Source organism: Engystomops pustulosus, chromosome 2, assembly GCF_040894005.1.
Source record: "Engystomops pustulosus chromosome 2, aEngPut4.maternal, whole genome shotgun sequence".
Lineage (NCBI taxonomy): Eukaryota > Metazoa > Chordata > Amphibia > Anura > Leptodactylidae > Engystomops > Engystomops pustulosus.
Window position 1 is genome coordinate 52,271,959 of NC_092412.1, and position 110,230 is coordinate 52,382,188.

General features: G+C 42.5%; 2 protein-coding genes and 1 long non-coding RNA gene across 4 annotated transcripts; 2 read left to right on the forward strand and 1 right to left on the reverse strand.

Annotated features, from left to right (window-relative positions):
- Window positions 1-15,541: 15,541 nt before the first annotated feature.
- On the forward strand, window positions 15,542-18,520 carry KRT18 (keratin 18). The gene is made up of 7 exons (XM_072134594.1): window positions 15,542-16,043; window positions 16,599-16,681; window positions 16,873-17,029; window positions 17,139-17,303; window positions 17,416-17,541; window positions 17,800-18,020; window positions 18,324-18,520. Exons 1-7 carry the CDS (start codon window positions 15,645-15,647, stop codon window positions 18,445-18,447), a joined length of 1,275 nt encoding a protein of 424 aa, XP_071990695.1. The 5' UTR covers window positions 15,542-15,644; the 3' UTR covers window positions 18,448-18,520.
- Window positions 18,521-26,387: 7,867 nt separating this feature from the next.
- On the reverse strand, window positions 26,388-66,605 carry LOC140117665 (uncharacterized). 2 transcript variants are annotated; one of them, XR_011853050.1, is made up of 4 exons: window positions 66,379-66,605; window positions 65,454-65,535; window positions 29,088-29,203; window positions 26,388-26,465 (listed from the first exon to the last, which is right to left on the reverse strand). It is a non-coding gene; the product is annotated as an uncharacterized lncRNA (long non-coding RNA). The 2 variants fall into 2 exon arrangements; XR_011853051.1 differs by lacking the exon at window positions 26,388-26,465 and adding an exon at window positions 28,286-28,372.
- On the forward strand, window positions 66,598-84,445 carry EIF4B (eukaryotic translation initiation factor 4B). Its single transcript, XM_072134595.1, has 15 exons — window positions 66,598-66,744; window positions 73,673-73,858; window positions 74,122-74,330; window positions 74,921-75,037; window positions 77,206-77,260; window positions 78,707-78,850; window positions 78,952-79,077; window positions 79,560-79,766; window positions 79,858-80,107; window positions 80,256-80,347; window positions 80,585-80,789; window positions 81,137-81,186; window positions 81,320-81,404; window positions 82,000-82,042; window positions 83,142-84,445. The coding sequence occupies exons 1-15, from the start codon at window positions 66,732-66,734 to the stop codon at window positions 83,214-83,216; spliced, it is 1,857 nt and encodes a 618-aa protein (XP_071990696.1). The 5' UTR covers window positions 66,598-66,731; the 3' UTR covers window positions 83,217-84,445.
- The last annotated feature ends 25,785 nt before the right edge of the window (window positions 84,446-110,230 follow it).

Consider the following 110,230-nt stretch of genomic DNA (forward strand, 5'->3'; position numbering starts at 1 on the left):
GTCCTGTTTGGTGAGCTCTGTCTTGGGGTCAATGGCCTTGAGTGCCCACAGAAAGGGCTCTGAGTGCCACCTCTGGCACCCGTGCCATAGGTTTGCCACCACTGCAATAGGCTATCAATGCAATATTTGTGGACTACCGCTTGAATCACCTGTATATAACAACCCTTAGTTTCTTCCCTTACTCATGCCTCCAAAGCTCAATACTTCTATCAAGCTTATAACTTGGCACACAAGGTTCTCCACCTGGGAGAGGCTACAACTGCCTCTCCATAAGCACCAATGTTCTGTTGTTTCTATAAGTAATTTAAAATGTATTGTTCCATGGAATATATAACAGTGCTGTGCAATATAAAAGAATAATTAGACAACAATAACGTTACAGTAATAAATCATATGGGTTGATCAATGGCTCTTTGTACTTGGAGACACATCTGTTTTCACATTTGATGTCTGGCCTGCAGCTACCGCACAGGCAAATGGGTTTTAATTACCAATATTTGCCTGAAAACATAACTGCTGGAAGAGTCTAAGTGATTTATAGGTGGAAAATGGTAGATGTTGGCTGCTGCACTTCCCAGGCTTCAAAGGCTTTCTCACAAAAGGTCTCAGGTAGCAGGATTTCCAGAGCCATTGAAAAGCCGTATGTTGAGAGACAGAGGATTACACCGAATAATGTGTTAAACTTCACAATGGATGGAGGTGCTCACTACTGTACAGCTGGGTAAATAAACCACAAGTGCTCTCCAGCTACTGAAATACGCAATCTGAGAAATTATTATTAGTCCCAGAAAGTTTTTACTAGGAAGAGAGGTGGATACAGAAGCATAAGATAGACAGTGGGGGAGATGTATCAAAACTGGTGCAAAAAGAAAGCAGAATTGTTTCCTATGGAAACAAACCAAATTCTAGTTTTTAGTAAAAGCTGCCACTTGACTATTATGTGTAGAAAAACTCTAGACCAGTGATGGCAAACCTTTTGGAGACAGAGTGCCCAAGCTACAACCAAAATCCACTTATATGTTGTAAAGTGCCAACATGACAATTTAAGCAGTAACTTATTGATCTCTGCTGTATCACAGGTTTTAATTGTATTGGCATCCTGAGTTCACCAATACAATAGAAAGATGATGGAGACATTTGGAATGTAGCTTCCCTCCAGGGTCCTCTGAAGAGGAAGAATCAGGGGATCCAGACCAGGAGCTCCATCTCTGTCCACACCCTCTCGCTTCTGTAGCCCTGGCAGCCAAGGATGTTGCTTTAAAATAGCGCTGAGCATGGCACATCCTGGGCTGTATTAGATCACAGGAGGAAGCCTTGAGTACTAGCTGGCAAACTCTGTGTTGGGGTGAAGGCCTGGGTGCCCACAGAAAGGGCTCTGAGTGCCATCTCTGGCACCCGTCCCATAGGTTCGCCACCACTGCTCTAGACATTGCTTTATACAAAAGGGTTTTTGATCCTTAGTTTAGAATCCATCTGCCACTAGTATCCTGAAAGTAGATCCACCACCTATCCTGAAGTGCTGTACTAAATTTGTGCATTCTTCATCAATTGGGGCTCATTTACTAAGGGTCGCGCGCTGCACTTTAGTCGGACTGCTCACGTACTTCATGGCTAAAACGGCTTGTACAGGTATTTAAGAAGTTTGTGCGCTGGGATTGTGGCACATGCGACCCTTTTGTGGCGCAGCTGCGCTGGCCTCCATGCAACACAAATTAGGGGGCATGCTGTTCAGCGACTGATTCGGACCAAGCGCCGTATTTGACTTTCAAATTGTGTCGCACTCCCTATGTTAAAGGTGCACCACAAAAAAGATGGTGGACTCTGTCGGACCAGTGCGGGGAAGTGACAGATTAATGATTTCAGTAAATCGCTGCACCCAGCATTATACATTGAAATGGCACTTTCAGTGAACTCCAGTGACTTTGTAAGTAAATGTGCCATATTGACTTTTAAAGCCTCACTTACTCCTTTACTCCTAATAAGATACTAATTAAATTAAAATTGTGTATCATTGTGCATCTTATCCCGCATCTCTAAATAGACTTTTAATGTAAGGATCATGGGTGCACCAGCTATCAGGTGAGTTGAGCCTCTTGCCACAGGCAGCACCACCTGCAGCAAGAAGAGAGACAACATCAGGGGTGCAGTCACCTACTATAAAGCAGGACCTGACACCTTAAAATAGTGTCACTTCACCACCAATAAGGGTATGAGGCACTGCATGAAAAACAATTTAATACAAAAAATTAAACCAAAAAATATTACTTATGGATGGGGTGAAGAGGACAACGCTGTATAGCTTGCTTCAGGCAGCAAAGACTTTGGATTTATCCCTGGGGTCAGTCCAGAATGTGGCTACCTCTGCATCCAAAGCCAAAGCTGTGTGGGAATCCTATGATATTATGCTACCACCAGCCACTACAAATGGTTCCACTTTTCTTAATCCCCATGGACCAGGAGAATGGTGGTCCTTTTTACCCCTCATTTATAAAATTGTGGTTGCACAGGAATGAAAATTAAACTGTATGGGAAGGCCACAGAGAACCAAGCTCTGGGAGATACTTATATTCTAGCCTGTGCCTAGCAGACATGTTGTTTGTAGGGCAACTCCTTTAAGGAAATCCTTGAGGACTGAAAGGGAAATCCCATTACGACTAGGTTCACATCATGTTATTTTCCTCTGTTGTATGGATACAGTGAGCGGATTCCTGAAACATCCTTATAACTTAGGGCTTGGACATTTTTCACTGTACATTGGGATACTTCGTCCTGTTCCTCCCCCTAAAAGCAGAAGAAGAAGTGAACATGTTCAGGGTGTTCATGCCAGTGATGTCACTGTCCTTATCACTGGGGTCCTCGCAGAGTGTACGCACAGCCTAGGCCATTGGAGTGATGCAATACTTTTCGCTCATTCCCCATAGGTCCCAATGCTCTGCCTGCACATAAACATTGCTCAGCAAGTGGGAAGCAGTTTGCTAAGAGTTTCCTAGAGTATGTAATTGATGCTGTGCAGACGGGGACAAAAAGGATACCTCCATCTGCCAACTCACAAGTCACGCACTGGCAGAAAAAATACACCACAGAGTGTACAACACCGTGAAACACTACATTTATCGACTGAGAATTTTCAAAAGAACGCAAATTTAATCGCAAACCTACACTTCATAGGAGGTGGTGTATGTGGGTCCATTGCTACTACAGGGAGAAACTTTTTGGTCAATTTTATGTTTGAGGTATCTGAGAATTTCCTGTGCAAAAACATCGCAAAAAGGCAGAATTTGAGCCTATTGAGCCCAGTGGCGCAGAGGCCCTGAAATAATCGCAATTGCTAGCTTATTGCTAGCTTTTGCGATTATTTGCCCCATCCGACCGGGGCGGCCGGTCGAGCGGAGGGCGCGGCCGGACGGGAGTGGGCCGGCGTGGGGCGTTACTGTCCCCGCGCCTGCGCACTTGCTGCTGCCAGCGACTTTTCATACGTGAAAAGTCACCGGCTGCGTTTTTTTCTACGCCAGGCCCTGCCAGTTGACAGTTCCTGATAAAAGGAGAAATCCATTTCAGATATATTACATTTTATTAAAGTTACTTTTAATGTTCATTTATGAAATGTATTTTTCTTATAATTACAGATGCAGTATTGAGTGAATTATTTAATTTCCACATCTTTTTTTCAACTTTGAAACAGTGTAGGACACTGGAAAAAAACACATATAGATCAATAAAAATGCGAAATTTGCGAAAAAGTAAAAACATAAATTTATGTAGACGTTGGTTAAGTGCTCTACTGTCCATACTTTATTGCCAAAGGATTCCTATGTTCATGCTCTTATAGTAATCTTTCAGCTGCGTTTACTGCTTAGAAACCAGAATTAGATGATTAACTAGTTTGTACATTTGGTAAAACCGTTGATTAATCTTTAACCCTTTGTTTCTAAATTGTCAAGGTTTACACATTAATCGCATTCGGTTGAATAGCTCCTTTCTTTCAGATAATCCTTCTTGTGGTCTACACACACTTGCTAAATACCTGTCCAAGCCATGCAATCCCTAAAAACGGTGCAGAGTCAACGAAACTGTGCACCGTGACACTTAGTAAATGAGCCCCAATAAATCAATAAGGCATTTGCAATCATGATAACCAACAGCCGTTTCACTATATGTGTCACCGCCCTTAAAATGGTTGTCCATTTTTAGCAACTAATTGATATGGTTTGTATAAGGAAAAGTTATACAACTTTCCAATATACTTTATGTATCAATTCCTCATAGTTTTCTAGATCTCTGCTTGCTGTCTTTCTATAGGAAGCTTCTATGATTACTTCCAGTGGATAGAAACCTGTCTATGGTCATGGGCATGCAGGTGCACAAGCCATTATTATCACATGATTCTTATTACTCTTTCTGATACTAACGGCCATTGCACCTGTGTGTCTATCACAAGACCATGGAAAGATGTCTCTCTACTGGAAGTAACATAAACCTTCCAAAAAATGATGAGGAATGGATACAGAAAGTATATTGGAAGATATCACTTTTCATTACACAAACTATATCAACTACTTGCTGAAAGTGGACAACCCCTTTAAATTCTAAAAGCTCTCATAATCCACTGCCCATAATGAAGTGTACACAGTGAAACCTGTCTGTCACCACTGGTCTGGATTCTCTGCTTTATTCTCAGTTCTGTCACTGTTCTACTTTATTAGTTGGAGGGTGTTTCAAGGTTTTCTTTGTAGTAGGCACTTCTTTTACTTTAATATTATATTATCCATACCATGTCATTTCTGTGGGTTTCTAATCCATGTTACCGTGGGAGACATGTAGATGTAAGCAAATCCTATGGTTTCTTCCCCTCCAGAAAGATCCAGTTTATCACGTGTTGCATGAGAAAACATTGGATAATTTTTTTTCCCCTCAGGTAGGTAACGTTTGAGTTGACAACCATCCAAAGAAAACATCCATCATGTTTAGAATGTAAATGTGTTATAAGCCTCAAACAATTATCATGTTTAGGGGCAGCTTAGAGCATAAGTCTGGGACAATCTAATATACATACTGTTGGTTCCACCAGACTCTACAGGAAGTTTCCTATATAATTTCACTGAGTGAGGGGCAGCACTAGAGAGGTTTGGTACAGGAAGTTGTTCTGAGCCCCCCCCCCCCTTCCCCTCCTTACAATTGACACAACATAGTGGGTGATGGTTTCCACAAACACAAAAGGTAACTCTACTGTTTGTGGGTGGCAGAGTAAACTTAGTCCTCTGCACCATATCTTTCTGTGATTCAGAGGTGAAGTTGTACCTTTGATTTATTCTAGGAGCCACATGTTGTAGCCTACATACTGAAGCAGAAAGCCTCCTATTTTACAGGGAGGGAAAAGAATCAAGCACCATTGGGCAAGTCGGGATAACAGTATTACAGGGCTGACCAGCCTCCCACTCAAAGTGATAAACTGGGGTAATTCAGTAACTCATTCAAGGTCCCTGTATTAAGATCTATATGTAACTGGGCTGTACAAGTGCCTTTAAATTATCAGTAAAAAAGTTAGTGTTACACCACCTCCATCCCGTGTTGTCTGGTTCATCTGCACCTCACCATTACCAAGGACCATATTGCTGGACAGCAGTATCAGACGTTGGCCCTGGGGGAACAACAAGTCCACACCCCGGACCACCACAAACATTGGTGCAGCCTCTCTAAAACCTTCACATTGGTCCCCCAAAAGAGAGAGAGAGATTACAGGGAAGCACAAAGGGTGGTCCATTCCTGAACAGCCAGTCAGTGATTAAGGCTGCGATGCACCACAAGGCCCAGCCATCCCACAGATAACAGCACCATGCTCACCCTTCAATTTGTTGCATCCCCTCAAATCAGAGCTCAGAGCTACTACTACCGGCACTATCCTCTCCTCTGTCCCTTTATTTCTCTTCAACACCCCGTCACGCTGCAATTAGATTGCATCTTTGTCAATTATTAAAAGATTTATTAAATATATTTTATGCTATAAGACTTGGTAAACCCTGTGCGTGGGAACCTCCCAATTTTTCCCCAAGGATCAGGCAGCACAGTTTTACCATTACCAGTCATTTTGTTCTATGCAAAATAAGTCAGAGGATCCAAAATTTCTCAAACCATCCCATTCACCAGACAAATTAAACAGGTTATAAGTCTGTGATAAATTTGCATGTATTCACAGTATATGTATGTATATTTGCTTTCTTGTGCAGCAGATTCACTGAGTCTAGATGATAGAAAGATCTGTCTGCCTTAAGCTGGTCTCCAATCTAATGGACCTCATAGGACCTACTCATGGACCACAATGAAACCCTTGTTTTAGTCACATTGTTTGTTACCTTTATGGAGTATTTACCCTTGATTATCCAGTCCAACTTGTTTTGTCACAAAATGGGAACCTACCTGTTGACAAAGTTCTACACAGAGAGAAAAGCCAGCCATAGACATTCATTAGTGTTTGTTATTTTTCCCTCAGGTAAGCAGCACTGGAAGTTGTCCACCATCCAAAGAAAATATCCAAAGAAATTATCACTTGTTAAGGGATGACTTAGCGCACAGGCTGGGAGACTCCTATGTGCATAGGTGCCACCAGACTCTACAACCAGTTCTGGACTTGGTGAAATGTCTTATATCATTCTACTGAGAGAGGGACAGCACTAGAGATGTTAAGTACCAGCAGCTGTTCAATCCCTCCCCAACTACTTAGACATAGACTTGTGGTTGAAAGTTACACATGCCAGCTGAAGATCTTTCAACCAGCTTACCTAATGGTTACCTAAAAAGCATGCTTTTGTCAGTATTGCATAGTCTGATGTGTATGTCTTGAACCCATCATTGTTAATATTCAAACTTAAAAGACAAATCTCATCCCAAAATATTCAAAGCTGGTCTCAACATGGAACGAGGTCATAGCATACAATAAAGCAGGCCACCCACTTTGTAATACTGTAATAATGGCCAACTGCAGGGCACATCTAGAGGACTACATTGTTAGCTCACGTTGGTCATTTAATTGTTATGTTCCAACATAGGAGTAGAATAACAAAATTATGAAAGTTCAAGATCTTGACACAATGGATACCAATGGTGTGAGTATCATGCTTGAGGTCCAAAGTATCATCGAACAAAATAATGTAGTCTAATGGAGCCTCCTATGTCCATGCTTTCAGAGTCATACAGCTTTAGTAGGTGGATACGTATTTATATACATTAGAATCATTTCTAAATATTTTGTTTGCTGAAAATGTATAAATCATTCCAATTCTGAATGTGTAGAAGAGGAGAACAAGTCCAAGTAAGGTTGGACCTGTGGTCCTTTGTTTGCTGCCCATGTGTCTTCAGCGTCTGAAGTCTGTACACACACCGATGATCACAATAAGGACTGACAGAACAATATCCACAGTTAGGAATTGGATCTCCTCTGAGCTTTGTAGCACAGACAGCCAATTCATACTCAGAACCCTGGAAACCATGGCGAGTGTCTGTACTCATAGATATACATTGGACTATGGGCTAGCCATTAAAACTGTTGTGTGCGTGTACACTAATGTGCATGTCCATACAACCATATTGTGACATAAACAAGATTCTGACTCAAGACAGATATTTGTGGAAAGGTTGACAGGGATTGTTTTTTGTTGACCTTGTTAACTTTGGAAAGCTGTACTTGATGAATGTCTGCATCTCATCAATGGAAGATCGGGACCTGACCATAGATGAAAGGAGAGATCAATTAGCTGCTTTTCATCTCAACTTATGGCTTGTTAGTTCAAAGAGTCCATTTTTCAAGACAATAACCAACAAGTTGTTAGGAAAATGAATAATGTTAGGTCACCTACAGTGGATTCGTCTTTAATTAAAGAGGTATTGTGGGATTTATTTATTAATAAGCTACCTTTAGGATTGGTGATCAATATCAGATTGGTGGGACTCCAACACTCAGCATCCCTGCAGATCAGCTGTTTGAAGTGAGCACCACTTCCACTTCACAGACCACGGACATCATGTCCATATGTGACATGGTCTGATTTTGCACCTCAGTCCCTGTTTAGTGAAAGGGGGGGAGCTGAAATACCAAGAATTTGGCAGGTAGAATCTCAGCACACGCTATTCCGACTGGGGCGACAAAACGCGACCACGGAGCACTTAACTTTCGCCACAAAATTACTTTAATGGTGGCAACCTGCTGGCTAAACATTGGTCACATATGATGGCAAAATATTTTTCATAAGGATGAGAACTTGAGTGGTGAGTGAAGAGATGTGCGGAAACATCAGTGGAAAAGTTATTACCAACTGAAGCAGATGGTTTCTGTACATTAACTATTAAATAGTTGCTCTGATAAACTCAGTAAATAGGGCTGCACCCACGTTCACGCCATTCTGTTTTGCTTACTTTCCCCTATGACACACATTCCTTTACAGTGAATTCCCCTCCTTTCTTCATCCTTCACAAGGTGGAGGGGGATGCTAAGACATTCCTGAAAGGATCAAACATAGCCAAGTAATGCAGTATGTCGCATGAGAAAAATATCTTCTAAACAAATCTCATTAGGTCAGTGTACATTTTATATCAGGACCAAAACCCAGATACCCCTCCCAGCTAATTGTAGACATAAGCAAAGTGTCCAATCTGCCTTTATCATTGTCTTTCAAAAACCTGGATATCTCTGTTTTATCCCAATAACAAAGGTTTTAGTATCCAGCCTCTTCGATATAAAATTTGTCTCTTTTTTTTTGTCTTGTGTTAGATATAATTGCTATCTTGGCACATATCTTGGTTATCCTCGCTTCAGGATAGTCTGCCGACTCACAGACAAGCAATTGTTCAGATAACCTGTTACTCAGTCGACACCCTTGATAGATTGAATCATCTATGCCATACAGTAAGATCATCTGAATATTGATATGAAAAGTGAGCACCTTTATCTTACAGTCATTTGCCCTTGACTGACCAGTCTATGTCACTGACTACCATCAATTACATATCTAACCAAGATCATCTTAATCATACACTAATAAGGCTGGGTTCACATCGCGTTTTTGGTCAGGAGGATTCTGACGTGTCCTTACAATGTATGGCACAGACGTATCCCACTGTATGCCTATACAGTGGGATACTTGGCCCGGGAACAAGACCCCCCCCCCCCCCAATGCCGGGGGAGGAGTTAACATTGGCAAATTGGCTGCTACCGATGAATGAATCCAAACATGGACAGAGACATCACCGGGTCCTCCCTGCCGAGCGATGTATGCGCTAGGCGGGGCTGTGGATAGAGATGCAATACGCTGCATCCGCTCCCAATAGCAATCTACTGCCTCTGCTGAGCACACATGTCGCTCAGACATAGCTTGCAGGATGATGACAAAAAAAATGTTATGTGAACTCAGCCTTAGTTTCTTCTCCTTCAAAATTGTAGACTTGCTTAAATTTTTTCCATTACAAAACACTGACATCTCGGTAAACATAGGTAGGAACACACCCAAGCTCTAACTCATCAAGTCATGAACTCCACAAGACCTCTGAAGGTGTCCTGTGGTATCTGTCACCTAAACGTTAGTAGAAGATCTCATAGATATCCTATGTTGCAAGTGGCGTCTCTACGTATCAGCCTTATTTCTCCAGCACCTCCAAAGATGCTCAATTGGATTGAGTTTTAGGGAATTTGGAGGCCAAGTCAACATACGGAACTCTTCGCCCTGTTCTTAATACCAATCCTGAATATTTTTTGCAGTTGGATAACTCACATTATTGTGCTGAAAGAAGTTGCTGCCATTTTGGGCAATACTTCCATAAATGCTACAATGTTTTGGTAGGTGGCACTTGTTGAAGTGCCAAGAAATAAAGTTTTCCACAGTAGTTTTACCTAGAGCAGTGATGGTGAACCTTTTAGAGACCGAGTGCCCAAACTACAACTAAGACCCACTAATTTATCGCAAGTGCCAACACAAAAATTTAATTTGTGATTTATATTCCCTTCTCTGTCACAGCTTTCATTCATATCAGCACCCTGAGGACACCAATAAAGCAGAAGCTAGAAGAAATTTGGATGATCATTGTAGTTTCCCTCCAAGGTCCCATAAACAGGAAGAATTGTCAGGGCCGGAGCAGGAGCTACAATGATAATCCAGATCTGTCCACACCTTCCCACTCCTCCAGTAGTCCCAGGTATGGGATATAGGTTGGTCATCCAGCACTAACTCCGGGACTATGTTGCTGGTAAAAGCTGTATTAACTAATACTTATTATCTGTTAAAAATGGTTTTACACTAAAACTAAATACAAAAAAGTTCTAAGTCAGCCCTGAACAAGGAAATACATAGAGCAGAGTAGAGCGTTCCTTGAGGGGAGTATGGGTTTATATTTTGATACCGGGGACTAAGTAATTTTTCTGTAGAATCCTTTAATCTCTGGTATTTCAATTGCAAATAGTGTAATAATGCAGCCTATTGAATAAAAGTGATATGATGCAAATAGAGACTATCGGGTGTGATATTTATAGAAGCATTAGCTCAGTTTACGTAAAGTAAAGCTTCAGATGATAAGAGTTTATTCCTAGAATGCAAATGTGAGATGATTTGCACATATTTAAAAGTAGTAAAATAGCACATGGTGCCTTCTATGAGGCAGAAGTCACTAGATATGAGGCAGCCAAAATGACTATTAACAGGTTTTATAGACGGCAGAGCTCGCTGACCCCACCTGTATTATATAAACTATTGCTTTTTGTATAGTCTGGCTTTCATTTATATTCCATTCTGCCAAAGGCCACGCTTTTTAGTGTGAATACTTCAGCGCAGCATAGTCTAACCGGAAAAACTGTTGCCATGGGGCGGAAAGAGCCATCAGGTAAGTGATATTGGGAGTGGTGCGACAGAGAAATGACAGCAGGTGCAGCAGACGTTACAGATGTGTCATTCATCCTCAAGCTTCTCCGTGCACAGTCATAAATGAGTAACCAAATATCCTGTAGTTTATCTGCAAACTAGGCTATTCTCATGATGCAAACAAATCACAGTAAAAATGAAAGAAAAAAAAAGTCTAATAAATAGAAGTTCGAAGCAGCCAATAACAGCACAGCTTTGATTTCTTATAGCATTAATGGCAATAAAGGATTTGGGGTGATTAGGCTTTAGGTAGACATTTTTTTAATAAATCTGCCATAATGTGATACCCTTAGGACACTGTAGACACCATGGAGGTGATTTATCTGAAGTGTCTGAGAGCAGAACTGTTCTAGTTGCCCATGGTAACCAATCAGACTTAAGCTTCAATTTTAAAAACACACGTAAGAAAATGAAAGCTGATCTCTAATTGGTTTCCATGAGCAACTCGAAAAGTTCTGCTTGTATTTTGTGCGCGTCTCCAAATAACCCTGTTTTTTTCTTCACTGCATGCTCACAGTTCTACTCTCAGACAACTCTCTTGAACTTCCCCCCATATGTAAATATATTATGGAGGTATTCCAAAAAGTTTGCCATGTTTTTTTGCAAATGGTACACAGATTAATTTCAATGGGCCCATGTGCATGAATGTGTTTTTTACAGATCCGCGCAAACCAGGTCCTGTTCCTGCCTGTGTTTGTGGCATGGGCCCTATCATAGAAGTCTGAGAGAATGTAAAAAATGACATCTGTGTGCCATCCATATTTTCAGATCAGTTGGTCATTAACACAATCATGCGACCCTTCATATGGGTTGGGACAAGTCAGTGACATCATTTGTCATCAGGATGACACAAAGACCTTTTTTGGGAACATATGGCTCAGCAATGGATTAGACACTGATGACAAGGACTGTGGATCTAGTGTTTGCAGCCCGAGAGCAGTGGACGTTTGTATGCAAGTAGCCTTAGGTTGGGGGCACATGGAGCTTAAAGGGGTTATCCAAGACTTTATAAAAAAAACAAAGGTGGCCGGGAGGGGGCTGCTTTAACAAATAAACATGTACTTACCTCCCGGCGCCCTCCAGGCCTAGCCCCATGTAAACAAACATGGGCATGGAAGCAGTGCTGCATTCAGCTTCTGGTGGGACCTGACAACCACCAGCCTCGCATATACAATGCTGTGAATAGGGACAGGTGGGCATGGCCGGCCACCATGGCCAGACAGAAGCTGAATGTAGTCCTGCTTCAGTGCCCATGTTTGTTTACATGGGGAACGGACCAGAGTGATAGGTGTAGCTACTGCTGTAATAGCCATAGCAGCTGCTAAGGGGTCCAAAGTGTCATGGAGGCTAAGCTGCACGGTTTAGTTAGCATATAATAGTGAAGGATGTGCATTGTTACCCCACCCAGCCTTTCTTCCACCACAATCCTCTTCTCCCAGCACCTACATTGGTATATGGTGTTCGATAAGTAGCAGACACAGCCTGGTAATAATTGGTAATGGTTTTGGGCATCTATGTGTTATGATTTATTTCAATGGCTCCAGAATAAAGGAGGAGATTTGTTAACTTTATGGACTTAAGCTGGAGCTTTTCATATTATTGTTTCTTATACAAAGTGTTCCTGCATTGTATGTGGACACCCATTGTCATCAGGCAGGACCAACACAAATGGACAGTGGCAGCAAAACATAATGCGGTGGAGTTGAAAATAGCGGCAGAGGCGTGAGAAATATATTTATGACAGACGGAGGTCTCACACTCATGTGTCAACCACTGCTGAGCGCCGTTGTAAAGAGTGGGTGTTGAACTCTTATGATACCAAATGTTACATGGTCTCAGAAATGTCGTCCAAGGTCCTGTATGTCTAGGAATATAGATCGGGTCACAAGAACTCAGGGCAGAAGAATAAGTACATTGGGGGTAATTACTTTACTGAATACTCCCACTGGCGTCTCATGGTTCAGGGGATTATTCCATGTTGAGTCAACAGCCAATCCCCACCTTGGATATACTGTACATCAAATGTATATAGCCAAATGGTTAATAAATAAAGTACAAAGATATCTTCATATCTTCAATTATTGTCACTATGAGTAACGAACCAATTCTATATCTCATATAATAGAACAAGGAAGTTATGGGATTGTTGTGGAACCCTGGCCTTTGGAAAATTGACCTAATCAACTAAGAGCTTAATGAATAAGGGGCATCTCTAATTGAACAAGGGGCATATCCTGCACCAGCAAATGAAATCTACCCCAGCTAGGGGCTTTTATAAGAAGTTATACTTATGGTTTAAAATAGGAAATATAAATTGACTTTTATTTTATATATCAGAAACTGAGATAACTTGAATGCAATTACCCCCCCCCCTGTTTGTGTGAAACTTTCCTTTGAATTGCAAAATCCCTTTGTTTACCTGTAACCTGTCCATTAGAATTCCTTACATCCCGTATTTCCATTGAACCACTCTATACATATATAATCACAAGCTCAGGCAAGTCTCAGGATTTCTGGTTTGTTCCTTATACAGGAGTACAAATACATTCCCATTCCATTGTCCTTCCAATCTCATAGCATTATCTTGATAACAGTAATGAAGTCCGGAGTTGGGCTACTTCCAATGCCCTATGGCTCCTTCAAACGGTAGACCTGATATTATCTTGTTTTATTTATATATGTCCCCTATGATTTGTAAGGTGCTACATAAATAAAGATTATTATTATAGATATTGTATATCATATTATATATTATAGATATTATAGATCAATCAGTAAGTTCTTATAAACATGTTGTTTACTGCCCATTTGGCATGACAACAGCTGTGCCATAGTCAAACTTTTAAGACATTCTTTACACACACTATTTTGGGGTATAAAAATGCCTTATATTGCACACATTTTTATGAGCACTCATTATTTCAGACAATTTTAACAGGTATTTTTCAGGCATTTCTATAAAGTTCTATAGCAGTGGTGGCGACCTATGGCACGGGTGCCAGAGGTGGCACTCGGAGCCCTTTCTGTGGGCACCCAGGCATTCACCCTAGGACATAATTTGCTAGACTTAAATCAAGGCTTCCTCCTGCGGTTCAAGACAGCCATGGACATGCTATGATCAGCGCTATTTTAATGCAACATCTCCTTGGCTGTCAGAACTGCATGAGAAGCGAGAAGGTGTGGACAGAGATGGATTATCATTGGAGCTCCTGCTCTGGATCCCCTGATTCTTCCTCTTCAGGGGATCCTGGAGGGAAACTACAATACAAATTTCTCCATCTTCTTTCTGTTTTATTGTTGTCCTCAGTAAACCTGTGATACAGCAGGGATAGGTTACTGCTTAAAATGTTGGCACTTTGCGACATGAAAGTAGGTTTTGGTTGTAGATTGGGCACTCTGTCTCTAATTCGCCATCACTGTTCTATAAAACTGAACAAGCAATGGTAAAAGAACTAGATAAAACTTAATCTTTACTCAATAATTCCACACTCTACTCAAAAGACCCACAATCTAAAAAAGGGATGAGAGCTACGCCACCAATTGGCGGTGAGATTGAACCCATTCTTTTCTTTTCAACTACCTTTGTGAGCACATGGAGGCGTTATCTGTTTATGATATCCAAACACGATTTATTTCCGATATTATGTAGCTGTCACGAATAACCCTTACCTATTACCCAGGTCTTCAATAGATGAGGTTAGATGCTAATTTGTGGTGTACCTCTCATCCCTTTTTAGAGTATATGTCTTTTGGCCTCCTGTTGTATGCATATTGAACATTTTTAGTGGAATTATTTAGTAAAGGTTTAAGTCTTATGTAGTTATTTTACCATTTCTTGTTCAGTATTCACATGTATACGGCTAAGGGTACCTGTAGACCAGGGGTTACACCACTTGTGGGACAAACTCCCCTAGTCTTTACAGGATTTTGTGCTTTTCTGACAAGTTCTATAGAAAGGTACATGGGAAAGATGTCTCTGCAATACCACAGATACTACTATATACTATATAGATACTAATGCATATTGAAAAAAAGAGCTTGTCCTAATCTGATCTTTTTTTCGCTGAAGACTTATAGACTACAGTTTATGAGAATGCATGAAAAACATATATGGGTATTCTCATGAAAAACTAATATGGGTATGCTCACAGGTGGCAGATTTGTTGCAAGAAATTCTGTGATACTTCCCATTTATATGAATGAGGTTTACACAAATCTATAAGTTGCTTCAGAAACAATCCCATAAACATTTTTTTTCCCCTTACTAAAAATCATATTAATTAAAGGGGCACAACTATGCCAGGATGTAGGAAATTGGAAGAGACTGAAGCAGAGTAACAATGAGGCAGTAGTTATATGAATAGTATTTGCATGTATGTTCCCTTATGATTTGCTTACTGTAGAGCACTCCTTGTTCCTAAGCAGCACAGTCACAGCATAGTTGTGTTTATCACTTTATAATATATTATTACTTTCCGTGTCTAGATCTTAGATGAAATCTTAAACTTTGTATGTGCTCCGTGCTGAAAACTTTAGAATGAATGAAACCTGCCCCTTTCCCTAAGCATCTCCACCCTGTAAATACTTCCAGTAGGCTGGATTACAGGGGGAGGAGGGCAGCGTCACTCCCTCTCTCCTTTTTGCTGAGCTCTAGGTATAAATTCCCCTTCTCAGAGCAGGACAGAGTAGCCAGCAGCTCTTTGCCAGTGGTCATTCTGAACCTCTGTGTTCCACCAGCTTGTAACCATGAGTTTCTCCTCTTTTTCCACCTACTCCTCAAGAGGACAGCGCCCCTTTACCTTCAGCTCTCCATATGGAGGAAGCAGCAGCGCTGCCAGTGTCCATGCTGGGGCAGGAGGCTCAGGAGCCCGGATCTCAGTATCCAGGGTATCTACAGTAGGTTCAGGTTTTGGTGGTGGCTCCAGTGCTTTTGCATCTGGAGCTAACCTTCTAGGAGGTGTCCAGAATGAGAAGGAGACCATGCAAGACCTCAATGACCGCCTGGCATCTTACCTGGAGAGGGTACGCAGTCTTGAAGCAGCCAATGAGAAACTAGAAGTGCAGATTCGGCAACATATGGAAAAGAAGGGACCCTCCAAGGACTGGAGCCCATACTTCAAGACTTTGGAAGAACTGCGGAAGCAGGTGAGAACTTTATTGTCAGACATATTGTTACTTTGAGACTTGTATATAGTTATATAGTTTCTTCTTATATAGTGCCTAAGTACTAAATATTATTGTAATGCAGACAAGTTTTTAAGGCTAAGTACTAAATAATATTGTAATATAGACAAGTGTTTGAGGCTATCATTTTGAATGTGTAGTAGTGGAATATCTATGAGTGATGGAGACGGGAGAATGTGAGGAACATGGGTGTGGACAGGATGAGGTTAAGCGGATTCTCTTCCTGCCAGAGATGGAGAACTGCAAACAAATCATTAGGGAATTACATAGTGAGACTCCTAGGATTAGAACATCTACACAACACTTGTTAAATTCATCTTTATATAATTTCTGATCGTTTTCATATGTGAACTTTAAAAATTCACTAAGATTTATGGAAATATTTTTAATATTGTCACTAACATTAAATTAATCAGAAATTACTTAGCATTTAAAAAAACATGTTATTGAAAAATTCGGTTGCACTATTCTTATTATTTTGGGTTTTGAGCTGATTTTATCATTCCCCGCTTCCAGGTATTTGACAGCACTGTAGAGAATTCCCAGCTGGTTCTACAGATCGACAATGCACGCCTGGCAGCCGATGACTTCAGAGTGAAGTAAGTCTCTCTATCCTGTTCAGTTTATACAAATTTTGTATCAAGCTAAGCCCAGCTGAACATTAACTTGACTTTATGAACATTAACGTGACACATAAAGATTACCTTCATGACTAATCAAGATAAGAAAATCCACAGTAGAAAGCTTAGAAGTTATGAATTGTCCTAATTCTCCTTCATTTTCTTGTTAGGTTTGAGTCAGAGCTGGCTATCCGACTGTCTGTGGAGACTGATATTAATGGACTGCGCAAGGTCATTGATGATACCAACATTTCAAGACTGAACTTGGAGAATGAGATTGAGTCTCTGAAGGAAGAACTGATCTTCTTGAAGAAGTCCCATGAAGATGTAAGCAATAACATTTTGAAATAAAGATGGGTGGTGTCATAAAAGTTATGGAAATCCATTGAACAGTATAGAAGACATACTGATTTTATATCTGTCTTTTTATATGCAGGAGGTCAATCAAGTAAAGGCTCAGATAGCTGGATCTGCAGTCACCGTGGAGGTAGATGCACCCAAAACTCAAGATCTTGGTAAAATCATGGCAGACATCCGGTCCCAGTATGATGCACTGGCACAGAAGAACCGAGAAGATGCAGAGAAGTGGTACCAGACAAAGGTAAATATTTCATGAGTGACTTTACAAGAATATATACTATTCTTACCGGATTTGATAAGATATTTATTGGTCTGGTCTCTGGTTCAATGAACATGTCTTGTTTTATGCACAGGTGGAGGAACATACAGTACAAGTAACCCAAGATAATGAGGCTCTTCACTCCGCAAAGACCACAGTCACAGAGCTCAGACGCAACATACAGTCTTTGGAAATTGAACTTGAAACTCTAAGAAACCAGGTAAAAAATGGAATATCATGAATAAGTAAGAAAAAGGGCAGCTGTTATTGAACCCATTAGTTAAAGGGGCCATCTGCTTTCAATCTGAGGTTCAGTTTATGAACATGGTGGAAGGAAGAGGATAAAAATGAAATGGGTGGTGGAAAAGTCAATGAAGATCTGTTAGGCCCTTTTGGGCTGGTAGTGAGTGCAATAAATTTATAACCATTGTACATGCTAATGCTTAATAATGCTTAACAAATTTTTCTGATTCAACAGAAACTAAACCTTGAAGGTTCTCTGAACGACACTGAATCTCGGTATGCCATGGAACTGGAGATGTTATGTGCCAATGCCCAGTCCCTTGAAGCAGAGTTGACACAAATACGCAATGACTGCCAGAGACAACAGCTTGAATACCAGAGTCTACTCAACACCAAACTCAGACTGGAATCTGAAATCCAGACATACAGACGTCTTCTCGATGGGGATGACTTTGAGTAAGTGTCAAAACTTTCACCTGATAAGGCAATGATATTCATCATTTTATAGCATTTCTTCTACACATATTTGGCTTTCATTAAGTTGGGTCTCTAGTGAAGGAAATTATCTAATTAAGAGCCTGTAAACATATAGTTAAATATGAAATGAAATACTATACTATAAGCTATCATATAATATGTTGCCCTTGGTGGATTTCAACCCAACCCTAGTCCGGTATTGCTAATCCCCAGGCCACTAACTTGAAGGCCATGGATGTAGATCATCATGTTACTAAACTTTCTGGTGCTTTCTATTTGCAGCCTCCAAGATGCAATTTCAGCATCAACAACGCAAACTGTGAAAAAGGTCATCACAACAACACAGAAGATCGTAGATGGAAAAGTGGTATCAGAAAGCAACGATACACGTGTCCTTCAATCCTAACTGACCTTTCCACCACCTGGAAGCATTATTTGACCTTCCAATGCATTTCAATAAAGACTCCAGGTTTTCATTATTCCAGTAGTAGTTGTGATTATTATTGGCTTGGTGTTGGGGAATCTCCCTTTTTATTAAGCTGGATATATAATGATCCAACTGAACTTTTCAGTTGTAAGAAATAATATAGGAAAAATATAAATTCAGAGTAATCCACAGATCCTCTAGTGGACCTATGTGGGTCCCTTAGCTAGTGTGGGCCCTCAGTCATTATACATGTGCTTCATAGGACAGTACACACCTACAGATAAGGAAGCATTTAGTATCATAACGAGCCTAAAGCATCCATATGATAAATTGCTTAGATAGTTGAATTAACTAGCCAGTACATTATTTTATATACAGGCTGAGTTAGGATGACATATTGGTTCAGAGGCAAGACATCCAGTGTCCTCACTCACACAATGGGCCTCCCATCGCATATAGCCACATATGCCATTATGTAAGCATGTATCCATGGCACATGAATCTACTATATATCATACACCAAAGCAAGAGCCTGTCAGTAGGTTACTGTCATGGGCTCTTATAAGAAATAGTTGGATACAAGGGTTAGGCAGCAGCCGTGGTATAACTTGAAGCTGATGGGCCCCAGTGCAAAGTCTGTGCCAGGCCCCTGACTATAATTTATGGTTTACATTACTAGTCTTCACATAATTGACACCTTATAGGTCCCCTAAGCCTCCTGGGCCCGGCTTAGACAGCACCCTCTGCACCCCCTAAAAGTTACATCCCAGGCCTCAGGATATTAGGTTTCAGGGTAGTTTCAGGAATTTCAAATAGGGTAGCTTTGGGACCACTTAATGTATTTTACTGGTGGGCCCTATAAACAGACATACAAATATATATGAAAGCCCTGTAGGAACCCCACATAAAGGAGTTGTATAAGATTTGTCCCTGGGTTGGGATGGGTTGTTTCAGACACTGAGCAAGGGTATCAATTTTTCTGGAGTAAAGATCATTTTTGTATATTCATACAAACACTTTGAGGTTGGAATTATATGATAATTATTATACACAAATTTTAGACCAGGGTCACTCAATTTTTCTGTCAATTAAAAAATAATATTTTTTAATGTTAAAATCTATAAAGGGTGCTTTAGCAGCTGCAGGTTAAGGATCATGAGTTGATAGACACCTCCACCTTAGTCATCTCTATTGACCTATAAGTGCAGGTCAGTCTTACTGTATTGTAAAATGACTATACGGTACTATACACTCCTCTGAATCAGATCTTGGAGTGAGTAAACCCAACTTTTATTGGGGAAGATTTACAAATCAAAATGATCCAGATTGGGAGAAAACATTGTGGTGTTTGTCCTTCACTAGAAAAGTGATTATTAGACATCTCATGGTATTAGGCCTGAATGTGCTGCTAAAGTTTGTGAGTTTGCATTGAGTCCGCTCACATTGTTGGGGGTCCGATTGCTGGGACCCCCAACTGATAATAAGAATGGAGGTCACCAAGCAGATTGGTTTTTATTGTCCTAAATTTAGCTGCCAGAATATAAAACTGAAATGTATCCAAAGTATCATGAAAAGTATAACCATATTTCAATATCTTATGTAAAAGTCCAAGCAGTACGTTTTCCTACTTAAAGTAGAGGACAAAAGTCACTAAAAAACACATACTAGGTACTAGGTATGTGGAAACAAGAATAGACAACATCAAATGTAAAAAGGAAAATGCATGTAAAACATAAGCATGTACCTAATAGAACTTGTTATGGGAAATAGAATAAATTCCATTTACTGACAGCAGATGAATATACAAAATCCAGGTGCAACATGCTTATCTGCGAGTCTATAAAGATAAGGGACCTGTTTAGAGTTTTTACATTCCTTAGGGAGAGTTGAGTTTATACAGAAATTGATGGTTGGGATAACAGAAAAGGAGAAGAAGTATTTGTAGCTTCTAATTAAGACGTTGTGTAAGGAGTGAGTTGTGGCCTTACATAAACCTCTTGAAGCTCCAGATGACCAGTCCATCTATATATCTACAGTATAGCCACCATCACTGAAAAAACTACTGGAAATATGTATTTTACTCCATAGGTGTTTGCACTTCATAATAGAAAAGAACATCAGAAATCGACATTCCATAAACAACATTCTTGGTGAACACATGGGAATTCGTCATTGAGTGACAATGCAAAATAGGAATAAAAGAAAGTCTTAATGTCCAACCATAAGAACAAAGGGATGGGTTGTCATCCATATCAGATCAGTGGAGGTCTCACACCTAAGGCTAGGATTACCCGATTTTGTAACATATATGATGCTTGGAGTCCCGCTCTTGACCCAGTGGTTGGACTGTGAAATCCACCCAGTCCAAGGTCTGTGATCCACGGACTGACTGTAGTCATGTGCTTCTGGTTGAACACCACCACAATTCACTAGGACACCGAATGTTGCTGGAAGTAAAGATCTGTTCTTTATGTAGTAGAAATGAGGAGTTACTGCAGCTCAGGTACCATCCATTAAGCTTCTATATTAATCCTGTTGATAACATAAAAACCTCAGTTATGTAATCCTTAAATTTCAGTGCTGGATTAGAGCTTTTAAAGGAGTTGTCCTACAATAGGATTAAGCTGCTAAAAGCAGACCCTGCCATTTATAAGATCTGTACTTTTGTATTCATGGAACCATCTTCTTCTAATCGTGGACCATCCGTGCAAAACTTAGCAGACCCAGATCAGCTATGATTTCAGCAAATGTCAAAAATGTGGTTTTATGTATTAGATACTATTGCCACAACTATTAAAGTGTTTGCACCAGATTTCGGTCTGACTTTGCACTGAAAAAAAAGTGCAAACTGCTCACACATGTATTTATATGTGTCTGACAGTTTTGTGTCGCGGTTGCATTGTGTCCGACCGATAAAATGTGCAACTAAAGGGGCTGTTACTGCTTAGTCAGATTTTAGCACAGCGACTCAATAGAGTCACACGTTGTACATTAAAGGTGCACCAAAAAAGATGGTGCTCACTTTCCGAGCATTGCAGGCGGCACTAGATCATTGAAGACCGTCCCCCAATATTGAATATTCTGCACATTTGTGAGCAAACTGCTAAAAACCTAAAAAAAAGCCTTGTCCAACATTTAATTGGATGACACATATGGGCACATGTACCATAAGTCTGGCTTTGTTTGTCTGCTTTTTGGGACTTTTCTTGGCTTTTCTGCTGGTCATATGTATCTTAGTGGTTTTTGGTCTTTAGTGAATTTGCGACTTTTTAAAACAAAAGTTTCCAAAAGTCTCAATCAGTTCTAAGCTAATTTCTATACCTGGCCAGGGGAGGCCGTAGATTTGCGCCAAAATGTGTGACTTTTTTGTCACTTTGTAAAAAAATATCTGGATTCAGATGATAACTCAGGGAACACTACAGAAAACTAGACAATGGTTAACTGTGAAGGGAGACTGTCTTAGGCTCAAAAATTAAAGAAAAAGACAAGCCAAAAGTTTCATACCTGTGCCTAATAAAATCCCTGAGTAAAGGTGAAATATTTCCATACATAGGTGTCCCGGTAAGTACCGATCAATATCACTAGTGGAAATGAGCTCACACAGATCTGTGTTACACAACTACAATCTTCATGACATATTGAGGAAATTATGTGGCAGGTGCACCCATTCACCCATGTATGCCTACTACGAGCAACACATGACTCACAAAATCAAGGCAAAACCTGCCCTCTGCCAGGATGTGGAAGAGACAATGGCTGTAATAGGCAGACAGCTATAAACAATTGTGTTTTATATGACAATACAATTATAGACAAAGAAGAATTCTGCAATTATTGTTTGTCTACCAAATTGACAAATAAAAGGCCTGGCCATGTAGTATCAAGATGCCGGTTAGAGGGAGACATGATGTGTGTAGCCTGTAGTTTCATAGTGTCCCCAACACAATCTACTGGAAAACAGTACAAGACTAGATCATATCCTTCCTCGCCTCATATACTTGCACAAGTCCACCAAATACGGTTCAATTCTAGTCACTCACTCCTATTTTTTCCCTATGACAGTTTGTACTCTATAATGTTTTATTATATTTGTATGTGTCCCCTATGATTTGTAAGGCGCTACAGAATATATTGGCACTATATAAATAAAGATTATTATTATTAGTTACTCTGAAAGTGCTTATTTTATTGCAGAAATTCCAACATGTAAACTGTGATTTAGATTTGGTTGGAGATTATTAAAAGTATGTTGCTCAGGATGCAGAGACCATGAAGACTCAGGGTACAGTCACGTGTTGCGCTTGCTTTGCGTCTAGAAATGAGTGAGTGGACATTGCACATCACATGACCATGGTCTGGCGTTTACACCTAGAAAGTAAACAATGACGCTTCCTATAGAATGACAGCAAGCAGAGATCTAGAAAATTGTGGGGAAAATTCTAACTTTTCATTATATAAACAATAACATTTATTTGCTGAAACGGGCATACGCCTTTAGACAGACATTTTATTTTCTATTTCAGTTGTGTATCCACATTTATAGTGGTGGTTAAACAGTGGTGGGAACCCATCCTATAAGTATCCAGATAAGGAAATGTAATAATAATAATTCTTAATTGAAATAGCGCACACATATTACGCAGCGCTACATAGTTCTTGCCAAATCGGTCCCTGCCCCCAATGGGGCTCACAACGTAATCAACCTACCAGGATGTTTTGGAGTGTGGGAGAAAATCGGGGGTCCTGGAGGAGACCCACCCAAACACAGAAAGAACATAGAAACTCTTTGCAGATGTTGACCCAGGGACTTAAACCCAGGTCCCCAGCTCTGCAAGGCTGTAATGCTAACCACTAATCCACCATGCTGCCCTCTATTATAATATATATATATATTCACAAAATAGCATTAATTGATTGATTTTGGCTGTACGTGTTTTCATGATTTCCACTAGGTTTTTTACTGGTTAATGTTAATGGTGAGTGAGACATAAGGGACATAGGTGACAGAGGCTGCTGGTGATCTGATATTGACCTCTTTGTACCGGAGCCCCAGTGTCTGAGACGTGCAAGGCCCTGGTAGGTTGGGTCCATATTAAGAAGTTTCTATTAGGGGCCCAGTAGCTCTAATACCTCTGCCCTGGAGGCTTGAACATGAATGTGTCTGTGTGTATGTAAGCCTAGCCTATGTAATTATATTCACAATCACCTTAAGGTAGTCTGGAACAAAAGACATTCCTATAGAAAATGCAGCAGCGCCATTTGTTCCAGTTCAGGAGCTCCTTTCATTTCTGCTCACCATTTCCAGACAGACATTCCTGTACTTATCGCTTTATTATCGGGGCCTTTATTCTCTTATGTAAAGACCTACGACATGATGGATTTATATGATTTCTGTGTTATTATTAACCATGTTTGTCTCTCCACTTGGACTTACATTATCTCTTGTGAAAAATTAGAGTAGGGGATCTTATAGCCTATTATATAATATTCTTTTAGCCTTTTCTTAGTAATATATGACAAGCCAAATTACAGGAATCTGCCATTATAGCTCCCATAGGGGTTGTCATTCACACCTTTCAGACCTGGAAATGTCACATTGTTTCTAGACAATCACAAATTAAAGGAAAACAGAAAATATTTTTTTAAAATATCCCATTACCACCACTTTTATTTTATCCTATTGTGCAGGGGCGTAAATACATTGCTAGCAGCCATAGCAGTCACTATGGGGCCCATAGTGTCAGGGGGCCCCATCATCTGACCTGACATAAAAAATGGAGGATACATATTGTACAGCATAATATGTATATAACATATATGCGGTATATGTGTGTGTGTATATAAATGTGTTTAAGAGTGTATAAATGTCTGGAGGGAGGGGGGTTGGGTATCTGTTTTTGTTTTGAATGTTGTAAACTGAAAAACTGTTGAATAAAAAAGAATGGATTAAAAAAAAAAGAGTGTATAAATGTGTGTATATATGTGAGTAAAGTATGTATATGGGAAGGGGGTCCCATTCAGAAGTTTGCTATGCCTCTCCTAGTTACGCTTCTGCTATTGTGTCTCACATTACAAATAAAATGCATACATGAAAAAAATCACACACATAGGGGGGCATTTATTATCGCCTTCCAAACGGAAAACAGGCGGAAAGTTTTTTCCCCCCTTGCTGTGCCTCTTGCACCTTATTTATGATTGTGAAGCGCCACTATTTTGGTGGTTTTCTGACACTCACAACTTTTTCTTTTTTTGGGCGCACATGGTGGCGCCATTGAGAATTTGTTACTTTTCTCTCACTTCTAGTTTTCCGACTCCTTTTGTGGCTCAGTTTTTGGCGCAAAATTAGAGCAGCTGAAAGCTGGTCTACGGAGATCTATATCACCTTCATGAATGGGGAGACATCCCTAATCTTTTTCTTTGTGGGCCAAATCAAATCCCTTGCGTCACAAACTTACATCCCACTGAAAAATATAGCACGCTTCCTGCGCCCAAATTAATAAATGCCCCCCATTATATCCAAGTACGGTTCTCTTATTTATTATTGACAACAAGAGAAAAAAACTCTTTGCACTAACCAGTGAAATCCAAATAATAATCTAAATATACCATTTTGGGCTATTCGGGCCATAGAGCCATTATGCGCAGCTTGTGCTTCCTCTGGTTCAATTGCCCGTAGATCGATTGCATTTGTCATGTCTATTTGCAGGGCTGGCTCCACCACTGGGCATACCTGGGCAAGTGCCAGGGCCCAGAACTGCTGGGGTGGCCCACAGAAGGTGGACACAAGGAATCCATAGGGGTGAGGGGAGCTGTATCTAAAGAATCCATAAGGGGTTTATGTTATATAAAATAAACATGAGGGGGCTGTGTAGGATGATAAGGTAATATTTTAGGGAACAGGAGACTGTTTTAGTTTCTGAATTTGTAATATCACCATGTGAGTTCACTGCATAGGGGCCTACTGAGGCTCTATCGCCCAGGGGCCTTCTGAAACCTGGCACCTACCCTGCCTAATTGCCACATATTGCCTGAATTAAGTGGCAGATTTTACCAGGGAGGTCGCAGACCTTTTTCCTGTACATTGGACTGTATGTTAAAAACTGTGGCACCCTTTATCAAGCTACCCAGTAACCTGGAGAACCCCCCCCCCCCCAGGTACTATGTTTAGCGTTTAGGCTTATCATAATTTGGTCCTATCCGGTGGCAGTATAGGCATAAACAAGAAAGTATGTGAAATATATTTATATACCAAGCAAGCGTTATCAGGGCATGTACAAGTTGTGCTTCTTCAGGGTTATGTTTATGTATCCTCTGATGCGGTACAAAGTTTAAGTCCTTTTTGAATAACTTCACTTGAAAATCAAGAGTCTCCCATGTCTGTCCTGTTTGCAGTAGGGCAAACATCATTGAAAGCTTGACCATGAAAGGGCAGTCTGGAGGTATCCATCACAGGGCAATAGAAGATTAACCCCTTTGCTCTATACAGAATTATTTGTTTTAGAACATAGAGAAAATTCTGTGGACTGAAAAAAGTGTCTGCTTTTTAATTTAATCTGTGAATGAGTTGCAAAGAAAACCCTTAAGTCTTCCGTTTCTAGAGATCCACATCAGATCCCTAGTAACCAACTGGAAGCTATTGAAGAACCTGTCAGCAAGTGTTTACTTTCCCTGCAGCACCACCACAGGTTTAATGAAGTATTACAAGCTTGTGATTCAAATGAATGGGCTGATTCTCTAACGTAGGAATATTCTGCATCTGTGACAGAGAGAGATTTTGATCTGAGAAATTAACCATTGAGAATGGAACAATAAAATTGTAAATTTAGATATTCGTTCAACAACATTTGTAAATGTATTTAATAGAGTTCTCTGCTTTATCTCAGCCCGCCTGCCCTGTAACCTCTCTACAGATTGAACCTTACCTTGTACAGGAAATAGCCAGCACACATAGTTTTCCACAATCAAAGGAAATTCCAGAGGAGATGAGAAAAATAAGTCTGTTGAAATATCAGACACAGAATCATTACAAAGAATTCTCTTTGGCTCTTGAACTGCAGTGAACCACATTGACAACGAGATCCAAACCTTTACTAAAATGGATAAAATTACCGAACCCCCACCCTAATATATTGTCATTGCCACTGGTTGTAATATTGAGCTATTTGTTAGTATTTTAGCTATTAATAATAGAAAAGAATAACATCTTGTAGACTGTGAACAGTAGAAATTATTATTATTATTTGGCTGACATTGTTGGTTATATGAAAAAAGTTTTTAGAGTCTGTATATATTTGTACTTTCAAAAAGCCATTCAGAGTAAAGAATATTCAAATAAGTTTTCCAAAGGTAGAACTGAAGGCATAGTTTTGTTTTCACCTCCCTGGAAAACATATTAGCATATTCCCTACCCAGAAACTCCAGTGGAGCACACATGACCTTTAAGACTTTGTACACCTTAAAAGTTGGCCTTCAAATTAGAATAAACTCCTTCCTGACCTGTGTCCATGGCATCTCACTTAGTCAGATCAGCTCCCTATACTGTACAGACAAGATGTTATAACACCAAAAAAGGCTGTCCACAGTTGGGTGTCTATTTATTATTTTTTGGAAAATACTTTCTGGTTTGGCTATCATCCCATGTCACCAGACTCTAATCAGACCCTCATATAGAGAGCCTTATTTGAGGCAGTTTGGAGGAATAGTTTTCTTTTCTGCCCCTGGAAAACCTATTTTCAGATTCCTTACCCAGTACCCCCATTACCTGTAAGATGCTGTACCCCTAAAAAGGGGAATGAATTCCTTCCTAACCTTTAGCATTCAGAGAAGGCTGCAGGTATAGGGGCCTGAGTGCATGTCCTGTGACCCTGTTATCTCCTCTATTTTATCTTGCATATCTTGAAGGTGCCTGTAAGAACTGCTTCTACTATATATTGCCCGAGGAGACATACCATAACAAGAATTATCATTATACCTCTTCTCATCCATTCGTCACATGTACTATAACATACATTGACTATTACAATAGATATTTTTCCAGGAAAAAGTAAATTAGGAATGTGTTCTGTTTGTACCATGGAATAGTGTAACTCTATCTGACCTGATACATGACCATCAATGATGTGTTATTCTAGATGGATCATTAATGAGGCAGAACAACTTTATAAAGCTTTTGATTTCTATTCTCTGCAGTACAACATAATATTGAGTGAGATTTCCTCCCATGAGGTTATGTTACCGGTTTTGAATAGATCCGTGTGAATGTGGAGATCTAAACATCACCTTTGAAAGCAAAGCAGGCAAAGACTTGCTATGGCTGGTTCAAGCAGCAACATCGTTGTTTAGTAAATTATTTATTAAATTATTTTATATTGTTCCCTTATAAATAATGGCTGGACCATTCTACAACCTCTTGTGTCACCCCCTCATCCTCATAGTCTGTAAGCTCTTGTGAGCAGGGCCATCACTCCTATTGTTCCATATGACTGTTTGTTCTTTGTAATGTAATATAGTTGTATATGTCCCCTATGATTTGTAAAGCGCTACGAAATTTAATGGCGCTATATATATAAAGATTATTATTATTATTATTAGTACAGGAATACAACTTTCTTCATGGTGTGCCAAAGTAGATGCTGTCTTTAAAAGACATTTTTTAACAAAAATGGTGAAATCTTTTACTTTGGCACACCATAAAGAGTCTATTAAATGGTCAATAACATTTCATCAAACTGCATAAATCAATAGCACAAGTGAATACCAGAAACTTTGTATTATATCTTATCAGAGAAAAATGTTTCTTTCTCCCTTTACTTTAGCTCTTATGTTCCTCTTTCACTGATCTGCTGATTCCATCTTGGTAGTAACAAGACAGAAGGTGAGTTGTCAGATTTCATAGGCTTTGGAGCTATAATTAAAGACAGCAAATTCAGAACCCAGCAACTAAAAGTGGGCTGTAGATTTAGAAAATTAAGATTACAAGTCACCTAATGCCCCAAATACCAAGTTCACACAGGTAACAAGTCTACCAGATTGAAGGATAGGATCAGAGAAGCAGATCCCACCCTAGAGCTGACTTAAAGGAAATTTACCACATGGATGGAGTGCTTCTAAGCCAAGTACACTTACATGCTGGCACATACCTTCTGAAACAGGATCCATTCTTATTTTAGCTTCTAATAGGTAGGTTTTTGAGAGAAATGCCTTTTTAAACGATGCAAATGAGCCTCAGGGGCTCCCGCCTACATCACAGAAACCCCTTTTGGCTCCACCATCTGCTAATTATCCATGCCTCCATTTGGCATTTTAGCCTGTCTCCTCCTTCCAAATGGAAACGCAGAATAGAGGTGTGAATAATTAGCAAACAACTTAGCCAGCAGGGGCTCCTGTGACATTGCCAGGGGCCTCTGACGAAAAAATACTTTTTTCTTATAAACTCTGCTATTAGTAACAAAACAAAGAACTGATCCTGTTTTACGAGGCCGATTGATTTAGAAGCACTGCATCCATGTGGTAGATTTCCTTTAAAAGATGTACAAAGGGGAAGACAATGGGGTGGAAGAGGAGGAGCCACCGGTTCGAACCACCAGGGCTTAGGTGGCCTAGTGGCCATACATACTCACCTCTCACTACTTTCTGACACCATTCCGGTCCTTGATAATAGGGAATATAGTTGAGAACCTTTATGGGGACAATATGTGATCCCGATGTCTGTAAAATGCTGTAAGCCATGGCGTCCCTTATAAGCAAAAGAAACAAATAATTAAAAAACAGCAGGTACCCAAGCAGGAATGCGATTGGGGTGGTGGAGGATTCTTTGCACCCCTGAATGAAAAAAATAATCACATATGTGAAATGGCTCCAATGACTTCTTTAGGTCTGCCCGATATAGCTGAGTACAGATTTTGGCAATATCTGGCACTCCCAAAAAGAATGAGAAGAAGCCATTCTGCATTCATTTGGAGTTGCAATAGATCCCCAATAGTCATGAGCTGTGAGGGTCAAAGTGGTCATTTGGTGCTACTGGTAAGTCATGCACAGACACATAAGTTTGGAATGTTCCATATCAGGCCTTTGAGAAGTGGGCATTAGGTGAGGAACAAGGTCTTTAGTGGCCCATTATGGGCCTGATAATCAGCAGGGGAATGTGGACTGCTAGGTAACTAGGACTGTGGATCCTAAGTGGCGAACTAGGATTGAGACAAGCATCTATCCAGGGGCCAGAAGAGAACATAAGGCTAGCCGTCCTTCGGTGAGCAGAGTATGACATCCTATATCACTGGTGGTTGCCGCTACCATATTTCCGATATATGACTTATTATTTTTAAAGAGTTTTTTTCTAACCTCAGTAGGTGAAATCATTGGCAGAACTAAGGTCCAGCTGGTTAAAGTACATGTACAGCAAAAAAACTACTGGACATTGCTGGCACTTGTGCAATGAAAAGAGGTCATTCATATCTGGTTTTCAGTAAAACAAGAAATAAATTGATAAAGTCTACTACAAAGCTGGCAGAAATAACCCAGAAACTGGCACGGATGCCCTGATATCACTGCAGGTGTGCCCTCACAGTGACCCGTAGGTCTGATACCTTAGAAGATCATTACAGAGCACAGCACAGAAGAGATAACTACTAACATCCTCTATAATCACTGGCTTCCATTACTCCACGAGTCATTAGAGATCTGGCATGTGGCCAGACACAAAAATGTCCTTGTGGTTTACTTTGTAGGTTCCCAGCATTCCCAGCAATGTTGTCCCTACAGGACTGAGCAAAGTTTAGGAAAGTGAATGGTCCCTGTATCTGTTTACTCAGAAGACAATGAAAACCAACAAATCTGCAAACCTCTAATACACACGATAAACAGAAGTCAGACAAAGCCAATTGTTCCTTAGGTACGCTCATCCCTACGTACTGTAAAGTGGTGCTGACATTGTTTTCAGGGAACAATACATGAGGAGTATTTGCAGATGGCAAATGTGAGCAAACACCAGGACCTAGTCTGTTTCCCTAAAATCACATGGTCTTAGGCTTTATTTGCGAAGATGGCAATCACTTTAGTCGACAGCGTTTCCTCCTTATCTAACTGTGGAACATCCATCTACTATACACATGCGCACTCCGGTCAGGCAATTGCCAATCTACACTGAGAACATTCAATGGGGCACATTTACTTACCCATCCTGACGCGTTCCCTGAAAGTGCATTGTCCGACGGAATGCCCTGTGCCGCGATTCACTAAGATCGTGCGCCTGATATCCTGAATGTGTCGCTTCCCGGCTCCTATTCCACCTTCTTCTTCCCGGCGCATGTAAGTGCTTGGGCTTGCGACACAATTTGAAAGTTAAAACCTGCGCTCAGTCCGAATCAGTCAGATCGTCCGACGACCGCCCCCCGATTTCTGTCGCATGAAAGCCAGCACAGCCGCACCACAATCCGATCACATGCAACACAATCCCCAGTTTAATACCTGTCACAGCGGCGCAAATCCCGAAAACTTTGTAAAATCCAACAAAAGTATGGATGCGGACACATGGGGCTTTGGATGGGGCTTATTTACTAAGGGTTGTAGATCACATTTTGGTCTGTCTCCGTTTTCAGGATTTGTGCAGCGTTGACAGGTATGTAACAGGTGTCTGCGCTGGGATTGTGTCGCACGTGATCGGATTGTGGCGCAGCTGCGACAGCTTTCATGTGACAGAAATAGGGGACGTGGCATTCGGACAACCCGACTGATTCGGACAAACCATGGAATTTAAAAATGAAATTGTGTCGCAAGATCAGCACTCACATGCACCGGGAAGAAGAAGGTGAACTCCGGCGGACCTCAGCGGGGAAGCGACACATGCAGGAAATTGGACGCACGATCTTAGTAAATCGCAGCAGGTCCGAATCCTCATCGGACATTCTGGATCGGTGGCGTCAGCGGGACGGGTAAGTAAATGTGCCCCACTGTGTCAAGACCACCATTTTTAACAGCAATCTTGATACACCCTATGTTGTGTACCGTTTGCATGCAGCGCAGGTCACATTATAAGTTAAGGTGCAAAGCCTCACCACCATTGGCTTGAAGGGGGCTTAATTTAAAAGACTTAAAGAATTTAAAAATGCTATTTATTTAATCCAAAATGGTGAAATAATAAAAGAGGATAATGTCCCATAAATGAAATCCCAACATTAATGCATTAAGTCAACGCTTTTCAAGTGTATGAGAATGTTCTCACTCATAACGCGGTCACATTTTTCAATAAATAATAGTCTAAAAGCATTAGAGCCTTTATACAGTCTTCATTAGGTGCTGGAGTATACTTCTCTTTTCCTGGATTATGTAGTCTGTGATTGGGACAATATTCTGTGACACACCTGAAACAGTAATTCCTGGAAACAGTATCTGGCGTATCTTTTCTTTATATGAATTTTACAGTGCCTGATCCTTTATTTTCTCTAGAGATAAGGCACCGGCATTGAATACTAAGCTTATCCATGTAGTCATGTGTACGGGAGAGCTATCTGTACAGTTATTAGTGGTGTATTCCTGGCTCCAGTCTTCCCCTCTCGGCTGAATCTGCTGGATTAAGTTTTGCAGGTCCTTTATGAGTTTCTCTAATTATAGGTCAACGGCCTCATGTCAATGTATACAGCAGGTTTACACTAGAATCCATACAATCTAATATATATGAGTGTCATGGGTTAAATGACGTTGCGTGAGACTGGAGGAAGGATCAGTAGGACTCTTTTAACAGGTGCCAAGCGACACAAGCCCCTCCTCACCCGTGTACACGCCTGGTAACTAATTCCCGTGTAAATAATTAACAGCTACCTGAAATAGAAGATGCTGCTGGCGCAAACACCTGCTCTTTTTCCATTTATTTAATCCACTGAATAATGATGCGGAGGGAGGGTATAGGTTTGTCCGGGTGTTTGCATATTGGGCGAGTCTAATGTCTACTTAGAATGAAAACAGATAACCATAACTCCCACCACCTAAATAAATATCACCAACAGGAACCTACAGTACGTGGACAAAGGCGGCCATTGTATAAGTGATTCAACCCTCCGTCTTCTCTCGGCATGAGTCAAAGTTCTCAGATCTTCTAGTTTATCTTCCATCTATTCATCTGATTTATTAAAGGATCACTGCACTAGACATGTTTCTTTTACTTTTAGGTTTAGATTTATATATTCTAAGGTCATTCCAATTATATTCAGTGCTTTTGTTTTAGATATTCCTCCATGTGAAGCATCACTTCAGTCCCAGGTCTCACTGACTCCCATGTTCAGAACTATCTTCTGCTTCATAGAGCAGATACTATAAATGTAACCATATAAAGCCTGTCTACAAGAAATAAAAAAGTAGATTCCTACATTTGTCCTTTCTGGAGTCCTACTTTGCATGTCACAAAATGGTGACCACTGATTTAGTATATGGTGAAAGTCTAAGAAACGCCCCCCCCCCCCCCCTTCTGTACTAAAGGACTTCCATTGGACTAAAGGATGTTAAAGGATGTTAATGATGTCATTGATGAGATTGGTCACATGGTCATGACATCATAAAAAGTCCTTTAGCCCTCTAAGCACCTATCCACATCTCACATCTATTCTGATGGAGAGAGGGACAAAATGATGCAGATTTTTTTTTAATTAGCTACACCCCTACCCCACCCCCTTGTATTAAAATGATAATGTCCCACATGGTATAATGCCCCCTTCCTGCGACAACAAACCTGCATAATGCTCCATTCACTGTGGACCCCATATAAAATTCCCCTCAGAGGGTCACTATCATAAAACCATCTCCTTTCTATAGAACTCCCTTCTGTTTAGCCCCCCGCTTTTTGTAGTTACCCCACTGATGTCTACTTTTTTTGTAGCCTTACACCACTCACGATACCCTTTCAATACCTTCTGGCCTTGCACATTGCCCCTTATATTTATTGTTTCTTGCTCCCACTTATGAAGCCCTCCCTTTGTGCAAATCCACTCCCCTTACATTGTGCTCCACCTCCCCATCATATTGTAACCCTTCCACATTGTGCCCCCCACCCTTCAGATTGTGCCCCCTTCACATTGTCTCCTTCCCACCTCATCATACGAAGACCCCTCACCTTGTTGTACCCTCCCTCCTGCTCCTCTGATTGTGTCCACCACCTCCTCATTATATCCTAACCCCCTCACCTCCCCCTCACATTGTGTCCCCCGTGTTCCTCAGATTGTGTCCCCCCACATCATATTGTAGCCTCATCACCTTTTGTTAACCCCACCTACCCTCATAATTGGGGCCCTTACACCTACTGTCTTTGGCTGAAGATTTTCAGTGGAAACTTAATTTTTCTCAAAGATAAAAAAATAAGCTGCTATAGAAGCTTCTGGAGATTTTACCTCTCCAACATTTCAGGAGAACAAAGTTTTTCTTACTTTAAACCAATGTTTCTATATGTAGAGTTGAGAAATACCTTGATAAAATGTTGTATTACATTGGATTCCTAGACTTAAATTATGCGAAAAGAAAGACTGTAAACAAATGAAGAAGAACGATAAGACACTGAGTCTTGAAATAACCTTGAACTTCTCCGTAGTGATAGCGCACAAGGCTTCAGTGTCTGTCCAGGACAATATAACATCTCTTTCTCTTGTTCTTCTCCGCCAGCTTCCCATAAAAAGGATTTTCCATTACTCTCGCGGACAAATGCTTGGCCATAACTATTCCGAATATTAAGTGCTCTCCCACAGTTAAGAGTTTATTGGTCCCGACATTAACCTCAATAAATTTCTAGCTCTCGCAACTGCAACTTTCCAATGTTTTGGGTGTCTCAGTTCTTCCAAGACTCTTATTCTAATTTCAAAGCAAGACTCAGCAATTGTGGAAGACTGGGTCTTACTGAATAGAGACGTTGTGCCACCAAATGACCTATCCACAGGGAACCAATCTTAGGATCAGTAAAAGTTCACAGTGGTCACACCACCACCAACAAGCAATATAGGATCTATCCACAAAACAGGCATCGGATCAGAAGAAGTTCGCTTTACAGGGAGTATAACAAACCTACTGGGAGACATTTTTATTTCATGAGAAAATCCAAACTTAGGTTACATTTTGACCCAAATACTAGAAGCTTTGCATATTTGACCTTTATAATGTGAAATAGTAAAAGAATAAGGATCTTGTTCTCCTTAATGGATGGAGAGGCAGGTTTGGCCTGTGTCCTGTTGTTCCATTCAATACTATGGAAGTGTAAGAAATTGCTGAGTACAGCAGTTGGGTATCTCCAGTTCTCACAAAGTTATAGTGCCCAAGATACCTGTGCGCTGTCACTCCACCTATTAGGACTAGGACTGTAGGACTCTCACAGATCAGTTTGTTATCCCCCTATACTCTGGATAGAGGAGAACATGAAAACTTTGTACAACCCCTTTAAGCACACTTTAGCTTGAGACTTACATTCTTAACAAATGCTGTCATGCAATTTTATTTTATGGCTCCGTAGTAACTACATAAGAAAAGTGAAGAAATCAGGCAATACCTTTTTTTAGGGTAACTGAGTATATTTGATGGTGAGGTTTCGTAAATACTAGTTCTCTTCGTCAGACATGATGTTATGCATGAAACTGAAAATTCACAGCATTTTATACACACTAAACAGTGATCATCAAAGGATATTAAAAAAACTCTAAAACAACTAGTATCAGTGGCGTAACTACCGCCGTAGCAGCCGTAGCGGTTGCTACGGGGCCCGTGAGGTTCAGGGGCCCGGGGATGCACGCTCCGTGCAGTGCTTTGCCACGGCCTGGGGTAAGTGGTCCGGGGCTGCAGTGCCGGATCGTGCCCCCGGGCCCCTCCCTCTCTGTGCATCTACACGTCTCCTGAGCATCCGCCCGCCCACCTCTTTCCGGGATCCCTGCCTGCTCATATCCTTGACCCGCCCCCCAGCCACCTCTCTGACCCGCCCCCCTCATCTCCCTGACCTGCCCGCTCATCAGCCTGCAGGGCGGCACAGTTGATTCTCTGCCCCCACCCTTCACCCGCTCGCCCCCCCCCCCCGCTCGTGCCCCCCCTTCCCCCGCTCGGCCCCCCCTTCCCCCACTCGGCCCCCCCTTCCCCCGCTCGCCCCCCCCCCCCGCTCGCCCCCCCTTCCCCTGCACGCCCCCCCCCCCCCGCCGTCTGAATGCATCTGGACACCCACCTGAACACCTGCCTGAACACCCATACAGCCCCCAAACTTCCTAAAAGGTAAGTATATACAGATGTATTTATCTGTATGTATATATGTATTTATCTGTATGTATATATGTATTTATATGCATATACTGTGTACATATGTATATACAGTGTATGTGTATATACAGTGTATATACAGTGTATATATTGTATATATACTGTGTATATGTGTATATATTGTATATATACTGTGTATATGTGTGTATATGTGTATATATTGTATATATACTGTGTATATACGTGTATATGTGTATATATTGTATATATACTGTGTATATGTGTGTATATGTGTATATATTGTATATATACTGTGTATATGTGTGTATATGTGTATATATTGTATATATACTGTGTATATGTGTGTATATGTGTATATATTGTATATATACTGTGTATATGTGTATATATTGTATATATACTGTGTATATGTGTGTATATACTGTGTATATGTGTATATATTGTATATATACTGTGTATACATAAATATATATACTGTGTATACATATTATATATATATATATATACTGTTTATGCATATTTCGTATATTATATATATATATATATATATATATATATATATATATATGTAAATCCTAAGTATATGTGTATATATGCATCTACTATGTATACATGTATATACTGTGTATAAATGCATTGAAGCAAATACTGTATTTTTACATGCATGTATTTATATTAGCATATATATATATATGATGTGTGTTTTTGTATGTGGTAAGTATGTATGCTGTATATACTGAATGTATGTGTATATTCTGTATGTATATGCAGCATGTGTGTATATGGTGTTTTTATCCTGCATGTATGTGTATATATGGTCAGTGTATACTGTATTTGTGTATGTATGTATATATGTATATATATATTTATATATATATATGTGTGTGTGTGTGTGTGTGTGTATTGTAAATGTATTATATGTATATAATGTGTATACTGTATGAGTTTGTATATACTCTGTGTATTACTGTATAAATGTATATGAGTGCATAAATGTGTGTATAAGTGAATGCTTGTATGTATAAGGGTGCGAGTATACGAGAGTAGAACTTTATGTGTGTATATAAAGGTGTGTATATATCAGTGTATAAATGTGTGTAATTCTATAAACATGTCTGTATAGGGGTACCTTCCCAAGAACATATGGGGGACGTATATCTGGCCGCAGATTTGCTGCCGGATATACTTCCCCCATAAGCTTCTATACGCCAGGGCTCGGCACGGTGAGCACAACGAGTACTCACTGTTTTGAGCAAAAGAGATAGAGCATGCTCTATCTATGGCCGTAAGAACGACCATGCGGCTCTATTCTCTATGGAGAGGGGAGGGGTGAGCCGCTATCACCTCTCCTCCTCTCCAGCGCGCCCGACGTGTGCCTGCCATATATATATATTTTAAGGGGAAGGGGGGCCCCATGCAGAAATCTGCTATGGGGCCCAGCCTCTCCTAGTTACGCCCCTGACTAGTATTCTCGAAAGCTCACCATAAAATATACACAGTTAGCCTTAAAAAGGTATCGCCTGATTTCTTCACTCTTCTTCTGCTCTCCATTGCTGACACAGTACAAATCTACACTACTAGTAACTACATACACCCAATAAAGGGGTTGTCACACTAAAATTATAAAGTTCATTTTATCAGCTCTTTTGATATTAAGGAAAGGAGATGACAACATTATTATGAAATGGCAAAATATTTTCATTGCGGAAATAATACTGCCACATAATCCATAAATAATACCTACGGTATATAAAAGTTCATAATGAGGAGAAGTAAACCTACGGTCAAATCTGTTTGCATGTACTAATGACATCCGGCTATTAAAATGCAACAAAAAGATACCAGAAAGAACCTTTTATTCAATCTTTTCATTGCGCAATGATTAAGCTTTTAGAAAAAAAAGACTGGAAAACCCCGAAACATTTGTTGTTTGGCATCAATATCTTATTACATGTCTGCAGACTTTCTGGTTTATTTTACTCAGCCACTCGTTTTAATTCTGCAATGGCCATACAGGTGACATCACTAATTAATGAAAATTATTCCCAATTAAGGGATTATTCAAAAAGAGCATGCAATCTATTAGAGTAACTGAAGGGAATAGTTTAGCTCCTTAGTTTGGGGTATGGGTATTGGTATGGCAATATTTAGAAAAAAAGGGATAGATCAGTAAACATATACAGTCATGGAAATAAGTTTTGAGAATGATACAAATATTAATTTTTACAAAGTCTACTGCATCAGGTTTTATAATGGCAATTTGCATATACCCCAGAAAGTTATAAAGAATGATCAGCTTAACACCAATTAATTGCAAAGTCAATATTTACCTAAAAAATGAACTTTTTCCCAGAAAACACATTTCAACTTCATTGCAGGCCTGCCTTAAAAGGAGCAGCTAACATGGTTTCAGTGATTGTTCCAGTAACACAGGTGTGGGTGTTGATGAGGACAGGGATGGAGATCAATCTGTCATGATTAAGTAAGAATTGCACCACTGAACACTTTAAAAGGAGGCTGGTGCTTGGCATAATTGTTTCTCTTCTGTTAACCATGGTTATCTCTAAAGAAACACGTGCAGTCATCATTGCACTGCACAAAACTGGCCTAACAGGGAAAAGTATCGCAGCTAGAAAGATTGTACCTCAGTCAACAATCTGTCGCATTATCAAGGAATTCAAGGAGAGAGGTTCCATTGTTGCCCAAAAAGGCTCCAGGTGCCAAAGAAGGACCAGCAAGCGCCAGGACCATCTCTTAGAAGTGTTTCAACTTGGGGATCGGGCTACCAGCAGTGCAGAGCTTGCTCAGGAATGGCAGCAGGCAGGTGTGAGTGCATCTGCATGCACTGTGAGACTGCGGAGACTCTTGGAGCAAGGCCTGGTGTCAAGGAGGGCAGCAAAGAAGCCACTTCTCTCCAGAAAAAACATCAGGGACAGACTGATATTCTGCAAAAGGTACAGGGAGTGGACTGCTGAGGACTGGGGTAAAGTCATTTTCTCTGATGAATCCCCTTTCCAATTATTTGCAACATGTGGAAAACAGCTTGTTCGGAGAAGACAAGTTGAGTGATACCACCAGTCTTGTCTCATGCCAACTGTAAAGCATCCTGCAACCATTCATGTATGGGGCGGCTTCTCAGCCAAAGGAATCGGCTCTCTCACAGTCTTGCCTAAAAAACATCCACGAATAAAGAATGGGACCAGAATGTCCTCCAAGAGCAACTTCTCCTAACCGTCCAAGAGCAGTTTGGTGATCAAGAATGCCTTTTCCAGCATGAAGGAGCACCTTGCCATAAAGCAAAGATGATAACTAAATGGCTCAGGGAACAAAACATAGAGATTTTGGGTCCATGGCCTGGAAACTTCCCAGATCTTAATCCCATTGAGAACTTGTGGTCAATCATCAAGAGACGGGTGGACAAACAGAAAACAACAAATTGTGACAAAATGCAAGCATTGATTGTGCAAAATATGTGTTCAAGACTTAAGGCTTATCAGACAGGTTTCTGCAAAAAAAAAAAAATGCATCCGTCTACAGTCTGCATGTTGTACACAATGTGGGAGATGTATTAATGTGCCAGCCTTTATGTCAGTGCAGAGTACAACTAAAAAGTTCTCTGCAGCACCAGATCACTGGGGGTTATTTATCATTAGTATTTGTGAGTATTTTTGGCGTTGTTTTAGTGCAAGTGGGTTTTTACTCTTTTTTATTTTGTCCATTTCATAGACCTATTTATTGAAATCTGCTTATTCAAAGTGATATCTACATCTTTTCGCCAAATTACTTATTATGTCTTTTCTTATTCCATGCTTTTAGACTGCATTCATGTTTTGCGACTTTTTTAGGCACATGTTTAGGAGCAAAATGACTCCAGTAACCCCCTGTGGTAAAAATAAGACAAAAACTACTACCTAATTTATCAAGACAAATGCAAAAAAGAAACAAAATTATGCGACAAACCCAAAAAGAAAAAACACCTAATACAACAACATACATAGACTCACTTGATGAATTCAGATAAAACAAAAATGGAACTGAACGCAGACAACCAATTCAAAGACAATGTCAGGCTCAGTGGATCCTCTGGACCACCACGGGAGGTGGTACTAGCAAACACCTTGGACCGGAGTCTAAGTGGCACCTGCTTTTCACCAGAGCCCGCTGCAAAGCGGGATGGACATGCTTCGGCAGGATATCACCAGGTCGTTCCACAGGTGCAACTAGCGGAAGTAGGAATGCAGGATACATGGGAACACACAGGAACGCAGGAGACTCAGGAACGCAGGAATATCACTGGGAAGATTTCTCTAAGGCATAGGCACAAAGATCCGGCAGGGTTTGCAGGAAGAGGCAGGGTTAAATAGATTACCTGAAAATGGCCATCGCCAATTAGTGGCGTGCTGGCCCTTTAAATCTCCTGAAGCTGGCAAGTGCGCACCCTAGGAGTCAGGAACGCGCACGGCCGAAAAGGACGGAGCTGCAGGCGGGGCCCGTGAGTTGCGTGTGCGACGCGCTAGTGGGGAGAGCGGCACGGGTCAACCCGCGACCCGCGATATGGGTCGCGGGACCACCCGTGACAGACAAGTTGTAATGATAAATTCCCTGCACTGTGTCTGATGCCGGATGATTAATCTGGTGCAGTATAAGTTGTACTTTACAACTCCTATTAGTTGGTCTACTTTACTACGCAATAATGTTTCATTTTCTGGTGCAGGGACTGAATTTTCCACCACACAGGTTACTTTCTGGTATGGCCATGCCCCCTTTTACCAAGGTGTCATAAATTATGGGTTATGAGTTCCCTTCTTATGATAGGAGAGTCACCGTTGCCCTATAAGATAACGTAATTAAGGACATGTACCATAGGGCAACAGATCCCACCCCCCTCTGTGATCCCCTTTAATCTCTTTCCCCCCTTATCAAAAGAATTGGTAACTGGTTTCCTCTGTCCCTTAGAGGTGTTAATTGGTTTCCTGTGAAATGGTAGACTTTGTGTCTCCAAGGGCCTCATGGTTTTTCATGTGTCTTAAAATGACTCCTTAAGAACATGAAAAATTATACTTCAAAGAAAACTTAGTCATAAAGCAAATATTTTAATTTCTGGTCAACGGATCTGGATCAGTATCCCCTTATAGTCCTGGGGTGTCAAGCCCAAAGGATTTGAGAGGAAGGAAGCCAAGAAAACGCCTATTAGACAATTGGGCCAACATTTAATAATGGTGTTTGGTATTGTTAGATTTGTTAATTCATGCTGGTAAATGTGGTGGGCATGTCTTCTTATCAGGGGACTCTTGGGAAAAGATATAACATATTTTGGAAAAATGTCCCTGATTTTCCATCTTGATTAAGGTGTAGCCACACCCCTCTCACATGACCGAGGGGGCGGATCGATTATGTAGTTAAAAGTAACATGCCAGCATTGAATCCTTGTTGTCCACGGGGAATGCCTTCAGCTGGCAGGACTTCCAAAATTTTCATCGGTTTTCCCCACCGCGGATCTTTATGCCAATCTAATTAGTAAGAGGTCTGTCTTTTCTTTTATTTTAGCCCTTTACTGTTTGCTGTCATGTATGTCTGTTATTTTACCCTTTTTGTAACCATTAAGCATTGTGCCTATTTTGCATATTAAATAGTCCTTTAATAAGTTTTTCCTTGTGCTCTATATGTTCCCATACCTCTGGAGAGGGGAATTACCGCTAAGCCGTGTTACCGTGTGAATACCTTTGTGCTAACAGTAGCTATAGGCAGCGAGTGTCTGTGTGCTAGTAGTAGTTATAGACCGTGTGGGTCCAGGTGAACTGTACTGCATCTAGAAGAGCGTGTATCTGGGTGTATGTGTGCGGTCCTGGTGTGGGCTTCTCGTAAGCCGTAATTACGAGTGGTGGCAGCCGTGAAAAGTGAGTTGTATGAAACGGGTGACTTTCGGGGTGCTGAGTGGCCCTGTGTAGTAGCGTTCCATAGGCACGTAAGTGGTAGGGGGGTACATAGTGTGGTTGTGCGCCCCCTGGGCTGTGCGTGTGTAGTGTCTGGGATCCGAATGCGTTTGGTTTCCCTGACATGAGAATTAAGCTGAGTGGGTTTGCCGTGTGCTAGGAGAGTAGGAATTAGCGTAAGGACGCCATTTTGTGTGAGTGGGCGGAGCTTAGGGCTAATTTGCGTGGTCCCCTGGCGTACGCGAACCCAGTGTTTGGAACCCGGCGACTCGGGTTCGTGACACAAGGTAACACCCTTTTTTGGTCACGTCGCAAAACTGCCTAAGATGGTCTAAAACCATCAATAAATGTGGATCACAGCATTTCATGTGCAAATTACTCAAGCATTCTGGTAGATAGATTGATACATTTCTCCCATCGTAAGGGTATACGTCCAAAAAGAAAATAGATGGCTTGCAACAATTAGACAGCAAAACAACTGGTTCCTCAACATCATCTGCGAAAAAAATGGACACAAATATCATCAGTGTTCTGTGTTCCACATGTGAGTTCCACCTCTGACTATGCATGTTCTTTTCAGATCAAATTATTTGCACATATATTTATATGTGCCATGCAACACAAAATTCTGCACTGAAGGGGGCGTTTCGGTGCCATGCACCACATTTAACATCCAGTGTCCGACAGAACTGTGTCTGTTCAAGATGCAGCAAAAAATGTTGATGCACTCTGTTGGGGCACTGCAGAGGCACCAGATTCATGCAGAACATACGCCACAATTCACGAATCTGGCGCACCCTGCACAGTACACAGGCAAACTGCACTTAGCACAGTTTGCACTGTTTTTGATAAAAGTGGCTCAATAGGTCAGTATATCCGCAAAAATCTGCATATCACAGTCAGCTATCCGCAGAGATCATGGTCAGCATTATGAATGAGTAACAAAAGGTGTTTTCCAGTCACAAAAAGATAGTCCCTATCTCCACAATAGGCAATAAATTTCTGATCAGTGGGGGCACCAGTGGTGGGGTGCCAGGGGTCTGTTGTTCCCTCATTGCACCCCAATAGAATGGAGCGGTAGGTTGGATATGCAAGCTGCTGCTCCATTCAGGGTCTATAGAACTGGCGGAGAAAGCTGAGTACAGCACTTGGCTATCTCCATCAGAGACATAGAGAGGAATAGTGCAGCAGGGACCATGTGGGATTGACTGCTCTGTTCATCTGGGGTACAACGGACGTCTGTTCTCGTGATCCGTGGGGGTGCCACAGGGGGTCCTGTGGATAGGGTTGAACTTCTTGTGATTAGACAATCCATTTAACCAGGAACCTATTTACCCATGTGCAATTACTCTTCCATACAAAATATTTCTATATTTGATCTTCCTCCTGATATCGCATTTCCCTATGTGAATAAAAGAAGAAGTACAGGTAGAAGTTCTTCCTTTACATCACATAGTTCCCTTTTTATAATCCAAATTTCCAACATCATTTGTGTAGTCATGGGCTTGGCTATTGTGGGTACAGAGGTAGCAGTGGTGCCAGGGCCCTATGGCATCATGAAGAGCAGTGTTGTTATAAATGGCACTTGTTGGGCTCTACATAACAGACTTTGGGACCCAGAAGCTTGCTACTGCTTGTAGTTATTGTAATGATTGATGATAGAAATATTTATCACATCATGTAGAGCATAATGTAAAATGTCACCACATTAATGATAATAAATCCTGTGTCTTTTTTATGTTCTTTGTGTGCAATTTGTATCACTAGAAATGTTTTATTATGCAAAGTAAAAGTGAATATTTCATATTTTCCATATTTGGTGTTTTATTTTAGGGAGAACTGGTTTCACAGAGAGAAATGCAGCTGGCAGGCTGATCCGCGGTTTTCCCATCTAAGCTTGTTACAGTAGGAATGTCGAGATGAAAACTTCACATTATCAGACAAGAAGAATGCAAAGAAAATCAAAGCCTCCGTTTAGGCCTCATTCATCGGTTCAAGAGCAACTTTCTACATTGACGACAGAGATTTGATGTCATTTTACAGTGCACTACACTGCAAATCTAATGGTAGTTCAAATATTTCTATCTATCAAGAGATGGATGAAGAGAGTGTCGGATTGGGCCCCCAGACTACAGAATGTATCCTAGAGGTGTAGCAGAAAACAACCCAACTTGATGGGTTGGCCCAAAGAATAAAGACAAGATGTAGGGTGGCCCAATGAATAAATTTATCTGGTTGGTACAAAGAACCCCAGTCCAGCTCTGGGTCAATGGTTATTCCCATCAATCATATATCATAAATGTCTGACCTACAAACAAAGCATTTACAATGTCAACACAGGCACCAACTGCAGATGTTTACTCCTAAAAAGGGGGGTATGAAGGTGCCAGTGGCCGCAATTGAAATGCCGGCACAGGGTTAAAGGTTTAACAACTGAAATCAGTTCTAGCACCCAAACTTTTTTTTACCAAGGATCGGCCAAACCTGAACCTGATTGGGGCCGCTCATCTCTACTCCTTTGTTTTGCAGACCAGATGTTGGGGGACCCCAATCTGAGACAGGTGCAGGTAATAGTGTAGGTGTTTTTAGTGTCCAAGACTGAAATTCTTGAGGTTGCTCCTGGTTTGGTGCAGGCTCAAAATGGTGCAATGTCTAAATTATCCCTCAGCTTTCACTTTTAAAGGAAGTCTACTGTCAGGCATTGACGGCCGGGGGAAGAGGGGGGCGTGGCTCCTCGCATGCGCAGAACCTCCCGACCCCCTGCTGGATTTACTGAACTGTCCACGTTCTTGGAGACACTGCACTTACGCGGGGTGTGGCGTCACGTTCACAGGTGGCGTGGACATGCAGGGGGAGGGGGCGGCTCTGCAGTGGCTCTTTGGAGTGTAAAGTAGCCTTAGCCGCGCCCCAGCAACATCTGCAGGTAATTTGCATAAAAATAAAGTATAAAAGCATTTAGGATAGGCTTCACAACATAATAAAAGATGATTAGGGATTAGTTAGATTTGTCAGTAAGTAAGTAGATTCCTGATGCCTGGCTAATAATGTGGCTGGTCCATTAATTTCCATGTGTTAATATACTACTAGAGATCCATAACGTCCTTATAGGTGCGCCAATAGTTATCTTACTGCATGCAAAGATTGTAAAGGGAATTCATTCAGTAGAGTATAAATATATAAAATCTATTAATTCATGTTGCTATAGAGCTTGTCTAATAAGCAAACCATCAGTCTGCTTCCTCTGTGACACGTATGACGTAAATGGAGCTGAGAGCAGACGGCAGGTCTCTCCTCCCTCACCTCTTCTATGGAGTAGAATCAGGGATTAGGAGGTAATCTCCATGACACATAGCGAGCGCAGGGCATCCACCAATCACTGGCGTCCAGGTGTCATTTACTTACTATCCTGCACATGGCAGCTCCGGCCGGGGGAGGTCTGTCTCACCTGCACATGATGAAACACTTTAACTATTACCTTACTACGGCATATTTGTGGTTTACAAGAAGCTAAGTGAAAACGATTATTGTAACCACGTCAGATTTTACAGGGTTTACTACCCAGCTTTCCCAGACTCCTGAAAAAGTACGTAAATGTAACATAACATGCAGCAGCACTTTGCACTGAATCTCATCCACTATATTGATTCTCAGCACCCCACAACCCCAGTTTTGAAGAGGTATCTTATTCAATTTACCACCCATAGAATGATGATATGCTAAACAGAAAAAAGCCATCAATAACTGGTTAGTGTCTCTGCTCTGCCTGTCCGGTAGATGAGGCATACTTCATGCTGGAATGCCCCTTTAAGGTAACTGGCAGATCTTGTGAACTGTAAATTATGATTCATAAACTATTTGCCCTGGTTTGTCTCCATTACATCACAGCACTTTAGCAAAGAATAGGTTCTCCAGCGTTGTAACATCACCCACCATAAAGGAAATACGATCCATGCTCTTAAAGGTTAACTAAACTTAAAAAAAAAATTTAGGACTCAGTAGTCCGGATGATAATAGTAAACTTTATAATATAAAAAAGAAATCTGTTCCTGTGTCCTGCTTTTGCCTTTGCATTTCCCCCTTATTTAAGCAGTTTGTGTAAATCAGCTTTCTGTCCTGTATCCACTGACAGCTGAGAGATAAAGGAACCTGATAAAGTATCTAATGACTTAACTCTTTACAGACAGTCCCTGGATAGTTAATTAGTCTTAAAGAGCTGAATCGTCAAGAGAAATATTGTTTAGCTATGGGAAGAGTGAATCATTGGCCGCCTTATAAGTCTCATGAGGACGACCTCAGAAGGTTTCCAGATATGCTGCTCACTACAAGAGAAAGAGCAGTAAAAAGGCACAGAGAATCTGCTTTACTTAATGAAGTGAATTACAATTATCACTTTTAATTTCTTCAATAAAAAAAAAATCTTTAAAGGTTTAGTTATGCTTTAAACTATCTTCAACTAGCTTTATCCATGGCACTATATAAACTTAAAGATAATCTACCATTTGGTAGAAAGCATTTTAAACCAAGCATATGTTTAGATTCCTGTAGGTATATGGATGCAGGCACTTATCTAGGTTAGCCAGGGAAAATAGGGTTCTCGCCCAAAAAACTATATTAAAATTATTCTAATGAGGTCCCGGAGATCTCCCATTAGACTCCAGCTGCCCGCCCCCCCATTCCCCTTCCCGAGAGCAGGTGACATCACCGAGCTCTCCAGGACTTTAGCCCGCTACCGGCTGTGTGCTACCCATGACTAGTGCGCACGTGCTAATGTTCCCTAGCATTCAGAAAAGTCACCCGCTCTCGTGAAGGGGAATGGGAGGGCGCAGCGCTGTCTCATTCATGCTGGAGAGACTAATGAGAGAACGCCGAGTGCCCTGTATGATGACCAAACGAATGCCGAAGCCTCATTAGATAATTTGAAATTAGATTCTTTTGGGGCGGGGTATTTTCCTTGACTAACCAAGTTAAGAGCTGACATCCACATACCTACAGGAATCTAAATGTTTGTTTGGCTTAAAATGCATTCTACCAAATGGTAGATTTCGTCTAACACATAGGGACTTATTTACTAAGGGTCGCGGATCGCACTTTTGTTGGGCTGTTCGGGGGTTTCGGGATTTGCGCAGCTTTGACAAGTATTTAACAGGAGTTTGTGCAGGGATTGTGTCGCTCGTGATCGGATTTTGGCGCAGCTGCGCCGGCTTTAATATGACAGAAATCAGGGGGCAGGCCGTTAGATGATCCGACTAATTCGGACTGAGCGCAGGATTTAAGATTCAAATTGCATCACAAGATGTCGGACCTGAGGGGGGAAGCGACACATGCAGGATATTGGGAGCACGATCTTAGTGAAGCGGCGGAGAGTGAACTCCAAGGAACTGGTAAGTAAATCTCCCCCATAGCCTTGTAAAATATATGCAAATTATAATTTTAGGGTATCCTCTCTTGTCCAGTGTCCAGTGAGGGATCAGGACACTGTCAATCAAGGCTAATTGTGAGGCACAAGGTGGTCTGCCTGAATACGGCAAGGTAGATATGATGTCATGTGCATAATTAAAAAAAAAAGATTTCTCCGCATTTCTCATGGCATAAATTTTCGTAAGAAAGACATACATATGATGCAGGACGCTTCCCGTAGATTATGTGTAACTATTGAGCATTAAATGGAGTTTTCCCTATAGAAGGACATAGATTACATGGCCATAAGTTTAAAAATGTTTACACAAAATGTATATCCTTAATTATTTTCGGGATAATAAAAAGATTTAGCTTCCTCTTTAACAACCTGTCATTCCTCATGGTGCACTTCTTCTCAGTCATGTGAGGTTCTTTTTTATTGGTGTTATGTCGCCCCCTAGTGATAAAACTTTTCATTACAGATTATAAATTTTTATTTAACCTGAGGCTCGGTTGCTTTGTTTAGGGCAGTGATGGCGAACCTTTTAGAGACAGTGGGGCACATTTACTTACCCGCCCAGAGGAGTTCACAGAAAGTGCATTGTCCGACGATAATGCACTCTGCCGCGACTCACTAACATCGTGCGTCCGATATCCTGCATGTGTCTCTTCCCCGCTCAGGTCCGACAGACTTCACCTTCTTCGTCCTGGTGCATGTAAGTGCTTGATTTTGCGACACAATTTGAAAGTGAAATCCCACGCTCAGTCTGAATCAGCCGGATCGTCCTACGGCACGCCCCCCATTTCTGTTACATGAAAGCCAGCGCAGCTGCTCCACAATCCGATTGCGTGGGACACAATCCCCTGTTAAATAAACATCAGGAAGTCCGACAAAAGTGCGTTTGAGGACTCTTAGTAAATAAGCCCCAGTATTCGGATAAAAACTTTTTGGATATGCTTTTTATTGACTGTGGAGACTTGATAAAGCCTAAAAACGTGGCTCTGGTGATAGGTTTTCTTTAATAGCATTTTGAGAACTGTACAACCTCTTGATCCCTTTCTGTTTAAATTTTTATGAGTGGCAAAAACTGGCGAATTGGAGTATTTTTTTAGTGCATTTAACATATTGGATCATTTTTATTATATTTTGATAGACTGGACATGTTGGGTGTGTGTGGGAATACCTAACATGTTTATGATTTTATTAATTGATGGGTTATGCTCTAGTGCAGTGATGGCGAACCTTTTAGGGACCGAATGCCCAAACTGCAACCCTAAAGCCCCCTCATTTATCGCGAGGTGCCAACCAAAAATCAAGCAGTAACTTATTGCTCTATGTTCTTCAACAACATTCAATCATACTGGGCTCCGGAGGACACCAACATAGTAAAAAACAAAAGATGGAATATTTGCATCATTGTAGCTGCTTTCCAGTGTCTGTCTGTACACAGAGAACTGTGGGGCCAGCAAGATAATTCGGCCCTGTCTACACATTCTCCCTCTTCCTAAAGTGCCATGTAGCCAAGTAAGTATCAATTTAAAATATCACTGATAGCAGCATCTTTTAAGTTGTTTGGAACTGCAGGAAAATTCTTTGAGTTCTGTCTGGTGTGCTGGAGCGATGGCCCGGATGCCCACAGAAAGAGCTCGGAGTGCCACCTCTGGCACCTGTGCCATAGGTTTGCCATCACTGCTCTAGGGTAAGGGAGGTGATTTGAATTTTGACCATTTTAAAATGTTTTTGTATTTCTTGCAATTTTTTTTATAACTATTTTAGGCCCACTAATGTGTCTTACCATGGGAGTCTGATTACTCATATAGGATACTGCTTCCAGAAGGTCATGGAAGGCAATGATGAATGATATGCCTGGGAGCCTCTGTGGCCCCTGGTTGTCTCGGCAAGCAATCTTTAAAAAAAAAAAGTAACAATCCCTTAAACTTGCATATTTATGCAGAGGAGTGGGATAAGTGGCTACTGCTCCTGTTTGTTAAATGTCCAGATGAAGTTACAAAATGCTATAAGCATGCAACAAAATGACTAATACTGGTACAGTATCAGGGACACAATGATGGTGCTCTATTCTTTGTGTAGAATCCAAAAAATCCAAACTTTGTAGAACAAAATAGAATGGCATTGTGTCCTACAGCTCTGGTGAGAGCCATTCTATTTTGTTCCACAAAGCTTGAATCCCTTAAACTTCTTTACGATCATCCAGTAGCCTAACTCAAACTCCCAAAGCTTCACCTCAACCGTGTTCAAATAGCCAGGGGCACACGCCAGGGCTGCCCCCTATCACCAGCACTTTGCTTTAGCTATGGAACCCCTGGCCACAGCAATATGGGCCAACCATGATATGGGGCTGTAATGCTCTAATTGATGTAGCCATATCTGGTGGCATTGCCCTATAGTCATTTCTTTTTGGAACAATGTTAAAGCCCTTATCCGGCCCCTATTAGGTAATACAACACCAGTGACCCCCGGTGGTACTCTTGTTAGGTGATAGGCCAGCGAAGGTCCAAAACAAACCTCATGGAGTGATCCAAGTCATAGCCCTGGCAACAAGAATACAGATAGCGGTGAAATGAAAATCACCTGACCTGTCCTTTACAGCGGTCAAGAACAGTATAAATCTGCTGAGAGAATTGAGGTCACCAGCACTGACACCTTCCAGATATTGGAAGGGATATGGAATCCCTGGAACGCCTCACAGTGCTCCCCTACCCTTGAGAGGGTTTTAGTATTATCACCCTAATGGTCTCTCAGTAATTTCATGGCTCGGATGCGTCCTCAACCATTAGTACCCACACACTACATATACAGCATATACATATATACATATATCTTGTCATAAAAAATGTTGTTTTCTCGCTTTCCCCTCTCCACAGGATCTCCACCACAGGGAGGACCTGCTCCCCACAGGCTGTGTCATGGCTCCAGAAGGACTGCTACTTTTTTGAGAGCCTCCCGGTGTTCACATAAATTATGCTGCAACTATAATCTCCTAATAGCTCATATTATATCACAAGACTTTATGAAAAAGTCACGCTTGATTTTTAAAATAGGGCTGCCAAGAGGTAAAGTTTTCCTCATCCCGTCCTAGAAAATACATTTGCATATTGATTTGTGAACAATTTCTGAGTGCTCCTGGCTAACCATAGCCATGTCTAGTTGCTAGGAACATCAATTGGCTGTTCAGGTCACCAATCCAGTAATATGTCTGGGTCGCGAGACCAAACCCTGAACACTAACATCGGGTCTGCCCATATCTACTAGAGAACACTGGATACTGCATCATTGTTAGTGAGGGAAACTGCTATGACATCCAAAAGTTTGTCTTCCTTTAAAAATGAATTATCTGTCTCAATAAAATTCTTTCAAACTACACTAATTTTATTAAATCATTAAAAAAATAATCATGGGCTGTTATTCAAGCCATGAACAGCCAAAATCAGGCTTCTAAACCCTGTATATAGAAAGTGGGGGGATACCATGTGTTTCTTTTGGTTGCAGCCAAATGAATTCATATAACCCTTTATTCGGTATTGTATTCTTCAAGTGCTGGCTCTCAACCCTCACACTCCCTTCGCTCATGTATAGCTGAGACTAATGGCCTATTTGGCTACAATTTGTCTATGCATTGCCAAGGCTGTATTCATCAATCACTGCAGAGCGCTGCCATAAAATGCCTTACACAGCGCCGCAGTCAGCCATAAATAAATCACATATAGAGAACCTTACACGTTCTTCATTCTTATCGGAGGTAACATAGGACCAGAGAGTAGCAAAGAACCTACAGGTGTGCCCGCTCAGGTGATGAACAGCTCATCCGCTGCAGAGAGACATTGTCACAGCAGGGGGCAGTATACAGGCTTATACCTGACTGTGAGGAGAGCACCCAAAGGAGTGTCTGCCTGTTAGGGGTGATGATAGCCCCACCACAGCAGTATGTAAGCCGATGTCTCATGTGCAGAGGAATGTTAGACATTACAGATCGGTGTCTGTGTGTGAGAGACTGAGAAAGGGAAAGTGCGGAAATCATCACTGCCCCACACATAACTGTATGACATTGCTGCCCTTGAAAGGTCACCATCCTAAATACGTCACTGAGGCTCCCTGTACAAGAGTACCCGTTTGCAATCTCAGTCCACAATGAACTTGTTGTGTGTAATCATTTTGTGAGGTCCACTGATACACCAAAGATAGTAGAAAAGACGGGCCAAGCCACAAACAGGTGCAGGAAAAGGGCCTGTTCTCAATTACGCGGCTTCAGTGCAACGTAACCCCACCAGGGCATGGACTGGATTTCCAGGGACAGGAGAGGCTGGCTGTAGTTGCGGCCTTGCGCCACGATAAGTGGCTTGGTCCACGGAAATAGGCTTTGTTCACACCCATCAAAGCCAGCAGGTAGATGCAAGAGGCGGAAAAGATTATAGTTGCGTGTGGCATCAGATGAATGGGGAGGCCTGTGGTGTTAATAACAGGGCAGAGATCGACAGCAGGAATTTTTGCAAAACTCACAATTTCTTTGATGTCAGATACATGCCACACAGCAACAGGTAAAAAGTTGAAAATGGTCCTTCCTGCAGGCACACACACACAAGCCGATGGATTGGTTGGCTGTGGCGATGATTCCGTTGTGTGAGTACCTCTGTGAAGGGGAATATCTGTACATGAGCTTTATAGTTTTATAGTTTTATACATGAAGGGGAATATTTGTATATGAGCTTATAGTTTTATATTTTTATACTTTTATACTTTTATATAGCTGGCAAATACTAAAGTTTTTCCTCCTCAGCAATATGCTCAGATATATTACTTAAGATGGCGCCGGCATCCACAAAACCAACAACCTATTTCCAGGAATAGAACAACATTCCCGATTCCAAGAAGGCTTCATCACTCATATCGAAACTCAACGCCCAGGACATTATCTGCCCAGATACTGGAACTGACCAACCAGGGCACATCGGATGCTAGACACATTTGCTTAACCCTTGCCCACTATGATGCTATATGACAGTGATGGCGAACCTATGGCACTGGTGCCAGAAGTGGCACTCAGAGCCACTTCTTTGGGCACTCAGGCCATCACCCCAGGACAGAGTTCCCCAAAGAGGACCAAATCCACCATATCTTCCTGCAAGCCCAGGCAACTTAAGAGATGCTACTCTCAGCGCCATTTTAAAGCGACAATTCATTGGCTGTTTGGAACTGCGGGGAAAGTGAGAAGGTGTTGACAGAACTGCATTATCTTTTGAGGTCCTCATTCTGGACCCACCATTCCTCTACAGAGAGACCATGGAGAGAAGCTACAAGAGTCTGAATTTGCCCTCCTTCTTTCAACTGTATTGGTGGCCTCAGGGGGCCGATACGATTGAAAGATTAAAAGAACAGGTAATGAGTTACTTCTTAAATTGCCATGTTGGCACTTCACAGTAAATAAGTGAATTTTGGATGTTGTTTGGGCACTCAATCTCTAAAAGGTTCGCCATCACTGCTATATGATGTATAACCACACCTTTCTCTCTTTTGTATAAAATGTACGAACACGGAAATAAAGTTAGTCTTGTTGTGCTGAGCAGTAAAGAGTTTGTTTTAAGATTGAGACTGATCAACCTGGAGACAGTTTCCTTCTTAAGAAACATGCACGCTTACTCTATCTGATTTGAGGTGACTGACTGGACCGGTTAATTGTCGATTACGACCCTGACAATTTGGCGCTCAACTGTGGGGGCGTGGCCTGAGCCCGCATTAACACCCGGTGGAAGACCCCTGACGCTCCCGGAGGAGATCTGATCAATCTCACAGGAACACGGTAAATCTATGTATATACTATATATATAGTACTTATCTGTGTATCCGAGGGCGTGAGGTAGTAGTCTCCGGACCCTATGGGTCTTCGGGGTGACTGTCTGAGTGGTGTGGATTCCTCTTTGTCTCAGCGCCACGCTCAGAACTGTTACACAAGGAAGACGATTTAGTTTCGTTTTCAAACACCACCCCCGCTCCATCAGTCACTCTGATAATTTCTGCCCGGAAAGTGAAAGTAAATTTGTGCGTTGCCGTCTGGTTATTTAAAGTTGTATTATGATCGGAAGAAGCCATACCAGGCGAAACTCGGATTCGGGCAGTTGTTCCGGGGCCCCGGAAGAAGCCATACCAGCCGAAACTCGGAGTCGGGCAGTTGTACGGAGCGTGTTCTTTTATATTAAGGCCTTTTTATCTTCTACTCTTGTGAGTATCTCTAACAAAATAGTTTTCAAGAAACTGAAAAGTACTGCACCATCATTTTTCTGCCTTTTCTTCCCACCTTGAATAGCGATCAGGGGAAGGTACGAGGTGAACGGAACGAAAAAGCGGAGGCACAAGTCCCCAGACGGGAGGAATTAGGAGCACTACAGAGGCTACGCGCTACCTCCGAAATCCCTAGGAGGAACGCCGTGCCGAAACATCGCACCTCGTAAGAAGACTCCTATGCCCTGTGCAGAGAAAACTGAGGACATTAAGTATGAACTAAGGACGGTCCCCGTGAGTACTAAATAATCAGATCGGAAAGGTACCACGGTTTTTTCCCCTTTTTTCTTGGAGCAGGTGAACATAGGGGCGAAGGATCAACTAATTTGTACTCTATTTAGTTAGACAGAATGTTACGTCTCATAAAAAAGGAACACAGCCTCCCCCCGCAGAGCAGAGGGAAGGTAAAAAGTATGTGAAGTGTGCAAAAGATTTGTACAAGTTTGTACAACAGCCAAGGTCAGGGAGATTACAGCCCACTTTAGGGTAGCGAAGAAGTTGAAGGAAGAAGGTTGGTCGGAGGTGAAAGGAGATGGTGACAGCGAAGGGGCAGAAATGATTTACGGATATGTAAAATGTGAATCACAAAGTGTTAAAAATTGTAATGAAAAAGATGTATCTAAAATGGCCGCCGTTCCTCTTGGCGCGCCACCGCCCTATAATGGCGCCGGTTCAAATCTGGTAGGGTGGACATGTGACGTATGTGGAATTCAGAACCCGGAGGGGGTGGAGACTTGTCGGCAGTGTGGTGCTCCACGCCCACATAGACACACCCCCAAATCCAGCGGAAGTGGGGCATGCCCCACTTTTCAGTGGTGGCCATTTTAAGTTATATTCCCTTCAAGTCCCTGAAAGTTAATTGCCTGTTGGCAGCCATAAAGGCTGGTTGAGGATAGTAGCTGAACTCCCCCCCCCACCTCGGGATTCTGAGCAGACGTTTGAAAACAAATGCCGGCTGGTGATATTTCACCATTTCGGGCGTCTGCTAGGGGTCTTGGAGTGTGGGATGTTGTTTGTTTGAGTATTATTAAAATTTATTTGATCCTGACAATTGCAAAAAAAATTACTATAAAAAGTGTTGCAATGTGTCTGGTACCTGCTTTCAGGCGTTTAAAAGGTTAACGAGAGGGAGATCTTGGGGGCTGTGTAGCTGCGTTTTGTTTTTGTGAAGACATGTAAGTGGCCTTGACTGACGTTCTCCAAAAGTCTAGGGCTCTGTCTGAGCTGTGTTATCAGTGTGTGTTCTGTTCTGACCTTGACGCTTACAGCATAACAGACTAAGCAAGAATGAGCCCCCCAACTGTATTACAGAGCCTATAACTGACTTTTGTTCCTTTTTGATTAAAAAAAAAAAAAAAACAACTTAAGTGTACCTGATTTCTGTTTGAGACGTTGGAGTCTGGCCAGAACTTTATAGAGAGCATAGAACGCTGAGCTATAGATATTTGAGAGAATCCTATATGTCTAAATGAGATAAAGCGGAGACCAGTGTTAGCGGACTAGAGACATCTCTGCCAGACTTGTGACAGAAGAACAGAGACCAGTTTCACAGACCTCGGCCAAGTGAGACTGAGAGAAAGTCGCGGTCCGCTGACAGCCAGACCCAAGTGGGCGTGTTTCGACTGTGGGGAGGAGACATTACTATAGTGAGTGGCGGAGACGCCCCCAACAGGGCAGGACAAGGGGGATGGTTACGGACAAGGATGTCAACGAGAACAGTCCCCCTCTTCTGAAAGCTACCCCTTTCAAAGAGTTAGTGCCTTTCATTGTAAAACTCTCCCCTGTTAGCCCGATGATGATTTAACCCATTCCCGGTCAAGGAAAAGGCCCGGAAAGAACAGCCGGATACATGTAGGATGGTCTATGATCTCCAAGCTGCCAATGAGTGTACTGAAGCCCTACCCCAAACTGGCAGCAGTCTTTGAGAGTGACATATTATTCACTGTTATTGATTTGGCAAATGTTTTCCTCTCTGTGCCCCGACATGAAGATCACCAGTACCTATTTGCCTTTACCAGTTCAATATTCCAGTATACCTGATGTATATTCCGACAAGGGGGGTAAAACTCCCCCAGCCAATACCCCACGGCCCTACAGGGAGTAGACTGGCAGACTAGCCCCTTACTGGATGTTCTCCTTTTCAGTATGCGGAGGACCTACTGTTTTTGTTTGCCAGGATGCATTTATTGACCTTATGTGTTTTCTGTTCCAGAAGGGTTGCAAAGTTTCCAAAGACAAGCTCCAGTACTGCCAGGAGAAAGTGGTCTTCCTAGGCCACTGCTTCTCAGCCACAGGACAAATACCTGGCAGAGGAAAGAAAGCTGGCAATCCAGAATATGCCCCTCTTCCGGCAGTGGTCATCTTGGTACTCAGCCACTGTATCCCCTTCTCACTTCTTCCGGGGCCTACTACCAAGGCCCAAACGCTTCGGAAGAGAGTTCATCCCACCCCTCACAGGCGCTAGGCCTGTTTCCAGTCAAATATGACACCCGTGCTCACAAAAACGGCAACCAGGATCAGCCGGCCCCCCCAAGTAACTCCTGAAATCTTGCGAGAGTCTCCACTCTATAGTCGCTTGCAAGATAGACGTGCCGCTATAGCAGACAGCGGAGATGAGTGGGAAACTGACCCGGCTGACCCTTCCAAGTCCGGGGCCCGGCTCTCTACCGGACTTTCACACACCAAGCCCCCGCAGCCTCCACTGCTTACCCCACAGGCACCCCAGAGGGGGAAAGAGGAACAGTATGTACAGCAAACTACCGAACAGTGGAGACCCTACAGTCCCAGATGAAGAAAACCACAGTCACACCCAGTGTTCCTACACTCCCTGACCTAAACATGACTACTGTTACAGCAGAAGCTCCCCTGAGGAGCAAGACCCTCACCAGTGAACCTACTAGGTCATCCTGAAGTACCTGGATGCCTCGGCAGTGCCGGACCAGGACAGTTACCAGTCGGGGTTGCACTTCTGTTCCCAGATGAAGACTTGGGCACAGGAATGCCTCCCCGACCAGGCAGGTTCTATCCAGGACGTCTAGCAGGAAAAGGATGAACCGGTGGACAGGTACTCCTCCAGACTTTCCCACTATTGAGGATCTTGGATTCACCCTTCATAATAAGATCCAAGCCCACATGCTTGTAAAGGCCCTAGTGGAGGGCCTCTAAGATGAACTTAAAGACAAAGTTCTTGCCTATCCGCAGGATTCAAGGATGCTGTAACCATAATCAAAGGATTCCAGAAAGCTCAACATAAGGAGAAAGACAAGAAGAAAAAGAAAGTGATGCTGATGACCAACACTTCAATGGACAGTGACTCAGATGAAAAACTGGTCCCTGCCCCTATTATGGTACAGCAAGCCCCTACAGGACCACCTATGCCTGTCAACTATTACCCTCAGCCACCAGTACCCCATGCATCTCATCCGTGGCAGACACAACAACAGCAAGGACCCTTTGGATCCAACAACCTGAGACCTCGCCCTACCTGCTGGATTTGTGGAAGACAAGGCCATGTCAAAAGAGACTGCAGGTCCAGACCCAGTCAACGCCCCCGAGATGACTACAGACCGCGCCAAAGTGGACCCAGATCTGATGACTATAGAGGGTCCCAGAATAGACCCAGACCTGATGTCTATAGAGGATCACATGATCAAAGGTACCAAGAACCAAGACCACAGGATTCAGGATCTCCCCACCAACTATGAAGTTCAGGCCAACCTGTGCCCTGCTTTACAAACGCTTCAAAGTTTTACCCAAAAACAGCTTGTGGATCCATTGTCCTCCCAGTGGACGGGCACCCCACAAGATTTCTAGTGGACCTCGGTTATCTCCTCACCTAACCTCCCAAGTACTGTGGAACTGTCTGATGACTTTGTGTCCTGTATTGGCATTACTGGCACCACTGCTGAGTTTCCCCTCACTGTTCCCGTCCCTGTTGGACCTGCCCCGTCAACCTCTTGGGGGCAGACCTTCTCCAACATCTCAGAGCTTCTATCAGTTATACCCCCCAAGGTCTTCAGCTTGAATTACGTGATCCCAAGACAGAAGAGGGAACTATGGACAGATGTGTACTTAGAGCTCTCCCTCTGATGCTTCAGCAAATTCATTAACCTGATCTCCTCTATGGACTCCCGGACCGGGTCTCAGCCCAACTCCCCTCCTCACTCTGGTCTACTGGACCTGATGACGGGTCTGTGATCGTGGGGGTTTGTGGTGGTTGCTGCTTTCTTACGTCCCCTCCTTGTTGATCGTTTATGTTGCGTTGTGACTCTGGTTCTGTGTGAGAAGTAGTTTGACATCTGTGTGCTAAAAAACAAGGTTGTCGGTAGTCGGAGGAGGGTCACTTGAAGATGATGATCGGTGTTGAATCCGTTGTCTGCCACGAAAATTTTGAAAGTTAGGGTCTTGGATCTTTTTTTGGCCTCAGTTTCCGCGCGGAAATCCGGTATGGTTTTGTCGACTTTATCTTTTAATTTATTCCATTCTTCTGATGGTAAGGCAGAACTGAGCTGTTGTTCAATCGTTTTCAGGAAATTGGAGGATTCCGCAATTTTAGTATGAAGTGTTTCAATAGTTAGGAGTATAATATCAAATGAACATTTGTTTAAAATATTTTCACATTTTTTGCAGAATTCTACATCATCTTTGAAGAGAGTAGATGTTAAATTGCTCCGAAGACCTCTGGGTATACATTCAACTTTGTAATATTCCGTAAGGGTATCACAGTGTAGTTCGAATTATGTAAATTTCCTGTATTCTCGTTCAAAATGTCTGGCACGGATCTCTGAGCTGGGAGTATGAATCATTTCCTATGATTTGATATGCCGTTTCTTCATCGTAACAGAAAGTATTAGACGACATTGAAAATTCTTGAGGTGCTGGTCCTCAGTGAGAGGATACAATTTATGATAACAGAGGTACCGCACTCTGCAGCACATATGTGGTGCTCAAAAATTGGGATTCTCAGTCCACTTGATCCAAAATATCAGATGAATTTTCGGCACACACAATAAGTTTTCTTTGCTTAATCAATTTTTATTTATATTGAAAGATTCATAGTATTCGGCCTTCACCTTGAAGTAGCTTTGTGTCATAACATCTTACATAATACATAAATTGATCAGGTCGTAACTAGGGGAAACAGAACAGAAACTTTGTAAGCAGTAAGTAAATGCACGTTTGGCGCAAAATTGTCTGCAGAACATCAGCCATACCAAATACAGCAGAGCTGGGTGTGCATGTCTATGAGTAAATCTGAGGACAATAGCTATCAGGCAAACAAGCAACATAGGGTAAAAGGATAAATATAATATAACAACACTTTGAATGGTACCTGAGCATTTTAGTTAAAAGAAGTAAGAATACAATGAATCAGCAGTTTGTATCATTTAGAACAGGCCCACGAACCGTTTCTATGCGCCCCCCTTCGCATCCGGCCGCGGCCTCCAGCAGGTCTCCGCAGTCGGGCAGGGGCCTCCGTCCGTCCGGACAGGAAGCTCCTGCCCGTCACTATATAGCGTTCGATGTGACAGTTTCCGGCCGCTCGAGCACTATTATTGCAGGTGGAGAAATGTGACCGGAAAATAACCTAAGTGAACATCGCTCCTTGAACCTGGAGCGCGGCCGCGTGATGACGTCATCACGCGGCCGCACACCGTTTCCTGTTCAACAGCCGCAAGAAGAAAGAAGACGTGGGAGCCAGAGGTGAGCATAGGATTTTTAATTTTTTTTTAAACAGCAGTTAAAAACATTGTGCCGCCTGGGGGACCCTAACATATGAAACAATTCATTATGGGAGTAGCATATAAAACAACAAATGGAGGGGGGTTTATAAAACAACTAATAGTGCGGGGGGGGGGGACATATAAAATAACTAATAGCGGGGGGTATATAAAATAACTAATGGTAGCGTGGGACATATAAAATAACTAATGGTAGCGCGGGACATATAAAATAACTAATGGCGGGGGGGGACATATAAAATAACTAATGGCGGGGGGTATATAAAATAACTAATGGTAGCGTGGGACATATAAAATAACTAATGGTAGCGCGGGACATATAAAATAACTAATGGCGGGGGGGGGACATATAAAATAACTAATGGTAGCGCGGGACATATAAAATAACTAATGGCGGGGGGGGGGGACATATAAAATAACTAATGCCGGGGGGTATATAAAATAACTAATGGTAGCGTGGGACATATAAAATAACTAATGGTAGCGCGGGACATATAAAATAACTAATGGCGGGGGGGGACATATAAAATAACTAATGGTGGGGGGTATATAAAATAACTAATGGTGGGGGGTATATAAAATAACTAATGGTGGGGAATATATAAAATAACTAATTGTGGGGGGTATATAAAATAACTAATGGTGGGGACGGCATATAAAATAATTATTGGTGGGGGTATATAAAATAACTAATGGTGGGGACGGCATATAAAATAATTATTGGTGGGGGTATATAAAATAACTAATGGTGGGGACGGCATATAAAATAATTATTGGTGGGGGTATATAAAATAACTAATGGTGGCGCGGGACATATAAAATAACTAATGGTGGGGGGCAGCATAGGAAATAATTAATGGTGGGGACAGTCTGGTAATTAATGGGGGGGCAACATAGGAATTAATTAATTTATTGGGCCAATATATAAAATAGTTCACAAAAGGGTGCAGTATATTAAATAATTAATTGGGGGTGGGGGCCCAGTGTGTTACGGATGCGGTCACATGTACCGCTATTTATCCGGCCCTCCAATGGTCTGAGAGGGACAGTGAACGGCCTCCTATGTGAAAAGTTTGGGGACCCCTGATTTAGAACACTCAACTACAAACCCTACACTCCATTACAGTAGAGAAATGGCGCCACCTGCTGCTTACTAGGCGCTAGTAAACAGAATTTTTTCAGTATGTTTTAACACAAATAGTTCACATATTGGGGCACATTTATCATACGCTGGTGCACTTAACATACCTATACGATGTTGCTCCTGACACAAGCCAGATCTGCAGCCTCCTGATAAATCCTGTTGGGCAACTGCAACATGTTGTCGCCAGGACACTTCTACACCAGGCCGGACTTGGCGTTGAATTGCACCCTGGCCTGAGCATGAATAGGCGCAAGCTATAGTATGCCGGCATGGGGAAGAAACACCCAAGCACTAGGCCACTGCATGCCGTCAACATCCCCTCCCTGCTCAACTAGTGTAGAGGGAGTTGAAGTCACAATTCATGGATCTGCACGGGAATTGCGACTCATTTGCGGCTAGTGCGCCTGTTTTCAGATATACAAGCCAAGCTAAATCCCCCCATTGTTCTCTTCCAATATAGTATAAGGATAATGGCAACTAAAAATCCATACATACCACCAACTCTGCTTAAGGTTCACTAGATGTGAGGCGGTTACTTGCATAAATTGAATTGTGTTATTTTTTTTGGTTTGAATCATAGTATTGTTGAAACAGATTAAAACCAACCAAACGCATGATATACAAAACATACAAAACATACAAAAACACATGCGTTTCCAGTGCGTTTAAAAATGGTCCAAGATCTGTCCAAGAACGCCCTGTGTGACAGCAGCCTAAGGGTGTCACATAATTGTGTTACCTACAAACTGATCTTCAAATATAGACAACACACGGATAAAACTTGTATTTTATTGGCTTTCAAATATATATTATTTTTCCTTTTACACAAGGTAGGGGGTGAGTTATAGATGAATGGTCGACCCACCCTGATCATAAGAAGAAGTTACCCATGTCCCTGCCCTCTCCCTACATAGTCTTTCATATTCAGAGATAAAGTCAGTTTTATCAGTAAAGAAGGAACATTCCTCTGATGTATTAAAAAGTTTCTTATATTCCCATGTACTAATGATCTATACAGTCTATAGAAAAGTAAGTGACCATTTAAATTTTGGGTGGAAACCATTTAATGTTTTTGTATTGGACCAGCTGACATGAAAGAACTTGCATACTACGATGTATTGTTCATCTGCTGTATACACACATATAACAGCTGCTGTACAGCTATGTCACATCTTCCATTGTAAATGCACACAGGTGATCCACAGGAATTGTTTACTGATGGTTAAAAGAGATTATTGCTACACAGACAAATTCATTATCGAATATTCATCCCATCACACTCGCAAGTGTAGAATGGGCCCTAGTCTTGTAGTCAACCAAGACAAACAGATCCTACATTTTGTTGTCACTTAGAAGACACAAAGGATCCGTAGATCACATTTCCTTTGGACTTCCCGTCATTTTCGGGATTTGCACCGCTGTGACAGGGATTTAGCAGGGGATTGTGTCGTAAGGGATCGGATTTTGGCACAGCAGCGTCGGCTTTGATGCGACAGAAATCGGGGACGATCCGACTGATTCAGACTGAGCGCAGGATTTAAGATACAGATTACATACATACACCGGGAAGAAGAAGGTGAACTCCAGCGGACCTGAGCGGGGTAGTGACACATGCAGGATATCGGGCGCACAATGTTAGTGAATCGTGGCACAGGGCATTATCAGCGGAAAATGCACATCCGGTAACTCCAAGGGACCGGGTAAGTAAATGTGCCCCACAGTCTTCCGATCTGACATATTTATCACAATGGTTCACATTTATCAAACACAGTACAAACAGGTACAGGTGCAGTTTGCCTGAGTAATGTGCAGAGGGCGCCAGATTCATGAATAGTGGCAAACAATTCATGAATCTGGCACCCGTGCACTGCTCTGACAATACAAATGTGAAACAGTTTGCACTAAAATGAATGTGCAATCTCAGACAAATAAATGGCGGAGGAGCTTGAACAGAGCCTTGTGAAAGTATTCGGCCCCCTTCAAATTTTCTACTTTTTGCCACATTTCATGCTTCAAACATAAAGATATAAAATTGTAATTTTATTGGGACACAATTGTGAAGGGGAACTAAATTTATTGGATATTTTAAACTTTTGTAAAAAAAATTATAAACTGAAAAGAGGGGTGTGCAATATTATTTGGCCCCTTTACTTTCAATGCAGCAAACTGACTCCAGAAGTTCAGTGAGGATCTCTGAATAATCCAATGTTGTCCTAAATGACTGTTGCCATGGTGGCTTAGTGGTTAGCATTTAGCATTTCAGCCTTGCAGCGCTGGGGACCTGGATTCATGTCCCAGGGTCAACATCAGCAAAGAGTTTGTATGTTCCCTCCGTGTTTGCATGGTTTTCCTCCGGGTCCTCCCACACTCCTAAAAACTTACTGGTAGGTTGATTAGATTGTGAGTCCCATTGGGGACAGGGACCAATTTAGCAAGCTCTGTGCAGCGCTGTGTAATCTGTATGCACTGTATAAATAAAGAAATTCTCTGAATGATCCAATGTTGTCCTGAATAACTGATGATGATAAATATAATCCACCTGTGTGTAATCAGGTCTCGGTATAAATACACCTGCTCCGTGATAGTCTCTGGGTTCTGCATCATGAAGACCAGGGAGCGCACCAGGCAGGTCCGTGATACTGTTGTGGAGAAGTTTAAAGCCGGATTTGGATAAAAATATATTTCACAAACTTTAAACATCCCAAGGAGCCGTGTGCAAGCGTCATATTGAGTATCAGACCACAGCAAATCTACCAAGACCCGGCCGCCCCTCAAAACTTTCATATCAAACAAGGAGAAGACTGATCAGAGATGAAGCCAAGAGGCCCATGATCCCTCAGGATGTGGTTTACCACAAACACATCTTATGTTATTCAGTTTCCTCTTGTCCCTACAGTAATGCTTCCAGTCCACATAATGCCCCTTGTAGATAGTAATGCCCCCAGTTCACATAATGCCTCCAGTCCACATAATGCCCTTTATAAAGTAATGCCCACACTGTTAGCTAATAAACAAAAAAAAATCTCTAATACTCACCTCTGTCTTCCCTGCTTATCCTGTCTTCTGTGCAGGACGATCGGCGGTGACATCATCAAATCGCGTCTCCTGTTCCCGGCTGCTGTGTTGAGTTGCAGGAAGCAGGAGACGCGATGTAGTCAAATAATGACGTTTTCTTCTCAGTGTAGTGCTGCGCGGAGCTGACGGCTCCGTGCACCATTACTCTACCCATCTCTATCTGTGTCCTAATGATACAGATAAAGATGAGAATGGAAAACTCTCCCTGGACAGCGGGACCTGGGACCTGCTGATCTGGGGAGATCCGGGGCACCGGCCAAAAGATCCGGGGCATGAGCCCCGAATCTTTTGACCTAGCGACGCCCCTGGCCATCGCACATGTGCCCATGGAGGCGGTGAAGCGCGCTCGGCATTCCGCTGGGGAGCAGGAGCCAGGAGAGCTGAGTCTGAAGCAACGTCTGGAGCCGGGGCACACAGAGGGACACGGGTTCGCCCGCGATCCGAGACAGGCAATAGGTAGAAAAGTTCAAGGGGCCCGAATACTTTCTTGTGGGCCAGTGTCTAATGCTCGATGATAAATCTGGCGTTCTAGTAAAAAAAAAAGTGTACAAAAACTGTGTAAAACCCATATACAGATGTGGTGCAAGGCATTTTAGACAATATTTATCTTTAGCAATAAATCTGTTTGAGATCTAATGAGGGTCAGGATGAAGCATGGAGGCCTCGTGATAGGGACTTCAATCCTGCCTTTGCTATGGAGCTCTGGGGAGCCAAAGCGTATGATAGTCATTCATACTAGTAGTGATATGTAAGGCCCCTTCCACACTTGCGTTGCAGATCACGTCAGAGTCTGATCAGGGAGCGATCAGGGTTTGGTCAGTGAAAGGCCGCGGTCACAAGATCCACTAGGCGTCCGTTCATAACGCGACGCTAGCACACAGGGGGCGGTCCTCGGCCCGAACGCACATGCGTTAACAGGGAAACGCATGCGATTGATAAGCCGCCCCCTGTGCGCTAGCGTCGCGTTATGAACGGACGCCTAGCGGATCGTGTGACCGCGGCCAAAAACTGACATTTTGCATCAGTGTTCAATCAGTTTTCAGTCAGAGTTTGTTCAGTGTCTCAGTTTTTCATGCGCATTTTCAATGCAATTTCAATGCATTTTTCACTTGCAGATAACGGGCGTGAAAAGGACTCAGACAAAGCTCTATCTTTTCAATGGCAATTGATGCGTGAAAAACACATTGCAATTGCATGTGTCTCAGAGTGCAATGCATTTTTGATGCATCTCCATAGACTTGTATGGTGTGTTTTTCACACGTGCGTGTGAAAAAAAATGCAAGTCTGAAAAAGCCCATTGATTTCACGCACGTGAAAAACGCAAGTGTGGAAGGGGCTTAAACAGCTCAACTATTTGTTTATAACATTCTGCGCCCACATGCGTCGCCTCTCATAATAGGACAAGGGTTTCCCTGGGAAGCATGTGCCAGACTGCAACATTACCTCGGCCTGCCCGTTTCAGAATTTACAGGATACCATAAAGAAACTACATGGTGCCACAGGAAGTTGCTTTTGATGTCACAAATACTGATGCCTCTTGGTCCAAGGACACCAAACATTGGTGAAGGCAGGTCCAGTGACACCAATCTTCCTCCCCTTCTTCTGTGGCCTGGCACAGCTGCTAAACACTAGAAGTAGCTGTGCGACTGTCAGGAGGCTGAGTACATTTTGCATTCTTTCTACCACCTCTGCCCCAACCTTAAAGAGGACCTGTCACCCATAAAAAATGCACTAGGAGCTGCTTACTAAAGTAGGCAGCTCCTGGCGCTACCCCATTTTTAGCAGTGATAAACTGTCAGCTTTATCGGAACCCTCTGATACCGCTAGCAGACACTGCAGTGCCGTACCTTCATAACACCGGACCAAGCTAAAAGCGGTCGTGTGTATTCATGAAAGGGCGGTCCAAGGCGATGCTTCTTTCCCAGACCACCCCTCCCATGCCATAGGCCAGTGGTGATTGCCAGGCTTCATGCGGCAGTGACCACCTCCTAGTCCTGCCCACTAGCAGTTTATCACTGCTAAAAATGGGGTAGCGCTAGTAGCTGGTCAGCGGCTCCTAGTGCGTTTCTTATGGGTGACAGGTCCTGTTTAAAGTGGTTGTCCATGAGTTACCTTTTTTATAATATATGACTGTGGGAGCTTAGAAAAGTAATAAAAAAATGTATCCTCACCGTTCTCCCGACTCCTCTATTCAGTTCGAATGGAATCTGTAGGAAAAAAAAATATACCATGCTGTTTGATGTGGTGATCCTCCTGTAAAATGAAATACTTCATTAAATATATTATCAAAACTGCACAATTATTATCTTTTACTTTTAATATAGTTAATTTTCAAAAACTAACTGGACTATCTGAATCCAACCTTATGCCTCACACACATGAATGTAGTGTAGGGATGTGTACTAGCCGTTCTTTACTACACACAGGACTCAAAACAGCCTGCACGTTTGTGTGCGCAGTCTGCGAATACAGGACCGTGTGCTGGTTGGGTTCAAGATGGATATTAAATGCAATGGTGATGCTGTGTGGCAGAGGTTGCCAGACCTGATGTCTCCCCTGCCTGCTTCAGAGCCGCATAAGGCAGCAGCTGAGAACAGACATGAGAGCTGCTGCAGGTGAACAATATCTGGCCGCACAATGTATCGCTCCCCATAGACACCAATGGCTCCTGGTCACGATGCAGTGAGCATGCTCTGTCTTACCACACAGGGACCATGCACGAAAAAATATAGGACACGTCCTGTATTTTGCCGGTCGCTCGCCTCTCCTCTCTCCTGCCCACAGCAATTTTTTTTTTTATTCACAGTAAAAAGACAAATGGGAGGGGATGTAACTGAGCAATAGAAACATGGGGGCTACAAAAACAGGGGTGTCGTAAATTATTTTTTTTAAATGAGGGTGCTGCAGGAAATGGGGCAGAAATCTGAAATAGGTGGGACTAGAAGTGAAGGTCCATACATGATGTGAACACGGCCTTACAAATTCCACCAAATATGGGCCAACTGGCCCTATTTCTATAGAAACCCTACATGTGATGATTACTGATTGCGAATGTTCCTCAATTTGCAGAATCTGTATATTAATACGGATTCTTACATTTTCTTTATTCATCCTTCTGGAAATGTATCAACGAATCAGTAGAATTGCACAATATCTATAGTATATGGTGTATAGGAAAGCACATGAGGTTTCTGAGCATCTATGTGTATTCATACGGTGCGTTTTCTATGTAGCAGTTATTGTCCCGTGAGCTCGAACATGATGCAAGCGCGCCGGGGAATAAGCTGACGCTTCAAAACCAGCCCTCCCTCAACAAAGATGGCGGCGCGGCGAGCCCCCTACGTCATCACGTCACGCCGCCTCTCGCTTTCCTTTGCTGGAAAGACCTGGCGCTGCGCACACGTGACCGCCTCATCCGGGTATTCGCGTTCTTTCACAGTCGGCCCAACATGGCAGCTTCAGGTGAGTGTGTGTGAGGAACACGGGGTCGCGCCCGGCGCGGGGATTACAGGGCTCCGGCAGACGTGACGCTTTCCCTGCGTGTAGTTTAGGCCGCGGCGGTGCTGCACGTCTGTGTTCCGGTCGCCGTGGCGCGCCATAAGGGCCATGCGCGGCTGGAGACGCGGCGCTGTGTAATCCCCGGGCTGGCGCAGGCCGCACCCTGTATGGGTGTGCAGGGGCTGAGTCGCCGAGGCCGGGCTGTATCTGCGGCCTATCAGTGTCTGTGTGCGCAGCACTGGCCGCGGGCTCTTGTAGCGTGTCCTGGCCGTAGCCGCACAGCTGTCCCGGGCCCTGCCCAGCTCGCAGCCCGCGCAGGGGGTCGGAGACCTGGCCGCTGGGTTATATAAGAACCGCATAACGTGTAACATATAGAACCCACCCTCCCCTTTCTCGATGGTATAATCTGCGCGCAGCGTGGGGCTACCTCTACCGGGAAGGAACCACGTGGCTCCTGGAGGGGTGGGGGGAGGTAATCTTCGCTCATCTTGTTGTGGAGCGTAGGCCGGGGGATGTAATGGCGGTAAAGGTCAGTGGTGTGAGGCCTAAGCACCGAACCCCCGCCTCCCCCAGCACAGCCGCGGCTGGACACGTCAACACTGCCAGGCCTGTGTGTGACCAGCTGTGTCACACGGGAGAGGGCTGCAGCACTGGCCCAGTCCTCAGCACGCACGATTCATGGCATGCTGGGACTTGTAGTTCCACAGGTTACATATAATGTCCCTGTTGAACCTCTTAATGGATGTGCAATACAGTGCTCTCTGTTATCAGCCATATCTGCCTGAACTGCTGTGCATACAGAGGAGACTGATGGACAGCAGTCAGTACTACACTGACCCTTCATCAGGTCTAAGCCATAAGGTGACTGGGAAATGGTCCTACCTTCATGCAATTCCCAGTTGTCGGGGGGGTTTTTTAGGAAATTTTTATTTTTTGAAACACTTTTCACCTATCTACACTGTTGGGTATAAATGTCTTTCGTTTCAACAAAACTTTATAGGTCAATAAGCGAAAAGATGCCTTACAATAGGACAGGTGAACCGTAAGCCCCTCGCAGTGGGATAAAGTATACAACAGTCTCATTGGATATGTAGCCAGCTACAGTATAAATTGAGCGGTATAAGCGTCTTTAAAGGGGATCTACCAACTTTGATAATCTGTATCCACATGATAGAGGAATTACAATCTGGTTCGGGACCAACTGCTGGAGCCCACTGACCATGAGAACGGGGGTCAATTGAATATTAGAGCGCTGGAATTTGCAGAGCACAACACACGGGTATCTCCAGCTGAGTGATTTGCTCTGCAGCTTTGACACTCCCATGCTATTTGATGTAGCTCCAGGACACGCTCAATCAGCAACAACCGGACCTCCATTTTTATAAACTGCATTGATCGGTGGAGATCCCATCAGTCAGGTTGTTGCCCACTTTCGATTATGTAGGTCTGACTACTAGGACCCCCAGAAATCATGAGGGAGCCTTGAAATGCCCAGACAGTTGCATAGACACACCTGTGCTTCATGAGTATGGGGCTTCTTAGGGGGACATGGGCCCAGCAGTTGCTCTTGCAGTGATCAGACATTAATCCCCTGGAAATGTGGAAAGGTGAGAACTGACTTCAGGTGAAAGTGGCAATTTCCCACTTAACACATTCATCCTCTAAACTATGGACTATATACTTGCCATATATCCTGGATGCTGCCTCTCCATCAGGACCCTCAGCATCTATGAATCATCATGCTAGTAGTCAGTCTGGAAATAAGTCATATACTCCCTATTTTATCAGGTGAGTACTCTCCAAATGGGGGGGGGGGGTGTTCCTTGCCCCATCATGGCCTTGGCTAGTAGTCAGACTGAAACTGTTTCCAGTCATCTTTAGTCATTAGGAGAATACAAAGAGGCTAAGGGCAGTTTCACACTTTGTTCTGTTAATCCAAGACAACCCACCTTTATGTCCTAATCATTGGTGTCGGATCTGGTACATATTTGGGAAGCAGGAGCTCTGTGCATCATGTATTGTGATGCTTGGAATCCCATCTCTAAGACACTCGCTTCAAAGTAAATCTACCACTAGGATGGTAAACCACCACTGACATACTGGTGTTCGCCCCTTCTGGCAGGATCTGCTTTTTTTGAAGCTTCTTATGCCTTAAAAAAAAAAGTCTACAATTATGCAAATGAGCCCAAGGGTCTCCCGTCTTTGTAGGTAATGATAGAACCTGGAGCCCCTCGTGCTCATTTGCATAATTTCAATACTTTATAGCTTCATATACCCTGTTTTTTTTTTGTTTTTTTTAAAGGGGGCACACACCAGTATATCAGTGTGCTTGGTTTACAATCCTTTATCCTGGTGGTAGATGTCCTTTAATCCTTCCTTGAAAGCAAATATAGAGTTGTGGCACATGTACACACTACAACTCTGCCCTGTGGACTATTGTATAGTCAGGGAACCCATGATGACACGTAGCACCTCTGTACCGTCACACTACAAAGGAGTCATCATGTGATCTCCCGCTATTGTAAACTGGGTGACTGTGTTAACCAGGAGCAGGCGGAGGGATTTATTGTGTTTTAGAATTTTATTTTTAGCAAGCTCCAGTGATGCAAGCAGGTGGAGGGGGTGGTTATAAGTCCCACCCATCTTGGCTATAAAAATACAGCCCATGGACCCCCATCTGTGTGCAATCTGCTTATTATGGATGCCCCGCACATCTAGGGGCAGAAAACCCATGTTTAGGGAACGAAATTTGGAACAAATTGATTCGATATCGATATGTGTCCATTGTATCCTAAACTTAGAGATTGGTTGAATAGAACCTAAGATCGTTTATATACAGTTAAAATGTCATTGTATAAAACTACATAAACTGCATGTGGGTTTTGGTGCAGTTTCTCAATAGGTGAAACACAATTAACTCGTATCAGGTGTAACATCAAAAACTGCACCGAGAGCCGCAGCAAAACTGAATTAATTCCCTTACCCTACATTCTTAACTACAACATGCAAACCCAGGCGTACACTGACGTTACATAATAATATCTGTTTGAGGCTCCTGATGATCCAGTTAAACAAGGATGGATTTCCACACTTTCTCAGCTGGATGTTTATACTCCAGAAAATAAGAAGGAAAATCCCCACTTCACTGGAATCTCAGCAGTTTTAACCTAACATTTGTGTATGTTAGTATCAGCTATTTATTTCCAGGATTGTAGCTGTACTTGGAGCACTGTGGAGTGTGTGAGATCTTTTCACTGAACATAACGCATGCCGCCTCTTAACTATTCAGAGGCCGGCTTGCATAAAATTATCCACCCTCTGTCACTTGTTTAGTCTCTGTAAAAACTTCTGGGCACATATACAACATATTTTATCAATATTTAAAAAGCAGCAACACTTTTTGGATCCAGACCATATCCTAGAGTTTTAGTTTTCAAACAAAAGCCTGATTAGCAGAGGGGAACGACAGTGCTATTTTCAGTGAATCGATCTCAGAAGACAGTGCGGGAGTCCAGCTACAATCCTGGAAAATACATTTTCAGTCTGCTGCTATTTAACACACACAGGAACGACTACACAGATCTCAAGGACTGCTACCTATCACTGCCTAAACCTTTGGTTAGAACTGTTGAAAGATTCCCTCTCCATGGTGGGTCTAATCTTCTAAATAATTTTCATGTTCAGCTAAGCCCAACATTCAAGTGTCTTGGGGTTTTCACTATAAAAACATTATAATATGCCCTTAAACTGCAATACATGTGGTGATCCTGTTCTTCTCCTGCACCAGCCATCCCCGCTCCTTCCATGCTGTTATCACAGCCCTACGACTGATGTAACCCTAGCTGTAAAGTTTCGTTGTGACCCTTGTCCTGTTGCTGTATTTATGTTGCTCCATGATGTCATATCCAGCTGATAAAGTACTGGAGGTCAGTGGCTCTGGAAAGGGCAGGAGCACTGAGATAACTATATATTGATCAGGATTTTTTGGTGAGCAGAACAAGCCACCTGTATCTTCTGTGGAAACCAGGCCTACCTAATGTTAACATGTCCAATCTCTCCCAAAATGTCCTGTCGGAGGCAATTCTCCTAACGTGTCCTCTCTCATTAGATGAATTATACCCAGCTGTGTCCTGGGTTGTGATGGCTGATTTCTGTAGCATAGAGTCTCGTAGACCCTTTCACCTGGAGCTGTAGAAAGAATCTTTTGAAGGATATTTGTGTGGATACCTCTCCTGGCCAAGTCCATTTTTTAATGCAGCTTGGAATAGTTTTCAGAAATTGCAGTGAAATAACACGTGGAAAGATGATTTTGCAGAAAAAAGGTGTCTGTGGTGTATAACGTGTAGTGAATTGTCCATGGGCAGGGCATTATCTGTGGCCTTAGGACGTCCCTGTGCTCTGACAGATAATGGAATGGAGATAATGAAGTTGTCTATAGGCGCAGTTCCTATTTCTCTGCACCCTTAATGCTGAATCGCACTGGTCCATGAGAAAGCTGCATCCATGTGGCGGAAGTTAGAACCACTGTGTATTAGGTGCCCGGTGTGTTGACTTATTCACAGGAACATGTGTATGAGCCCATAGAGATACATGTGACTGTGCTAGCCATTGGCACAAAGGCGAGCACACATACCTAAAATAAGTTCACATTAAAGAGGCCTTATAGTGGTGCCCACTTCAAACTACCATGATGGTTCCCGATACCACCAAATTCTTATTAATCTTCCATGCACATCTCCGTGTGCTCACCAGTATGTAAAGGGAGGGGACCCCGCCACAATCATGACAGGTCCTATTCTTGCTCCTCCTTCTGTGCTCAGGTGCAACAGCCTGCCCGTACATTATGCACATCTATTATGCGGCCACGAGCTAGTCGCTGTTCTTGCTGGAGCCTAAGGGTGAAGACACACATGGCGTTTTTGGGCTGTTTTTACTAAGTGCGTTTTCAGATCGTTAAAAACGCATGCGTTAAAAAACATCCGTTTTTTAAAAACGCATGCGTTTTTTGAAAACGCATGCATTTTTGTCCGTTTTTCATTGCGCAATTTCGGAAAAACTGACAAAAACGCATGCGTTTTTAACGATCTGAAAACGCACTTAGTAAAAACGGCCCAAAAACGCCATGTGTGTCTTCACCCTAAGTCTGAATATTTGATAGCTGAATTTTCTACAGCTCATGTCCATTCACTTCTTTGGGCTCATGCACACGACCCTGTGCACAGACTTCCTGGGCTGAAGAACATAAAGCAAGTCTATTCCAACCGAGTTGGTGATTTAGGAAGTGTATTATTGTCATTGGCACATGAGCAGCGTTGTCTGTGTACCGTAATACTGCACTCGTCATGTGTAGGAGAGTATAAACTGCTGACTTTTAATAGGGTTGTCTGCTCTTGTATTTGTATATACTGTAGTATTTGCATAAGCCAGTAATGATATGACAATACTGCAACGCTTCAGGATTTATATTATCTGTCTCGGAAATGCACCCATCTCTACCCTGATGCAGTGTTTGTTTTTTGTTTTTTTTCCTAATATGTTAATTTAGTAGATTTTTCCTGGGAAATGATATCTTGCCAGAGCTGTTGTAATAGCATTAAGTGATGCACTTTACAGCACCCTCGTGGCCATAGGCAGCAATAGTCTGCAGTCAATGTGTTCAGTCAGTGAATGTTTTTTTTTTTTTGTGTTTGTGTGATGTAAGTGAAGTGACTGCTGCAAATCCCTGCAGAATTAGCAAGTGTCTCTCTAATATTAACACCTTGCTGCAAACCTTCATAAAAGTATGTAAGCGTGCGGCAAAAGGAGTATGGATGAGGATGAGCCCTCTCCATACAGCACAGGTGTTTGCTGCATATTGCAGCCAACGCCCATGTGGGTGCAGCCATTTTGGGCCAGACCTCGCCTCCTTAATAAAGTCACAGGGAGTGACGATCTGAGCCGATATGTAACCATGAAAGCCTGAAGTCTACATAAAACTCTTGACCCTGTCATTTAAGCAGATCTTTAACAATGTTATGATGGCATATTGTTACGGATGCGACCGTTTCTCAGCCCCTTAAGTTCAAACCCCCCCCCCAAAAAAAAAACCCGGCTTGCAACACATAAGTCCCCAAAATGGTAAGAAAACGCCTCGTCCTCCTTTAAACATGACCCTTTTCTTAGCTCCGTATGCTGTATTATGAAAACATAATTATCTTCAGAATATTGCAGAAGAGATTTTATTTATTAAATCATAATAAAACCTATATCAATTTGATATCCCCGTGATCAGACCGATCCGAAGAATAAAGAGGTGGTTTCATTTGGAGTGAATGATAAAATCCGTAAAATCTCTCTGTATGGAGAGGGTAGGGGTGAGCAGCGCTCACTCCTCTGTTCTGGGGGTGGCTGGGTTCATCTGAATGTATTATATGGCCCCGTTCACATCTGTGTTAGGCTACATTCACACGATGTAATACTTTGGCGCTGCGGAGAGGAGCAGGGGATGAGGGCAGCTCACCCCCGCCCCTCTCCATAGGAGTATGCAGCGCATGTCCTATCTTTCTACAGGCTACGGAGCCGTACGGTACAGGACCATGAGCCCATAGAAGTGTATGGGGAACGTATATACGTCACCCATACATTCGTGTGCATGTAGCATTAGGTAGTCCGTTATTAGGAGCCAAATCCATTAGTGATCCATACCTAATTTTGGCGCCAGATAAATGATCCTTGGACTTCAGTGAACCGCATCATGTGGTTTACCAGTCGTTTGTCTATAATTGTGCTTTCAGTCATCATTTATAATTGCCTCATTAATGTACAGTGACTGTCATGTACGATTATTTAACTTTTTTTTTTAAAGTTCACTTTCTTGGATGTAAATAATGCTTTCATGCTTTTATCTATACAGCAAAGAAGAAGAACAAGAAGGGGAAGACCTTGACCCTCACTGACTTCTTGGCGGATGACGGGAACAGTGGAGGTGGTGGTGGGGGCGGCGGCGGTGGTAGTGGTGTTGGTGGTGGTGGCAGCAGCAGCTCCTACGCCCCAAAACCAACCAGTTGGGCTGATGAGACTGATGACCTGGAAGGAGATGGTAAGTCATTCAGCATAAAGCACATTTGTTGCCTTTGGTCTTGACAAACCTCTTGGTTGTAAAGGGATCTTGTTGCAGATCTAAGGCTTGTTTAAGTGAACTTTTCATGCAGTGTAAGGAGCATAACTCTATCTAGACTGTCAATATCCAAGCAGTATTTGTAATTCAGAGTAAACTGTTACCACAATCTTCCTGTGGTCACTACACAGAGGGTCAGTTGTAAACCAGTCGTATAATCTCTGAAATTCTCATTTTCTTTTCAGTCTCTACTACATGGCATAGTAATGATGATGATTCCTACCGGGGCCACCCTATTGATCGCTCCATTCTTCCTACTGCCCCACGTGCTGCCCGTGAACCCAATGTGGACCGAAGCAGACTTCCCAAAAGTCCTCCCTTTACTGCTTTCCTTGGAAACCTTCCTTATGATGTGACTGAGGAATCCATCCAAAAATTCTTCAGGGGACTAAATGTAAGTGCTGCCTCTTGCTTAGGTTTTTTTTTACTTTAGCTAAGCAATGAAGGACATTGTAATAATCTGTCAACTCCCATTTAAAAAGAGAATATTTATATTAATATCTCTCAAGCGTCAGTGTTGTCTGCTGTATCTGATGGATACGAGGGAAAAGTTAATTTAAATCCTTGTGCGCAATGTGCAGCCTTTTCCCATGGTTACAGGCATCATGTTATAGAGCAGGAGGAGCTGAGCAGCTTGCACATGGTGTCCTATCTGCAGACAGCATGTTATAGAGCACGAGGAGTTGCTGAGCGTCTATGTGGAGTAGGAGGCTTTCCTATCAGTGAGTGACCACTATTTCTGTACACCTGGTCATACAAGGGAGGCTATTGTTTACGTTTTCATAACTTATCAACATAGAAAAAGCAGAGACAGAAATTAATAGTTTTATATAGTCCTCACTCACAAAACTACATGTTTTGGTATATTCATATCTTGCAGTTCTATGCCATCCATGTCATTGTAATTTCCCAGTGACAAACCCTTTACCTGATGCTGTAATAAAGGACGTCAATGACCTGTTTGCTTATGCTCCTTACTTACAGATTAGTGCTGTCCGTCTACCCCGGGAGCCCAGCAATCCAGAAAGATTAAAAGGTTTTGGCTATGCAGAATTTGATGACCTGGATTCTCTTCTGCGTGCTCTAAGTCTTAGTGAAGAAGTAAGTAAGAAGTTATGACCTCCTCAGCAATCTTTTATGTTCAATGGGGCAAAAAAAGGCGGCCCTACGAGTTTAATTTTTTTTATTAGCTGTTTGTGAAGACAAAGGGCAGCTGTTTAACACTAGTGAAATGATGTCCATCACGTGTCAGCTTGTAGTTCTAAAGTCGTAAGTCTGCCAGAGCAGCTGGACATTGTTATACCCTCTATTCGCATGGCGTATTTACAGTGTGGGAATTATAATCCATCACCAGGACAGGAGCATTACTACGACTCTGTAATATACACCGCTTCTGCTAATTGATGAAAATTAAGCTGTAAGTGATCAGCTAAGCGGGGGATAGTGATGCAAGTCATGTTTCTGGGACTAGATGTGACCAGTGGTTACTATTAAACTAAGCAGCCAGCAATGTCCTACCCACACTCATTCTGTGGTAGTGTATGTTCTGTAGTTACAGGTGGCTTTCTCCTGTACATTATAATCACATGAGATGCCCTTTAGTATTTACAGTCGCCATACACTTCTAAGCCTAGAACTGCTGAGAGGAGCAGATTATCCCATGTGGTTTTATGTTGTGACTGCAGAAGGGTAATGCTGACTCTGGATGTTGCACAGTAAAGCATCTGCTGACTGGTTACACAAACTCGCTCCTAGTGGTCCTGTGTATTTAGACTTCTGTATTTGAAATATTTGGCTGGGTAAAGTTACTCCACTGTAAATGTGTTTTCTGCTTGTGTATAGCATTAGAATGTTCTCCGTTGAGTCATATAACTAAACAGATTTGGGGATTACATGTCATGGGGTAAATGTACACCAGATTATATGGACATGTTTATATTAATAGGCTTATACTGCAACTTTTTTTTTCCTTACCAATTCTGACCAGTATACGTTGTATACTGTGGGGAAACACAGGATGTAGAGATGCAACAAGCTATGTCTTTAAATCCTGCTCCCACCTGCTGAGCAACATAAAACAGCCCATGGGGGACCAATGCAATATATGGCTTCCCTCCCCTGGCCTCCACTGAGCATATGCTCGAGGAGGTCCCCAATGATGTCACCTTCCTTATATGGAAAATTACATCATTGGGGGAAACGCCCTGAACTTTGCTCTTTCCACTTTCAGAGGAGATGGGAGGAATAGCAGGGTGTCCCACCATTGTAAGGACACATTGGGAATCCACCCCACTCTTCCTAACAATGTAGGGCTAAAACATTATTCTGTAATGTTATATTTTATCCACTCGGCTGGGCGCTTCTGGTGCATCTCCGGCAGACAAACGGGAGCTACTGTGCATTAATAGAGCTCCCCAGCAGCAGGCGCACCGCCAGCAGAGGGACTGCTACCGCACTTGCGCAGAGCTCGATTGCTGCTGGAGACGTGCCAGAAGAATGCAGCCTAGCGGGTAGGCTGGTCTGCAGCAGCTACTGGGGGAGTGAAATAGCCTAAGCCCCTGTAGCTCTCTGAGGCTACGCCACACTAACAGTAGCCTCTGAAATTAATTAGCACAACTAAGAATTAGGTAGTACTGTTGTGAGGGATAAAATTCTGGTGAGAGGCTTTTAGGAGGATTAACGGATATATTGATAGGAAAAAATGGACCATTAAAGTGCAAGACCAATAATGGAGTGTAAAACGTAGTAGTTGGGCATTTTGGTTTGATGTAAGATGTCAAGCTCCCATCTAACACCTTTCTAAGTCTGGTTGGATGCACATTATTTATCCCCTCACTGCAGATCTTACACATGATTTTTTCATCTGGAAGTCTGAGCTAGATCTGAACTTATAGTGTCCCTTACAGCGCTGCCACTGACATTTGACCTTGGGAATGGTGATCTCGAGCTTGTGTGAAATTGCCCAGGCATGGAAACCAAATCCTTGAAGCTCATGACAGATCTTGTAGAAGAGGTTTGGAGCATGGGTGCTGCAGAGGAAAGATGAATCTTTTAGTACACAGAGGTCACATTCTGTGCGGTGAGAGCTGGCGTCCAGGCTATATATATCTACACACGCACAAAATTTAATGAAATGGTTAACCCTATGGCATTACCTGCATTGCTGACTAGTGAGAAGTGATCCAATTATTATATTCTTCCACTATCAAATACATAATCTATTTCACTGTGTTTCTGACCTTACACACTAACAACCTCTCTTATTGCAGTTACTTGGGAGCAGAAGGATAAGAGTGGACATAGCGGATCAAGCACAGGACAAAGGTGGGTGCCTCCAGGATTGTAAAATCTTTGACTTCTATGTATTTGAGTAAGTATAGAGAAGCCGTCAGCAGTCCAGTGTTTATATTTCTAAATGGCAATGTTCTGGTGTAACACGCCTTCCTCAAGCTTAAGGAAAGTATGTTGCCTCGAAACTGTGTTACACTGACACACTGCCATTTCGAAATAAATCCTCACCTTGAATTTACATTGAATCTCTGGAGCACTGCCTGCTTCACTTTACTTATCTAAAGAGGTTTGTGCCAAGAACTGCGGACTTTACACCCAGGCTTACTGGTCTGGCCTGGACACAAGGCTGTCTTGGACTTCCATTTCATTTCTATGTAGTCCAGTGGTTCCAGCACATCTGTGCTTTCTTTTATATATGTTGTTGGTTGTTTGCATTTTCTATTTAATGTTTCTGCATCATCTTTTATAGTTTAATGTAAAAGGTCTTTCTTTAAAGGACATCTACCACCAGGATGAAGAAATTATAAACCGAGCACACTAACATACTGCTGTGTACCCTTCTGGTCGGATCCCCTATTCTTACAGCTTCTTATGCCCTTGTTGTTACACAAAGGAGCCTGAGATGCTTGAGACACAATTAACATCTATGGAGCCTGTAAGGCATCTCATTTGCATAATCGCAAACCTTTTTTTTTGGTGATTAAAAACCAGGGAATAAGAAGCCAAAAGAGCCGTGGATCCTGCCAGAGGGAGCACACACCAGTATGTCAGTGTGCTTGGTTTACAATCATTCATCCTGGTGCTAGATTTCTTTTTAGTGTCTAAAGAAAATATGCCATGGAAATGTAAAGCTCTATACATAAGAGCTGCATATAATTATGGTATAAGATCAATTTACACATTATGGGGAACATGTATAAATAGACGTTACAGAGTAATAACATTGTCGTGTGTAGCAATAACAATGAGGCCATAAGACTTTAAAGGGGGTTTCCCAGCAGCAATCTGAAAAATCCAGCAGGGGCAGATATGCATAAAATGTCCTTAACCAGAATTGCTGCGGTTGTGGGTTCCCTGGCATGGCATGTCGGAAGTGGCAATAGCCACAACCAGGAGTCGTGTGGTCGATCTGTGGCCTCACCAGGCCCGGTGATGTCGCCAGGGAGCGATGAGGCCACTGGAGCCAGAGCTCTGGAGCATTGCAAGTGAACAATATGAGATGTATGGCGGCTTATCCATTCATCCGTCGCTGAAGTTGAGTGACTTTAATGTGCAGCCACAGTGACACATGGTCTTTGTCATTATTGAGACTCTGGGTGAGGGGTATGCTGATATTATTGCTAGAACGAGAATACCCTGTGACCTGTTTTTCACTTCTCTCGTGTTCACTGTTAGTAAGCACTTGATGTGGATTTGTTATGTGCCTGTTTGATTGTTGAGTTATTAGTGCATTAACCCTTCCTCATGTCATCTATACAGAGCGGGATGAGCGTTCCTTTGGCAGAGATAGAGATCGCAATCGAGACTCTGACAAGACAGACTCTTCTGACTGGAGGGCACGTCCCAGCTCTGACAATTTTGATGATTATCCTCCGCGTCGTGGAGATGATAGCTATGGAGACAGTAAGTTGGAACATTTTAGCTTTTACATATTTCGATTTAAGATATATATTTTTTAATCATTGATCACCTTTTCCCTGAGCGCTAACAAATCTCCATTACAGGAGGATATCGTAGTGACCGCTACGAGTCTGATCGGTATCGTGATGGACCACGTAGGGACGATAGATACGATCGAGACAGAGGAAGAGACCGCTATGATGACCGCGATCGCAGAGATTATGATAGAGGTAAGTGTGTTTGTCATTATGTAGGAAATCAATTTGTGCTTTAAATATTGATTAATCTATTATCTAGTTTTATAATGTGATTGGGCTTTAAAACAGGCATGCTGGCCTGTACTCTCTAATTTTCCTCTTTGCAAGACTGTTGTAATGACAGCTGGCATGTTAGAGCCCATCCTAAATGTTTACTCTACTATTAGAGCATGTAGTACACACCTTATTCTTCGCTTTTTCTTCAGTATGTGTCGCCTATTATCAGTCAAGTTCTAATTCAAATTTTAATGATGAACTGGCACAAGACTCATTCTGTATGATTCCAAATTACTTTTGGAAAATACATATGGATTTGGATATTTTAGTGGGATATAGCTTTAAAAGAAAAAAATCCATTTTAACCTGATACTTGTTAAGGAACTTTAACATGCCCAATGGTTTTCAGAGAATAGGTCATTTCTATTAATATTTTTTTCTATATATATTTTTTGTAGGTTATGATTCCAGAGGAGGTGGAGGTGGCAGTGGCAGGAGAGCATTTGGCAGTGGATACCGTAGAGATGATGATTACAGAGGAGGTGGAGGTGGTGGTGGTGGTGGTGGTGGAGACAGATATGGCGATCGCTATGATGACAGACGAGATGACAAGTCAGACAGGTGGAATGGCTACTCCAGAAATGAAGAAAGGAGGGAAGAGAGAGGTGTGGTATTAACTATTTGTATATCTCAATAGCTTATCCAGACCATAACCATGCTGAGTGTATAAATTCACCACCTCTCTTCAAAAATTAGGTCCACCCCAAAGGCCAAAGCTGAATCTCAAACCACGTTCTGCTCCCAAAGAGGAAGAAAGCAGCAGCAGTGGTGGTGGTTCTTCCGCGTCCAGTCGAGCAGCTTCAATTTTTGGTGGTGCCAAACCTGTGGACACTGCTGCTAGGGAACGCGAGGTGGAGGAACGTCTGCAAAAAGAGCAAGAGAAGCTGCAACACCGTCATCTGGATGAAGACCGGCCTCGACAGATAGAAAGGAAGCCAAGAGAAAGGTGCGAAGGACTGAAATAAGACCGATTTTGCTTTAATAATCCAAAGCTTAGACTTTTTTTTTTTTTTTTTTAGTGCAAATTATGTCATTTGTTTTATGTGAACATTACATGTCAGCAGAGACTTGTGTAACCTATTTTATTCATGTAGACATCCAAGTTGGCGCAGTGAAGAAAACCAGGAAAGATCTAGGACTGGAAGTGAGTCTTCTCAAACAGGCAACAGCGGATCATCTTCAAGAAGTGAGTAAACAGCCATGAAATTTATTGGATCACCAGAACGGTCATTTTTGTGGTTAGGACTAAGCCATATGTTACACTTCAGTCAAGTGAAAATGGTCCAAAAGTTTCTATAGTTTTGTGTGCAGACCACAGGGAAAGACGGCTCACCCCTCCCTTCTCTGAAGACTGCTATGTAGTTGTAGTCTGATTAATTCTTGTGTAGAAATAGTTTTTGACCAGGTTTTCTCAATTTTACAGTGTCTCGAAGACGGGAAAGTGAAAAATCTGTAGAAAATGAAGTTTTTGGAAAAGAGGAAGAAACCTCTCATGCAAAATCCAATAAGTCTGACTCCCAGCTCCCGCTAAAAGTAATGCCCGCTCCTCCGCCTAAGGAGAATGCATGGGTGAAACGTAATACCGCACCACCTCCCAATCGCTCTCTCAGTTCAGAGTCCTCACAAAGGCAAGTATTACTAACTATAGGTACTTCTTGTATCAAAGTATAGAACTGCGTAACTCATTGTTTTATAAATTGACTTGGACTGGGCATTTAATGGTGTTTCCAGATGTATAGAACTAGTGGCTTAAACTGTACAAAAAAAAAGTTGCACTTCCCTAGGGTGATCTGCTGCTGACCGAGACAGTCAGTACGACAGTTTGTTTTAACTATTTGCACCCCCTAGTTTTATGCAGCAGCAAAGCCCAATTAAAGGGGTTTTCCCACGAAACACGTTAGCCCCTATCCACATATATCCTAATATGTCAGGATTTGGTCTATGTAAAGGTGTACTGACGTGTGTTTCTTTTTAGTGGAGGAGACAGACACAACTCGGAAAGGCAGCAGTCGGGGCAAAGAGGAGGTAATGAGGCTTTTCTATGACAAATTCTTTAGGCTTGGGTCGCATGACTATCCCACGTAAAAGGTTGTGCTGAACATGCCACCATAAAGCCTCAGCTTTACCGATCTTAAAAAATATGCTTATTGTATTACAGGAGATGAGAACAAAGAGGATGGACTGGAGCATGAATCAAAGACCGGAGGACGGAACGCAGGGGAACGTGGTAGAACATCAGATAGGTATGTATTCCCTTTTCTTTCTTTTTTTTTAAATGTTGACTTCCCCCTCCCTTCTTTATGTATCTACAACACGTGTCTGTGGTGGTCTTCTCCTATGAAACCCACAACAATAAGCGGTACTCCTGTGGATTGCCATCTATGCTTTCTGCTAATATAGGTTAGTGCCGGATAAAAGGGATTAGAACTGCAGCCGACATCACTCCAGACTTAATTACAATGAAGGAGCTGCATAATTTTGCATAAAAGGGATTTTACACATTAGTGATAAATCAGAAAAAGAAATACTTCACTTTTCTATATAAAATGTCTTGCATTGATGTGAACTTTTGGTAAGACCACCATATACTGTACTGCACTGATGTACATGTGTTATCATAATGCACCTCTGCATATACAGATCTCCAGAATATGAGGCGATTTATATACGCCTGATACGTTCCTTGAAAAAAAACACTAGTCAGCAAATAATGGCTGATGCAGAATCTTTTCATCATAAAAGCACTTTTAATAGACCTTACATTTATACATATTTAGGCATATTTTTTCTGAGATGCAATGACGGATACATGGTTTTTTTTTTTTTTTATTATTCCAGGAAAGAAAAGGATTCGGAATTGAGTAAAGAAGAACGGGCAGCTGTAAGATTTATATTTCTTTCCCCCGATTTGTAATCCTGCACTTAGGTTCTGCTACAGTGATGGGGTCTTGTTGTGATATGCGATTTATATGTTTGAGAATAGAGGACAAAGAGCTGCTTTAATCTATACCAGTAGCAAAGGCTTGATGTCGAATCTTTTTTTTTTTTTTTGTCTTCAATTATTTGCATCAGTTATTAGAAGCCATAACTATGTGAGACAACTACACATAGATGAGATATAATGGAAAGACTTGCACCTCTTATGTCTGTTCCACCATTGCTGGATTTGGCTCACAATAACTAGTCTAAAGACCAAACACAGTTGACAATGGCCCTTTTTGTATTGCTCAAAGTATCCTGAATATTGCAAAAAAAAAAAAAAACAGCTGCTGTTTTTTCTGCTGGTTATTTTACACCACGTGTTTAAAGGTATCTTGGGCCAAGTGGAAAGGAAGGACGTATCTGGCAAAACCCATAAAGGTTCATACATCCTTAAATGCTAGATTGTCGTCATAATACATCTGTGTCATGGATTGCCCATCTCCAAGCACCCTTTATTTGATTAAAGGGGCTTTGATTCCATGTTTTACATTTTGTACTCCAGCCCCTTTTTAACTGTCTAAATTAGTGGGTGTGCTGATATATTGAAAAAGAATACCCATAACACCCATGTACCTTTACTAGTGCCCAATTGTGCTGCTAAATGTAAACTTTTAACATTGATGGACAGTCTATGGTTTAGCTTTACAGCACTTATTCAGTCGGGTCCATACTCCAATACTGCAGCCTCTTCATTATGTCAATTTGTTCTTAGGCCCCATGCTCACAACCATCGGCTGGACGAGGGTGTTTCCTCAGTGATGACACTTTCCATTTATGGGCAGTGACATCACTGGGGTTCTCCCTCCTGCTGCCGGTATATGTCGGTGTAGACAATTGGTTTCCACCAGGAGCATTCCCAGTATTCAAAAGTCTCTAGGTGTGAACCTAGCCATAGCAAGTTGTGCTGCCAGTCCACACAGTCAGCTATATTCTGCCACCTGCCAACTACCGATGCTTCACTGACAGAGGAAGGAATAACGTCAATTTGTCTCTTTCAGAAATTCAGCCAAGCAAGCAAGTACGCAGCATTGTGCGTGGACGGGGAAGACGAGGCTGAAGAATACGCCGACTAACATGGGGAATGTTTCTGTGCCCATGGATTCCTTACTCCCTTCTCCTTTAATCTCCCATACGTCCTTTTCCATGACAGTCATTGGCATAAGCCAGAGCAGGACAAGCAACACCCCTTCCCGCTCTGTCCCCCCTCAGAAATCGAAATCTGACCGTGACTCCTCAGACAATGATATTGAGTTAGAACCACAATGAGCTGTTTGTCCTCTTGCATGCTGCTGCAGCTTTATACCGTGTGTGCGTGAGTTAGGAGGGGGCATCACTGCAGTGTGTGGTGTAGGGGAGCTCCATCACAGCTAACGCTTTAATCAGGGAGGGGAATTAATCCAGCTTATTATCCTAGTGAGACGAAGCGCTGATGATGCAGGGCGCTTCCTTACCCGCATTCTACAAAGGTTAGCATTTCTATGCCAGTAAAGCCATTTCTTTTCAGGAAACCTAAAATATATTCCGGGATCAAATAGAGATGACTAGCAGAGCTCCTAATTTTTAAAGTCCTTTAGCAGCAGCATCCATAAAGTCAATGAGATGGATCTGCTGAATACTGAACAGGTCTTTTAGCACAGTATAGTTACACATCAGATAATATGAAGCTTCAGTAGTGCCAGGAATTTTCTCAGCCGCATGGTTTGCACCCACAAAGTTGCCTGAAGCCTCTCATCATCGGCTCGCCAGTCACGTAAGGAGTAGCTGTCCTATACACAAGCGCAAACCTGCTCTATATATATATATATATATAGGAGACTTCCATCCCCACCCCCCAAGGCTTTGTGTGATGCTGTGGATTTCAAGGAGGCTGCTGTAGCAGTGAACATTTTGTCCATAAGAAGGAGATTTTTTTATATATAGTAACCAACGCAGGTAACGTGGCATCCACATATTGCCTCACACATTTGGCAAGTCCTGAATTTGGTCAGTCCTCTCTACCCCCTCCACCCCCTTCCTTCCTCTTTCATCAGGCCTTCCCTAATTTATAACTAATGTGCATCACGAAGCTGCGTTCCCGACCCACGAACCAGCTTGACATAACTTCGTTTTAACACTTTACACTTCACGAAGGAGTGTAAACGCGAAGGAAATATATAATAAAAACTTGTAATGATTTGTAATCTGCTTTCTGGGAGATGTTTTATTATCATGTAAAGTACCCTACCTGCCCTCTTATTTTTGTTTTTCTGTTTATCAGCTCTGTCCCCCCCTCCCCTCAAATAAACTAATCTTTAAAGTACAATGTCTGCCTTAACCATTTTGTCCATGACCTAACATGTTTTAGTTTGGCTTTATAAATGTGTGATATAGGGGGGACTTTCTAATGCATGAGGTGTAAGCAGTGTTTGCCTTAATCCTTTTGATACCATGTAATTCTGTGTGATTGCAGAGGTCCTGCCTGGAGAACGGGCGATGGTGCAATTATCAGGACCTGCTTGCTTTAGGTCCCGATAACAAGCTCATACGTCAGAACTTATAATAGCAAAGTTTGTCATGTTTCTGTGTGGCCTGTATGCCATGATGGTTGGGTACCTGCAGCACAGGCGTGCTTAGCTGCTCACATTAGTATTATCGTGAACAAGCATGTCCCGTGGTGAGAAAAGTTAAAAGATTATTCAATAAAAAAATAAAGTAAATCAATAAAAATGGCCATAAGCTTCATAACACAGAGACCTATAACGCAAAAAAAAGTCTAAATCCTAACACAAACCCCACATATATAGTATCACCGCGTCCGTAACAACCCGTTAGAATAAAAGTAAATAATTTTTGAACCCGCACGAATGCCTTTATAAAAATCGTTATAAACCCTCCAAAAATTGATTTTTACCTATTCGATCCCACAAAAAATGCTATAAAAAGTGATTAAAAAAAAACATATGTCCTCCAGAATGATACTGGTGCAAAGTACAACATGTCCTGCAAAAAAGAAGGCATCAACCAGCTCTGTAGCCAAAAAAGTAAAAATGTTATGTTATACGTAATCGCATTGACCCATAGAATAAAGATGACATGATTATTAGGCTAAGGGTGAACACTGGGGGAAAAAAGTAAAAAAATCCAGTACAGAATTGATGCTTTTCTACTCCTGACCTCAAAAAAAAAAAAAAAAAGTTCCTAAATTTTAAACAATAGGGGATACCAACCCCAAAATGGTAACACTGGAAAAAGCATCTCGTCCCGAAAAAAAAAAATTGCCGTCACATGGCCCCAATAACGGAAAAGCGAAAATTTTGCAGCCTACAAAAGGGGCCAATGAGGAAACTAAAATCCTGACAGCTGCAGGGCGCTCCTTCCCTCCTGCGCCTTGCTGTGCCCCCATAACACAAGTCACGGCCACATGAGGGGGGGGAGGGGTCTCTGTACTCGGGAGAAATTGCAGATCAAATTGTATGGTGGGTTTTATCTTTTGGAAATGTGTAAATTTTAGGGCTAAATGAACGTATAAAAGGCACAATTTGACCATTCTAAATTTCACCTCCATTTTGATGTAATTACTATGAAGATATCAAGGGGTTAACAATCTTCCTAAAAGCTGTTTCTAATAGTTTGAGGGGAGCAGATCTGAAAATGGGTAGATTATATAGGGGGGTTTAATGCTAAATATGTAAAATTTCATTCAAAACTGTATTAATCCCCAAAATAGTCAATTCTGAAAATCCGGAAAAGCGATATTCGATTTGTAAGCCGCGTGACATCAAAATAAATTATCCAGACATTTAAAAAATGATGAAAATGTAAAGTAGACAAATGGGAAATGTTATTCAGCAACTTATTTAGGTGGTAAAACTATTTGCCTGAAAACGCAATGATTTTGAGAATGGAATCGGCCAACATTTACCGCTAAACTGAAGTACAACATCTGAGGAAAAAACTATCTCAGAATCATTTTGATAAGTAACAGTGTTCAAAAGTTATAACCATATAAAGCGACACATGTCAGAATCCAAAAAATGGGACCGAGCCTTAAGCTACAAAATGGCTGCGTCCTTAAGGGGTTAAAGGAAATCTACCAATTGTTTTGATGAATTATTATAAACAAACATACCTTGAGAATACTGGAGCTACACTGATGCAGAAACATATCTTGTTGAATCCCTGAGCTGAGTGTAATCAATAAGGCAATCATTTACCAAAGTATAAAAAGTTAAGGTCCTTATTTCTTAAATAAAAATTAGATCCTTTATCTATTTGGCATCAACATAATCGTAACATTAAAACTATCCTAGCAACTAACAGCAAATCAGAGCGCAACTTTCATATTTCCAAAGTTTAGCGGAATAGAAGCTAAGCCATGGCTAACTAGAACTCTATAACCCTCTGTTTGATAGATTTCCCCACCAAGGTTTAATGATAACTATTTTGACCATGAAGATGCATCACTCTCCAATATAGCAGTCATGTCTCTGAGTTGTTTATATCACCATGGTAACTAACAGCCAATAGGATTGCAGGATCTGGAATTGGAAAAAAAACAACAACCCAACAGTCAGTTACTATTCAGTTGATGGTGGAGATGGATCTATCCAGGAAGCACGTATGAGATATCTATGTATATATGATGTATTTTATGTATTTCTGTATCTGTATAATACTCTCGAGTTTCTTTATATATGTTCCCACTATAACATTGATGTCCATCCCAGTGGAGTGTGTAACTTCTATACAATATTCCCACCAGCCCCCTGTGTAATCCTCTCCATGTCTTGTGTGATGGTGACGGCTCTAGGACTGCAGTTTCTCCTCTCTGGTGCCCATTCATCTCCTCTCTCTTTATAAGGACATGACTGCAGGTTTTATTAGCGGCTAAATGGAGAACCTCCCCATCACCTGTGTATACAACCCTTATTAGTGGAAGTAACGGCCACATAAGACATGACCTGTAGGTGTCCCGCACCTCCTTTATACACCCAATATTTGGGTGTTGCAGTTTTCTGTGGGGTCTGGTTGGGGGCAGCAATATGTCATAACCAATGTAGTGGGGGAAACCAATTAACCTCAGCAGACAATTCAGTATGTAAGATATTTAGGGGAAGATTTATAAGAATGTGTAAAGGAACTCTCCTTGTTGTCCTTAGCAACCAATTACAATGTAGATTTAGTTTTGTATTTTGGTTTTTGATTGGTTGCTATGGGCAACACAGACAGTTCTCATATAGGAAGCTTCATACATCTGCCCTACCGGTCTCTGTATAGATTAGTGAAGTGTTTTGTTACAAAAAAGTTAACCCTTATATTATAACTGTATTGTAACGGTAATAAGAATAGATTTTTTTTTTAGAATATTTATTACATTTGTAGGGGCAGTCCTATAATAGTTGTAAACTTCTGTCCCATCCTGGGCGGTTTGGAGAATGTCCTAGATATTCCTGAGTTGTCCCACACTCACCCGGATTGTCCCGCCCCAAGTCCCTCCTCCCGGCCAGTACACTGTGGCTCACACTGGCTGCTAAGGTAAAGCCAAGAGGTGGTGTAAGCTGCTGCCTCCTGCTATCACCATGATCCCCTAGCCCTGGTTTGGCCCCGCTCTCCCTCCCGTGTAACACTGCCCGCTTTATGCAAGACATGATCATCACGGGGGCACTGAGCCAGGAGAAGACTTTAGAGGCCATAATATGCACCCATGTCGTCTGCTTCTCCAAGGGTGCACCTGCACTGCTGCCTGCAGCTACGGAGACTGTAAGGGGGTTTACTGCCAAAATATAATCATGGACTGATGATTGATGTATGTTATTAATGGTCTATTCAAAGTCACCATGGAGTTTGGTGGGAGTCCAAATCCTGGCACCCATATTGATAGGCTGATAACACCATTGCCACATAGCGGACATAGTTGGAAGAAGACTTCAATAGGAGCAAAGCCTATAGTAACCATGTCCTGTAACTACATAATGGAGAGTAGTCTAATTCAGGCGCATTCATTTTATAGTAACCATCTATGGTGTAGACAGGCCATTTATATTTTGTGGCTGGATGATGCCTATAACCTGTACAGGGACCTGGGCATAACTGTGCGTCCAGGGGAGCAGGGAATCTGCACGGATGGACATACAGTTACACTCAATAACCTGCTCTAATGGACGAAATCGGTGCTAAAAACCATAATCGTAACGATAAAACTATCCTAGAAAATGTGTCATTACGGTGTAGTAGGGGAATCCAATTAACCTCCGCAAAAGCAGACAATTCAGTATGTAAGATGTTTAGGAGAAGATTTATAAGGATGTGTAAAAGAACTCTCCTTGTTGTCGTTAGCAACCAATGACAATGTTGATTTCATTTTGTATTTTGCTTTGCAATTGCAATGGGCAACACAGAGTTCTCATTTAGGATGCTTCATACATCTGCCCCCCGGTCTCTGTATATATTAGTGAAGTGTTTTGTTGCTAAAAAAAAAAAAAAACAAACCTTATATTATAACTATAATTTTACTGTAACATGTAGATTTTTGAGAATATGTATTATATTTGTAGGGGCACGCGTATAACGGTCTAAAATACAAACTGTGCTGCCTATAGCAAAATTATTGAAAAAAATATTTCTATATGCACTTTAGTTTATAAATTAAAGGACTGTATTCAATAAAAAATGTATTTTATTCACATAAAAAGACCATAGTTTAAATATTATAGTATATGTCCTGTTAAGGTACAGTTATATTGTATCTTAATCAAAATAGTCTGCAGCAGTTTTGTACATAACATGGGTCCTCATCTGGCCCCCAGCTTTCAGGACAAAGCACCGCTGGTGCCAGACGACATGAACCAGCACATGGCTGAAGCCATGGACCACAGCAGATGGCTGACACCAGATGCAGCGAATCAGAGAACGACTGTCTCCGGACCCTGTAGACCAGACAATGGCTGGAAGCAAATGCTGCTGGATCAGGTTATGGCATGGCGGATGCCACCGACCAGACAATGGCTGGTGGCGAATGCAGTGGGACCAGACAATAGCTGGCGGTGGACTCTGTGGTACCCAACGATAGCACAACGAACTGCGCGGGACCCAGTTGATGGCTAGTGGCAGATGTTGCAAGGCCAGTTGATGGTTCGTTGGACGACGCAGGATCAGAGCATGGTGGATGACACTACCAGGAGACGAAGGACCCCACAATAGCTGTCAACGGACTCTGACCAAACGATGATTGGTGGCAGACACCGCAGGACCAGACAGTGGATTGCGACGCATACTGCGGTACCAGAGCATGATGGACGACGTGGGACCGACGGACGATAACTGTCCCGACAATGGTTTGCTGCAGATCCTACGGGACCCGACGATGGCTAGCAGCGGTTGACTGGTGTAGGACGTAGCGGGATCTGAAGATGGCTGGTGGCAGACATTGCGAGACAAGACGATGCCACGCCGGACATCGCGGGACCAGAGGACGGTGGCTGTTGCAGACAATGCCTGGAGGCAGACTCCGCAGGACCAGATGATGGGTGGGCGAGGGATCGATAGACGATGGCTGTCGGACACTGTGGGACCAGACAATAGCTCGCGGTGGACACAGCGGGACCCAACGATGGCACGATGACCAGATGACAGCTGTAAGGTGATGCTGCGATAGCTGGTCGATGGCTAGTGGCAAACATTGCAAGACCAGACTGTGGCTGCACCCTATAGACCAGACAATGGCTGGATAGCGAATGCGGCAGGATCAGATTACAACTTGGGAGCAGATAGTGGCTGGCGGCGGATGCAGTGGGACCAGACGATGGCTGGCGGACCCGCAGTACCAGATGATGGCCTGTGGCGCACGCTGCGAGACCCGACAATTACTGGCGCTAGACATTGCAGGATCAGGTAATGGCACAGCAGACAATGCTGGATCATAGCACAATAGACGCCACAGGACCTAACAATGGCTAGTGGCAAATGCTGCATGACCAGACGATGGCTGGTGGCAGATACCCTGCAGGATTTGGCGATGGCTGGCAGCAGATGTCGCAGGACTAGAAGATGGAGGTGGATGCCGTAGGACCAGATGATGGGTGGCCGATGGACAACAAGGTGGGAGTCGATTGACAATGGCTGTTGGACACTGCAGGACCCGCCGATGGCTTGCAGAGGATGCTTCGGGACCCGCCATTGGCTGGTGGCATGCGCTGCGATACCTGACAATGGCTGGTGAAAATGTCAATGGGGTCATGGGTAGCAATCTATCATAACCCGTGTAGTGGGGGAATCCAATCAACCTCAGTAAAAGCAGACAATTCAGTAGGTAAGATATTTAGGGGAAGATTTTTAAGAGTATGTAAAGGAACATTTTGCTTTGTGTGTGATTGTTATGGGCAACACAGACCGTTCTCATTTAGCCCCTTGGTCTCTGTATATATTAGTGAAGTGATTTGTTACTAAAAAGTTAAGTGACTCATATTATAACTATAACTGTATTGTAACCGTAATATAAAAATATATATTTTTTATAATATTTATTAAATTTATAGGGACAGGCCTATAATTGTCTAAAATAAAAACTGTCTGTGCTGCCTATAGCAACGGGCCACTGCTTAAATTTCATTTATCAAGAGCAGCACTATATGAAGGGATACAATAGTTGTTATGTGAGTGGTTGCTACAAGCAACAGAGACAGTTCCCTTTAGGCCCTTTAATCCCTTTTCTCCTCCCTTATTTCTATATTCAGTTTACTTTATAAATTAAATTCACTTAAAATTACCATAGTTGATATTATTTAGTATAGTATATGTCTTGTTCAGGTACAATATCGTATATCCTAAAAATATTAAAAAAAGCCTCCACACAAAAGAGAAGTGACTTGCTCCACCCTAGACGGAATAATAAAAAACACAAAGGAGAAAAACGGTTTACTTTCACATTTGATTATAGCTGGCAGAAGATCCTCTCCTCTTGATATGTTGGCAGAAGATCCTCTCCTTAAAGAACTCACCACCATACCACCTTTAGTATCCTTTAGAAGGAGTAAAAGTGTGAAAGACCTTGTAGTACGGAGCCGTCTACCCCCAACAGAGAATAATTGGCTTAACAGAATGATTCCTGTTGGCAATTTCTGTTGCGGCCAATGTAAACATTGTCAACAAAAAGTTAAAAGTAAATTCTTGTGTATAGAAGGGGTTAATATACCGATACGCCAATTTCTCTCATGTAAATCACAATTTGTTGTCTATGTTGTTCTCTGCCCATGTGGCCACTTCTATATAGAAAAAACGATCAGGCCCCTGTACGTGAGATTTAGCGAGCACTGCCACTCGATTAAAAGCGGTAGTTGAACATGTCAATAACATTCACGGAGGAGACATACAGGTTCTCCGGTTTGGAGGCATTGAACATGTCCCTACACTACCCAATGGCGTAGATCGTCATAGAACGCTATTGAGAAAAGAAGCGCGTTGGATCATTAAGACCAACGCAATGTTCCCTTTAGGACTTAATGACAAGAACGACATGCGGGTCTTTTTATAAGTTTTGCAATATGTATAACTGCCAACATTCTTAATAGAGGATATATCATCCTACCTATACTCGCCAAGTAATATTTACTAAGCTAACAACTTTGCTCAGCTTTATTTTTCCTTCACCTACCAGATGCAGACCGACTAGCGTCCGATATTAGCAACAAGAGTAGTCTTTTTTAAATATATTTATATGACTGTTTTTAAACTTGCACAGGTGTTATATATAAAAAAAACTATTTGTATATGTATTACCTTGACGACAAATAGCATGTATACGTCATTTCCGCTATGATGCATAGCGTCTTGGGTTGCTAGGCTACTGGAGTAGTGACGCCCCACAGGCTCAATTAATAGCCAGGTGGGAACGCCACTTCTCCAGAGGCTAGAGAAAGCGCCAGACGGCGCGAAACGGCTGTCGCCTTTGTATGTACCCCTGCTCCCCTCTCTACCCCATGTTGGCATACTTGCCGAATGTACTTTTACTTCACATGAAATAAAGAAGACACTGCTTTCCGGGTGAGTGCCGCTGTTTTTTCTCTTTTTACCGCATTACTGATGTCTTTTTTCTATGAACGCTGAGCACCACCCAAAATTGTCTCCCATCAAGTCAACTCTGAATCAGCGATAACTCCAAGAAAGTACAGATAGTGCCCCTTCTCTTCTTCATATCTTTGTATACAATTATATCATATCTTAAACAAAATGTCTGCATCTGTTTTGTAGATAACCGGGGTCCTCAAATGGCCCCCAGCTTTCACACTAGAGCACAGCTGTCCCCACGGACCAACACATGGCTGAAGTCATGGACCATAGGACATGAAGATGGCTGGCGACGGACGCCTCAAGACCTGACGATGACTGGAGGCAGGCGTTGCAGGACTAGGCGATGGCACAGCAGACGATGCAGGAAAAGAGCATGATGGACGCCACAGGACAGGACTACGATGGATAGTGGCAGACACTGCCGGACCCGACCATTGCTAGCAGTGGACATAGTGGGATCTGACGAAGGCCGGCAGCAGATGTTACAGGACGAGATGATGGCACGTCGGACAATGAGGGATCAGAGCACAGTACACGCGGCAGGACCAGGCGATGGCTAGCGACGGACGCCGTGGGACCAAACGTGGGCTGATCAGGACTCTGCAGGACTAGACGATGGGTGGCTAGTAACACTTCAGGACCAGACAATGGCACGGTGGTCCAGAGCGTGACGATGACTGGCGTATGCTGTGGGACCTGGCAATGACTGGTGGCAGACACCACCGGACCAGATGTTAGCTCATGGGGGACACCGCGGTACTAGAGCACGGTGGACGCAGTGGAAACAGACGATGGTGGCAGCCAACGGAAGACACTGCTGGAACCAATGAGGGATGGCTGTCGGTCTTGCAGGACCTGGCCATGGCTTTCAGCGGATGCCGCAGACCCAACGATAGATGGCGGAGGATGCTGTGATACCCGAGGATGGCTGGTGGAGGACGCCACAGGACCTGAAGGACGTCGTATAACCATGTGATGGCATGCCCGACACCGCGGGACCGCAGCACGGAGGCTGTCATACGACCAGATGATGGGTAGTACCATTTTGAAGGACCAAAAGAAGGCTAGCAGCGGACGTCGCGAGAACAGACGATGGCACGCCAGACACCGCGGGACCAGAGTATGGTGGATGCGGCAGGTGATTACAATGGTTGGCCGACAGACGACACCACAGGATCCAACATAGCACATGATGGCTGGGGTTGAACGCTGCAGGACTAGACAATGGCTGGCGGCAGACGGCGTGGGACCAGACAATGGCACGGCTGACGCAGGAACAGACGATGGCTAGCAGTGGACACTGTGGGACCAGAGCGTGGTGGATGCTGCAGGACCAGACAATGGCTAGCAGTGGATGCCGTGGGACCAGAGCACAGTGGACGCTGCAGACATGACGCTGGCATGGCAGAGGCTGCAGGATCTGACAATGGCTAGCGATAGACGCAGCAGAACAAGAGCACAGAACCAGACGATGGCTGTCATCGGACATCACAGAACTAGACGAAGACACTGCAGACACCGCAGGAACAAATGATAGCTAGCAGCGGATGGCACATCATCTATAGAGATAATAGAGCGAATAAAGGTAAAACATGTTTGTGAACCCATCAACCACTTTGTGGCCTTATGCTGATGGGTCCCTACACTAACACTTTATTTTTAGGATGGGAGGTAATTTTATATATTTATTAGTCTAGTGTAGCCTTTAAAAATGTGACCTTTAAGTTCTTGTCTGTAGGTGGGGGACAATATTTATTACATAAATAAAGTCTTAGTGTAGGGACCCATCTGAATGAGGTCGCCGTGACGTGGCAGATGGGCTCGCATAATTTGTTGTGCGCTAAGAACCTCACATTTAAAGCTGTAAGTTTAGTTTCATTTATCAATGATTCATGAAAGTTACGGGAGTGTCAGAATTTCCTGAGCACAGCGCTCACATATCTCCTGCACTCCCTAAGACAATGAAATAGGTGTGCCAATTGGCTACTGCTTGTTACTTGTGATGTGGCAACCTGAAAAACCATGCCATGTGTTCCCAGAGCTGGGTACATGGATATGTTACCAGAACCAAGCCAACTACGTTGAAATGGCACCAGAAAGAAGCTTAGAACATAAATACAGTGGCATAAGCCTTATTTATATACTTCACTAGATTTATCACTGAGCCTGATGCTGGATTATAAATCTGCTCTAGTATAAAGACTGTCTCCATGTAGACGCCTCTCATAGAAGAAGATAAAGATCCACCGCACAGGGAAGATGCTGCAGAATTGTGAGCTCATGAGTAATAGCAGTTACTGTTAGGCAGAGACGGTTTTAGGCAAAGTGGGGCCCTGGGCAAAACTAAAAGTGGGGCCCCAAAATAAAACTATTTTATGACCAGTTACAGTCAGTAAGAGGCTCCCTTTAGTATGGTAAAACAATCTGTAATATGGGAGAATTTTATAGGTTAGCACTACAACCTTGCAGCACTGAGTCCTGGGTTCAAGTCCCACCAGGGTCAACATCTGCAAGGAGTTTGTATGTTCTCTCCGTCTTTGCGTGGGTTTTCTCGGGGTCCTCCGGTTTCCTCCCACACTCCAAAACATACTGGTAGGTGGATTAGATTGTGAGGCCCATGGGGACAGGGACTGATTTGGCAAGTTCTGTGCAGCGCTGCAGAATATGTGTGCGCTATATAAATAAAGGAATTATTATTATTATTATAGTAGAAGATAAATATGAAAGATGATAGAGATTTCTAGATGCAGAACTATAAAGTAGATTACATATATAGTAGATGGATATGAGAGATAAATACAGTAGAAGAGAGATAGAAGATTTATTGATAGAGTACAGAACAAAACAGTATAGAAATAGATAGAGAAACAGTAGCCATTAAAAAAGTTAGTAATATACATTTGTAATTGCTTTTAGCACGTTAATTCTCGGTCCTGCCAATAGTCCCGCAGAGGCATATTGATTTCATCAGGTCCTCCTGTGTCGGATTACTCGCAGCGCAGACCAAGGCCCTATTCCGGCCTGTGACCCCAGTGCAGACAGATGCGATATTGCATACCTCCAAAATGTCTCGCATTTGGTGCGATAGTCCTGGTTTTTGAGCACTGTCCTGCTGTCACAAGTGGCTGGGAGATCGTCCCGCACTGCTCCTCTCTCCACCAATTTGTCCCGTCTCCTCCTGGTCCCGTACATAAGAGCTGCAGAGCAGCCGATGCATCAGGGCCAGGAAGAGGCGGGACCAAGCTATGCTACCTCCTCACATGTCCCTCACATGTCCCTCACATGACTCCTTCAGACATGAGAGCAGGTTGCTTCGCCCCTCGCCGGGAAAAAGAAGTAAGGGTTTTTTTTTTGTTTAATACCCACAGTGGGCCACAGGAGGAGGCTGGAGGACAGGAGGCCACAGGAGGAGGATAGAGGACAGGAGGCCAGAAGAGGAGGCTGGAGGACAGGAGGCTACAGGTAGAGAAGGTTGGAGGATTTAAGGCCATACCATGTGAGGAGGTGTGGGAGTGTGTATGTTTGGAGAGATAAAAAAAAGTGGAAAACCAAATGTAAAGGGAGGATACAATTAAAGAAGGGTTTTTATATGTTGCAGAGTTGCATTAGGGGGTATTATATGAGTCCATAAGGGGGTTGGCCACAGGAAGGGGAGGGGACATTATACTATGTTGGGGGCTATTAAGGTTGATGGGGCAATGGGCGTGGTTTATAAAAAAAAAGGGGTAGGGTCTTTTTGTCCCTCTTTCTCGCCCGAAAGTTGGGAGGCATGGATATTGTGATTGTGCTACCTGTGCAGGAAGAGAGTAGTCACAGACTACAGCCCTACTGTGACTTGTAAGACTGTGAACAGCATAGCAGGAAGCATTAGGCTTCTTTGTTCTGCCATACACTTTGGATAGAGATTTTTATAAGAGTCCAACCTCCCATTCTCCAAACTAGCGGCTAATTTAACAACCACTTCAATAGAACCAACCAAATTTATACATGCATACAAAATAGTGAAGGAAATAATTATGTGCAGTGTGATAGCTCAATAAGAGCATTTAACCCAACCTGTGGGGAAAAAAGGTTTCAAAACAAAGGGGTTTTTTTTTTAAATAAAAACAAACAAATGATATGAAAGTCCCTTAAACATCACCACTTCTTATACATATGTAATAAAAAACTAAATTAACCAAAATTACATCCCCCCCCCCACACACACACACACAAACATATTTGTTATTGCCACGTCCATATCAGGAATATTATTGGACCCGCTTGGTGAATGCTGTAAGAAAAAAAACCTGAAAACTTGCCAAAAATGTAAATTTTTTCCTTAAATTTCTTGACAAAAATGTTCTAAAAAGGGATTTAAAAAAATGGTACCACTGAAAAGAAAAAAAACATTTATAAAGAATAAAGATAACATATTATTCTTATGGTACAGTGAGCGGCCCCCAAAAAATCCCAAACCAGAATTGTTGATTTTCTTTTCCTCCATATATTCAAGAGTTAATAAGATCTCAGCAATAATCAAAAGACCGACTAAAGTATTTTTAAAGTGCATCTTATCTTGCAGAAAATAAGCCCTTATATGTCCAAACTGCCCCCAAAAAATAAAGATTGTATAACCTTTAAAAAGTGATGTTGCTTTTTGGCTTAATGATACTAAAACAAATTCAAAGTAAACAAGTGCAGTTTTGTGTAAAGCCACAAGATGGCGCTCTATCATTAGCAGTCATGACAGGAGGCAGCAGGTCTGGCCATATCATGATGTTTCATGGAGTCTCCCTGTCACTTATGTAAAGTATTTGGAAGCGCCCCTATACAACGCCACAGCCTGTGAAAGTACGAAAACCACAGCCTGGCGCATCTATAGACATCATGTGGAATCCTCCAGAAAACCTCACTCGTATGTAGCCGACTATATGTAATGCAAAGCAGATTTTCTGTGCAACGACGGGAATGATCTTCATTTGTTTCTCAGAGGTTGATGAACTGTGAAATATGCACAAAATAGGGAAACGTGAGAAATCTTCCAAAAGCATCATGGGAAGGAGATGAATTTGATTTGTTGATATGTTGCTTGGATTGTGGGAATCCAATATTTACATAAAGGTTCTGTGGAATTACAAAGTCCACGTCAGTGACCACAACTTGTGACAGAGCCTGCGTCTGCTCCGAAGGAACAAAAAGAGTCATCTGGTTTTATCCCACTAAACTAGCGGCACCCTCAGGTAGGGTGTGACACATGTTTTCTAGCTCCCACCTCCAAAGACATATGCAGAAGAGTCATTTTTTGCATAAGAAGTCATCTTTGGAGAGCAGACATGACTGCTGTAAGAAGAAGGCATAGGATGGCACCAAGTGACTTTTACTCTCTTTTAAACCTTTGTCCTCAGAAATCAAGAGAAGCCTAGAAGTACACATGGATGGCAAGGACATCTTATTCAAGGGACACCATTGTATTTCTTAAAGGGGCGTGCCTTAAAAAGGTGAAAAATGATAATACAAGGAATGACACTCATCTAGATCCCACCTGTCTTAACATATCATAGTATATAAGGCACCTAGTCCATCAAGTCCAAGTTCTTGTAATGCTTTTTCCAGCCTTTCCAGGAAATGACCACTCTGACACAACCTAGATGAGGCCAGCCTTAGCCAGTGGTTGGCTTACAGATTGGTGGTCATCAGGCCGTAATTGGCTCAGAGGTTGTTGGTGAACAAGTCTTGTCTGGGTCAGGCATAGGTGGTCATCAACTGATCATTGTGTCAGAGATTGGTAGTCATTAACTAGTGATTGCCTAAGAAGCTAGTGTCATCAGCCAATGATTGGCTCACAGGTTGGCGGTCATCAAGTGGTGATTGGGTCAGAGATTGGTAGTCATTAACTAGTGATTGGCTAAAAAGCTGGTGTCATCAGCCAATGATTGGCTCACAGGTTGGCGGTCATCAAGCGGTGATTGTGTCAGAGATTGGTAATAACTAACTAGTGATTGGCTAAAAAGCATGTGTCATCAGCCAATAATTGGCTCACAGATTGGTGGTCATCAACCAGTGATTGGGTCAGAGAAACGGTTGTCATTCACTAGTGATTGGCTCAGAGATTGGTGGTCCTTAAGTAGTGATTGGCTCAGACATTATCGGTCATCAGTGATTGGATCAGAGATAGTGGTAATTTCTATGCGAGACAGCATGGGGTAGAGAAAACAAATACAGTAAGAGTACATTGCAACCAAAAAGTTATAATCCAAGTGAAGTGCCATAAGTACAGTATACTACCCTATAAATATATTAGAAAAGTCTCATCTGTAATCCTTAGCAACCAAGACATGTTTACATGTTATCATTAACCGCATTACATTGGAACGATGGTAGAATGTGATTGCTTGTCAAGGGTCAATTATACTAAATGCCCCCTTTCTAGGAAACAGCCCCTTCCTTGTAATCCCACTGCTTATGTGTCTCACAAGTCTCTCCAAGCAGAGGTCCTCATGATGGAAAGGTTTAGTCCATGTCTTGTGTATGGGCAGCAGAGGATGTGACCATATGTGAAGGAGGAGCGGTGGCTTTGTGATAGTAATGGATGCCATGGATTCTTGGCTATGGAGGAGAGAAAAACAGCTGTGGAATTTGTTCTGTCAGCCCCCCCCCCCCCCCCTCCTAAATCTGTACCTTCTCTTAATCATGAGGGGCCCAACTGTGTCAGAGGTGCTCATATATCAACCCAGTACTGACAGGTCTTGTTCTTCTACCAAAGCCTAATACAGCGGGGGAGTCTCTAATATGTTTCTAGTCATCCATGTAACAGCTGCTTAAAATACATAGATGATTTATTATAATGACTTCATATACATATACTACCTGTCTACAAGACGTCATCCATCGCTTTCTGAAGGCACCATCTGCAAAAACACTAGTAGCATCTCATCTGGACCCTGAGCTGGCCCTTGTCACTTTAGGCTACACCCCTTTAAATTGCTGACAGATGCTGGAACCAGAAGTCGGGCCCTCACCACTCGTATATTGATGGCTGATGTGGAGGAAAATTAGTATTTATATTATTTCTATTATGTAAGTGTCCAACAGTTTTCAAATCTGTCAAAGTAACCAATTAATCAAGGCACTTATTATCTCTTTTTTGTGACTTTACTGTGTGTATTATTCCTGTACTGTGACATCACTGTGTGTATTATCCCTGTACTGTGACTTTACTGTGTGTATTATACCTGTACTGTGACATCACTGTGTGTATTATCCCTGTACTGTGACATCGCTGTGTGTATTATCCCTGTACTGTGACATCACTGTGTGTATTATCCCTGTACTGTGACTTTACTGTGTGTATTATTCCTGTACTGTGACATCGCTGTATGTATTATCCCTGTACTGTGACATCACTGTGTGTATTATCCCTGTACTGTGACTTTACTGTGTGTATTATCCCTGTACTGTGACATCACTGTGTGTATTATCCCTGTACTGTGACTTTACTGTGTGTATTATCCCTGTACTGTGACATCACTGTGTGTATGATCCCTGTACTGTGACTTTACTGTGTGTATTATTCCTGTACAGTGACATCGCTGTGTGTATTATCCCTGTACTGTGACATCACTGTGTGTATTATCCCTGTACTGTGACATCACTGTGTGTATTATTCCTGTACTGTGACATCACTGTGTGTATTATCCCTGTACTGTGACATCGCTGTGTGTATTATTCCTGTACTGTGACATCGCTGTGTGTATTATCCCTGTACTGTGACATCGCTGTGTGTATTATTCCTGTACTGTGACATCACTGTGTGTACTATCTCTGTACTGTGACATCACTCTGTGTATTATTACTGTACTGTGACATCACTCTGTGTATTACCCCGTCCTGTGACATCACTCTGTGTATTACCCTGTACTGTGACATCACTGTGTGTATTATCCCTGTACTGTGACATCACTGTGTGTACTATCTCTGTACTGTGACATCACTCTGTGTATTATTACTGTACTGTGACATCACTCTGTGTATTATTACTGTACTGTGACATCACTCTGTGTATTACCCCGTCCTGTGACGGGGCATGCAAATTAGACACACTGGGGCACAATTACTAAGGGCTTTGCTCCAGTTTTCTGATGGACTTTGAATGTTATTTTAGGTGTAAACTGCTTGCACAGGTATTTAAGAAGTGTCTGCGCCACACTAGGACCTTTTGTGCCGCAGCTGCACTAGGCACCATGCAGCACAAATTAGGGGACATATCGGTGCACAGTCGGACCGTGGGCCTGATTTATTGTGCAAAGTTTATTGCACGCCCTATGTTAAAGGTGCCCCACAAAAAAGTAGGTGAACTCTTCATGATTTCTGGCACAGGCTCTTAATGGATCTGGCGCACCGAGCATTATTCATGGGCAGAGTGCTTTTAGTACAGTTTCCTACATTCTTAGTAAATGTGCCCCATAATGCGAGCAGTAAAGGGGTATTACCATTTCAGCATATCAATGGTAATAATTTTATGATAAAAAGTTAATTATAGTTTTTCAATGTACTTTCTGTATCAATTCCTCATGGATTTCTAGATCTCTGCTTGCTGTCACTCCATAGAAAGCATCTATGTATACTACTAATGGATGGAAATCTGACCATGGTGACCCAGGTGCACAGCTCATTAGTATTGAGAGAAATCAGAGCCGTGTGATATAACGAGCTGTGCACCTGTGTGATATCACATGACCAAAATTATAACAAGCTGTGCACCTGTGCAACCATGGTATGTGTATACATGTACACTGTGTATGTATGAGTATGCAAAGAAAAATCCAAGCACTCTGTTTTTTCTGCTTTATGAAATGTGAAGAAATCTTTATTGCTGCCTTGTTCATATTGTGACGTTACAACTTATTGGGACACATTTACTAAGGGTCGCGCACTGCACTTTTGTCGGACTGCGCACATTCTTCATGGCTAAAACGGCTTGCACAGGTATTTAATAAGTGTGTGCATTGGGATAGTGGCACATGCGACCCTTTTTTAACTTAATTAACTTTCAAATTGTGTCGCACGCCCTATGTTAAAGGTGCACCACAAAAAATATGGTGAACACTTTCGGGCCAGTGCAGGGAAGTGAAGCATTCATGATTTCTAGCACATGGTCTTAGTGAATCGCTGCACCCAGCATGATACACGGAAATAGGACTTTTAGTGCATTTTCCGACTTTCTAAGTAAATGTGCCCCATAAAGTCTTTATCAAACTCGTGCACCAGCATATGATAGCCCCGGCGCTGCAAATTCGCAGCCCGATACATCAAGAGGCTTCTGCTTCGGGGCTGATCGCAGCGCAGCGTTTATCCTATGCCAAGCAGGGCCTGGCGAAGAAAAATCCGCAGCCAGCGACTTTTCACGTATGAAAAGTCGCCGGCAGCAGCAAGTGCGCAGACGCGGGGACAGTAACGCCCCGTGCTGGCCCACTCCCGTCCGGCCCACTCCCGTCAGGCCGCACCCTCCGCTTAATGCTAGCAATAAGCTAGCATTTGTGATTATTTCAGGGCCTCTGCGCCACTGGCGGTGCACAGAGGTCCTGATAAATATCCCCCTGTGTGTGTATGAGTATCCATGTATACTGTGCGTGTATGAGTATGCATGTACACTGTGTATGAGTATCCATGTATACTATGTGTGTATCAGTGTATTTGTATACTGTATTAGTGTGTATTTACCACTAAATAACATTGGAATACACATTGGAACATTCCTTTCCGAAAATACATAATTGCTCTCCTCTGTTAAGGGCTCATTCACACTGCCGTCTGCGGGGCCGTACCTCCCCATAGACGGCAATAGTGGCACGGCGGGGATACGGGCCGCACACCGCAAAAAAGATAGAGCATGCTCTACCTTTCGGCAAGTGTGCGGCCGTGTGCTGCTGTTCTCTATGGAGGGAGGAGGGGCCACCTCCTCCTCCTCTCCAGCACACGGCGGCATGCCCGCACGGCGGGCATACCGTGTGTGTATGTATTCTTAGTGTGAGCTGAACTTGTTTGTACTGCTACTTTAACAATTTATACTGATATCTAGACAAATGTTACTACTTGGCATTGTCTCTATATTTCTGTACTGTAATGCTGTATAATTACACATCTGCATGTGAGACACAGAACAATTATGTAATTTTCTGTAATGTTTTTCATATCCATCATTTTTATGCATGGTTTTATTAAGTATATTCAATAAAATTATTTGTATTCAGAAGTATTTGTTAAATGTTATTCCTCTATTTAAGGCTGTAGTCATATGAAGGTATTGAGGACGGAGTTGAAGACATTAAGGGTTTAAGGACTCTCTAGACCCGGGGTTTGGAGTTGTATAAGTGTATGTATACTGTATGAGTTTGTTCGTTTACATGTACTGTATGAGTTTGTCTCTGTTACAATATCTATACAGCATGCTTGGTTCTTTTACCATATCTATAAGTAATTTTGCAACACAATCCCAGCGCAGACCCCTGTTAAATATCTGTCGAAGCCGTGCAATCCCCAAAAACCGTGAACAGTCTGACAAAAGTGCAGTGACCCTTAGTAAATGAGCCCCAATGAGTTTAGTTCAGGTATCATATCTATATTGTAAGCTGGGGGGCGCCATTTTTATGTCTCCCGAGGGCACCAGAATGCCTTCTAAGTTTTACTTTTGGGTTCCATGGTTACAAGTTATGGCCCTGTAGCTGGAGGGTCACTTTCTTAAACTGGCAATATTTTTGTGTGGGGCCCACCTGATATATGTAGGACCCTGATATACAAGGGTTTCTGAAAATAAGGCAATGATAACAACTTTAGGCTTTTAATTCCAACCAGGGAGGTGGAGGGGGGGTTGCAGTTTAATCTACAGGAACTGTTTTTCATATATTTTTCCAGCCATCCTAGATCCTGTCCCTTCTACTTCCACCCTCTGCCTTTCCACTGCTTTCCCCCCTCTACTTACATCCGCTCACCACCACAAGAAATCCTCATGCTTGTGTGGTGAGCTCTAGCTTTCTCTCATGCGCAGTCTTCACTTCTTATTGCGCATGCGTCACATACTCCAGCCAGCAACTAGTGAGTTTCATACCGCTCACTGCCTAACAACCGGCTGGATTAGAAGAATTGATGAAACAAAGGTTCCCGAAGTTTGAACTGCCAACCCCCAACCTCGGGATCCACTAGAACCTACTGACAGGGAGCCAGGTAAGGTAAAATATTAGATTATAAATCACTGAAATTAATCTGGATTTTTAGAAATGCATTTTATAATGTAAAAACAATAGCCTACTGAACCTGTCATCATTGAAAAACAACCTTCTTGATGATAGGTTCCTTTTAAACTGCATTGCATTGATTTTGGAAGTGGAAGAATTTAGTACTGTTCAGGCGACACAAATTTTGTCATTGAAATGGGCTTTCCTATGCACAGTTGGACCATGTGCCACATTTATGATGCAAAGTTCGTCAGAATTGTGTTGCACACTCCATGTTAAAGGTGCACCCAAAAAAAGTTGGGGCACACCGTCGGGCAGTGCACGGAGTGCCAGATTCATGAAGAACGAGTGCCACAAATCATGAATCTGGTGCCCTCTGCACACAAACAGGCAAACTGCACATAGTAAATGTGCCTGTCTGTTTGCAGAAGATGTTACAGTTACAGAAATGCACAGTTGTCATTGGCTGGTTTTCCCAAAGGGTATATAAACCAAGCCCTGTCTGTGATTCTGAGTTGGTCTAGTTAGTTGGTCTTAGGTTTTCTCTCACCACCAGTCAGGAGACAGTTTAGAGGTCTTGCTAAGTGTCCAGAGGATTATCCCTGGAACCCAGAAGCTTGCACCAGATTCAGCTGTCCATGCAGCAGAACTCATCCAGCTCCTCTACAAAAAGGATACTGATTCCCGCCACACAGAGACCCCTGGGCCTGTGGTGAAGATATTACTACCACAGCCAGCCACTGACCTGCTTTTCCACCCAAAGATTATGTTACTGGCCTGTTACCCTGTTGCTGCTCTTTGGAGTTCTTCACAATAAACTGAACCATGAGTAACGTTAGTACCTCTCTCTTTGCCCTAGGACATAGTGCTACCATTTCACAAGCTTTGGGCCGCAGACAGGGGGAGATTATGACTGTCATGGGCCTTGACTTTATGAATATTATAGCCCCTACAAGTCTGGTAGTCACTTCCTACATATGGTACTAGAATCAAGCTTCTTGGAGAATGGATGATGCGTTCCTTCTGCTTGCTTTCAATATTTGATTTTTAGGACCTTTGGAGAGGTCCTTAAAAGCCTTAAGAACAGGTTCAGAGAGGGTCTGTAACCAGGGGCTTAACTTGAGGGGGTGTAGAGGGTGCGGTAGCAACTGGACCCATGAGGCCTAGAGGGCCTTCTCAGTATAAAATTTAGTTTGTTTCTTTGGGTGTCCATGGCCCCCTAGAAGGCCTAGAAGGCCCAAACCACCAAAGTTATATTCCACTACTGGCTGCAGCCAACCAGCCACTCCAGTCCTAGCCTACAAGTCACCCTACATCAATATCTACATACATGTTCTTGTCAGCCGGTGGCATGTGCAGGGGCAGCCAGTCACACATAACCATATCATGTGTGTAGTAATGTATGTAATATTACATTCTGTCCATTCACATGAATGACACGAACCAGAATGGTGAACGTAAGAAAAACTATTTGTGATCCTTTCCTTTTTGGCTTCTAAAGGGCAGGACTTGAGTGGAGAACCTCAGTTTATGGCATCCATATGTCCATATGCCTTTTGTTATCTTCATGAGTCTCATCCTTTTAAGTTTCTTAACATAAAACTGGAGAGTAAAAACTTGTTAAAAGTGGTTTCAGTGCAGAAACATAGAAGGATATATATAAAGGTCCTCTTTAGCTATTTATGTACTTAAAGGGGTATTCCCATTTCAACATATTTCCAATATACTTTTTGTATAGATTCCTCAAAGTTTTCTAGATCTCTGCTTGCTGTCCTTCTATAGAAAGCTTCTATGTTTGCTTCCAGTGGACAGAAACCTGACCATGGTCACACAGGTGTACGGCTCATTAGTAGCACAGAGAGTTATCAGAGGAGTGTGATATAACGAGCCGTGCACATGTGTGACCATGTCAGATTTCTGTCCACTGGAAGTAAACAATGAAGCTTCCTATAGAAGGACAGCAAGCAGAGGTCTTGAAAACCGTGGGCAATTGATACAGAAAATATATTGGAAATTTGTATAACTTTTCATTATTTAAACAATAGCAATTACTTGTTGAAATGGGAACACTCCTTTGACATGTCAAAATGAGTATAAGAAAAGCTCTGTCTATTTTGATCACAGTTTTTCTGTGATTTGACTTGTGATTGATGGTTTGTTATATTCTCCTGGACTTAGGACCATTATATATGTATTTACAGGCAGCGCCTGTGTTACAAGTACATTGTAATGTCCGCATCCAGCAGTTCAGTTTGGAGAGTCATACCCTGTATTATTCATTGTTGATGGAGACTGATAGTGTGCATAGAAATATGCAGATAAGGGCTGGATACTTGGCCTTCGACATGATGTATGATGATCAGCAGATTGCATTGGCAGCGCAGGATATAGGAGAATAGGATCTCAGTACAGCTGCTTTCCTTCTGTCTATGTACACAGTCATTCATATCATGTAGTTAGCATTAGGACAAGCAGCTATAACTACAGGGGGTGAAGTGGCTGCGGACATATCCATACTCTGGGACAACTAAATGGCTTATAGATTAAGTATTTGCTTAAAATGGGCAAGTAGTTATGGATTTTTTAAGCCGGTGTTAAATGATCAATAACTTTTCAACAAACTTTGCACAAATCAATAATACAAGTAACTGGAAGAAAGTTTTTAAAATATGGTATTAGAGAAAAGTGCTTCTTTTTACACTTACTTTTGCCTCTTTCTTCCCTCTTAATCTGTTCTTCAGTGTTAGGCTACATTCACACTCGCGTTGCCCGCCCGTACCGTACCGTAGCGGGCAACGGCAGTGCACTGGGAGAGGAGGAGGAGGTGAGCACAGCTCACCCCCGCAACTCTCCATAGGAAGTTATGGGGCACGGCGCCGTACTACGGAGAAAGATAGGACAGGTCCTATCTTTTTCCGGGGTATAGAGCGGTATGGTGCCGCACGTGTGCTGCACCGTACCGCTCCCGTAGGGCGCCGTGCGCCCCTTGCCGTCTATGGGGGACGTATATCGGCCGTATATACGTCGGCCGTATATACGTCCCCCATACGGTAGTGTGAATGTAGCCTTAAAGTTTTCTTATATCAGATTATATAGCTCTATGGAGAGGAGGGTGAGCAGTGAGTCACTGCAGCTAGGTGTCCACACAGTTTTCTGGCATGCAAGCCCTGAAATAATCGAAAGTCCTCGCAAAACACCGGGAATTGTGATTATTTTCCCCTTTATGTCACCTCCACGTCAAGTGTGCACAGAGATATGTTGAGGGGGCACAGAGAGGGTCGGCACAGCCCTGCATCTGCACACCCGCTATAACCCGTGACCGCTTTAAGCCTGAATGATCGCTGGTAATATATAACAATATATACAGATATAACCTCTGTATTTTTTGTTACCAAAGCTGTTTGGGGGCTTATTTTTTTTCAAAAAAAGTTGTTATTTTCATTGTTATATTCATTGGTATCATCTTAGGGAATGAGACATTTTTGATCACTTTTTATAACTTTTTTTTATGAGAGATTTGATGAAAAATCATCTATTTGCCAAGTTTTCCATTTTTTTTATGGCATTGGCTATGCGGGTCCAAAATTGTTTTATATTTATAATATGCAACATGTGGGATCTGCTCACTTTTACCTTGGTGCTGATTGGAACACAACGGTTAAAAACATAGTAGCTACTATATTGTATTTACATGATCGCTACTATCTTTTTATCTTTTTTGTGTGGTCATATATGGATTATCTATAAAATTTGAGACAACTTTGGAAAAGAACGTCGTGCTGGACATTTCTTTGGATACATATACTGTTTTATATTTATTATACAGATTGTTACAGATGTGGTGAGGATTTTTGTGCTTTTGTGTTTTTTTTAAATTTCACTAGATTTTACAATGGAAATTTGGTGTTTTAGGGATGTTTTCTCTTTTATTATAAAAATGTTTTTGACTTTTTGACTTGTTCAAGCCTCTGCATACTGTAACTTTGTGTAACAGTTACTGACATGGAAGGAGGAAGGATCCAATCTCCCCCGGTAAGTTCATGGCATGGGTCCGGTCCTCACATGCCTGGTTAACACCAACGATCAGCGATATCCCCAGTTGAGGGTGCTAGAGGAGCTTCTGGCACCGGGTTACCCTGGAAGTTGGTGTCTGAAGATGGTCAGACACCTACAGCAATGAAGTCACCTGCAGCTATGAAGTACCATATATACTCGAGTATAAGCCTAGTTTTTCAGCACAAAAAATTTGCTGAAAACCCAAACTCGGCTTATACTCAAGTTAAAAAAAATTATCAAAACTCACCTTTCTGGCTTCCCCCGCTGCTGGCTATATACTGGGGCAGGGGGCTGGCTATATACTGGGGGATATGGGCTAGCAGGCTATATACTGGGGGGCAGGTGCTGGCTATATACTATGTGGCAGGGTCCGGCAGGCTATATACTGGGGAGGCTGTGACCAATGCATTTCCCACCCTCGACTTATACTCGAGTCAATAGGTTTTCCCAGGTTTTTGTGGTAGAATTAGGGGCCTCGGCTTATACTTGGGTATATGCAGTACTATTATGTCCACTTTTATGTCAGGGATTCTTCAATGTTTTTCTTCCAAAAGAATAAAATATTGTGTGTTTTTTTCACCTGCTTTTGTGTAGAATTTATATGCAAAATCAATGAAAAGTGACTAATAAATCATTTGAGGATATGAAGTTCTGAATTACAGGTCATAGTCCATGAGAATGGTTTACATGATGTAAATCTCTTTATATCTCCCATCATTGCTCAGTTATAAGAACATTTTTACAACCTGAAGGTCACAGCATGTAAATCTGATATCCTGGAGACAAAGATTTGATGAATGGGGTGTAGCTGGCAATCGTGTGAAGACGTCATGAGCGCCGCCACGTAAAACAATGGCCTTCTGACAGATAGGAACAATGCAGCCTAATTATAGCAGCTCAGACAAATGAACATTTATGTGGCCAATGTCATAATGTTACAACACGGCTATATTAATTCAGTAATCCAGTGAGGGGGACAATGTGACGATTGTCCTGACCAATCTGGCATTCTCGTTTCCCGTGAGACAATAAGCCATAATAATTGACATAGGGAATAAAAATTAGCCAGTAAAAAGTCACAAATTCCTAGGAAAATCTTACAATCCATTCTGCTCCAGTGCACCAAGTGCTGAGCTAAGCTGTGTATGTAGCTGGCAGATCTTCCGAAGAAACTGGCACTCACTTCTGGAAACAAATTAAAATGTCACACCTAGTGCCTCAGAAACCTCTGCCCTTTTTCTCTTCTTTTTACATTTTTGGGGATTTATGCTCATTTAAAAGTCCCTGAATCCCGACCCTTCCAGATTCAGCAAAACAGTCACACATTTGGTTCTCTTTCCCAGCTGGTGGGATGTATGTCCCGGGACATCAACTCTATTGGCATCCTAAGGACCCGCAGGTAAATACAGAGAGCTGTCAGCTCCGCACTATGACTCTGCCTCTGCTGCTGCTGTGTGAAGCAGAGGCAGCAGGTTTGTTGCCATGATGTCATCCTGCCTGCCAGCTTCAGTACTATACACAGCATGAATAAGAGTGTCTGCAGACACTAGAAACGCGTAGGCGAAGCCAGGATACTACCATTTGTCATAGCTCGCTGATGACTTAAGATACAGGCGGTTCCGTGCATTTTAAGCTTTATTGCTATACGCATTATTCCAATAAAAGAAGAAGTTTTAACTACTCACCTGGGTCAAGCGCTGGATTCATTTCCTGTTTCACAAGTGAGACTATACACAGCAGCATCAAAAGAGAGGAGAGAAGAGCTGCTGCAGGGGAACTGGGAAAGGTGAGTTAGTGTGTTTATTTAAAGCAGCAACAAAAGGAGGAGCTGGGGGTGGAGTAATATGATGGGGAGCAGTTAGGAAGATACCCCAGTACCAGTACCAGGTCCTAAGCAAAGGTCTCTGGAAGACAAACCTTGTCTATGTTCCCTTTAAAGGAAACCTACCATTTGATTAGATGCATTATGAAGCAAACATACATTGAGAATGCTGTAGCTACACTGATGCAGGATCATATCTTGTTAATCCCTGTGCTGAGTGGATTTGCTGATATAACAGATATAACATTATAATAATGAAGCTCTGTCCCTTCTATGGCTCCTTCAGCTTTTGGTTCTGTGCTTCTCCTAGCATGTGAGTTTTTCTCTGCAGGAGAGAATGATGCAATCACTTTTCTCCCTGCCAGACAGAAAAAACAATTGCTCTACCATGCCCCAGCTGCTGTGTATGAGTGATCCAGCTCAGGTTGATTAGTCATGCTTGACTAACCTCCATTTGTAATTACAAGCCCAGTGTTGATCGAGGCAGCCATGCTGACCCAGCTTTCCCAAGCATCTGAATGTTATAATAGTTTTTTCAGCAAAACCACTCAGCTAAGGGATTAAACAAGATATGATCCTGCCCCGTGTAAACACAGCATTCTCAATGTATGTTTGCTTCATAATGCATCAAATCAAATGGTAGGTAAGAGCTGATCCCGGTCTGGAGGACCCAGATTGTACATGCATTATATATATTGCCAAAATATAATGTTTTACTCTGTAGCAGCCACCAAAGATGTTGTGAAAGTTCCTGTTTGAGGTTTAAAAAGGAAACATTGATAAAATAGATCTTATAAAACTATTATTTATGTTACTTGGTGGTGTATCGCCTTGTATCGAACAATCATATGACTTCGGTCTATCAAGAAATTGTCTTGCTTACATCATATTTGTAGCCCCCTGATGGCATTTGCCCATTAAAGGAACATTATAACTGATCTTGCGGAGCCTG

Bases quoted from the DNA above. Each gene is read 5' to 3' on its own strand.
- KRT18 (XM_072134594.1), top strand. From the start codon at position 15,645: ATGAGTTTCTCCTCTTTTTCCACCTACTCCTCAAGAGGACAGCGCCCC. The intron at 16,682-16,872 runs GTAAGTCTCTCT...TTTTCTTGTTAG, and splicing joins GCCGATGACTTCAGAGTGAA to GTTTGAGTCAGAGCTGGCTA. The intron at 17,030-17,138 runs GTAAGCAATAAC...TTTTATATGCAG, and splicing joins TGAAGAAGTCCCATGAAGAT to GAGGTCAATCAAGTAAAGGC.
- EIF4B (XM_072134595.1), top strand. The intron at 75,038-77,205 runs GTAAGTAAGAAG...CTCTTATTGCAG, and splicing joins CTCTAAGTCTTAGTGAAGAA to TTACTTGGGAGCAGAAGGAT. The intron at 81,187-81,319 runs GTAATGAGGCTT...ATTGTATTACAG, and splicing joins GCAGTCGGGGCAAAGAGGAG to GAGATGAGAACAAAGAGGAT.